The 143,381-nt window shown below is 46.1% G+C and overlaps 2 protein-coding genes across 2 annotated transcripts; one reads left to right on the plus strand and one right to left on the minus strand.

Annotated features, from left to right (window-relative positions):
• The first annotated feature begins 16,334 nt into the window (after nt 1–16,334).
• On the plus strand, nt 16,335–101,191 carry SNX25 (sorting nexin 25). The gene is made up of 19 exons (XM_084266907.1): nt 16,335–16,364; nt 28,653–28,737; nt 38,112–38,328; nt 51,094–51,266; nt 52,124–52,310; nt 58,606–58,676; nt 68,935–69,116; nt 76,575–76,706; nt 78,629–78,904; nt 83,048–83,200; nt 86,850–86,981; nt 92,525–92,665; nt 92,772–92,885; nt 93,558–93,722; nt 96,105–96,222; nt 97,406–97,472; nt 98,764–98,945; nt 100,051–100,151; nt 100,686–101,191. The coding sequence occupies exons 2-19, from the start codon at nt 28,716–28,718 to the stop codon at nt 100,758–100,760; spliced, it is 2,508 nt and encodes an 835-aa protein (XP_084123033.1). The 5' UTR covers nt 16,335–16,364; nt 28,653–28,715; the 3' UTR covers nt 100,761–101,191.
• A 32,724-nt stretch (nt 101,192–133,915) lies between these two features.
• On the minus strand, nt 133,916–142,350 carry LRP2BP (LRP2 binding protein; the record flags this gene model as incomplete). Its single annotated transcript, XM_084266643.1, has 7 exons — nt 142,279–142,350; nt 141,388–141,498; nt 139,764–139,906; nt 139,581–139,686; nt 138,915–139,138; nt 135,786–135,951; nt 133,916–133,981 (listed from the first exon to the last, which is right to left on the minus strand). Exons 2-7 carry the CDS (start codon nt 141,436–141,438, stop codon nt 133,916–133,918), a joined length of 756 nt encoding a protein of 251 aa, XP_084122769.1. The 5' UTR covers nt 141,439–141,498; nt 142,279–142,350.
• Nucleotides 142,351–143,381: the final 1,031 nt, after the last annotated feature.

Below are 143,381 nucleotides of genomic sequence, written 5' to 3' on the forward strand. Positions count from 1 at the left end.
TTGTCTCAAGCACATTGATTTGATACACATTTATCACTGAGATATATATTAAAGCTTAAGGGGATAAAGCAGAAAACCCCAAACATATCTGCAGGTAGATGCAGATGAACTAGTACTGCTTGAAATATGAAGTTTTTAGTGTTATAAACTGAAAATACATGGACATCTGTGTGTAACACTACTCCTGCAAAGGAGACTAAACTAACAGTGTCTCACTGGCCAGAACACAGGATCATACCATGACTTCTCAGATGGGTCTTTTCTGAACACAATCTGAGGAAGGGCAGACAACTCAAAGATGGTAGCAAAAGGGCAGAGTAGAGGTGGCAAAAGACAATAAGGAGCCTCTACACTCCTTTCCACCACTAGCACCAGCCAAGAAGCACTCATCTTCCCACTCTGCATGAGTTAGGAACAGCTTTGTGGTGTTCTGCAGCCAGAAGGCTGCTTTCCATAAAGGCTGAGCCATAAGCGATTCACAGACAGCAACCACTGTTACCCAGAGAAAGGCAGTTTAGCAGCCTGACTCTGCCCAAAGAGCTGTAATGCCCATCACTTTGCTGCCAAATGCTCCTTCCACTTTTCTGGCACAAGCCCCTAAGGACTTTAGCCTTCATCTTAATGGAAAACAGACAAGCTGCATTGGTCAGTTCCTCTCACTGACACTCTTAATCATTCATAAACTAAACATTAATTAATTTTGTAGTTTCCATGAAAAACAAACAAGAGGAAGTAGGTGAAGAGATTGTATTCTTGGTTCCTATTACACTCGTGCATTGAGTATGTCTTTAAGGAGCTGGAATGTGCCACACAGCAAGGATACAAAAGTAATTTTGCTGATAAACCACATTTGACTGCTCATGAGCACACACACACATACCACACACACACTTACACCCCTCTGCGTACAGGGCAGAGTATGATTTTATTTCTGTGAGAAGTACAGGGTTCTACTGCATTGTGAATTTTTAAAACACAGAATCAACAAATGAGTCTGGAATCCCAAGATAATTGCCATTAGAGTCCAATATTTACCATTACCTATCAGTTCCAGTGACCACTGTACCTATTTGTAAAAAAAAAAAAAAAAAAAGCAGCTTTCTGGCACTTTGTGACATAAAATGCCCTCTAACACAAATATTATTAACTCCAACAGGTTGGCCACTAATTGTTATTGTAATATTTTTCCTCTCTCCATCTCTGCCTATTTCTTGTAACACCCACTAGTCTTTTTCTCTTCCTTACTGCAACTTCTCCAAGCTTATACCAGTTTCAATCCCTCCACCTGTAAACACCAACGTTAACCTACTTAAGATCAGAAAGCAGGAGCCAAGCAGCCAAGGAGAACACACAATCTGTCTGTCAGGGCCCACACTTGCTTATCAAGAGGTTGAGACACCAACCATCTGGCTACCTACCAAGACCACATCTGTGTTCTCACCAGCTGCCCGCTGCCAGAGCAGAGACCACTCAGGTCCTGCACGGCTCAGCCACTGCCTGCCAATGCACTGCCCAAAGGGGATGCAGCACCTTGACATCCTCCTCCATGTCAAACAAAGATCAAGATGGTAAACAAAGAGCAAGACCTTATTCACACCAAATGTACACAGTGTCCTTAAAATATTTTTGTAGGTAATGCCTAATAGCTGGCCACAATATAAAGTATGTTACACAGACTTAGGATAGTACATAAAAAGGGGTTACTGAGGGGACAGATTTAGATGCAGTTTTGTGTTGATTAAACCTCACAGTTAATCAATCTTTAGCTTTTTACAATGCAAACCATCTGAAATACAAGCATCAGACTACTAGAATAAGTCACAGGAAAAAAAGGAAGAAAAAAAAAATCAGCATTAAAGTACAAGCAGTGGTAAACTTTTAAGCATTCTGCTTTCATAATCAAGGAAGAGAATGTTTTTCTCTCATATAGAGGAAAGCTGGTTTTTTTTTCCCCTCATCTAGTAACATACAAGTTCCTAGCACACAGAACACCACACTCGTATGCTACACATCCTCTGAAGCCCCTATGCTTTCAGGATGCCTTAAGATTCTGGTATTTAATAAAAAGTGGAAAACAAGCCCCTTGTGCATGCTGTGGGCTGAATCAGAAGTTTCTGACATTACTGTGTGCATACCATGCATCACCACAACAGCCATAATACAGCACAGCCTTAGTACACTCGAGATGAGTCAGTAATATTTTCCCTGCAACAAAAGAGAACAGGCACCAACTTAGGATGATTTTAGAAATACATTAGGTAAAGTATCAGAGGCTATAGTAATGCTGTATTCAGCTTCAATAAGGCATCTTCTGGTTTAGGGTTATTAATTCTGCTTTGTAAGTATAAGTGATAATGAAAGTAGTAATGAAGCAGGCAACCCCCCCTTCACACTAGGGACCCACCCTCCTGACCTCAGAAATCAGAAACCAGTGTTTGAGAGCTAAGGTGTTGGAAGACTAAAACATTTTAATTAAAATATTTATACTATTAATACCAGATGTTCTCTAGGATGCTCCACTTCCTCAGTATAACCCCTCTGTCAGGGATCCTTAAACCTACTGACAGCCAAATGACCTCTTTGTATGGGTGAACATACTAAGTTTATCATCTGACTAACATTTTCAAAAAGAACAATCATTAAACAAGTTACCATGTAAAAACACACTAGTTCAAACCCCACCTCCCTTTTTCTCCCTCCATTTTTGGCTGAGACTTAATTAAAAAAAAAACCCAATAAACCAAATTTGCAAGTGTCTAGGAGAGAGCAATAAAAAAATGTTAAGACAATTAGAAAAGTCCAACTTCTGAGGGTTTGTTTAGTTTAAAAGGAGGTGAAGCACAGGGAAATATAACCCTTAAAACCTGTGAAACAGACTAACCCAAAATTCAGTTTGTTCTCAGATAACAGTCAACTGTGTTAAGGATCAACCAGTACAGCTGCTTACAGCCATGTGAGAAATCACACATACACAGGCCTACCTACCTCCTCTTCAATTAAAGCTTTAGTTTTTGCTACTAAGAAACAACAAAGCATGCAAATGAGGAACTACAGCTCTGGGGATGCAATTTCCCTTAAGGGAAACCCCCAACGAATGAGACAAGCAGCCTGTTTAATAGAAACTCTGGCTTTCCAAGCTCAGAGCACAATACATCCTACAGCTGTTCTGCACACTATACGCTCTCCAAACCATAACTGGTTCATAACCAGTCTCAGCCTCAGCTCAGAATAAACTCCAATACTGCAAATCCATCCAAGCTCTGTTCCCCCACACAGTAATATGTTCTGCACTGGACCTGTTCCTTCACCCTGAGATGGAAGAGCTGGTGGAGGGACAGTCAAGTTACTCCGCAGAACACCACAAAGCAAAAGAGGGGCTGAAATTAGAATCATAGAAAAATTCAGGTTGGAAGGGATCCTCTGGGCATTATCCAGTCCTCTGTTCAAAGCAGGGTCAACTTCAAAGTCAGATCTAGTTTTGCTCAGGCCCTTGTCCAAATAAGTCTTCAAAAACTGCAAAGACAATGCTTCATGTCCTATGTGGGCATGTGCTCCAGTGCTCAACAATCACTGTGGGTTTTTCCTCGCTTTTAGTCATTTCTCTCCTTTAGTCATAATTTCCCATGCCACATCTTGCAACTAACAGCTTCTATCAAGGTGCACATCCAAGAAAAACCTGGCTCCATGCAGTTACAGGTCCCCATATTACTGCTGATCAAACACCCAGACAGAACTACATTTTGGGGTGAATCCTTTTGCTCAGATTACACCCTACATGCTGATTCATGACAAACTTCTTGTTGGTGGCTCATGAGACAGTAGTAGAGTTGGCCCTGAAATGGTCACGGAACCACCATTTGTCCCTCACAGACCAGATCCGACAGGACCTCGTTCAACCTCAGAACTGCCATTGGAGTGTCTGAAACCACCTGTCCAGCTGATTCTCAACTGGCCCTCTGATGCCTTTCACTGTCTTTTTCTCTCTTCTAGCTAAAGAAGATGGAGAGAAGACCTGCTACTTCAAATCTATGAGGTCAACCTCATAACAGCCATTGTTTTCTTTTGTTTTGGGTTTTTTTTCTCCAGTGTTCTCTGCTAGACACAAAGGAAATGGATTGCTCCCTGTATGCTGCAAGATTCAGTTTAGTAACTTCCAAACCTATGGCAGGTTAACCCTCAGAACAGCAGTTCTGTCTACAAATGGAGAGGTATGCCCATTGGAGATGCTCCAAAGTACTCTGGAGTCTTTTAAAAAGGATTCATTCCCTGAGTCTCCTGGCTATTTCAAGCAAGGATTCAATCCAGCAAATGGACAAGAGAGTCCTGGAACAGAGTCAATTACCATCTTCTGTTCAGCAATTGAAAGCTTATGACCACCAGAGAGTCCTACATGACTGCAGGGCAAAGGCTTTCAAGTTAATGTACAAGGGAGGAGAGGGGGGAATAAAAGAGAGGAAGAAAAAAAAAAAAGAGAAAGTAGTTCCTCTTGAACCAAAATGAAGCTATTCCCCTACTGCAAAAAGCTGTGATACATTATGCTGAGACATGGATCTGTAAAGCTCCAGGACATCACCCATAAATACACATTAAATATTTGTTCTTCAGTGAAGGTCACCTTGTCACCTCACGAGCAGAAAGGCTGGGTCAGAGACTACTAAGGTTAAATCACAAGAGTGATGATGCCCATCAGACCTGGTTTAAGAAGTCATGACTACTCACTCACTGCTGAGAACCCCAAGAAAATGACCACAAAACCTTCCAACCCAGAGGGAACAAAAGCAGCTTTGAATTAAAAAATTAAAACAACAAATCATATGTTGTTTGATATCAGCAGCCTCTGGCAAGGATTCCTTCATGAGGCCCTCCATCTCTAAAAGCATGAGTGACACCACCCACATCAAAGTCTCACTGTATTGCAGTCCCATCTCCAGCTATCTTAGGGATCAAAAGGAAGCAAGATGCCAGGGAGACACTGGGCACTGACCCTGCCTGAAAGTGAACCACAGCCACAGTTTTCAAGTAACATTAACAGGTATTTAACAGCTGCCTGCCCCAGTTACTAGTATACAGGTACAAAAAGCACAGAAAAGGACAGATGCTACTGCCAGGTATTGATGGTGAGTAGTAAGGTAAAAGGAAACTGAGTTTTCTTTCTCCTGTATCTGTGAAGAGTCTTTCTGCCTGATGCCAAGATTTAAATATTGAGGCAACAAACATCCCATCCAGGCTATCCACCATCACAAAGTGATGACTATGGCACAGTGGCACAAGAAACAGGAAAACAATTTCTCTTATAAAAGCACAATTTCAGCATACCTACACCATGAAGGCTAGAGTTACGAGTGCCATCATCCTGGTGCACCAGTTGGGATTACCTGCACGTGCCTTTCTTAAGCTCCAAGCGCATCAGTCAAACATCAGATCCCCTGGGACCCGCTGAGATTAATCCAAGCAGCTGCTGCAAACTGTGGAGAGTCAGGTCTTGCTGCCTTCCAGATGACAGATACACCACTCCCCCTGCTTCACCTAAGCAACGCTTCCTGTGTTGATCGTCTCCAAAAGTACAGCACAAAGGTCTCTGTGTACACTGTCAAGCTCTCAAACCACCACTGAAACTACACAGAATCTCCTGAGTTGGAAGGGACCCACCCCTCTTTTCACCACAGTTCAAAAGTACACAACAACTCTTCCACCAGGATCTCACCCTGCTCTCAGCTTGTAACAGGGCAGTTGTGTTCAGTCTGTGCTCCTGCCTCATTCACTGCAGGCAGTAAGAGGTATGGCCCATAAATGATGAGCATCTATGAACTGCTACTGCTGGGAAGCACGGGCTCCAAAAACAAAGCCGTAGTAGAGTTCAAGAGCATTGAAGCTTCTCATCCAAGAGCTGACCACATGCCACTTAGCATATTCTGGATTACACTCTGTGGCAGTCCTTTGGTAGATGTCTGTACCAGAAAGGAAGCAATTACACCATTTCATGAACTACTGATGGAGTTCAGCAGCAGATAAGTCACTCCAGAATACCAGGCCATCCTTACCAAGGGGCACAACACATGAACTGTCTCCAACAGAAACGCTCACTGAACTAGAAGTCTGTTCACACTTCTAATGTTATGGATTGAGGATGCTTAGTGACCTGACTGCACAAACAGGCACACCATCACCATCTCCCTCAGCACTCTGCATAGATGTGCTGCAACACAGATCAAATAGACCCGAGTTTTGTGACCAAAAGATGACATCTATTATCACAGGCTGGAAAACATGCAGAGAGCTTTACAGAGATAATGATCACATTCTCCATGGCCACTGAAAATTCCTTTGATTTTCAGTGAGTATATTTCTATGTAAGAGGAACAGGCACAGTCTGGTAGAGATGAGCAAGGCAAAGTACTGAAATTCCGTCGCTAAATCAGTATACAAAGAACAACTAAAGCAAGTAACACTTAGTCCAAGTATATTCATATTTCCTCAGAATACATGTTGGGGGCAAACGAGGTAAAGGCCTCTTAAGATAAGTCTCTTGCATCCTCTTTTTGTGGTTTGTTCACTTCTACTGAAATTTGCTGTATCAAACAGCAAATAAAATGCTGAAAGACAGGGCTCTCAAGTTCAATATAAGATGGGTTTCCCAGAGTTCTGGCGTTTATGATGTTACTAAAATGAAACACACCAAGAATGACAAATACCCATCATTGAACTGTGACTTCTCAACAATCTCACCTGGTATTTGAAAAAAACCTTAGCCAAAGGTTTTGTCTCGATCGAGCACAAGACCAAGAAGCAAGGAATGTAAAAATTCCTTTAAAAAGCAAGTCTGGTGGAAGCACTAAGGTACATCCATCATAATAACAGTCTGCCTACTTCACACGAATTTAAGGAGATACCTAGGAAACAGCTCACTTTGAGGCTCTTACCTCTAAGCTCTGGGTATATTATATCATCCAACTCCTGACCAGGCAGACTTTAAAAAGCTAGCAGATGCTCCCGTCACCTATACCACAGAAGACAATATGCCACCTATCCTGCAAATTTTGACACACTCTTTAGAAAAGCACCAGTATCTGGTAACAGACAAAAGCAAGGACACAAAAGAAATTTAGCACAGCTATTTCTGTTATATTCATTCCAGCCCACATAATTTTCCTACTGTTTCTATGAATGTTGCATAGAAATCTAAACCACACACAAAAAAAAGTGTCCAAATTCAAATACTAAATGCTTTAATGTACATTTATTAAATGAACGAGTGTAAACATTTGCATACTATAATAAAACCAGTTTGTGAAGATTTCTGTTCAAGAGAACTGTAAGGGAAAAGCTTTAGCAAGGCATAGGAGTTACATGACCTTAAATTAGGCTATGCCAGAAGTCACGCTAAACGAATTTTAAAATGCCAATTTTCCTGATGTGCTGTGAAAACTCCAGAAAACAAAAAAAAGGAGCTTCAGCAGCATGACATATGTTGCTATTTGTTGTACCATCTCACTGAGACGCCCTGGAATGAATTCAGTGCTGTGCTGTGCTGCAGGGGCTGCACAAACGACAGCCAAGGAAGGCCCAGGAGTTACAGTTACCCCTTTCCTGGTTTCCACACGAATCCACGGTGGCTGAGAGACTCGGAGGCGGGTGATTTTTCCCGAACTACAGCCCCACCTTGAGAAGCGTTGGGGCAGAACACAGGGCAGGGGCAGTTACAACCGCGGGCATCCAGAAGCCGCTGCAGAGAGGCAGCTACCGCTATGGTTTGCCACGCTCCGGGCAAGCTGCTCGCAGCAACCATTTCAGCAGACTTAATGTGCACTAATTACAAGCAACCAAAATACTTCACTAAACTCTATTCGAGCGTGGCCTCGACGAGTCCCTCCCAGCCAGGTAACTTCCAAGGATGGCGCACGCCATGCCGTTAACTCGCCCCTAAAGCCAATGACCCGGTACCCGGGGATAAAGCCTCCCACCCCTTTTCCAGCCCCCCGAGGCGCACACAGCAGCGAAGCGAGGCGTCCAACACATCTCACGGAAGTATGACTGAGCTCTGGGGGCCCAGGGCCGGCCAGAGAAGCCCCCAAAGACGAGCACACGCAGCATGCTTTAGGAGACATCCAACCTACCTGCCGCTCGGGCAGGGGCCCGAGTGGAGAGCCAATAAATTAGCCAATTAATAGAATTATATAATGATCACCATTATACATACACGTCAAGCCACCGAAACGCGCCTCCCATCTTGTCTGGTCCGGCAAAGACTACCACAGACGGGGAGGGAAATGCCTACAGCCCACTCCCACCGCCCGCCACACACCCGAGCTCCGGGCACGCTTCGGCGGGGAGGAGGCACCGGCGACCCCCGAGAGGGAGAAGCGGAAGCTCCGCCGCCGCCAGGCCGGGCCGGCGGCCCCCGGGAAGCAGCAGCTACCGCCTCCTCTTCCCCGGCTATTGTTGTGGCAACCTCGGAGGCGACCGGGGCGGATACTCACACACACACACAGGAGGAGGAAGAAAGAAGGGGAAAGAGGAAGCGCGCAGCGCTGCAGCCGCCGTCTAGATGCCAGGTAGCTACGCAGCCCGAGCCGGCCCCCCTCACGTAGTCGGGCGGGGAAAGGCGGTGCCTGAGGGGGGCGGGAAGGCAGCCGGGACCTCCCTCAGCCGGTTCCCTTCCCGCCCCGCTCAGGCGCTGGCTCTCCGGTCCCCGCTCGCCTCACTTGGGGAGGGGGGTGAAAGCGGGGGAGGAAGCTGGGGATCTAGCTGAGGGGGTAGTGCCATGCTAGGGTGATAGTGCCCCAGGCTGAGGGAATGTGGCTTCAGGTTGAGGTGATGGGGCTGCATTCTGAGGCGATGGTGCCTCAAGTTGAGGTGATGGGGCTGCATGCTGAGGCGATAGTGCCCCAAGGTGATGTGACGGGCCCCGGATAGAGGCAATAGAGGTGATGGGGCTCCATGTTGATGCAACAGGGCCACATCCTGAGGTGATGGTGCCTCGGGTTGAGATCACAGTGCCCCAGGCTGGTGTTGGCACTCTGATTTGTGGTGACAGCTTCCCAGGTTGAGGTAGCAGTGGCCCAGGTTGAGGCAATGAGGCCTCCTGCTCCCCTGCTGAGGCGATGGTGCCCCATGGTGGGGTGACAGTGCCTCAGATTGAGAGATGGTGCTCCAGACTGAGGTGGTGGTGCCCCAAACTGGGATGATGGCTCTCCTGCTTAAGGTGCTGGCAACCCATACGAAGGGGAGTGGTGACCCAGGTTGAGGGGATGGTGCCCCAGGCTGAGGTGACAGTAACAGAGCTTGATGTGATGGTGCCTTATGATAAGGCAACAGGACCAGGGGCAATGGGCATAAACTTGAATATAGAAAGTTCCACCTAAACATAAGGAGGAACCTCTTTACTGTGAGGGTGGCAGAGCACTGGAACAGGGTGCCCAAAGAGGTTGTAGAGTCTCCATCTCAGGAGACACTCAAAACCTGCCTGAATGCTATCCTGCACAGCCTACTCTGGCAGGGCTTGGACTAGATGATCTCTAGAGGTCCCTTCCAACTCTTACCATTCTGTGGTTCCGTGACCCCAGGTTGAGGCAATGACAGGGCTGTGGCACAGAGCAATATATTCTGAGAAAATGGAAGAGGAAAGCTAATCTGGAGGGCTTCTAGGGACATCTGACACTAATATTTGTTGTTAGATAATGACTTTTCCCCAGGAGAACCTGACCACAGTATCCTTGAGTTACAGTATAATTATTGCAGAAACTTGGACGAAGCCTTCAGGCTGAGTTTCATTACTTCTAGCACTGACTAGGTGAGTGGTGACTACCTACTAGTGATCTGCCACTGGGAAGTGGTAGTGTTCTGTGTAAGGGTGGGAAAGGTTCCAGCTCCTTTGAACGGGCCAGTTACAATATCAGAACTTGGCTTTTCTTTAATAATAAGTCATCTTACTTTTTAACACAGTAGGAAAGAGTTATGTGAAAAGAAACAATTCTAGATCCAGGTGTTCAAAACTAAAAATTCAACTCTACTTTGGCCCCATTGTTAATCACGAAAAAGAATCAATGACATGGTCATATGTTTGTTTCTGAGCATACTGTATTTTGAGTTGAATGTGCAGCCAAGACAACTGTTGTGTGTATGGCCCTATTTCACTTGGCACATGAACACACACACACAGAGGCACATACGCATGTGTGTATATATATACACACACACAGTTTTAAATACATACAGTAAATGTATCAAAACACTACAAGAAAAGAAAGAAACATCTCTTGACTAAGAAAATTGAATGCCCCTACATTAACCAGAGCCTGGTCCTACTTGTCCTACACAGTGTTTAATGGAGGTTCTGTGAACTGACTGACTTGGTCATGTATTTTCTGGAACCTCAATCAACTCACAGTTAAAATGTTAAATAATCACAACTGCAGCTAGTATGAATGGAAGGTGTATTTGGAAAACACAAAGTGCTATAAATTGCTGAACACTCAAAAAAAATTGTCTTTGGTACCTCATACTGGACTTTGGTCCTTCTGTCCTGTGTGTCAGGTTCCTATCTGCAAATAGGTAAAGTGAAATAACATTGTCTCACAAAGGCATAGTGAAAAATAAAAGCAGTTAACAGTATTGTATGACTTAGGTATTTTGTGGACATGTGGGCAACCAAATTAATAGTTATCTTCTGGGAGAAGCTCAACCAATCTTCAGTAAAGGAGGAATGGGGCCTAATGAAAAGATAGTATAAGATTGTGTAATTACAGTCTGTATTGTAATGCCTTTGCAAATGACATTCCTGTAAGGAGAAAAAACCTGTGAGTAGAAGTTTTGCAGTTGCAGTCTAAAACGTTGAAGTAAAGTTTTATCAGACAAACTATATCTGATTTTATAGAGACAAATTGTGTATATGTTTTCCACTGAAATGTGTCTACATTTTATGTTTTCAATCAAGACCAAAGTATCTACCATGGCAGGCAATGTTTTAAAAGACAAAAAAAGGCTGGCAATTTTAAGCCCCTTCATTTACAAGCCTTTAAGAAATAATCACAGTCATTTACTTGAGTTTCTTGAAAGGTGTCAAATAAGATTTAAGATACTGAGAAGTCTAACAGACAATCTCCTTTTCTCCTGGTCTATTAGCTAGGGTTCATGAAATCAACAGCATCCACTACCCAGTAAATTTATTTTCTGTCTCTCCTGTGATTGTTTCTAACAGCATTAGCACTCTTCCATACCACCAGGTCTGAAAGTTCACAGGTATTTTTGGGTTTTGGCTTTTAAGAATTTCTGTAAGCTCTTAGCATGCACTACAGTGCAGCACCACAGTGGTTATAAAAAGCATGTAATTAATTCACTGTTTTAAGTATGCTCAAATATAAACTAAGTATGTATGTTACCTTTTTTCCCCATAATGTAAATTTCTATTTTAATTGAAAAGTGGTAAATTGTTGGCATTCATAACAATGTGATCTGAGCCAGAAAGGCTCACAAAGCAGAAAGTAAATGTGAAAAAGCTGTTAGGAAAGTGTTCATTTGCACAGAATTGTAGAATGGTATGATTTGGGTTGGAAGGGATCTTAAAAATCATCTAGGTCCAGCCCCTCTGCCATGGGCAGGGACACCCTCTGCTAGATCAAGATGCCCAAAGCCCCATCCAACCTGGCCTTGGGCACTGTCAGGGAGGGGCAGCCACAGCTTCTCTGGGCAACCTGTGCCAGCACCTCACCATCCTCAAGGTGAAGAATTTCTTCCTAATATCTAATCTAAATCTACCCTCCTTCAGCTTAAGGCCATTGCTCTTTGTCCTATCACTACTTGTAAATTGTCCCTCTCCAGAAACCTTGTAAGACCCCTCCAAGGACTGGAGGGCTGCTGTAAGATCTCCCTGGAACCTTTTCCAGGTTAAACAAGCCCAACGCTCTCAGCCTGTCTTCATGGGAGAGGTGCTGCAGCCCCCCGATCATCTTCCTCTGGACTTGCTCCAACAAATCCGTGTCTTTCCTGGACCCCAGAGCTGGATGCAGTATCCCAGGTGGGGGTCTCACCAAAGCAGAGGGGCAGAATCCCCTTCCTTGACCTGCTGGTCACACTGCTTTTGATGCAACCTAGGACACGGTTGGCTTTCTGCGCTGTAAGGATGTATTTCCAGGTCATGTGAGCTTCTCATCCACCAATACCCCCAACTCCTTCTCCTCATGGCTGCTCTCAATCCATTCTCCCAGCCTGTAGTTGTGTTTGGGATTGCCTCAACCCATGTGCAGGCCCTTGCCCTTGGCCTTGTTGTATTTCATGAGGCTTCCATAAAGCTTGCTTAAAAATTTTAAAGGTGCAAATTTATTTAACGTTTGTTTAGCGTATATTATAAACAATTAAGTTACACTGCTAGCTCACTGATGAAAAGTGGAGATGCTGACTCTGCCTTCAAATTAGACATGATTTCTGTTTTAAAACGAGATTAAAACAGTCTTTGTAGGAAAGATATTTGTTGCAATGCTTGAATAAGGTAGAGGTTTAATCTCATAAAAATAACCCCAGTTCAGAAAATTGACCTCTGAAGTCCTTTTGTCTTGTTCAGAAAAGTAATTGTTAAAGTACAAAAGGGGAAGTTCAAATCACACCAAGATAAACTTGAAAATTGCCGTTGACTTTGGTGGAGCTGGGATGTCATCTAGAATATTAGGAATTGCACCTCAGGTTGAAAAGTCATAGAATCTTATTAAAAACTAAAAGAAAACCAATCAAATCTCCGTCTAGCTCTACTGATACACACTGGGGTTGATTCAGACATAGCTAATTCTGTGTAAAGAATGGGCATGCTGTGTAAATCCTAGCTAAAATTGGTGGGATTACTCATTCAGATAAGAAGTATTCTTGTGTACAAGCACTGCAGGACAAAACTGCAATTGCAGGTAGGTCTACTTTTTTATATTTCTCTACACATCTGAGAATTAATACTCTAATCAGAAAATAATTTCTGGTTACACAGGACTAACAGCATTACACGCTCTGCTTCAGGTTAATTTAAAAATTCGGTTCCCTTGAGTAGTTTTGACAGAGGCCCAGCCAGTTTCCTGAACGCATTTGCAATAGCAGGCCCCTGCACACTCTGTCTAGTTTCTTGTGTGGACCTTCATTAAGGCCCCAGAATAGCTCTTCAACTCAGTCCAAAGCTCTATTTTTTGCTGAAATCTTTGAGGAATAAAGTGTCTGCTGGGAGATGGGTCTTTGTTTTTTGTTTTCTACTCAATAAGAATAAAATAACTTTATAGGAAACCTGGAACGTTGGGCCTTATCCAAAAGCTTTCAGACTCTGCAAGCATCTCCCTGTTGGTTCTAATGATCGGATGTATTCAAAGAACTTTGTTTTCCCAGCCCTTCGGGTGCAGCATCAGGATAGAATCATAGAATGGTCTGGGTTGGAAGGGACCCCAAGGATCAGAGAGCTCCAACCCCTCTGCCACAGGCAGGGACACCAACCTCCAGGCCTGGATCTACACAAGGCTGCCCAGGGCCCCATCCAACCTGGCCTTGAACACAGGATGTTTTGGCACGTGGTTTTTTGCATGGGAATGGACTGCCATTGCAATAGTGTTTTCACTATTGTGATATGATGATTTTCACCTTTAGAGACATTACTTAAATAATTGATTTATGACACTGTGAATGGTCTGAGCTTGCATTTAAATTATATGCAATATAGCATTTAAATTTAGCACTTAAATATAGATGCACTTTCATAGCCACTAAATAGAATAAACTGTGTAATAAAATTATATTGAAGTTACTGCAAGGACTTTGGATCAGATTATGGAGCAGTGTCTCATTTGGTCAGCAACTAAAATGGGAGTTAAAATCACTCCAAAATTACTATGGTATTTTGAGAGGAAATACACTGCAATGCAAAGCTCTACTAATAGAGGCATGTAGATACGGAGAGGATTTTGCATATGTGTCAGGCTACACCATCAGACATTGGGTTAGGTTAGGAGGAGTTTAGAAAACAGCGTGGTGGAGTAAAGCATTTGTAACAGAACACCTCCCATTACAGCGCAGTGCCAGGGCTGTAACCAAAGCCTTTGGACACCGGTACCATTTGCGCTCAGTGCCTCGGCTTGCTTAGTGTTGCTGAAACACGTCTGGCTTTAAAACATGCCAGGTGTGCTCCTGAAATTATATGGAAATGTAAACGTGCACAGGATCAGGGCCTTGGTGTTCACCAGGCTGGTGTAAGAAGAAACTTTTTAACCTTAGTTTTCCAGAAAGTGAGTAAATCAAAAGGATTCCAACCTCAGCGCCTATAGCTGTTGTTTAAAAGGGCTGGTTTGCACATTAGGCAGGGAGAGTTGGGCTTGTTCAGCTTGGTGAAGAGGAGGCTCCAGAGAGGCTCCAGAGAGACCTTATAGACCTTACAGTGTGATAAGAAAGCTGGGGAAGAACTCTTTATGAGGGCATGTAGCACTAGGAAGAGGGGTGATGGTTTTAAACTGTAAAAGGGAAGATTTAGATATTAGGGAAAAGTCCTTCACTATGGGGGTGGTGGATCACTGGCATATGACTGGCGTAGGTTGCCCAGAGAGGTGGTGGAGGCCCCATCCCTGGAGACATTCAAGGTCAGGCTTGATGGAGCTCTGAGCAACCTAATCTAGTGAAGATGTCCCTGCTCACTGCAGGGGGTAGGACTAGATGGCCTCTAAAGGTCCCTTCCAACCTAACACATTCTGTGATTCTATGATTAATACTGCCAAAGAACTGGCAATCTGAAATGTGCCTCCCAGAAGCCTCAGTACCTGCAAGCACTTCTGTAACACGTAAGTTTCTTAATGAAGTATTTGCTCTTAAAAAGAAGCCCATGAGTAAATGCTTGTAAATCCACTTCTGCAGAGAGCAAATCCTCCCCCTTGAACTGTAGTCGGTAGCTGCTATGAACCTGCAAACGCAGAGTAGCTGTCATTGCACCACCCCTGTGGCAAGGTGAACACGCGTCCATCCCCAGCTCGGCTGAATTATGGCAAGGCTTGCTCTGCATGAGGGGTTTGTTCCCAGAATCTGCCACAGGCAGCTACAAAACATCAGGCCAGCTGTGGGAGAGTAGTGATGGGGGTGTTGGCAGACTTCGTTTGGGTGGGTTTTGCAGAATTACTGTTCTGTCAAATTTTTATTTCTAAGCCGCAGTTATTTATGGTCCCCTCTGGCTGATCAGAGGGGTGCAGGCAGGGCGGTGTGTACAGCGGTTCCTCCGGAGAGGAGGGTCTGGACCCCTGAGATGCCCCGGGTCAAGAGTTTGTCCTGCACTCAGACCTCGGCACTGCAGCCCGGCCACGCCGGGCCCTGCCGGGCCGAGCCGCGGCCGACACCCACCCCCCCCCGCCGCTTCCCCCGTCCCAGCTCTGTCGGGCTGCCCGTGGCCGAGGGGCGCCCGGTAGCCTTCCGCGGGGGCCGGCCCCACACCGCAGCCGGCGCGGAACTTCAAAGGGGAGGCATCTTCCCCTCCGTGTTTCGTCCGCCCGCAGCCTTTTCCTGTGCTGAGCGCGGATTCGCTGCCACTCCCCGTCCCGGCGGAGCCCCGCGGGGCAAATCCCGGCGCGGGGCGAGCAGGCCCCGCCGTGGGGCGGTGCGGCGGGTGCACATGTCACCGCCCGGCCCCGCCCTGCCTCCTCCCCCTCCCGGGCGCCGAGCAGCGCGGCGGGGCCTCACCGGCTGCCGCCACAGTGCTGGACTCCCGCCGCTCGCCGGCGGGCAGCGCTGCCACCTCAGCGGCCGTCAGGAAGCGGCCGGGCCGCCACGCACCCGCCCGCCGCTGGGCATGAGCTCCGGCTGCCCCGGCGGCCGTAGCGGTGCCAGTGGCGGCGGCGAGCGGCGGAGGCAGCGGCGGAGAGGGGGGGCGACCTTCGCAGGGAGCTGCCGCGGCGGGAGATGCTCTTGCTCCCAGCGGCGCCAGGAGCAGCATGTTCCCCGGTGCCGACAGCGCTAGCAGCACGGCCGGGCAGCCCGAGGCGGCGGGGACCGCGGCTCCCGGCCCGCTGGGCTCGCACAGCCCCGGCGGCGAGGCCGGCCGCCGCAGCGCCCCGGCGGCCGCCGCTGTGGCCGGCGAAGAGGCGGCGGAAGACGAGGAAGACGAGGATTCCGGCTCGTCCCGCTTCGTGCTGGCAGTGGGGCTGGGGCTGCTGGCCGTGTCCGTCGTCCACCTGGGGCAAGAGCGGGCCGAGGCGGGGGGCGGCGGGCCGCCGTGCCTGGCCCTGCTGCTGCTCCGCCTCGCCCTCTACGCGGGCTGCGCCGCCGCGGCCGCCGCGCTGGGCACCCTGATCGTCCTGCTGTGTCGCGGCCGCCGCCGCCTGCCGCCGCCGGACTTCGTCGCCGCGGCTCCGGTCCTGCGGGTCGCGGGGGTAAGTGGCGGGAGGGGGTGAGCGGTGGCGGCGGCGCGCCCGCCCCTTCCCGCTGGCGGGGGAGCGGGGAGGAGGGGGACGGAGCTGGAGCGGCCCTGGCTTCGCCGCGGAGCGCCGGGCCGCCCGAGCCTGGTGCCCCGTTGTCCTCCCGCGGCCGTGGGAGCCTGTCCGCTCTCTGCCGCCCGTTGGGGCTTCACACGGGAAAAGTTTGTGTCTGGTGGGTCGCGGGCGGGCAGGGAAAAACCGGGTCTGCCTCAGAGGGAGGTTGTGGGAATGTTCGTACGGCGATTCGTTGCTGGCAGCGTACCAAATCCTTCTCTGCTCCTTCAGTTGAAATGTCACTAGTAAAAGAGATGTGCTCAGAGAGCCGGGGAAGCGTTGCTTAAACATGCACTCTGAAGTTGGGCAGGCTTAAGTAGTGTTACAGTGCCTTGAGGAAGTGCCAGGGTGTTCTCAGACCAATGCAGACCTCTGTGCAAAAGGTAAAGTTATCTTCTGTGTTCTAAAACGTACTAATTTGTGTTCTTTGTAGCTCACTGCTTAGGAGTATTTTTCTTCTTCTGAACAGGACTGGTAGCACAAGTTTCTTCGAGGCTCACCCTGGGTGCAAGCCAAAACAACTTCCCTCCCAGCTGTGCCCCTGCCCCCCCCATCAAGTCACTCAGTGCTCCAGACCTGATCCTAGACAGGCCTAAAAGCTACCATTGGAAATGATCTGCCTGCACTCCCGCTCTGCCCACGGGTCACAGGGATATGGGCTTTGGTGTTACAGCTGGTGACTTTGGTCAGGTGCCCTTGGCCTCTCACCAGTGAGCTTTAGATCTTGGTTGGGGGATGTGTTAGGATGTGAAGCGCTGCAGCAGTAGACAGTTTGTGCTTCTGGTTCGCTTTGGTAGTGTCATGTAGGGTACCAGAGAGCGCTCCATAAAGAAAAAGAAGCGTAACTGTGTACAGCCTGGCTGTTCTGGTGACCTAGTTCATTATGTTTGGTACTCCCACTATTCTTGTTAAGCAGCAAGTAAATAGTGCTGTCACATCTGTGTTTCTGGGGCTGCAGTTGGTGCAGCTGAATTTGCAGAAAGCAGAGGGAGCTGGCAGGGCAGAGAACCTGTTAGAAATCACTTCCTGTGACTGGGAAGATGTAGTTAGCCATCTTCTCATCCTGCCAATCACATTGGCTAATGACCTGCAATATTGGTTTATTCCTTAGATCCTTGACCTAGGGAGGGACACAGCCTGTGTTTGTGAGTAATATGTTTTTCCAGGCCTGCATTTAAGGGAAGCTGTCAGGACATTATTGTCAGTAGAAGGGATCATTTGGCTGAGGGTTGGTGACTTCAGTGCAACTCCCAAAGGTGCATTCAAAGTCTGTGCAGTGGATGAGTGTGATAACTTGTTTTATCTTCTCTGCAGGCTTTTTAAAAAAATCTTGCTTATGTTGAAGACTCAACTCATGCTTAGCTTTTTAGGGAGTGAAAAACAAAGAGTGTGTATGAGGGTTACAAGTGGGAATTGGGCAAGTTAGGAGATGGAACGCACAAAGTCAACGAGTGATAAGCCTGTCCTGTGTGCAGTGCATAAGCGGGGTACAACTATGGATTGTTCAGCTCAACTATGGATTGTTCAGCTGTTTTTTTTTGAAGGCATGCTGGGGAAAAAATGTGTACTGAGTGCAGAAGCACCTGAGTAGTATGCTTCTGTATTCACCTTACACCAAATGGAGAAAAAAAAAAGAAAATAAAAATGTATCAGTAATAAATTTCCATTGCCTACAGATGTGAAAGGTTAAATCTTACCTGAACATCCAGATGTGTGTTAATTTCCTTTAGGAGAACGTACTGTTTACATAGTACCAAAGAATCATTATATATACACTCAATAACTGAAATAGCCTTGCTGCCACAATGCTAAGCCAAACAATGAAGAGCAGTTTAATTGGGAAACGAGTTGCAGAAAAACATTACATTTATTGTGTGCTTTCTCTCCACCCCATCTTTGTGGGAAACATAATACATAAGCACTCTGAACGGGAGTGAAATCAGAACTGTCCCGAGCCAGAGACAGTCACTTTGGTTACTGTACCATATGCTGTTTCTTTCTGTGGTATCTTAGTGCCCATCTCCCTTCATGTTGTTCTTTCTCCTTTTGTGCCCACCCATTGGATTGGTACGTGTGAATGGCACACCCCTCTCTTGTGTTGTGTGGTCTAGTACATGGTGGTTGGATTTATTGTGGCTCCATGGTATGTGTGTTCCTTGCTTCAGAGGGGAGTTGAAATCTCTGCAGCTGTTAATGCTGCAGTACCTGCTGACACCTTTTCCCTGGGATTGTTTATTTTCCCCCTCCTGAGTCAGTTAAAATTTTTCTTTCCTCCCTCTTTCCACTCTCCTCAAACTGTAACCTGTCTGAATGAAAGGGACTGTCAGAAAAGGAGTGTGACATTGTACCCTTTGCATTTAGAAGCTCTCATTCCAGGCATCTTACTTGTTTCTCATGCTTTCAGTTTACAGTTCTGTTGAATTCTTTCTGATACATAATGGCCTCAGGGACACAAAGCTCCTTGCCACGCTTTTTCTGAACACAATTTTGTGTGTGTTTAGCAGATTTTCTAATTGGTGCTTCAGAAATGTAGGTGAAGAAAGTAACCCCTGTATAGGCAGCATGTAGAAGTGTAGGCCACTCACTAAAATGGTTCTTGCAAAGTTTCCCCCATATGTTTATCTTTGAAAAATGTGTAGGTTAATCTTTGGTTATGCACCTTTCTGTATTTACATGGCTTTATTATCATAACCTGTAAAGCTGAAATGTCTTCAGCCTTGTTGAATCTTTTCCTCTAGAATAGGGAAGAACCCTCTTGGCCTTTATTTTTTAAAAAATAGGTCTTGTTTTGGTTTTCTTTTTATGAAAGAGTCTTGCAGCTGGCATCTTGCTCTGCATGTGCTGTGTGTACACAAATTCGAAGCAGATCGATTTGCTCTTGGAGTAATTTTCACATTGGGGTTAACGTGAGGAAACACTTAAGCATTCAGTAATAAATATTTACTCTAGTGGGAGTCGGGCTCAGCTCTTGGAAAGAGAGTGGGAGTACTCTTGATCAACTTCAAAGGGACTTGCATAGGATTCTTTATGCTGTGCTGAAAAAAGGAGGTGTTTTCTAAGTTCTCAGTCCTGTGAGCACCTCCTGTGTGAGTTCAGTGCCAGTCATTTTCCTTGACCTGCTCATGCAAGGCAATAACTTGGGTGAGGAAGAGCTGTGCTGCAGGTTCAGACCTTGGAAGAGCAAGGTGCATGCCTTTCATTTTGCTTGGACTTGGGATTTGAGAAGCCATCTTGGCAAGTATGAACTGTGCTTTGTCCTAAATACTGTTCTTGTAACCCCTTTGGGACTTGAGAGGTGAAGGCTTTCTGCTGTGGTCAAGTATCTCAGCAAAAGCATTGGAAATCTGCAGGGAACTGCAGAGCAAGGTGTGCTTTCAACAGCCTTCCTGTATGTGAGAGCTCTGATTGCAAGATAGGTAGTATCTGGGTAGTCTTCTGGCTTCCATGTAAAGCTTTCTGTTTCTTCTTTATTATTCTATTGGAAAGGTAAGGGAAGAGAGGTGTGCAGGCAATGCCTAATACTGTTTTACTTAAGTACTTGTAGGTATGAATAATACTTGCAAACAGTTCCTACTGATCCTGAAATAGTGGGAATTGCATGACACCTTGAAATTGTACGTTATGTTACAGACAGGTATTTTAAAGCACTTCTCAGGAGCTGTGTTAGGACAAGATTACTTGTGGTAGAAGATGACAGCATAGAAGACAGCAAAAAGGCATGGTGACCCAGTTGTGCTTTTGTAAAAATCCCTGTCTCAACTTGAAACATGAAAACCCTCTTTATCAGTGGACTTGCTCATCCCAAAGATTGCCCTGGTTAGAATGTGTCACGGCCTTAAATTCAAGCTCACTCCCTACGCTGCTGTTAACTTGTGTGGGTGTAGGGGGGGTGGCTTTGGCTCATATCAAGAACCACATTAACCAAGTTAGTGGGAAGGGGAAGAAAACTGCTTTTTCCCACATTTCCAGTGTGTGTTTGTTTCTCTGCCAAAAAAACTGGCAGGACAGAGTTTTCAGCATAGTGTTTTGAGTCTGGTTCAAAGGAAAAACTCTGAATAATTGAGAGCTGGGTTATCAACTTAATTTAAATAATGCAAAACTCGAGGATTCCTTCATTAGAGTTCAGTGCTGCATTTTAAATGGAGTTTAAATGAATGATACTTTGCATGGGAAATGCTCCACCTAGTCTGTCTTGCAGCACTAAAGGTAGTAAACATGGTGGGGGTTTTTTTTCCAGTGAAAATGGTACACTGGTTCTAATGTCCTGGTTTTACTTTCCTATAAATAATAGTTGCCTATGATTTTGATTATTCATTTAAAACTCAGCTCCTGATGTATTTGGTGGCTCTTCTTGTTTTCTGTTTAGTAGCTCGCTGTTTCCAGAAATCATTTGCTCTCACTTTCTGGCCCTGAGGGGGAGACATATGACAATGTTTTATGTTCCTAAAGGCTTGTTCCATCCTTGAGTGTGGACTTTTTGTGAATCTGGCGTTAATGGGAAGGCACAGGCAAACCTTGCTGACATCTCTGGATACTGGAAGGTAGTACTGGTTTTTATTGAAGCCAGAGGAGGATTAGTAGTGATATTATTGGAAATGGTCTGACTGATTCAGCCTGGGTTGAGTATGTGTCATGGTGTCCAAGCTGAGTGCTCTTCTCTTTCGAGGAACATGAGGGAAAAGGAAGGTTTGCCATCTGTGGGCAGCAGTTTCAAGCCTAATGCAAAGCAGTTCTTGACATAGCGAGCAGTTGGGAGCATCTGTGAGGGAGAGAAGAAACTTCCTTACTCCTTTCAGTCTTGACCTTTACACTTTAATAAGATTTCAAAAGTATTTACAGGGCTGTTTTATCAACCTAAAGCCATGGTCTGTTTCATTCTCTGGTCCATTAGGGAATATTGACAGCTTGGATATTGCAGGATTTTTGCTGTTATTTCTGCCAGTTGTTACAGTCTCTGCCTGCTACTCTTCCGTTATGCCTTGTTCTAGAGCCTTTTTGGGTTAGTAACCAAATATTCTGCTCTGTTGATCTTTTCATTTATCATTTGTTTCAGTATTGAAAGGAGAGGATACGTTAAGTGTGGTTTGCTTTTATCAGAACTCAGATTGATACTGTTTTTTCTTAGCACTATCTCTTTTATTGACAGGTTAACCATCAGCTTTTGATATTGCTGATGAGTTTGCTGCTAAACAAGTCCTGAAATTAAATTAATAAAAAGGTATTGCAGCATTACCTGCCAATTTCAGGAATATTTTACAATTTTAAGAGAACGTTGCATGAATTACAAGTGTTCCATTATAGTTCAGTGGGGATCTGTAGTTTTGACATTACTTCTATGGTTTATTTTTAGGGATCTGTGAAATACCCTGTTATGCCAAGGCATTTACAAGCTTTTTCAAAGCTGAAGTTTTGTTAGGCCTGCATGTGTTGATTACCTGCAGGTGTAACTTTGCAGTGAAAACTTTATTCTCAAAGCACACTGAATTCAGGAAATTAAATGTTTTTCAGACTCTTACTTGTCCTGTAGCTCCTCGGTGGTGAGCAGACTTAGTTTTCCACACAGCCTTTATCCATCATGTATATTTAGAGATTTCTTGTGCTGTCATGCAACCCTTTCCTTTTCTTTCCTTTGTAACCTGTGTCATCTTCAGCTCTGCATTGTATTGTGTTTGACATTTAATTTTCTCAACATTGTGTTAGGTTGACATTTCATATTTTGCTGTGAATCAGGCTGCTTTTACCTTTGTAGGGACTGCTGCTCAGTTGAAAAGTGTTTTATGACTGACAACATAACTAGGGAGCTAGCTCATGTCTCCTGGTGACTGAGCCACGTTGAGTCAGTAAGGAAGATTGGTTGTGGGCTCCTTGGGATCTTGCTGTCCGAGCCTTTGGCAGGGGACTCCTAAAGGTGGAACCAACACCTCTGCGATCATGCTTAAGACTGAAACCGTCTTGCATTCAAGATACAACCCCAAAAGTATGGGAAACATTCTGAAAATAAGATGTAAGCAAGTGCCTTTTTATTGCCAGGTCTTGCTTCCTTGTGCTTTGCAAAGGAAAGCAGCAGAATTTACCCAAGGAAGAGGTCTGTAGTTGTATAGCCAATATAGTTGTATATCCAATACATCCTTTCCTAAGCTGCCACATTGTTACATGGTTAAGGAAAAAACCCACAAAACTAAAAAAAAAAAACAAAAACAAACCAAAACCTAACAGAAAACAACCAGGAAATTGTGTAGTCATGAGTGGAACAAGTTTCTGTTGTGTCCATGGGAGGCTTATGTGACTGGATGTTCTGTACTGTTTTTCCCCTCTTAAGCACACAGAGTGCAAGAGATCAAGTTAATGTTAAAATTAATGATGACTGTTCATTTTGCATGCTTTGTGATGCTTTGTTAAAAAGACAGAAGACTGTACCTTTGTATGGTAAAACGTCATGTGGGATGGAGGGACAAGACAGGGAGTTTCCCTGATCATGAAGCTGAGACCCTGCAGCTCGTACATGAGTCTGTGCCATTCTTCTGTCAGGCCAGCAATCCAGTTTGTCTAACACGTGGCTCTTTTGGCCTTGAAGTACAGGCCATAGGTTCTTGTTGGTTTTTAACACGGAAGGAGAGCATTGTGTGTACCCTGAGAACTCATGTAAGCCTTTATTTTTATGGTAATATTCAAGATGCCAGCAGAGAATAAAGCTGCATTTCTTGTGAAGCAGAAATTTGAACACTATCAGCAAGTATTTGTTAGGTGTACCGGTGAGAACAAAAGTATTACCTGAGGAAAGTTCAATTTTCATACTCCTATCTGTATAGAATGTGAAATGTCAAGTGAAGGAAGTTCTGCCCTGATGATAAAGTTTTTCTTCTGTTAGAGCTTTATCATTTTTGAACATGGTACGTTTAAGATAGAGGATGCCCGGATAATAAACACACTTTACATGTTTTGTGTTCCACTGTCTTAGTGGAAATGAGATATGCTGATATTATAAAATGGTTACTGAGATAATGATGCTTAACATAATAGCATTAACGTGCTTTAAGTATGTTGATTTTTTAATTGGTAGTTATGGTATCCCTTAATATATGGAGATTAATACTTAGTGACACATATATCCTTGCTTTGTAATCTGAAACAGAACTGTAGGTATTAATTAAAAATACTAGCTCTGAGCAGAAGATTTATTTTTGCCTCAGAAGTTAAAGTAATGTTTTTCTACACTAAGAAAACATCTATCAGCTCAGTTAAAGCTGAATGTATGGAGAGTGCAACCGAGTATTGCTCGAAGCTGTGACACTGGTATCATCAGAGTCCAGTCTGGGAGCAGCAGTGGGTGGAGTGAGTAGCTGGGAGTGACTGGGTAGTTCTTAGATGCTGAATGAGATGCAGTCTTTGCCTTTTCAGCAGCTCATGCACGATGCCCATTTATATTAGAGCTGGCCTGTGCTCTGCTTTTGTTGTAGTTACGTTAATGTCACAGAAGCAATGGTTAATTTTTCTCTGCTTCTGGCTTTATTCTGTGGCAGAGTCCAGCCTGTGAGTGACGTGCCTGTAGCATGTGCCTGGCTTTCTGCTCTTAGGTTTTAAGAATTGCATTCGATGTCTGAGTGTTGTGGATGGATGTCTTGATAGTGGGAAGCACTCCTGTGTTCTCTGCACTTTGCCATATATCCAGTGTTGTTGAAACACTTTCTCAATTCTTTATTACTTGACGTTTATCATTTTCTTCAAGACTAATTTTAAATTACTTAAGTTGTTTAAACCAATAAATGACACAAACTTAATTTTTGCATCTGGAGGAGATAGAACCTGAGAGAAATTTCAGGCTCAGTGTCAGCTTTTATTTCCCTTGGGCCTTTCAGACTGTTGTCTGCATCTTAAATCATTCTCAAAAGTATCAAACAATGAGTATTATTCAGAAGTCTCCAGCAAATACACACATCCTTTTTTTTTTTTTTTTAAGCCTGTAAACAAAGTCAGAATGGGGGAAAACTTGAACTGTTCCAGGAAACAGGCCTCCCTGTTTGTTAGCAACCTCATTCTTTGCATGTGCCTTCCAGCTGTGCTCCACCCTTGCTCTTTAAAGACAGTTTGTTCAGCCTTATTTAAGTTCTGCCTGGTTTCTGCCATATTTCAACAATAAACTTGGGGGAGTGAAGACTGATTTTTATTTTTTTTTAAATTTTTGGCTGTGATAATGCAGGGTCAGGACTAATGGGAACATACCAGGTTTTTTTAATCAGTATAAAAGAGTTATCTAAGCTAAAGTTTTGACTGTCTTAAATCCCTTTATGAACATCTTTGGCTCAGGGTTATGCCAACTGTGTCATGAAATATGGCACCGTTTTCCTTCAGATGAGCGACATGAAGAGAAACCTGAAAACATTCAAGTCTGGGCTTTCTAGCTGAACCTGTTCTCTGCATATGCCCTCCATCTGACTTGAGGCAGGGGTGAGAAGCAAAATCTTCCAGTGAAACCTGCTGGATTTTTCACTCTCTCAGCTGTTAGAGTTGAGTTTGGACTGAATTTTTTTGAAATCCTTGTTGTCACAGTTGCTGGTACACCTACATTACTGGGTTGTTACTGTTGGGTTTAAGGTGTTTGCTGCCATGTGTCATTTAACTCAAGGATACCTGCTTATTTATTTAATTATTGTCACAGAAACAGAATTTCTTAAAAGCAAATCTATGCAAGCTCATAAGACTGGGAGGGAAAAGGAGTTTGATGGGATGTTTTAGAGAAGGCAGCTTAAGATCTGATTATCAGTTACTACCTTAAATTCACAGCTCTCTGAAGGATCATCAAGAATCACACAATAGTTCAGGTTGGGAGGAATGTCTGGAGGGCATTTCTGCCTTCTGCTCAGAGTGGGTCCAGTATGTGAGTTTGCTTAGAGCATTCTACTGCTGAATTTTGAATATCTCCAAGGATGGAGACTCCACTGCCTCTCAGTACCCCAATCTGGTGTTTGACTAGCATCATAATTAAAATAGTTTTGCCTTGTAAGTGGTGGAAATTGCCTGTGTTGCAACCTTGCTTATGGTCCTGTGCATCTGCAAGATGACTCTGTCTCTCTCTTCCCTCTTGTTCCATAGTTGGAGATGGCAATAAGTTTTCCCCTGAACTGTTATTTTTTCTGAAGCCTGAACTAACCCAACCAACATGACTCCACTTAAACATTTCTATGTAGTCAAATGTTGGATTTTCATCTGTTCATGAAAAATTGCTTTATAACAAAGTTGAAACCTTGCTTTTAGGCAAGGTTTGCTTCCTCCTCTGTGCTTCTCTCAGACTGTTCATGGTAGTGTATGCCATACCTGTATGAATATGGAAAATTTATCAGAAAACCCCAAGTACTCTGCATTTCCTTTGCCCTTCAGTGGTTGCGGTCGTGCAGCAGCAAAATCACCATGGCTAGTGGAGGTATTCACTTCTTTTAAATTCTTTCTGATCATTTATCTTACTTGAACTTCTCCATGCTAAACATCAGTGTGACTTTATTTTTTTCCAGTTTAAATGAAAAGCTGGTGCCTTTTAGAAGTACGAATCGTAGAGGACACTCTCAATCTGATATATTCTTGCAAGCTGAAACGTTTACATCTTGATATTTAAGAGGCAGCATTTCACTGAGGCAGTAGCAATCTGCCTTATTCTTAACAAGAGTATTCAAGACTGCAACATGAAAGGATCAGTTGCTGCTTTGTGGAATTGTGTGGATTGAATCGTGGTGTGATGATGCAGAGCAAGCTGTCGTGGGTCCCCTCTGAAGGCTGCTTGGTTTTGTTCCCTTTGCTGTAAGAAGCCTTGAACTGAGGCAGGTAGGGTGGCAAAAGCAAGAATTCAGCATTTCTAATTTTCTTCTCAGTTTAAGCTAGTTTTAAAAGGAGTAATTTGGCTTACTGATGCTTTAGGCTGTAAGAAAACCACTTCTTGTAGCCTATGTACAAATGGGAAGTGCTGATATGCCTAAATTAAGGGCTTGAGTTTACTGACCTCTCTGCAGGTGTGACTCGGTTTAGCAGGATGATTATTCTTGTGGAGTACCCAAGCTAGTGTGAGTATTAAGGAAGATGGAGTATGCTGAGCATAGAGCTTCAGTCGGGGCACTTGTGGCCTTTTGTTGAGGAGCTCTTTCTTCACAGAAGGGCCTGAGTGGCTTTGCTCAATAGGACTTTCTGACTCCCTTCCCCCTCCCCAAATGTATTTGAGCTGTTTAATGGCCCTGTGAGTGTGTCTCTCTGCTTTTTAAATTGGAGTGGTTATGAATCATCTGATTTCCTGCTGCAAATAAAGCAGAAGAATCCTGAAGTAATTGTGTGACTAGCATTAACACAGCTTTGTGTGGAGGAAGCACAGCAATGCTAGCAGGCAGAGGTGATGTATTGGAGCCTTAACAAGGATTGTTGTTAGGTTCTTCCAAACAGCAAAAAATACTTCCTGGAGCTGCTGAGGTGGGTATGGCTGCTCAGATAACAGGGAGCTGTGAAAATCTGTAGTGGTTCACTAATGAGATGATAACTCAGAACTCCTTAACTCTAGTTTTGCTAGTAAGAGGGGCTGCAAATGGAGGCAAACACGCTACAGTCTTGCTGTTCTTGCCATTGGTAGTGTGGTCAAGGGGGGAAGGAAGTGACTGGAAGACCACAGCCATGGTCTCGTAGTAGCAACTGGAAGAACTCACTAGGGAGTATTGCTGCACTCTCCCAAATTAACAGTGGGTGGAAGGAGGGCACTTAAGGCCTGGAAAGCGTTGGTGGCAGTACTGTGTGTTCAAGGTGAGCGAGTCTGAAGGGCTTTATTTGCTGTTAGAGTAGTGCTTAGACTGCTTCACCTGTGTCCCATTAGATACCCTTTATGCTGGGCTGGATGTGAACCTATCTGCAGTGGAAGGAAAACACATTATAGCAAAATTCTCCAAGAATTAGCCTGCAAATAGGCTGAAATGATGGCATACTAGCTTTAAAAACCTGAAACGGTGTTTTTACTTAAATTTTACACTGCTTAGTATTCTCTGCTTGGTGAATGTTGGAGGGGTTGGGTTGTTTCTGAAGTGTTGTGTCCCATCAAGGTGAGCGAAGTAAGCTGAGTGGCAGTGATTTGATGTATTTCTGGTTGATGTATTTCTGGTACACTCCTGTCTATGTGAGGACAGCACAAATTGCTGCTTTTTGACTGCACCCTGAAAAATGTTTCTCCAATGCCCACCTGACTGGATGCTGTGAGAGATAATACTCCAATCCAGACAACTGTTTGTGTAGTACAGCAGCTTAAAATGCAGCAGCCAGAAGTGTCTTTGAAGGAGGAAGCCCAAAAGAATGTGAACAAGATAACTGTAGGTGGCCTAAAGACTGAGAGGGTTGGGCTGTTCAGCCTGGAGAAGAGAAAGCTTTGGGGAGACCTTATTCCAGCCTTCCAGTGCCTGAAGGAGGGAGGGTGGTGTGTCTACAAGAAAGGTGAGGTTGAACCGTTTCCAAGGCCATGTAATGGGCTGAAGATGAAAGAGGGTAGATTTACATTAGATTAAAAGAAAAAGATTTGTCCCTGTAAGGGTCTTACCCCTGAGACCGTGGCACAGGGTGCCCAGAGGAGCTCTGGCTGCCCCTGGATCCTGGCAGGGTTCAAGGCCAGGTTGGATGGGGCTTTGAGCACCCTGGGCTGGTGGAGGGTGTCCCTGCCCATGGCAGGGGGTTGGAGCTAGAAGGGCTTTGAAGTCCCTTCCAACCCAAACCATTCTGTGATCATTAACTTTTCTTTTAAAAGTGGTTTATGAAGCTAAATGAAGTCCATCCTGACAGTAGGCTGTAAAGTAGGCTGGTACATTTACTATTGATGTATCTTTTGGGAGATCTTAAAGCTGTGAAAGTTCTGAAGAGTTCCAGTTGTTAAATGCATGTCATATTACCTGTGTGTTGAATTGCAGATGAATACAGCTCCCTTTTCCCAGAAACCCAACAACCTTGAGATAATTTGGCACTTTGTACAGTCTGTGATATGCAGCAAGGAGTATATCATGTTTAATAACAATGTTTAATAACCTTACAGACAGTTGTCTCTCCTTAATTTTAACCATATGGGCTGACTATTTCTATAAAGACCAAGTGATACAGTGATGTCACCTTGAATTCCAGTTTATTTCTTGTGTAATTTCCTGTTTATTCCTGTCTCTTATGATGAATGTTCTCTTTGAATTTCAGAGTAATTGGTGTGGAAGCTCCCATGATTCAGTCCAATCAAGGAGAGTGGTCATTTCTCACAACATGGATAAAGCACTAAAAGAAGGTGGGTCTTAACTTGAACCAAGTCATTACACTCTGAATGTCTCTTGTCCTCTTAGCAAACCATGACTGTACAGTTTTCCAGGGTTTTAGAATATGTCCCATGTTTCTTTCTTGATTAAAAAATAGAAGGGCAAGGTCTTGGTCTTCCCAAGAGGTCTGCTGCAGCTATATGATGGTGGGGTTTTTTTTCTTTCTTTCAATTTAACTGATATCTTACCATTTTAGTGGCTTTTTTAAAACAGAAATATGTTACAGTCCTTAAAACTTATGCACAAAACAGAAGGGTGCCATTTAAAAGATAACTTCATTGGGTTTTCCTGAACTGAAAAATCCTGTAGACTCCTGCAAACAGTCCTCCCACTTAGTGAAATTCTTGCTATGAAAACAGAATCTAAAATCAACATTTATATTTCTGGCTGATGCACTCTGAAATCTCTGGATCACCAGAACAATCCCTGGGCTTTGGATTGTAAAATGTGAACTATGATTATATGGATTTGAAATGTCTTGTTTACAGTTCTTTAAAATAAAGAACTACTATTTCTGCACACAGTTTCAGATCTGACTTCTGGTAGTACAAAACACTGTAGAACTCAGGATAGTATCAGTGTTAGAAGCAAAAGCTTTTTTATTTGTTACTTCAGAGGCTAAGCTAGATTGGAACATAAAGGCAATAAAGTTAGCTTATGACTTAAAAGAAAAGATATACAGCTTTGTGTCTTGTAGCTTTTAAAAAGTATTTATAAAATTTGATGTCATTTTAGTCTTTTGTGAACATTTTATCTCACTTTCAATATTTTTTTCTTTTTCAGCAGTTTTTGTGGGTTTTTTGGTATCTTTTTTCACATCTGGAGAGAGTATATTTTAAAATACAATAGCTGCTTTAAGCAGGCTGGGTGTTCTATGAAAACTTCTTGGGATATGTTACCTTTTTAAAGTTATTTTTATGAATAGCTGTTAGTAGTTCATGTGGCTAAAATAGAAAATTAGAACACTAACTACTCTGTTGTGTTTCTGTGAAGGTGAATTATTATATCATCATTTGGTTTTAGGCAGGAGTTTCATCTGGAATCAGTCAGATTATAGGATTCCTGATGATCTGAAGAGGATAGTAGAGTCTAAACATTACATGTATGAAACCAGCACAGACAAGATATTTGCTGTAGACTCTCACATCCCTATGTTACATTTGGGATAACCCGCCTTGGTATTTGAAATGAAGCTTTGAAATGATCAGCATAGAATTGAAAGTAGTGGGGTTATTTGGAGATAAACAACAATATTCAGCCAAGAAGGCCAACAGGTCTAGGGAGGTAATTGTGCCCCATTGCTGAGGCCACACCTTGAGTACTGTGTTCAGTTCTGGGCTCCCCACCATAAAAAGGACATTGAGGTCCTTGAGCAAGTGCAGAGAAGAGCAACCAGGCTGGGGAAGGGGCTGGAGGGCAAATCATGTGAGGAACGGCTGAGGGGGCTGGGGGTGTTCAGCCTGGAGAAGAGGAGGCTGAGGGGAGACCTTCTCACCACCTACAACTACCTGAAAAGGGAGGTTGTAGAGGGTGGGCGATGGTCTCTTCAGCCAGGTGACAGGAGATGGGACAAGGGGAAATGGCATGAAGCTGTGCCAGGGCAGGTTTAGATTGGATATTAGAAAACAATTTTTTACTGAAAGAGTTGTGAGGGCCTGCAACAGGCTGCCTAGGGAGGGGGTTGAGTCACCATCCCTGGATGTGTTCAAAAAAAGGGTAGATGAGATGCTCAGGGATATGGTTTAGCATAGGATGGGAATGGTTGGACTTCATGAACTTCAAAGGTCTCTTCCAACCTTGTGATTCTGTGATATTGTGGAATACTGGGGGAAAGAGTTATGTTTTGCTTTCCTCCTGTTACATGCCCTTAGGAGTAAGTCAGGTGACTGTGAATTTATGGGAACTGTCTTCATCTGAGGTATTTAGCCAGCAGATGCACGAGTCTGTCCTTACTCAGTGAGGCTGAAAGCAAGTTACTGATATTTGTCATTCATTTTTCAGAGTTGAGGACTTTTCTGTTGTGACAGCTCACTTGACTTTCTGATACTTCTTTTCAGAGAAGCTTCTCCATTCTCACACTGATTTTGGAGAGAAATTTGTCAGCTGTGGTTCTGTTTCTTCCAGGCCTCAGTGATGAAGCCAGCTTCTCCTCTGCTGCAGTTTGACAAAGATGAAGCTGTACTTCCACTCTAGCTCACGTAGGCTTAAGGAAGCTTTTTGATGTTGGATGGTGTCCACATTAACTTAAATTTGAGATACTGAATGAATCCCAAAAGAAATATTTTATTTTTTCATTGGAGTAGAATTATCAGTCTGTCTGAAAATAGACAGGACATGTTCCTTGCCCTCTGACAGTTCCAAAATGAGTAGCTGTCTTGATGGGAGCTTTTTTACAAGTTCATAGTTAAATAAAACTTTATATATTAAAAATACTGCCTGCTTTTCTGCTTCCAGTCATACACTGATGACGATTATAGTATTTATAGATCCCAGGAATTTTTGCCATCTTCTTGCTGTCTAGATGTAACATGCTTTTCAACAAAATGCTTTAAAAAGCCTTGTTCATTTTCTTAGGAGACTTTCCAGTTCTTCTGAGATTTTAATTTTGATTCCAGTTCAGACTCCTATTGCCACTTCAGGTTTTGAGTAGATGTCAGATTATCACAGTTGATGGGGTTTTGCAGTGTGTTTTCAATCAGATTTTACTTCTCTTTATATTACCTTACAGATGCAAGGGTGACGTTTGAGGAGGAGTCAGCATATCTAATTTCAAAGGTTGTGGTAATGAAGAGCCAGCCCTTTGGTTAATGCTGACTTCTTCACCTGTTCTTCATCTGTGTAATTAAATTTGCCTAGGATTTACTGTTAGTTGCTAACTATCTTGCACCCTCAGGTACTGACTGTTACTCAGTCATGCTGTGCTTTTGCCAGTCTGTGTGCCCTTTTCTCTCTGGGTTTAGAATGGCTCTCCTGACGTTCTGTGGTGTGTCTTGCTTGACAAGCTATCGTTTGCTTTGCTGCATTTTTTCCTCATGTTCTCATCACTGTCTGTTAGTGTAACTGGAAGGATAGATATCTGTGGTCATCCTTAGTTTTAACTGAAGGGGTCCTGCATGCTTCCATTTCAAACTTCTGGCTTATTTCAGTAAGCTTAAAAGCATTAAGGTGCTTAGATAGTTTTCTTGTGATGGTCATTGGCTGATAATAGTTGGCAATACCTTGGATAGATTCTTGCCTTGCCAAAGCCAGTGTAAACTAGTTCTTGGGAATTGTCTTTCTACAATGTTAGCCACTAAGTTCCACAAAGAAGGAAATTTTGTGTTAGTTTACAATTCAGTTCTCAACTTCTTTTGTATCTCCGACTGGCAACAGAATAGTGTGAAAGGATGGTGCTTCATAGTGCTGTTTCCTTGGTAATCATAGCATATGACTGCAGATACAAGGTGAGGGAAAGCTGTGAATTAGCCCTGCTATTGTGTGGTGTGTTTTATGAAATCTAAGTACTCAAAGTCAGAACAAGTGTAAGATTATGAAAAGATTTTCCTCACTGAATGTGGTAGAAAGAGAAGGCTTTTTTAGTCCCTCTTTCAGCTGGCAGTACTTGAGTGACTAACACTGAAGTCTGTTTTGTTTTGTTTTTAAAGTATATTTCATGCTTTTTCTTGATATATTGATTTGATTCTTGCTTGCCATCCATTTATCTTATGCAAAGAAAAGATGACCCACTTTTACAAATATCGAAAGGCGAAAAATGCTTCATGTTGCTCACCTGGTGACTCCTTATTATATGGTATTTTAGGAACATGTCTCTTAAGACAGACTGCTCTGTCAGACTCTTGCTGCTGTTGTGCAATGTACTCTTTGGGCTGAGGGCAGTAGCTGTAGATCAGTTTATCTGCCATGGGTATAGCTAGTCTCCCAGGAACAGAATTTGATATTCCATTTTTTATTGCCCAATATCCTGTGGTCTTTTTTGTTACTCTTTGCTGTACGTCTTTGGCTCTACTGCTTTAGTAGTGCCAGAAAAATTGGGCTCCATATGACTTGTGCCCTTTACTGGATCATTTATGAGTAAGTAAAACAGCACAAGCTATAGCACAAATCCCTGCACAACTCCACCGGTGAAATTCGTCTGCTGTGAAAGCTGGCTATGTATTCATACCCTGTGGCTCTTAGCTCTTAAAATACTTCATGCTGGAGATCTGTCTCTTCTTTCCTAGTGGCTTATCTTCCTTCAACTCTATGTTGAGGTGACCTTGTGGGAAATATTTTGGGAATTTAATTACATTGTACCCAAGGATCAGATCTTGCCTGTCTGTTCTTGTTGAACCCTTAGAACAAGTCTGTGAAGGATGTAAGGCAAGACTTCCATTTACAGGAGAAGTTTTTTCCCCTGGTCTGTCTCATTTCCCAACTTAAGATGCACATGTTGACATTTAGGAAAAATAAAGAATTGCAGTGGCTTCTGCCACTCTCTTTGAAAAGCTTTATTCTTTTTTTCACAGCTCTCAAAAAAATTAGTTGTTTGGGTCCAAAATATGAGCAAGACTTAATTTGAATTCATGTTCTCTCTGCTACTGGGACTCAAACTCTTGGAGCTCAGAACTCTTGTCAAAGGGTACATGGGCAAAATTGTTCAAAGAGAAATTTGTCTTTTTATGTTAATATATCTCCTTACTCTTTGTAACACACTTTCTGTATTGTTTATATATTTGGAAATTTCCATGTTCTTTCTGCACATTCGTAATAATTATTAAACAAGCAAATGGCAAGAAAATGTAATAAAAATAAACCAAACAATGTGGAATAGGAAACTCCCAGGGTGTGATTCCCCTTGCATGGGTGCTGTCCAGCACAACGATAACATCGAGTCTATTACATGTATCAGTTTTCTAGGGTTTGAAAAATGTTGTAAAATATAAGTAAGCCAACAAATGCCAGTGCTTATTCCAAGCAGAAACTTTTATACTGAGAACTAAAATCATTATTGCTAGTGACTAGGGCAGGTTCCCAGTCACCAAAGTCTGAGCATTTACACAACGCTTTGCCAGCCTTTAGCACTGTGGTCTAAATAAAGATTTAGTGGGGATACCTCATCATCTTTAATTTATATCATATAGCTAAAACATTTAAAAAAAAATAATTCTGGAATGCAGTAGGTGAATAATGGTCTTTATCTCTTTCAATTTAATAATTAATGTCTTGGAAAAGAGAGATTTGCAAAATTGGAGTATTTATTAGTAATTTTTAGGGAGCTCAATATAGGGGCTGTAATATTTAGTTAGATTTTGTAAGGATGAAGAGAAGGCACTTTATTTTTTTAAAGCTGAATTGGCTTTTGGCAGGGGGGAAAAAAGCAATATCTATAACAAATATCCAAGCATTTAACATTTACCTCTGTGGAACGGTTCTTTGCCAGGTACTTAGTGATGGTTACAGCCCGGCATCTTCTTAAATTACACTTTTATTGAAAGTCTTTTTCTTTGAGTATGGCTTACGATAAGCACATCATGCATGTTAAATCTGGTCTTGTAATCGCGTGGCGTTAGAACGACGCTCCTTGGCTGTTTGGTGGTGCTTTCCTGATCCAGGTTCTTCCTCAGTTCGTACTAATCTTGCCTTTCTATCTTACAGATTGTGACGCTCTTGCTGTTGTAGAGTAACTCAAGCCGGTGTTGTTGTAGCTGTATCTTCTCTGCTCTTGTTCATAAAGTCACAGGAGAGTTTTGGATTCGACTGTAACTTAGTGTAATGGTCTATCCAGTGCTTTCAGGAAAGGATATTTACTTCTTGTTTGAGACTTGGAAGTCTGGCTGCATTTGCATAGGAAGAACATTTCTGGTCTGGTTTTAGTGATGACTTGAGAAAATGGGTAGGCATTTAATCCTTGTTATTCAGATTTCTGTTACTTTTCTTAACGTTGAATGAAACTATCTAATGTGAAGCTCTGCAAATTGCAGATGAGAAGCCAGTCTGACCCACTGGCTCTCGTGGTGCTGCATAATGTCTGAATGAATGAATGTGGAAGAAGGGATCACAGTTACTGTAGACCTGCATGAGGTTAGGAATGAAGGAAGGGTCTTAGACCTGTGTCCTCACTGACCTCTGCACAGGCTTCTGCTGCTCTACTCCCAGCACTCTCTTAGCTCGCAGTCTTTAAAGAGCAAAATTGGAGAGGCTTCACTTCATGCTCATGCAGGAATGACTTTTAATCAGCTTGTAACAACAGGGAACTTGGATCTGCTGAACTATTTTAGAAAACCCAGTAGAAATTTGTACAGTTTTGCACCGTACTCATTGCTGTCACTGCATCTAATTCCATCAGAAGTCATCTGTTTCATGTTTGTAGCAGCTGAGTAAGGTGTTTTCCAGAAAGGGTGTTCTGCTTTGCTTCTCATTCCATGCACAGGGACCAGTTGTTTTCAGGGATTTAGAGAATGTGCAGTGTAAAGTTAATGAGAGTAGATTAGTGAGCAGGTTTCTCCTCTGAAAGCAGTAAACTGCACTCTCTAAAATTCCTGTGTTTCTTTAGAGCCGAAAGAGGCACCAGCTGCATCAATAGGCCTGAAACTGAAGCAGCAACAGTGCATCATGGCCAGGATGACACATAGGGATGAGGCAGTGCCTTCTGCAGCACAAGCTGCTGTTAATGTCTCTGGCTGGTGTACTCTTTAAATTATTTTTTTAAAAAACAAAGTTCTAAAAGCTGTCTCTGGAATTAGAGGGTAGTGAGGGCAGGCAGCTGGGATCCCTGTCTAGGGAAGGGGCCATGGACAAGGCGATGGGGAAAAAGACACAAGCCCTCAGCCTCTGGAGGTGAATTCTGGCTGGCATGAGGCAGAGGTGTCCCTTCAATGAAGATGTGTGTTGTTGAGGCAGGTGGAACACCAGAGAGACAGATGGACCATAGACTAAGGGAATGATACCTGCTCTTCTGTAGCTGTGTATCTCAAGGGGAAGTGATGGTGGTTAATTGGAAAGTGTAGGATCTGGGCATGACATAGATGGTAGAGAATAAGGAATGGATAATGTCCTGGTTTTTAGCTGGGATATAAGAAGCTGGGAGGGAACACAGCCAGGGCAGGTGACCAAAACAGGCCAAAGGAATCTTTGATACCATATGACATCATGCTCAGTATGATGGGGGTGGGGGCAGCCAGGGAGTAGGAATTGCTGCTTGGGGACTGGGCAGTGAGCAGATTCTTCTGGGTATCACCCACTTTATAGATTTTATTATTAGTACTGTTGTTACTTTCCTCTTCCTTTGCTCTCTGTTCTCTCTCTGTTCTTATCCCAACCCATGACTTTTACCTTTTTCTTCTGATTTTCATCCCCATCCTGCTGGGGGGGGAAAGGGGGGAGACAGTTGAGAGGCCACATGATACTTAGTTGTAAAGTGTAAGCTAAGCCAGACACCATGCTATAAGAGAAATGTGATTGGAGAAAGGCCTGAGGACCTGAGGTTTAGATTATTGGGTATTAGGAAAAGCTTCTTCAGAGAGAGAGGGTTGTTAGGCATTGGAAAGGGCTGCCCGGGTGGAGCTGCCATCCCTGGAGGTGTTCAGAAGACAGGTAGATGTGGTACTTAGGCACGTGGTTTAGTGGTGGTTGGTAGGTTGGGATGATGGGTGGACTTGATGATCTAAAGGGTCCCTACCAACCAAGACAATTCAATGACTGTTGTGAAGATATACTTAAAATGTGTATTGTGGTGGCATACTTGAGATTAATAGTAACTTCAGTTTTTAAAATGCTGTTCCCAACTGCTCTTCTGTGTACTGAGGGATTATTCCTCACCTTGCTTATCAGAAGATCATTCCCTTTTATAACTGTCTTTATCACTTGGTAGTATTTGTGAGTGAGACTTTTCAATGAAACATGTTTTCTTCTGTTTTAGAAGAGTAATGAAACAGAATATGTTTCAACATTGGAAGTTGCCATCCTGTGATACGACTCTACATATTTTTTACCTCTACTGGATCAGAAAAAAGAGTCAGATCAAAAAAAAAAGAGTTTATTGATTTTTTTGTTTCCTGAATAATTATAGCTGTGAAATGACTTAGCAAAAGAAATGAGTAGCAAACAGTATGTTCAGTGAAATGATTCACTTTGATTTCCTCATAAACCTGAGGAGTTTGGGTTTTTATTATTATTATGAAGCATTTTACTATAAATTTTTATCAATTTTAACCTTTTCTTTTTGGGTGTTTTTAACAAGGTGGTGCTGGATGAGGTCTTCTGATATCTCAGCCAGACAAAAGTAATAGCATGACAACTTCAGTTCACCAGTGTGTTATTAGTTGGCTGTTGCAGTGCCAGGCAGCTTTTTATAGTTTATTGTAAAACAAACAACTGCTGGGAAAGTGAAAACACACACATAGTGGAGTCAGTTTGCACCGTGGGCTTATGCTTAATTGAGAAGTATTTTCAATATCAAAAGCTTGAAATCAGGATGTCTTGTTAAGAAGCTGCACAGACTATCAGGTGCATTGCCTGTTTTCCCCCTTATTATTCAGTTATACCTCTGGTAGGTGCAAACTGACTCTTCCTTCTACCTCAACTTTTTAACCCATTTTGTAGTAACCGCCAAACGTGGCTTGTGCTCCCTGAACACTTCCTGCTCCCTCCTAGACCCCCAGAGACATCTGTTAGTGTGAAACTTCACTAAAACTGGCAGCACGTAGATGCTGTGAAAAACAAACTTCAGAGTGGTGGAACATGGTGTTTCCATGGGACTTGAAATTCCAGTGACCTTGGTTAGTGCCTGTAGGTATGGTTTGGAATATGTCGTCATTTTTGAAGTTCAGGCTGTCACACTAATCTACTTGTTCTCTCTTATCTCTAGCTCTCCTGATCCTATAATGTACTTTCTGCAGTGTTGTTGGGTACTATATGTGGCTCTTGAAATACAAAATATCTTACCACCTCCCCTTTTAACTGTGACTTAGGAATTCAAGAGTCTGCACTCCAGGGTGAAGAAAGCTGGTTTCAGTCTGCAGCAGCCTAGACTCAGTCAGATTATATGATAGTTTGTATAACTAAACTCACTGTTGAGAGACAGGTATTAGTTTGAGGTTGTATGTAGCTAGTAACCTGACAGACAGAGCAAATCCACTTACAGGCTTTGCTTTGCAAAGTGACCTCCAGTAACCTGTTAGGTGCAGATTTCCATAACTTTGCCAACCTTACTTTCTTTGGCAAGAATTTAAAACCCAAAGAAAGAGGGTAAGAAACCTATTACCCATGTAAGTTTTGAGGAGAGGCGTGGGGGATTATGCTCTTTCTAGCTTGGTGTGCCTTCCCCTGTTGCAGTTTTTGCTATTTATTGTTTCATTTCTCTTTTCAGTGTTTGACTACAGCTATAGAGATTACATCCTGTCCTGGTATGGGCAACTCAGCAGAGATGAAGGGCAGCTGTACCAGCTGCTATCTGAAGACTTCTGGGAGATTGCCAGGCAGCTGCGACAGAGGCTGAGTCACATTGATGTAGTTAAAGTTGTCTGCAATGATGTAGTGAAAGCTTTACTCTCACACTTCTGTGACCTTAAAGGAGCCAATGCCAGGTAAAAACAAAACCTGTGTTTCACTGGAATCTTCTGCTGCTCTCTTTCCTTTCTGATGTGCTATATCCAAGTAATGAAGGCTGTAAGGCTTCTGTAGGTGACTAAGAAAGAAAACATTTCAAGCTTACTACCAGTTTTAGAGATTGAGCAGGCTTCAGGGCAGCTATAAGACCCATGGAAGGACACGCTTGTCCTCCTTTTTCTCCAAGTTTGGATTCACTGCTGTTTCCATTTCATCCTTGAATCCCTTGCTCACAGTGGGAGGTGGGCTGTGCGAGCAGTGTCTGCAAGGGAGAGGAGAGGCACTGCCAGAGCAGTCAGCAGACAGGAAGATGGTTGCTTGCCCCTTTCCCAAAATAGCACCAGGGTTAATTCCATTCAGTTTCCCATTTCTTCTAGCCACGGGAAGCAGAGCCTTGTGGTTTCTGTAGGTGGCCTGTCCTGCAGTAACAAGACTTTTCTACTGTAAGAATTGTCAGCTGGATTTTCTATCTCTGTTTAGGTTATCTAGCTAATACCACGATTTTCCTTTTCAGCAAGGCTCTCTTTGTCCTTAAAGGTCTACTGTCCACTAAATACTACAGTTACACCCAAATTGGAATTTCAAATGGAAACTCTTAGCCCATGCAGCTCCCACATCTGAATGCACAGTTTGTGTAACTGTGTGTGGAATTTGGGCTTATGTGTGTGCTGACCTGCATTTCAGTTATCTTCATTGAAATACGTGCTGATTGTTCAGATTTAGGCTATGCACTTTATACTATGAAGCTGTTTTGCATACAGTTGGATCCATGTATTTTTAACACCCCTTCAGAGAAAGGGGTCAGTGACCAGTCTGTGTGCCACCATTCACACTGCTTTTGGTTCTGGAGCAGAAGATAGGGTTAATGTGTGGTAGATGCCAGCTTTATGTAAGCTAATGTATAGGAAATAAAGACAAAAAAGAAACTAAATGGTCACTACGTTCAAGAGAAGAAGAAATTAAGGTGTATGCATATTGCAGTAGATCTTGCATTGGATTCCAGGTATTTGTTTCAGCTCTGGAATACAGTAGAAACAAATCAGGTAAAGCTTCTAAGTGTGCTTACTGATTTTTTTAAGCATTATGTTTCCACTTAATCTGTATCACAGTAAAGTATTTTCATTTGGGAAGAGTTTTATTTAAAGAATTAAAATACGATGATATTGTTGTGGTTTTTTTTAAATTGTAAAGGTTTTCCTGTTTGAAGCTTGGGACAGAGAATCTACAGTTGCAGAATTACTGATTATTATTAATGTTGGTTTTTTTATGAGCTTCCTCATCTGCTGAGAATTCTGACCACTTCTTCTAGTCTCTGTTGGATTGCTATTTCCATTATATAGAGCTAAAATGAGTTCTCTTGGGTATCTTCCAATTAACATTTACACTTTGGGAGGGTAAATTCACCTTAGTCGGTGCTGGGTAAGGCCAGCTGCATTAACATGGTAATGAAAAAAATCCTATAAAGAATCAATGTGATAACGGGTTAAAACCTGCTGAAAACCCTGAAAAATCCCACAGCTGTAACTGCAGATGTTGTATAGGTTGAAACAGGCCCTGTTGCCTGTTTTTCACATCCTGCAAGGCTGTGAATTCAACAAGGAGGAAGGTCTGATTTTAAGGTGCCTAACAGCTGATCAGTGGCATGATGCTGCATGGCACAGAATGTGAAGTACTGGTATATCTTGGTGCTGCACATCCAGACTTGCTGGAAAAGTCCAGGAACCTTTCTGGAAATTGCACAGGGCTCACCTTTTCTTGGCAGATGGAGCAGGGGTTTAAATGCTGCCTGTGAAGTGTGGCAAAGTCAGCAGAAACATGACATTGTGCTCATGTGCCGCAGATTGAATCTGTACACGTAATAAATGTGGAAGCACAGCCAAAGACTCTGATGCTGTTTCCTTTTTAAAGGAATTTGTGGCTTTAAGAAGAATATAAGCTTTGTACTAAATTGCCTACTGCTATGGGGTTTACTGTTGTAGAACCTGCTGATGTTTTGAGCAGAACACTACAAAGCATGTCACTTCTAGCTTGGAAGATAGAGTTTCTTAGATACCCAGAAAGCCTTCAGTTAATTTCTATATTGCCATGGTAGAAACACAGAAAATTCTTCTTCTTGAGGTAGGTAACACAGAGATCTTCTTGATGTACCTTTGCTTTCTGTCAACGTTCTAAAGATGGTAGTGAATTTAATTTGACATTTAAATTGGATGATATAAAGGAACAGAGACTGCAGTTAGAGCAGGGTATCATCCCTGTTGTGATGCCTGTTGGAGTACTACATTTTATTTCCACTGCTGAGTGTACACTGCAGTGTGACAGCAAAGGGCATTTCATCTGTTACCTGGTGGGTTATGAACTTTTAAATACATCTTTGTCGTGGCTCTGCCCCCAGCTGGGAGCTGAGCACCACACTGCCACTCGCTCTGGGGCAGAGGGGAAGGGAAAAAAGGTGGGGGGTGGGGGAGAAAACCCCCCAAGGCAAACCTTGTGGGTTGGGATAAGGATAGCTTACTTAGGAGAGCAGAGAGAGAGATAATATTAATAGGATTTTTACAGCAAAAATATATGAAACTGGTCCTACACAATGCAGTTTCTCACCAAACTGCACAACTCGGCCATACAGCTCAGAGCCATCCAGGAGCTGGACAGCCCCCCAAATCACACGTCCTGGAGCTGTGCCCTCCACCAGCACCCCTTTATGCGGAGCATGTCGTAATTGGTATGGAATACCCTCTTCAGCCAGTTGAGTCACCTGTCCCCTCCCAACTTTCTGGTTCCCCCCTCCCTTCTCGTTAGCAGGGCAGTATGAACAACTAAAAAGTCCTTGGCTGCTTGGCAATGACTAAAAACATCAGGGTGTTATCAGCACTGCTCTCATCCTGACTCCCATACACTGCATTCCACTGGCTGCTAGCAAGGAAATTAACTCTATCCTAGCTGAAACCAGGACAATCTTGTATCATCTCTGGCCACCTAAGCCACTTTGTCTCAGTTTTCCTATATGACAGCTTACTAAAGTAAGGGAAAGAAACTGTCTGTGCCCAGGAGGAAAGGTGGTGGGAGTTAGGGAGTTGGGAGGGAGAAGCCTGGCGCTGTTAGGTCTGTTTCCCCTTTATTCTATCTCCTGGCTTTCTTTAATGGTGACTGTCTTTCCAGTGCCTGCCAGACACTTCTACAGAGTGATGTAAGGGCAGAGGCATTCCTCTAGCCATGGGCAGAACTGTCTGTGTGGGGTGACACAGAGCCATGCAAACTGTAGGCAAGACAACTCCAAACCTTTTCATCTTAAACACATTGCTGGGGTGTACCTTGAGGTCCAATTGGGGCTCTGGAGGATCCTGTCACTGTCCAGTTACAAAATTTGTGGGAATTCAGAATATTTTAGGTAAGAAACGATTGCATTCCTAACGTCAGCTCAGTGTAGATACAGAATATGATACTTTCCTGTGTCCAGAGTTACCTAGTTTATGAGTCTGAGATACAGAAGAAAAACCATCCTGGGATTTCTCTACTTCGTGCAGAATCAGGACCACATTTGTAACAGGATTAGCCAAGAGCATCCTGCAGGGTAGAGAGGGTACTAGTTGGCCATTTTTGGTTTATAGCAGCTTTTATCCCTTTGTTCCTTTATAATACCTTGTTTGAGTGTCTTTCCATGGCTACTTTAAGGAAAATATAAGCACAGTGGAAACTGGCAATACCATTTTATGTGATCAAGGATGGACCATGAGCTGCATAAGACGTATATCATGCTGGAAACATTGATGTTGGTATGTGGGTGCAGCATTGTCTGTGGTGCCAGTGTACTTTCCAGGGACTGGGATTTCCTGATCCAGGGAACGTAGTGTCACTCGTGGTATGTTCATTGAAAGCAAGAGGCATTTCCCTGCCTGAAAGGCACAGTCAGAATCGAGAGGACTTAGCAAAGTGCAGACAAATAGTAAGCATCTTTCTGTGAAGCTGTCCACATGACAGGAAGAAGTTCCCATATGCTTATTGTGGGCAGAAGAAAACCACATCAGAGATTCCTACAGAACTATTAACACTTGTGTGCTCGTGGTCTCTAAACTGCAGCGTAGGCAAAGTGAGATTTTCCTACATAAGTAGGCAAATGGGATTCAAAGATAATTAATCCTGGTCTCTTCTTGAACATCCTGACAAAAGCAGTGCTTCTTGAACAAAATTAATTGAAAAGAGGTCAGTGACACTGATTTTTTTTCTTCTTTCCCCCCCCCCCCCACGTCTTTTGATTGTGAGTGTTCTGTCTTTAACCTTCAGCTGGTCCACCTTGATCCCAAAGGTAGAGGAAGAATTGTCTTCTGCAGATGTGTACATGTGATGCTGCAGGCTGCTTCTGGTGAGGTGACTGCTACAGAACATCTGAAGATGTTCTCAGCTTAGAGCTGCCTTTGTGTGTATGTGCAGGGACTTGCAGCGTAAGTCATGACTTAGCAAAATGGATGCTTGTGGGTTACAGGCTCCTCCCAGTGCTGATTAGGAACCTGTAATTAAGGTCTCAAAGCTCTTGGGAAGTGTGAGAGAGGGAGGTGCTATGGGGAAATTGCTGTTTGAAGGATCAGTATGACAGGTGATTCGGGGATTTGAGTTGCTATTGCATATTTTGGTAATAGTCCTTTTGTTTTCTGTGTATTGCTGACAGGGTGGTGGGAGAAGACAACTCAGTTCTTAATTTTCTTGGCCTGTGAGAATACCTTTGCACATATAGGGTATATAGCTCTTGTGGTTTTTGTAATTACAATATGCAGTGTGATGAGATACTCAGTAAAAATAAAGGGTGATGCCACCAGAAACTGATCGAGAGGAGATTGATGAAAAGGGAATTTAAACACTTGTATTGACCAAGTTAAATCTCTACAGATGCACCCACGTTAGGCTACCTACTAAACACCTCCCACAGTTCTTGTTTTTCTTTTATAATTCCATTTGCTGCCCACAAGCCAGGAATACCAAGAACTGCTTGTAACACTCTGGAAAGGAGCATCAGGAGGATTAGTATGAAATTGTAGAGGTTTGTTGCAATGAGAGAAGCAGTAGGAAAGTGCTGAGAACAAAAAGCCAAAGTCTGAACAAGTTATTAAAGTTAATTCATGGGTAGCAAAAAGTCTAAGGCTCACTGTTGCCTTTGAATTTCAGTGTGGGTTTCATGTTTCCTGTTAATGACTGAGTGTGAGGTAGAGACCACAATAAACATTGGGACTCCTGGTACCAACCAATAACTGTCACACTGCAGTTTGTCAGCCATTCAGACATTCATTGGTTTTGTTAGCAACAGGACATATTTTTTCCTGAAGGAGGTAACTGTGACATGTATAAATGATAGGGTTATCATCCTAGTAAATATTAGGTAGGGATTTATAAATCTTGCTGGTGTATATTACTAGGTATGGCAGCTGTGGAAGTTTTGGTGTTGGCTTTGACTTGTTTGTGGTTGTGGTTGGCTGCTTTTTTTAGTAGATACGATGTGTTTATGATGCTGGCTTGTAAGGTCTAAGTTTGTTCCTTAGAAGGTTCAGATGGATCAAGCAGTCTTCATTCCACGGTACTCTTAAGAAGCATAGAGATCTGAGGGCCATACAGGTGAGGAGATACAAGCTGCATGTGGGTCTGAGAGTTCCTGGAGTCTGTTCAGTGGAAGCACGTGATGTGTTGAATGTACTGACGAAAATCATTGAGTTGCACGTGCCCTTCAGCTCACAATTGCACTGATTGAGGCTTAAATGTAACTGCAATAGTCTCTCTTGAAAGACTAATTAAAGAAATAGCAAGGCTGAAGGGAACATTTTCTGATTTATTTATTTAAAGACAAAGGACAACTCTACATAACTTCCTGCAGAGTTGCTGGTAATGTTTGTATGGACTCTTTAGGTTTTTTGTTTCATTTTTTTCTTTTGCATAGCATTTATTTATTTGCTTGCCTCCCATTTTCAAAACAGACAGGCTTACTTCATCCTCATTAAGTTTCTGGTCATGCATGTCTCCTAATGAGTATATTTATTTTGGAGTTTCTTGCCCTTGAAGAAGGGTTGGGTATTGCCAACCCCAAATTGCATGGACAATGTAAGTAACAACTTTTGGGGTTGGCCTTTAATTATTATTTTTTTCCCCCCTTTAATGTGGAGGCTGTATAAAAATACAGTGCTTCCCATCAGGGGCATATACTCAACCAAAAATACCAAGAGCCTTTTCATACTCCTGACTGTAATGAGTCTTTACAATGCAGGGAGTTACCAGATGTTCATAAGTAAAACTGGGGGTATCTAGAGTAGATCCTAGATAAACAGAGGTATATCCACAGGGTCCCTGTATTGGGGAACCTGGAAGGCCAGTCATAGGGGATAGATCAGCACTGCAGAACTGCTGTGGGTCCTGCATTCTTGAGAAATAGAGAATTGTTGTTAAAAAGTGTGGATATTGGTTCAGGGTTGCTGAGTTATGGCGTGGGAAGGAAATGATGACATTTCTGTAAAGGGCCACCAAGACAACTAAGGGAGTGAAACATCTTCCTTATGAGGAGAGGCTGAGGGAGCTGGGCCTCTTTAGCCTGGAGGAGTCTGAGGAGTGACCTCATTAATACCTGTAAATATGTAAAGGGTGACAGTCAGGAGGACAGAGCCAGTCTCTGCTCAGGGATGGAAGTGAAAGGACAAGGGGCAGTGGGTGCAGCTGGAGCAGAGGAAGTTCCATGTGAATATAAGGAGGAACTTTCTCCCTGTGAGGGTGACAGAGCCCTGGGACAGGCTGCCCAGAGAGGCTGGGGAGTCTCCTTCTCTGGAGACATTCAAACCCTCCTGGATGTGTCCCTGTGGGATTTAGTCTGGGTGATCCTGCTCTGGCAGGGGGTTGGACTAGATGATCTTTTGAGGTCCTGTCCAACTCCTAACATTCTGCGATTCTTTTAGTGTTGTTTTGACTGTTTGCCTTCAAGAATACCAAAGCAAACCTGCTGTTCTGCTTTATATAAAGTGCTGGATGAACTCTCAGGCTTGCAGCAGGAAGGGGGTAAAGTCTTAGTATTGGTGATGTTCAGTAATTGCAGGAAGCGATTATGACCCAGGAGATAGCTACAGTAGGTGTCAGTTTGGTCCCAAAGTAAAGTACTGCTTGGAAAAGGCCTGTTTTGCCAGGTCCTACCCACATATCTGTATTCAGAGATCACTGCCTGATCTTTCACTGCTTTGGGGGCCAGCTGAAGAAAATCCCTTTGCTTTCTGACACTATGAAATAAATTCAGAGTGGGCTCAAAGATTTCCTAAAATGAAAATTATGGAAAAAAAATAAAAATTAGGCAAGGGTAAGGCTGGCTTTGTGGCTCCCAGGGGACTAATGGAAGAGGGGTGTGACCTGTAAGCATGCTGTGTGAAGCATGAGTTCTGTCCACTGTTTTAGATTGCTGAAGTCACCTGCATCTTGATATATGTCACTGTTGCTTCATCTTGGTCATTCAGGAAGACACAAATGAATTAAGTTGCCACTTACCATTACTTTTCTATTGCCTAAAGCAGATTAAATGAGCCTGGTTTGCAAAGCTTGTATCATGCCTGTTCTGGAACTGCTTGCTGGAGTGTCACATTTGTGTGTGTTCACTGCACACAGTTGTGCTTGGAGTTTATGGATAATTGGCTGGGCTTTCAAAACTCTCTAAAAATATCTGCCCACAGTTTTGTTTAGGAGTTTTCTCTGATTACCAAGTGACCTTCTGCTTGGAAAACCCAACCACGCAGTCCTAATAGCACATGTTCGAAATTACATAGGAAGAGAAACAACGCCTGTGTTGCTATTTAGGTTACTGAATAGTGCTTCATCTTCATTGGCACTGGAGAGGATAGGCAGCAGATTGCAGTTAAGTTTCTGCTTTTCCTGTTGGTCCCTGAAAAATGAACAGTGCCTTTCTTTACTCTTAGTTGTGATCCCACAGAGATTTAGGTTTTGTGTAGAATCAGAGAATGCTTTGGGTTGGAAGGGGCCTCAAAGATCATGTAGTTCCAACCCCCCTGCCATGGACAGGGACACCCTTCACTAGATCAGGTTGCCCAAAGCCCCATCCAACCTGGCCTTGAACCCTGCTGGGGATCCAAGGGCAGCCACGGCTTCTCTGGGCACCCTGTGCCAGGGCCTCATCACCCACAGAGTAAAGAATTTCTTCCTAACATCTAACCCTGCCCTCTTTGAGCTTGAAGCCATTGCCCCTTGTCCAGTCACCACGCTCCCTGGTGAAAAGTCCCTCTCCCACTTTGCTGTAGGACCCCTTTGAGTATTGGTATGCCACAATTACATCACCCTGCATATCAGGCTTTAAGGTGTCCTATGAGGATGTTTTAGCTCCTGCTCCAGAATAGTAAACAGACATGCTTGAGTAGCTCAGCAGTGGTGGTCGTACTTCTCAGACTGCTCATTGGGTGTTTTTTTTAATGGATATCAGTAAAGGGGAAGCCTGAGTTACAAGGGATGCTGTTTTCTGGGCACACATTTCACTGATGTGCAATATATTTCCCTGCCTACTGATTAATGGTTTTACTGGGGCAAATAGAACTGTAACGTTTCCTGTATGCCCACAGAGGAGGATATAAGCCTGGATGTCTTGTCTGTTTCACCACTGGCATAGTGATTTATTTTGTAGTTGTTAAGCCTCCTGCCCAAGCTTCCTCTCTTGCTTTCAGTCTTCATTTCTCTTGCTTAAACAGTAATGAAAATGGCAGGATTTGTCAGCACAACTGCTTGGCACTGCTGTGCAGGGCTTGTTTAGAGCTGAATTTCTATTTTTTTTCATAAAAATTCGGTGGGATTCTGTGCCTTCCCTTTTGCTTTTTAGATCACACTTTAGGTACAGTTTAGCTGGGAAAACAATGGAAAGAATCCCTCTCCTAGAGTTATGTCATCTTAGCTTGTGGAGATAACTCTCTGGGGTGGGGCAGGGGGGGGTGGTGTGTGAAATTGAGACTCTTCTTAAATGGCTTGTCAGCTGGAGAGTCTGCAACTCTGCTCCCCCTCAGGTTCCTGTAGGCAAGAGCACCCTGGACAAATTAAAGGGCACAAATAATATATTTGCCTTTCTACTTGTTTATTGTGTTCTGTTCACAGTGTATCAGAAAAGTCCTGGCATAGGTTCAGTGCAGCCAAGCTGTATGTATGAGCTGTTGACTGGGAATAAGCTTGTACAATAGAGAGACAAAGATTATGAGAAATGACTTCTTTTACGTGGCTGGTAGTGTAGGTGCAGTTAATGCTCCAGGATGTTTGCAGTTCCAGACAGACTGGTGCTCCTCAGGAGACTTGTAGAGAGCTATTGAAGAGGACTGTTCAGTTTAGTGAAATTTCATGTGCATTTTGGCTCTGTTTCATGCTTTGCACGTGTTAGAGAAGTGTAGCTTGATCTAATGACTGTGCAGGATGTCCCACTGATAAGGTGTCTAAAAAGGATGGGGTTTGTACGCTCACAGGCAAAAAAGCAATCCCTGCTTGGTTTTGGTTGTAACTCTGTATTGTTGTTAATACACAGGAATTGCTTTTTAGCAGAGGTAGTTTTCTGCTAGCCAAGTGGCCTTCAGTGTAAGCCCTCCTGTTTGCCATCATTCTGCATATGCTTCTGGCTGTGTTGTGAAGTGGCTGACTTTGGGTGGACCAACCTGTCCAGAACAGTACACCTCACTTTCCCTAAGAGGTGGCTGTACAGCAACGACCCAGACTTTCTGTCTGCCTGGGACGTGTCTGCTTTTGGATAAATAATGAGTGCCTTTAGGGAGAGCATGTGATGGGGAGTGTTTGATGCAGTGTAGAGAAGGCTGTAGGATATGTCTGGAGCATGCAAGAGGAATGGAAATGCACTGAAGAAAATAGCTAGGTATTCAGCTGCCAGAGAGAAAAGATCCTACCAGAACAAGATCAACAGCTTTGAGTTCCATCAGCTGCACCAGCTGTGCTGGTTGGTAGTGAAGACTGCACATCATCTTCATAAACCACTTCTCTTCAGAAGAGTATTTACATCTGAGCTGTTCCAAGGGACTTGTTACGGAACTTGTCTTGCTTGTAACAATTGAAACCACCTCCATGGTCTACATTTGAAAAACAAAACATTTGATTTGGGATTGAATAAGAGGCTTCAGTCTAATTGAAACTAAATGTCATCTTTATATTCTTGTTGTGCTGAAAATGCATTTAAAAGCCTAATTTTGATCACCCTTAGACAAATGACTTGTATTATTAGAGCTATTGTTATTGTTAATATTGCAGTGTATTTGTTCCCTCCTGGACTGACTAGGAGAGAGAAATCAGCTGTTACACAGTGCTGCCCGTCCCTAGAGACCATACAGCGGTGCCTAACCAAAACCTTCAGGCTTGACTGTATGCAGTTCTGGGTTGCTTATTCATGTACAGAGACAGCAAGCTTGGAGCAGCAATGTGAGGAATAGTCAGTTGACTCTAACCAGGACAGCACATCCACCTCTGGAAAGGAAGCAGGCCTTATAGATAATGGCATAACACCTTAGAGCCTTCTGCTGGAAACCACTCCAGGCTGCCTTTGGAAATTGCTGTGGTGCCTCTCAGGTGACACTGTGTCTGTTTTGCTGTAACCCCTGCCGTTGTCACCTTGCTGTTAAACTGTAAGCCTGTGACTGGAGCACATCAGGCATGAGGCTGTGAAAGAACTGCTGTGACACCTTGTCTCTGCTTCTGCAGCAGTTTTTTGCACAAAAGGTGCTGCTGTGACCTGCACTAAGGAGTTCCCATGGCACATCTGGTCAAACGTGCTCTGAGAAGTCCGGAAAATCATTGTCATCCACCAGGAGATGAACTGGTCAGTATTGGGCACAAAATCAAAGTGGGGAGAGTTTGCTCCCTGTTTCTTTCAGAGCTGGGATCAGAGGAGCTGTTTGTGTGGAGTCTGCAAATGACACACACTGTGCTATCACGGGCTTGCTCATCCAGCAGCACGTTGCTGTGCATCTTCAGTTGTGTGCAGCATCCACCCAGTACTTCATACTGCAGCAGAGGCACTTCCACCCCTTCACTGTTGGCTCTGAAAGACACTGTCTTGCCATCTTCCCCAAATCCACCTACCGTGGTTGCCAGGAGTGGGAAGCACCTGTCTGCCTGCTCAGTGGCAGGAAAAGGAGTGTGTTAGTATACAGCGTTACCATGTAGTATAGCACACTGCAGCTGTCTAACTTCAGGTCTGATGCACTTTCTGTAAGTTAGGAGCCTAATTCTTTCAGCAACTGCAAAGGGAAACCAACAAAAAGAATTAATTTCCTCTGTCCATTAGTATCCAGCTTGGATGACCCTTATGGTTCATCAGTGGATGATAGTGAATGCCTTTCCCAGCAGGCTGAGTGAGTCTGCTGAGAGTTTTCCCTACTCCTTCTCAAAGCTGAACCAGAATTAGCCAAAGGCAAGGATCTGACTCCACCAAAGGCAAGCAAGATGAACACTGACTCTCAAGCATTTAGGATGATGGAGGAAAACTGTGACTTTGTTCCCTGGTTATTTTTATCTGTGGTGATTTATTAGTATATAACACGAGTGTGTTACAGCTTCAGCCTGCTGATCAGAGGACCCTGCTTGAGGCAAGTTCTTTTGTTTCTTCTCTGAGTGGTTCTTCAGTCTCTGTATGCCTGAGATGCTCAGATCCAAGCAAGTGGTGTTTCTTGATCTGGCCAAGAGATGACTCACCAAATCTGTGATCTGACAGGGAGCTGGCTCAGCTGGGACTGGGAAGATGCTGATTCAGACCAATCAGGCTAAGCAGAGCCCGAAGTCTGGGGCCTCACACCCCCTCTGGGGCAAGCATGCTGCCCACAGGGACACCTTGCACACACACACTCAGCCCCTAGTTTCATGCTTTCCGGGTTCATGACTTGTATATACCCCCTGATACCAGTAACAACATGGTCAGTTCTCACTTGCTGAACTACTGAGGAGACTTTTCTGGCCAAGTTTCTCTGTGCTTAGGGACTCAGTGTCCCTTTTGCTATGTGCCATTGTGATTCCATCTTGTTTCTAAACCTGTCTTGTTAATCTTTTTCTAAATTGTTTTTCCACTTGGAGTGTAGATGGCTGGTAATGCTGAGTCTGTTACTATGTAGGGGGTGTATCTTGCACAGACCACTTCAATTTGGCCTGTGGGTGGCAAGTGGAAAACGGTTGTTCTAGGAAAAGTCAGGTCAAGCAGGCCATTATTTACTGGGAGATGTATTTGCCAGTAATGAAGGTAACTCCAGCATCTAACAGGTAGACCTATTTCTCTAGTTATGATCCCAAATCCTCTGCTTAAGGGTTCAGGTCAGTAATTAGCTTGTGCTACAAGAATGTATTTGCTGCTGCTGAGTTTCTTTCATCAAGTTGTTCTGAAAAACTGGACAAGATTTTACTGTAAGTTCAATGATGCAACAATTGTTTTTATATTCAGAGTAACTGTTTTCCTTGTGCTAGCTGGGCTCTCTCTATTTGATACAGTTTTTAAATACTATATTTATATCTTGGCAGGTGAAAATACTGACAATCTAAAGGAATTTGGAAACTTATCTTGATGTTATTAAGACAATTTAGCAGGATTGAAAAATATACATGGTTTAAAGTGTTTCTTTACTGAAATTACTTACCTTGTTAATGTTTTTTGGATATTTTGTCAATAAGCAACTAATCTTGATACCGGGGATGTATAAGTTCTCTCTCTTTTTTTTTTCCCTTTCTTTCATTTCCCTCCCCTCTTCCTCCCCCCACCTTAGGCAGGAAGATCCACCAAGACCTTTTTTGCTACACCCATGCTTGAGGAGCTCTGATGAAGAAGTAAGATTCCTGCAAAAATGTTCTCAAATTCTGGTGTATTGTCTCCTACCCTCAAAGGATGTCCAGTCGGTCAGCTTGCGCATAGTCCTTGCAGAAATACTTGCAACAAAAGGTAGATCAAAGATCAGACATGAATAATAATTGCATTGTACAATATTAGTTATTACAGACTTCATCATGTATAATTCTTCATGCTCTGCTTTTAAATTCTGAAGTTTAATTTCTGTGGTAAACACTAAGACACTTTATATTCTCAAAATCAAGCATACTTGACTCTACTGACTTGATGCTGGGCTGTTTAGCACCTTCCACACTTTTCCCATTTCATTATTCTATTTTTTCTTTTCATAGAGGAGCACTTCTGCAGTCTTCCATGGGGTTTTTTGTGATTATATGAATATTTCTGTCCTTTCATATCTTATTCACATACTTTGAATCCATAGATTTAAGGATGTGATATCAGAATCATGAATACTAGTTTTAATTAATTTTTTAGACTTTGATCCAGTGTGTTTTCTTAATTGAGGCATTTCTGTTTCGCTTTTTATTTTATCAGCAACACTTTAATCTGATTAAAATGCACTGGTCATTTTTAATGTCATTGAAGTAAAATTCAGAAATGATGAAGCCTCAAGTTTATTGGGCTCTTCAGTTTACTTCTGATTTTCATTTCTAGTGGCTCTAATGTCCTAGCATTCAAGGCACACAGCAGAAAGAACAAAAACCCTTGGAATTTTCCAAATAGAGCTCAGCTTTGTCAATGTGCATCAGTTTGTGCAATGGACTAAACAAATGGTTTATTGGGAAGGTACATCCAATTTCAGATGTACTGTGTAGTCCACAAGACTGGGTTTGGATTTTTTATCAACTTGCATATTTATTTTTGCCTTTTATCTGCAGTTTTCATTTCAAGGACAGCAGTTACTCTTCAGCATAAGGATTTTGTTTTAAAATATTTTTCCTCTCCAGTCCTGAAACCAGTGGTGGAACTGCTGAGTGATCCAGATTATATTAACCGAATGCTACTCAGCCAGCTGGAGTACAGAGAACAGATGAATGAGCATCAGAAGAAAGACTACACATATGCTCCTTCTTATGAGGAGTTCATCAAGCTCATTAACAGCAGCTCCGATGTTGAGTTCCTGAAACAACTGAGGTATTTAATGTTTCACTGTAGCTCATTCAAAATGAAACGTGCTGCTTCTGCCAGCCCATTACTGAGATGTGAATGGGGATTTTTTTTCTTTTTAAACTGTATTTTAGAATTCTTTTTTTTTTCTTTTGATGAAGCAGAGACCATAAGGATAATAAGCCACAGCATTTGTTAAATCTGTAATCTAGTCAGCTTTATAGTTTGGTGGCAGAAAATGTTGACAAATTCTGCTCAGTAGTATACTGGAGATGACTGTGTTGTTGAAAGGCACACTAGACCCTTTACAGGTTCCCTCTGTGGACTTAGATAAAATAATACGTTGAATTTCAACTAGTCTGTGGTTATCTCCTCATTAACTTGTTGGAGTATGGCTGGCCATGGTGGTCTGGTCACTGAAGTGTAGTGACCCTGTGGACCCTGGGCACTCAGAGCAGCTTGCTGTGATCCTGAGATGTGGAGAGAGGGGTGGGAGTTCCAGCACGTTTTACCACTGGATCAGCAACTTTTCTGGACTGGTACAGGGAGGTATTTCCCAATTGCATCCTTCCTAAACATGTTAATAGACTGAAGAATTCCATAAAGACCAAATAAACCCTCTGAGCTCCTACATATCATGAGTTTGTTTGATGTTCCTGTTTTTTTAAAGCAAACACCACCTGCTTACTTTCATACTAATTCTCCCTCCCCAATCTCCTCTCTTTTTCCTTCTGCCTTTCATCATAACTTGAGATACAGCTTGCATCTCAGGCCTGCTTGCCCAAGTACAAGATGTTTATGCTTGCCTTATCTTTATAGCAGAACTGTTTCTCCTCTGGTTTCTGATGTAAGTGAAAGGATGGTGAACAAGTGGCTGGGAAGCAGGGAGCAGAGATCCTGCTGTAGTAGGATCTCCCTAGATGTACCTGAGTTGTTTTTTTTGAGCACGCAAAGCTTTGGAGGATGGGTGAAGCCATTTTCAGAGCTGGTTTTTTCCTCTTCCCTAACTCCCTGTAGTAGCTGCTGCTGCAGGTTAGCTTTCTTCCTAAATGGCTGCAGCAACATCCGACAGGCAGGAGCACTTCCATCCCATTTGGTGCACTGTGTCATCTGTTGTGAACCAGACCTTCTGTTAGACTTGGCTTGATCAGGCCAAGTGATGGTTTACTGAGATGGAGCATGTGGACTGTGTAAACAACAACATCTTACTTTATTTTCTTTGCTTTGATTCTGAAACCAGTTGCATTTCTGATACAGGAAAATGCATTTAGGTGCTGGTGAAATGATTTTGTTGCTTGGCTACTTACTGCTCATCTGCTCTAAAATTTGCTCTTTACGCTGGGCCAGCATGCCTTTCCTGAGAGCAGGAATTAGTCTCTATTAGACTGTCTAAAACCTAATTGCCATCATATTTATTAGCATAATCACACTAATGGATCTGCTTGTTCCAAAAGAAACCCAACTCTTCTATTGTTGTTTAGGCGCATTAATGCTCGATGTGCTCTCTTCTTAGCTGATAGGTCACTTTAAATTGTGTTCTCTAGTATCAGCAGATATGTTTTATGAGATAATGTGAGCTTGGCTGCACCTGGGTTTTTCCATTCTCACCACTGGAGTCCAACTATCCTCATCATGAGCTGTGTCCTCTCTACCCTACGTAATGTTGATGAGTCTGAGCTGATCACCATTTGAATGGAAAATGTCTGAGGAAACATATCTTCTTTTCAAAGAGAAGCAGTATCTGATTTTGGAGCAGTGCTCATCCTTCCTCTGATTCTATAGAGCCAGTCTCTGGGGAAAGTGGTTCAAGAGCATTCTTCTGGGGAGAAGGAATTTGTGTCCCATTTCCTGACACTGTAGGAGGACCTAGAGAGAGATGGGCTGATCTGTAGTCAACTCCAAGCGATGTACCATATTTTGCAGAGCTTTCATCATCTTCCAGTGACAATTTACAGATTTATGTCAAAGAAACCGAACAGTGGCCCTTAGATGGGTGGGGGGAAAAAAGGAGATATTTTAGGTGAACAAACTAAGTGATATTTTGGGCTGTAAATCACAGTGGTGACATACAGGACTATCTCTAAAGAAGAGATTAAGGAGGAGGAAACAACCCATTGCGCATTTACCGCTGGCGAACACAGTCAGAGCCTGTCAGAGTGACGTGAGTGGGGAGAATGCTTCCAGTTTCCTTCCTACAACAAAGAAATTACTGCCACACTGTATTTAAACAGTTCCCCAGTTAGATGCTATTCCAGGTAATAGTATTCTGTTTATCAAAAATTCCTTTTCTTGGTTTGATTTGGAAATCATTTTTCCGTGCCTGTTCTAAGCCAGTGCATGGTGTTAGTGAACTGTAAGCTGCCTCCTGTATTACTCCTAATGCTGCCACATAACATCTTGGTAAAGAGCAGATATAAGTAGTAACAATTTTCTGTGTAGGCTTAGCTTTGAGGAAAGCTTATCCCAAGGCACTGCAGTTGCTGGGGAAACTCATTTTGTTTGTTGGGGTTTTTATTAACATCCCTGTCACGCTTTATCTTTGCAGATTAATTACTATCCATTTACTAAATTAAACATAAAATGCATTGCTCAATAAAAGAGGCCATGAGGCACTGATAAACAATTCTTCAGACTCTTGACGGCCTGCAGTCAAGAAAGCTGGGACTCCTGGGTGCTCCCTGATGTGTGCACATGACATTACAGGAGAGAAGTCCCATAAAGCATCCTTCCAGACTGACTTAAGTTGCAGAGTTTTGCTAGGCTTTCTTGTGTTAGTGGTAAGTAGAGAAAAATTCTCAGCTAGATCAGTGGAAACCTGTGGGTGAAGGGTGTTGTTGCTCTTGGCCAGGGAATCAGAAAAGAGTAGGAGGCTGTGTGTGTTGGATCTCCATGTGAGCAGGTGTACCAGTTCTCTGCCATGCCAGTAGCTCTCCCAGATATGCTAGTATGCTGCTAGGACTTTCTATATCTTTGCTCTCTCCTTAGAAGAGTTAAGAGTAAGAAGAAAGAGTGTCTTGATTTTCTGCATTGCTTTTTATAGATTTCATTTTTAGAACTTATCTAAATGATGCAGGAACTTTCTACTAATTTTGGAGATAATGTGCGAACTCACAGTTCATTAGCATCTATTAATGGGTCTCTATTAATATCTATTATACTAATATCTGTTAGTATCTGTTGGAGGGCCTCTGACATTTGGTCAGTTTATCTCTTAGCAGAATCTCTCTTGGTTTGTGAAAAATGTCCCTTTCATTTTTAGAAGGGAGGTGTGGGAACCTGATGGGTTTTTTCATAAAAAGTAATTTGCTGATTTCTGAGGAGCTGATTTGTTTTGTTTCCCCTTCCTACCTTTGCTTTCTGAAAATTTACATTTGTGTGGAGGGGAAAACACCCAAAGCAACAAAGCTTCCAAAGAAGGAACCATTATATGATTATCTACAAAGACCCTTCAAAGTGACTCTTTACAATGTTTATCTTGGTTGTTTGTCATGAAGAGAGGCAGAGTCTTTATTCCTGTTTTATCACATTTCCACAAAATGTCCCTATTTCTTTCAAGAAGGAAAAGCTAAACAGTGAAAATTCACCTTCATTTCCCCTCAGATTTAAGTTAGCATGGATAAATTGGAAGTCTGCTTACAAACAAAGAAGAAAAGATGAATTATTCCATGTCAGATGTGAAACAAATTTACTCACTTTGTCAGGAGAAGGCTGAAGATAAGACATGCTGAGTTAAAAACATAGCTGAGAATAAATAGTGATAAGGAAATGAACTGGTAGATAGTTTTCCTTCTCCTTTAAAGATCAGCATTATTTTTATTCTGTTTTTATTAGTATAGCAGCAAAAGGTCACGACGCAGTTCATGGTAAGAAAGATCATTATCACTGTCTCTGTGTCATCTTTTATTGAAGAAATGAGGGCAAGAGATGGATATAACAAAGTAGGGAAGAGATAAGAGTGGGAAGGGAGAAGTAATGTGACTGGGAGCCCGTGATTGGTCCAGTTTATCAAGTACAGTTCGTGCTTGAAAACATAACACAAATTCCTCAGTGGGAATATTGTGTGCTGTTCTGGGCTCCCTGGTTCAAGAAGGACAAGGAGCTATTGGAGAGGGTACAAAGAAGGGCTGTGAAGGTGATGAAGAGAGGCTGAGGGACTTGGGACTGTTTAGCCTAGAGAAAAGTGAGGGGTCACCTTATCACTGTTTATAAATATTGAGGGGTGGAGGTAGGGGGATGGGGTAAGCCTTTTTTCAGTGGTGGTGCCCAGTGACATGACAAGGGACAGCGTGCGTAAACTTGACTGTAGAAAACTCCATCTAAGCATGAGGAGGAGCTTCTTTACTGTGGGGTGACAGAGCCCTGGGACAGGCTGCCCAGAGAGGTTGTTGAGTCTCCTTCTCTGGAGACATTCAAACCCTCCTGGATGTGTTCCTGTGGGATTTAGTCTGGGTAATGCTGGTCTGGCAGGGGTTGGATTAGATGATCTTCCAGAGGTCCCTTCCAGCGTGTACTATTCTGTGATTCTGTAAGGTGTTTACTCACCAGCACCACAGAATATGTAGCAGCTAGAGTATTTGGAACAAACTTTGAGGAAGAACAGGTTGTAGTCTGGCAGGTGGTGTCTCTGTGGTGCCACAATGCATAGCACACCCATTGAGCAGTTACAGCCAGAGCCCAGTGCTTAGGAGGGACAAACTAGATAGCATCTTTAAGTGTGTAGCTCAGAACATCTCCCTTACTCTTGGTAATAAGAACGAGGAGCAGACAAATAGAGATGCTTCATTACAGTATTGGTAATGAAACTGTGTGAAACCATGAATGTGAACAAATTGGGAGTAAATTGGGAAGGAAGCAAGTTGCAAGGTAAAAGTGGAAGCTGCCTTCCATGTGCAGTATTTACATGGGTGTCAGGACCCTGTTTGATAAATTCACAGTGTTCACAGCCACCTTACAACACCTGAGTGAGGTGAGTCAGTGTTGTTTGTGTCACATTTACAGATGACACATCTCAGGCACCAGAAGTCCAAGTGGGTTGCCCAGAACCATTTGGGAAGTCTGATCAGGGAGATAAGGCTGGGATTGTACCCACCAAAATACCACCCTCTGAAGGACGGGGTGAAAACTGGTGGTGGATGGAAACAGACAGGTTATGGTTAATGACCAAAAGAAGTAGGGTTTAGAAAAACTAAAGCTTTGTAGACAGGTTCTCAAGTTTCAACTTGGAGTTGGGTAAAATTACTTCAAGAAATTAAGAAATAAGCTCTGGGAGTGTGGTTGTAAGTGAGCATGTGCTGCGTGTGTAAAGCTGTGTGGCTGTACAAAGAGGCAGAGACAGTCAAAATGCTGAAGAGCTACAGGAGGCTAGAGTGAACAAGGGGGGGATTGGAGAATGTTGGTTAAAGAAGCACACATGGAAGAAGGGGACTATATTAAAAGGACCATAGGCTCTTTCTTAAACAAGGAATAATTAGCTATGGAAATATCAGGCTTTGCAGGAGGCTTCAGCCTTCACCTAGGAGTTAACTTGGTAGATGAGGTTAGAGAACTAGTACAAGAAGGAGATAAATTCACTAGAACACGTGCTTTAACACCAATATTAATAGCTGCCAGAGTGAGTGTGCTGAGAGGAATTCTGAGTGTTTATGACCAGAACTTTGATGTTTTTTAAAGATATAGCTTGGCAGTCATTTTATTCACTGAGTACACAGTGTCTGCTAGCTATAAGATTGCTTTTACTTAAAATTCTACTAACTCTATTAGCTGTCTTCCTTAGTAGTAGAGTTTTAGGTGATAATCGGGTTGTAATTACTCCTGGAGTATAATTACTCTAGTCTTTCACTTATTTTAATGTAAGACTTTTTTTTCCCTCTCCCAAGATATAAACCGTCAATGCGTATATTGAGTGTGTTACCTAGAAGAACTTTACAGACAGCTGTCTGCTTTTGAGCTCAATTCCCACCCTGGTTTCCTACAGAAAACTTATGTTTAATGTCAAGAGCATGACTTTATATTGTATTCACTGAATATTCTGAGCTGGCTGTGCAGTGTCAGCAGTTGAGAGAAGGCGGCAGTATTACTGCTAGCCGGATGTTCACCTTTTCTCTCAAGATAACCTGTTTTTGCTACTCTACTCCACATGCACGCTGCTCCTTAGGTTGCAGGTATACGGAGAAGTGACTCTGTTTCCACGTGAGGAGGAGGTGGAGGTGGTTTAGTGCTTATTAATTCTTAAGTGTGCTATATGAAGAACACATTGTAAAAAATTAATGCCTTTTTTTTCTTCTCCCTCTTCACCCTTACCCCCTACTGTTTTTAAAACTAGGTATCAGATTGTAGTGGAAATAGTTCAGGCAACCACAATCAGCAATATTCCCCAAGTGAAGAGGCAGAAAGGTAAGATTCCATTTTGTTAAGTCACATCTGTTGTTTTCATTTTGAAAAGCTGTTTGAACTCCCGACATACATACATAATCAGCCTGTGTGGGATTTTTAGACAGATTTTGGGAATGCTGTCTCTTTAGTATTTCAGTTCTGTTTCATCTGTCTGATGCTTCCAGAAACTCCCATGGTGTGATTATCCCCCCCACCTCATCTTCATCTAAGCTGATGGATCATGAGAAAGGTCATCTCTATGATGCATTTATTTCCAGAACTTGTGGCAACTAGGATTTTTTGCATTACAAATTTATATGCTGAGAATCTCACTGGTGCTTTCTTTTTCATACAACCCATTCTTCTAAGTCTCAGTCTGTTCTCCTTTCAAAACACAGAAGAAGGAATGATACAGCATAATTGTCAGTCAGACTTTATTTTGACTCTTCTCTGTATTCTATTTTTGTGTATTGAAATATAGAGTGCTCTTAAATCCTTCTGCGGTGTTTTGGTAACATCTGTTTGGTTTTAATGCACATACATCTTAAGTTTGTACTTAAATACTGCTTTTTATGGTTCTCAAAATGTACCAAACCCGTGGTAGATCATACCAATGGCGGAATTTTTGCTTGGATGAGTACACTTAAGGTATATGGAAGCATAATCGAAAGGCAATGGTCAGCACAATTAATTTCTTGACAAGCAAACAAATCTAAAAGTTCTTGCTTTTAGATTCTCCAATAAGCTATCTGTCAGGTTTCAAAAAAAATGCTAGCTCCTTGTTGCAGAGTAAAGCTTTTAAATGTGATTCATTGCATAATGAAAAATGCAGAAACAGAAAATAAACACAGTGGTGGTGGGTGGGGAGTCTTTGGACAGTTTGAAGAGTTTGGGGTCCATGCTCAAGTTTCTGAAAGTCCATGGTTGTCAACACTGATAGGCCTTTTGTTTGCAGTCTGAAATAGAGCTGGATGTGCATTCCTGTGGGATAAATTGCTTGTGTCAAACCAATGCAAAAAGAAAAGTAGGCACTGTTTTTTGCTCAAGTGTGCATTATAGAACGAGATATTAATATTTCTTGGATGAAAGATAATTTAATGGAATGTCCGTTTCATAAAGTAATAAAATGAGAACAGGGAAGTTAACTCTGAGTGCATTATGAAAAATCAATCTTGCTAAGCCTGTATTTCCATTTGTGCTGCCATTGGTCTTTGTTGTGACAGGAATTGATTTGGGGAATGTATTTATGCCATTTAGGTTCCTACAATTAATTACTGTTTCACTCTCTGTCTCACTTGAGTTTATCTAGTTATCCACCGTTCTAAACCCTGAACAGAAGATGTTTTTCTGAAGCTACAAGTGCCTGGTATTGCAGAATAGACCTAAAAAGATTATTGCTCTTTATTCTGCCAAAGTAGATCTGTTTCCACTTACTCTGTGGTGAAGCTGGTTCTGCATTTTTATGGGCTCTTGACTTCTAACTGTATTTTGAAAAAATCCCAACAAATTCCACCAGCTGGTTGTGCTGAACTTTTGTGTTAAGGTATTGGCTTCTATTGTTCATTTAGTCCTGTGGCAACCTGGTCTGTCATTTGAGAGTTGATTACCACTGCTGGCTGTATCAGCCAGTGGGGCTGTTGTGGCCAAACCTTTTACTTATTAAATAGCCAATGGTTATTCACATTGTGCCTGGAGAAAAAGGTGACCTTTTGTTGCTTGACGCATGTGGAACACAGTATACCCACCAGAGGCTTACAATACAGTCTTACAGTCTTACAGCTCACACAGATTTAAGGCAGATACTCAATCTGTTTCAGTCGTTCCACTGAAGTTTTTATCTACCAAAAATTTTCAGGCTCTGTCCAGTAAACCTTAAGAGGGCAGTCAGAACCGTGGAGGGTCAGTGTCTAGTTCTGAAGGGTTTTTTTATGTGTTGTTTTTCTGAAGTAGGGGGAGAACCTTTTTTCCTCATGTGGGAACATGTCTGAGGTGTTCCTGAATTTTAGGAAGAAGAATTTAAGGCAAAACACTCTGCTGCCTTCCTTAAAACAAAGCCAACAAAACCCCCAGCACAGCTCACTGCCAATACAAAGACTGTTGAACTCTCTTAGAACAGAACCCCCTATTACTTACATCACCTTTTGATGCTTCCCTTGCTGGATGCCACCATGTACTGCTGCCCCTACAACAGCTGGATTTCATGGAGAATAACTAAATGTAAGCTTTATACAAAACAGAAGTGTGGTTGCACAGCCTCATTTTTTCTCTTTCTCTTTTTTAATCTGTTCCTCCCATACCTGCTGCACACGTGCAACAAGTTGTGTGAGCATGGATGTATAGGACAGTTCCCCTTTCCTGCTAGTAAATGAGCACTTCCCTGTTGTGTCATGGGCACCTCTTAGCTTTGATTCCAGCCTGACAAGAGGAGCTTTTATTTTGTTTTTTTTCTAGGGCAAAGCTGGGTCCTGAAAATGTAACCTTGGTGCCTGGGTGTTCAGCTAGACCAGCTGAACTTAGGCTGGCCAGCAGCCTGTTGAGCCTGGTGCCCAGTTTCAAACTATAAGAGTAGAACAAGTGTAGTCTAATATGTACATGGAGATAGTCTCAGGCTCCATCATTTTAAGGAGTGGGAACCTCATGGAGCAGCGTTTTCAATAGAAGGAGGCTCAGGACCAAATCCAAGATGCACTTAGCACAGCAGGAGTGGCCAGTGCTCTGCTGCAGTGAGTGCTTAGCTACTGAGTGAGTGTTGTGCAAGTACATGACTACCAATACACACAGCTGAGCAGGGTTGTGGATCTTTGCTATTGGTTGAGGAGCACAGTTAAGTCTTTGACCAAAAATACTTTGTTTATAGAAAGATTAGGTGTCTGTTATTAAAGGATGACTAACCTGCGGGTCATGTCTCAGACTAATGGCTTCTCACATGAGCTACCGTTGCCTGACTCTTTGATGTGGTGCTACGGAAGGATAGGGTGCTGGTGCCAGGAGGGGATGGAGCACAAGGCTTTTCCCTCAGCAAGGACAGAGTTCTTCAGGCTGTGATTTAACTCGTGCTGGTGCCACCTATTGGCGAAATACTTAGCTGTTAGGGGCCTCATAGAAGCAGAAAGCACTTAAAAGTACTTGTCCTGTGACACATCATTGTGTTAAACCTTATAGAGGAAAAGAAAAGGCACGTTATAGGGTCTTTTTTCTTCTTGTATTTCTATCACTCGAATCTTCTGGCATGTGAGCATTGGAGAGCAAATGAAATCATGCAAAAGCATCTGATTGATGTCAAGCAGTAAGCTTTGCATTTGACTCTGAGGGAATCTTAAAAGACAGACAGACAAAATAATTTGAGAGGTTCTTGGTATGATGCCTGGTTTGGGTGGCCAAGAGACTGGCTTTTGATCATTGCTAAAGCTAAATAAGAAACTTAATGGAGCATTGCTGCTTTCAGATATGCTCAGGGTTTATTTTGGAGCTGTGCAGGCCACTGTAAATAGAAGCTGTTATCTCACAGGCTGACACTACACTGCATCCCTCATTTGCACTGGCACAGAAGTGCTGAATCTGACAAGTGCATGTATCTGCATTACTTCTCCAAACTGGGCAAACTGTGTCCTGTGTATCCTCTTCCAAAATAATCAGGGTCACTCCAGGAGTGATTGTAGGAGGAGCCTAGGTTTGGCTCGGTGCTTTGACCTTTTTTCTTGTTGTTTTGGGATTGGGGTTTTTTTGGTTGGGAGTTGAGGGTGCTTTGTTTAACTCATCTTTGATTTTTCTTCCTGTTTATAGTTTGGTTTTTTGAACTGTGCTCTTCTCTACAGTTCTGTATGCTCTAGTTGGAAGAATCACATCTTTCTACATCTATAACTCTCCTCACCTTGCCTTTTGTGAAGGATTCCTTGGAAGTACTGAACCAAATTTGAGCTAAATTTTAGATATTTTAGGGGTTAGATTTTTTGTTCAGTTTTGGGTTTGGGTTTTTTTACAAAACCTCTGTGTCAAAGACTTCAAAGGGCTAGAAATGCTTATCTGAAAATGTTTATTGCATTTTGTCCTGTGACACATCAAAATCTGATTTTGATTTCTCAGAGGACAAACACACAGATCAGGCATTGTAGGAGGAGTGAGAGGGCCTGTGTTTCTAGAAGCAAGAGTAAATCTTAATTTTTCTAAAGAAAAGCTTTCAAAAAACAATAATGAAATAACAACAGTATGCTGATACATCTCTATCTGCTGCAATGTGAATAAGAAACTGTTTAAATACACTTGTTCTAATTTTAACAGACACACTTTTGTTTCTTCTCTCACTAGCATTTTATTACAGGATCCTGCAGGAATTTTTTGAGGATCCCTTTATAATAGCAGCTGTTTAAGACAAAATGCCATGAAAACATATACCCTGATTTGGGACAAAGCAGAGCAAATCTCAATAGAACATACTGTTATTTTTTTACCCTAATGTTATGAGAGGATTTGTTTGATTTGCCTTCTAATTTTCTGTGCCCTCCACCTTCTACGTGACTCACAGCATGACCAGAAACCACCCTTGGGATGGGGTGGGACTGTTTCTCAGACATCACATTGTAATCAACCCCAGGGCATCCCTGCTGAGAGAACTGCTCCTTTTCAGAGACAGGTCGAATAAGCAGCTATTTCTGCCCAGAGAGGTGTGCTGTGTTGGAATAGAAGGCTTCTCCTGCTGAGCATCCCCACTGTGCATCTCGATACTGGCTTTTGTAAGCAGAGCTGACAAGTGGTACAGAAACAGAGCTGTCTGTGGGCAGGCTTCTTGGGTACTGTGGTTCTGAAAGAGGCTTGAACATTCAGGTGTAAAAAGGGACCTTTCTTTTGGAAACTGGGGCTCCAAAGCTAGCTTGGGTGTGTGGGTTGTGATGTGTGGGTTTTGTCAGGATGATAATCGAGTGAAGTAAAGAGGATACTTCCGCATTCCAGTGCGTTACAGATGCCATCTAACTTAATTATGACAAAACTGTATTATGATTCCTCCCCACCACCCCCATCTTCCATGCAGGGATAAACATGCATGCACAATTACTGTTGCATAGCTTTTTGGCAAGGCTTAAGGAGCTAACGTGCTTGGACCATCATGCAAGGAGGGGATCCTTGCAGATGAAAGTGAATTTTACTGTGACATTGATCATGGTAGACTTGTTTATTTTGGTTTTGATCAAATCCATTTTCTAGAGGAAGTTCTCCTCCTCCTGAGATCCTTTGTGTGTGCTACTGATGGCAATACATCTTCTCCATGGTTGGCTTGGGGGAGATAGGCCCATCAGTGAAAGAGGTGGAGGGGCTGGCTGGTCAAATAGAATCACAGAATCTCCTGAGCTGGGAGGGACCCCCAAGGACCATGAAGTCCAACTCCTGGCTCCACACAGGCCCAGCCAAGTCAGCGCATGGGACTGAGCGCATCGTCCAGACGCTTCTTGAGCTCAGCCCAGCTCGGGGCTGTGACCACTTCCCTGGGGAGCCTGTGCCAGTGCCCGACCCCCCTCTCAGTACAGAACCTCTTCCTGACATCCAGCCTAAACCTCCCCTTTCTCAGTTTTATAGCCGTGACCAAAGGGAATACAGACAGAGGCTCTATGTGGTGGATGTTGTTATTTTACAGCACGTACTCAAAATGCTCAAATTTACCTTGCTGCCACCTTGCTTTTTGTTCAGCTCTGCTGTGGCTATGATGCAGGAGGCTGTGTTGCACTACATATTACTATTGATCAGTGCCTAAATTCTTCATGATCTCCTTTTAAGTCCTTTGGCCAGATCTGTTGCTGGGTGTTTGGGATTTAACACTTTTTGTACTCACAGTTGAGCTGGTTTTCCCTTTGCTTGTACCATGGGTTCATGCACACATGAACTGTGTGTACTGTTCTTAAAGTCTGTCCTGCTCTTGCAGAACTAAACAAATACTTTTCCAGGCCCACATAGGGTTTGAAAAGGTGTAATTCAAAGTTTCTGAGAGTTTGAAGAGGTCTGTAGTGATTGGTAAATTACATGTAGGTTATGGTTACTGTTGATAGGAAAACATTGAATTGGTGCTTGCTGCTTCAGTACCTCAGCAGGGCATTAAGTAGGCACTGCAAAAAGCCTCCCAGAAATGCATATGATGTGCACATGTGTAGTTCCTTCAGAGACTTGCAGATGAGTCAGTGCTGTTGTACATGCTGCCAGGTGTCAGGCATCTGTAGTCCTTGAAGCTGTAACAAGAACAAGTACTTTCAGTTTTAATCTTGGGGGTTTTTAAAATCTTTTTAACTGCAAAGTTACATATGGCAATTTTGTTTTATGCTGCTGGTGTTGAGAGAGTGAACTACAATCTAATTTAGTTCATGCTTTAAGCAGGCTTTACATGTATCTTCATTTACATCATTTTTGTTGTATCCTTCACTGTGGTTTGTGGTAACAAAGCTTGTGTGGCATCTGTTGGCATGACTGTCATCTACAAGGCCCAGCATTCTGACTGAAAAATGGATGGTGTGAATATGTACTGCACTTCAATGTATTTATTGCATGTAAACCTGGACAAGTAGTAAAACTACAATAAATATAAATTAAAAAGTGAAAGAAAAGGAGGTCTGAGGAATCCATTCTCAGAAATGTTTTTGGTTAAGTTCTAGGATCTGCTTCTGGCCCAGGTCAAATCAAGGTAGGTGTGAGTGATTCAGAAGAACATGGAAACTTTGTCAGGAATCACTGTAGATGTGCAGAAATGCAGGGAGTAAAGAAGATTTGGACAGATAGCTTTGACTGCTTGGTAAGCTTGAGCTCATTTGCACTGTTTCTATTTAATATTGTTCAGTGCATATTGAAGTGCCCACAGCTGTGGAGTTTAAAATTCTGCTTTTGGTGCTAATTACATTTAGATGCCCTTAGGAGGGGTGCACAGTACCCCTCTGGGATTTTGAAGTTCCTCCATGGCAACGTGTCTTGTTTAACATCCCCTAATAAGGAGAATTATTTTGGAGGAAGCTCCTGAAAGACCCTTGGCCCTTTGGGGGATGGAATTGAAAAAAAAAATTCCCCTAACTGTAAAGTTGTTAGTAGTAAAAAAAAACCCCAAATTATCCAAAGGTTGTGTTTGTTTTCCTTGTGTAGTGATGAAAGAGTGTCTTAATAGCATGTATCTGTTTCTTTTCCATTTATTGGAGCTTGCTGAAGGGTATATGAGGAAATTGAAGCTTTTTCTTTTGTAACTTTCTGGTTTTATTTAGTTGTTGATATTCAGAAATGCCAAAAAAGGTTCCTAGTTATATCTCAGTCCTGCGGTGGTGGGACCACGTCGTCATATCTTAAAATATCTTTTTGCTAGAGCTTAATATGGAAAAGAACAGTTTAGATCTGAAAATCTGGGAATACTCATAAATCTCAGGAGGAGATTAGGGCTCCTCAGCTGACATGACATCTTCCTCCTGATCTCTGCTAGCTTATCTTTCGTACTGGAGAAGAGGGAAGTCATATTCGGCGCTTGCCCGCGCTTCCACACCATCATTTCTGCACTGCAGCATGTTAGCTGTGCTCCAGGCTGCTCTTCATCAGCCTCTTACTTACTTGTGAAGGGGCATCACTGCCAGGCTTTTGTGGTGGCTCATCCTGTTTATCCATGGAGGCTGGCAACAGGCTGGCAGTGGGGTCTTCATCACTCTCCCATGTGTTTCCTAAACAGAGTGGCTGCTTGTAGGTATGAAGAGCTGGGCAAGGCAAATGTTGTTGAAGGGTCTTTGCTAATAAAGTAATTAATCACCAGAGGCAGGTGGGATGTAGGGCTCATTAATCCCTCCTGGAGGCCTGCTGCAGTGACAGGATGGTAAGGCTTCAGGTAAAGTATACATGCTTACATTGAAAACCCTCCAAGAATGACTTGGGCTTTTGTTTTAAGAAGGCTGAATGATGATTGTCATCTGTGGGTTTTCAAAGCGTGGGGTTTCAAGCATGAATTTTGAGCCCAAAGCATTTCAACCAGAGCACAGGAGTTTCTCTGTGACTGTAAGGAGGAAACTTTATACTCTGAGGGTGACAGAGCCCTGGGACAGGCTGCCCAGAGAGGCTGTGGAGTCTCCTTCTCTGGAGACATTCAAACCCACCTGGATGTGTTCCTGTGGGATTTAGTCTGGGTGATGCTGCTCTGGCAGGGGGGTTGGACTAGATGATCTTTGGAGGTCCCTTCCTGCTTCTAATGTTCTCTGAACTGTTGAGAGAATTGAGAACTTCTAAAAAAATCACTTTAGATTCAAATACAGGAGGGGAAATGCTGGATTTTAATCTTCACTTTAAACTACTGTCCCTGTATTTGTATTAGCTGTAAATGCTTTAAATTGAGGGGCAGAGCTGTTTTGTCCTTCAGGTCTTTTCCTGCTTTTTGTTGTTCTCCTTTCTTTTCCTTCTCATTAGTACTGGTACCTCTGGTCAGGGAACTGAAATGCTGAATTAAATGCTCTGTTGACTTGCCTGTGGAGATAACATGCCAGGGAGACAGATGGCTTTTTCTTTTTTTCCATGGTAAACTCATTTTATCATTTGCCTCAGCGAGTATCATCTCTCTGGTTCACTATTGTAAGGCAGCTCAGATGCAAATGATACTTATTCATTAAGGCATTAACAGTCTTTGAATCAGGAAGGTTCCCTACCAGCTTACATAAATACATGCAGTGAACAGAGAGAGGAAAAATATGGGAAAAGGTATTGGGAGAACATCTGTACTCACGTGATATGTAGAACTTCAGGAAGCACTATGTACTGTGAGTTGTCCTTCAGTACACAAGTGACAAAACTTACCATCACATGCAGTAGTAACATGTGGCTTTGAGGGGGAAGTAAAAGGATGAAAACAGTCCTAAAAGGAGATGGTCCCTTAATGTGTTAGAAGTGTCTTTAAAATACCTGTCTTAAATCATTCCTGAGAGATCCCTTCTCTGTGTATGCCTTCACAGACCTAGCTGTCTGGTTGTTTCTTTCCAGCAACTGTTTTGAAAACAGAACACTTCTCATCTGCACCACTTTACTAGTATTTGATATTTTGAAAACATAGTGGGATTATTTATCTCTTATTTACCCCCGAGTAATCAGTTAATCCAGAGCCAAGTACAAACCAGGTACCTTGCTACTGAACTCTAGTTGCAGCCTGAGAAAGCAGGAGCATTTACCATTGAAAAGAGGAAAATAAACCCAGTGTATACATGTGATTCATTTGCATCCTGCAGATAAAAGCCAGGAATGATTCCAATGCATTAGGCTTTTTCAGTCAGCTTTATCTGCTGCTTCTTTTTTTAGGCCCTGGTAATTAGCTGAAGAGACTGAAATGTACAGTACACAAATACTACACCTTTTATTACTGAGTCTTATTCAACTGTCACCTGCATGTTACTTCACTGTTTAACAGAACTGCTCAGTCCTGGTGTGGCATTGCAAGGTTATTTTACTAGTGATCTGTCCATTTTGAATGAGCTTTGGTCGGTGTTGCTGTCTGGAGGAGATCCTGCATCATGTGCTCAAGAGCCTGGGCATCAGGCTGAAGAAATTTGCATTTGCAAATGAGATGTGTGGGAACGTGCGGGGCTGGGCTGGAGAGGATTGAGTCCAGTCCCTCCTGACTGTGGGCAGTCTCAGTAAGGTGCTTAAGTCATCAGGTCCATGTGTGACTGTATGGCATTGCCATAGAGAACTTCCTAATGCCATCTGATAAATGTATATCCTGTAGTACAAGTTTTGGGCTTTGTATTTTTTATATATATAAATATATATATATTTGTTGGAACAGGCTGCCCAGAGAGGTGGTGGATGCCCCATCCCTGAAGGTGTCCAAGACCAGGTTGGATGGGGCCCTGGGCAACCTTGTGTAGCTCCAGGCCTGGAGGTTGGTGTCCCTTCCTGTGGCAGGGGGGTTGGAACTCTGTGATTCTTGGGTCCCTTCCAACCCAGACCATTCTATGATATATTTATATACATAAAGTGCCTGTCACTGCATTGATAAACATTCTTTGGAACCACTCTGATGGGGACTATGGGAAGAGAGCTGGAGGGGTCAGATTTCACTGCACATTGGAACAAGGATTTTTTTCTGAACTGTTTATATAAACTCTCCTTAAAGACTGCTTCAAAATTGTTACTCTGTTTCAAATAAACTTCAGCAGTACCCATGCTCAGGTGCATAGCTGATTCCTGAATGACAAATTCTCTCCTCAGGCAGGTCACAGACACGATGGTGCGATGACGTTTCCCGTGTTGTGATGGTTTGTCTCTGGTTTTGCTTTATTCTTAGACTCAAAAGGAAAAGAGACTGCGGCAATGAAAGCTGACCTGCTGAGGGCTCGCAACGTGAAGAGGTATATTAATCAGCTGACAGTGGCAAAGAAGCAGTGTGAGAAGAGAATAAGGCTTCTGGGAGGGCCGGCTTATGATCAGCAGGAAGACGGCGTTTCTGATGAAGGCGATGGCCCTCCGAGTCAGAAGGTATGAACTGGACAGCACATACCTTGTCTGGAGGTCATTCCACATGTGTTAGCACTGGATCATATTAGCCTCACTGTCAATAATCCCTCCCTTTCCCCAGGTAAAAATTAGTTGCTGTGTGATTTGTGTATCTGGGGAAAAGCACAGTGAAGTACCTGGAAAGACATACTGATCTCTGAGTTTGGAGCGTTGCTAAATGTGAAGCTTCATAAAGGATCGAGTGGCTCATAAACACCTGTGGATTTTCCAGGCATCCTGCGTGCAGGGAGTTGATAAGGACACAGTAGTGGGCTGTATGAATGTAAATAAAAGGTTGCTGGTATATGTGTAGTGTTTCGTTGGCCCTTCCTATATTTACTGTGGGAGGAAATACCTGTGGGATTTGCAAATACCAAGTTACTCAAAAGCAAACACTTACTTGGGGAAGGCAGTTGACAAAATTAAGGGCATTTATTGCAGAAAAACTGAACACTGGTTTTGAAAATCACTGTAATCTGGAATTGAAAAACTCTACCACGGTAGTAGTGAGCATGTACAAAAATAATAGCTACTTATCCTTACTAAACTTTAATAAATTTAGTGATTTCTTTGTGCAATCTACTCCGTCCCCTTTGGGCAAAGCACAATATTTGATGTATTCAAATTAGAAAGATTTTATCCTTTTCTTGTAGGTAGATGAGATGTTCCCCCTTCATTCAGGGATCCTTAATTTTCATTATGTCTTTGTAATAATAGTAGCTTAGTGGCAAGTAAGAAATAATTTAATGGCAAAGAAATAGTTGTTACTATTTGTGTTTTGTCTTTCTTGAGTAATATCTGAAAGAGAGCAATTTCCCTGCCCCCACCCTCTCCTTAAAGCCTGATTTCAGATGGTGTGCCACAGAGTGTGCCAAAGCCATCCTGATCTGCTTCCTGAAGTTGGGTATAGTGAGAGGTGCCAAGGAGAACAGGGAAGAGGGAAGCATGTGGCTGCACCGTATGAGCCATTGATGCCATTTTGGTGCCTGCTGAGATGTTGGGGACTTTCCGGTAGAGAGATGTGGAGACAGAAGATAGTTCAGGAAGGGGGTCAAGTAGTGAAGCTGCACTGGGTAGGGGCAGGAATCGGGCAGAAATATAATAAATTATAATATGATTGTAATAAAAATCAAAAGAATTCCTGTTGTTGATGTTGCATATTTTATAAACTGATGGATTTTTGGTGGAAGTTGCTGACCCAGGGTTATATCTTGTAAATACACCCAAGGACAGCTCTGTATGGGGTTAATGGTGCTGCTAATAAGGATAAAACCTCCTTGCTCAGGAGTCTGTGTAGGGATGGTGAAAACAAGGGGATCCGGGGCTGCTCTGCCTCTAGGCTTTTGATGTGCTTCTATGAAGAAGCCCTAAAACCGCTCCACAAGGTGGAAAATAGAAAAACTGCTTCTCTGTTCTGTTGTTCCATCCCTGTGTTGCCAGGAAAGCAGCAGAGGGAGGCAGGATGAGCAGCAGAGGCCACGCTGTTCTCTTCTGAGCGCAGAATATTGCCCAGGGCTGGGCTGAGGAAGGGAACTTCATTCACTGTTGCTTCTTCCCATCCGCTTCCTGCAGTGTGGCAGCTGCTGCCAGCGGTTTTAGTTGAAGGCAGACAGTGCTATTTTGGCTGCTGGCTGCTCCTGTGTGGGCAGTATTGACTGAACACTCAGGCCTCCTTCTGAGCACAAGGGAATGGCATTGTTTGGGATTTAGTAGATAAATTAATGTTGGTCTGTCACTGCTGGTAGCCCATAATTTCTCTTTAGAGTCTGCCTGTGCCAGCTTCTTTGTTAAGCTAGGACTTAAGCTACAGAATAACTAGCTGGTGTAGAAGAAACTGGAAGTTTGCCTTTCTATCTTCAACTTGCATGACCTAGGGCAGAAATGGGCATTTGCTGATGGTGTTTTGAATTACTGTTTTATATAAGTGTAGTAACAGCAGCTTGAACACGTTACTAACTTTGGGTTTGGGGAATTTGTGGTACTAGTTAAACAAAGAGCAACCTAAACTTGTACTTTGGTTTCAATTCTGCATCCTGCAGAAAGCTTCCTCTTCCCTGCAGTGACAGCATTGCTGGTAAAAGTTCTTAATGCATACTCTGATTATGGGCTTGAATGTGGAGATGGATTATTCAGAGTTGTCAGTGTTCTCTTACAGATTTAAGAAACAAAACCCATGTGCTTTGAAATATTCCTCTCCCTCCCCCCCCCTTTCACAGTGGAAGCTAATTCTAAACCAGCATCAATTTTGTGTTTGGTAATTATATAAAAATCACAGGATTGTATAGACTTTGCATATCTTTCACTGCATTATCCTGAATCTGGGTTCTCTAGGGAAATCCAGAATGTGTGGTTGATAAGCAAATGTTTAGAAGCAAGGAAACAAACAAACCCCACAACTCTCTGAATCTGAAATCTGTCATTAGCTCTGAAACTGATTTATACCCTGCCCTGGTTGCTGGAACAGCTCCTTACTGGAGCTGTTCTGTGAGCTACGGGTGGTGGGAGGACCACTGGGTATCTGATCCCTGCCTAGCTGCAGAACAGCAAGGAAACTACCTGAGTGTATTTTGAGGCACAGGCGGTTTAGGCTCATAATCCTACTGATGAGGACCAAGTAGAAGCTTCTGCAGAAGACCTTGTTTCCACCCCATCTGTGGATAGATGCTGATTTAAATGGTGCCTGACTGATTTTCGCTGCGATTTCTGAGCTTCAGGCTGTGATACCATGTTATGTCAGGATACCTCCATGGTACAGAATTTGGGGATATAACAAAAGAGAAATGAAATTGTTGTTCCCCTGCTGCCTGATGGTGGAGTGTCTTATGACCAAAACATGTTGACCAGTCTGTGCCTGACCAATCTAGTGTCTTTCTACAATGGAGTAACCGCATCGGTAGACAAGGGAAGAGCTACGGGTGTCCCTTGCCTGGATTTCTGCAAGGCCTTTGACTTCGTCCCCCACAAGATCCTTCTCTCTAAGATGGAGAGATGCAGATTTGATGGGTGGACTGTTCAGTGGATAAGGTGTTGGCTGTGTGGTCACGTCCAGAGGGTGGTGGTCAATGGCTTGAAGTCCAGACGGAAGACAGTGACAAGCCGTGTCACTGAAGGGTCTGTACTGTGCCAGTGCTGTTTAATATCTCTATTAATGACATTGACAGTGGGATTGAGCCTCAGTAAATTTGCTGGTGACACCAAGCTGAGTGATGAGGTTAATGTGCTGGAGGGATGACATGCCATCCAGAGGGACCTGAGCAGGCTGGAGAAATGGGCCCAGGTGAACCTCATGAGATTCAACAAAGCCAAGTGCAGGGTCCTGCACCTGGGTTGGGACACCTGTTATCCATACAGGTCAGGAGATGATGTGCTAGAAAAGAGCCCTGAGGAAAAGGACTTGGGGGCACTCGTGGGTGAGAAGTTGGACATGAACCACCAATGTGCATCTGCAGCCCAGAAGACCAACCCCATCATGGGCTTCATCAAAAAAGTGTGGCCAGCAGATTGACAGAGGGGATTCTGCCCCTCTGCTCTGCTTTGGTGAGACCTCACCTGCAGTGCTGTGTCCAGCACTTGTACAAACAAGGTTTTGGTTAATGGGTTTTAAAATACAGCTTGGAAAGAGACACATTTTTCCATTATTATCTTTTACATTCCTCTTATTCCTGTCTTCCACAAAAAAAAAAGAAAAGAAAACCAAAAAATCCCCAGAAAACCCAAGTCCAACAGTCTGTGTGCCATCATCCCAGCAGGAAGCCTCCACTGCTGACCCAAATTGTGCTCAGCCTACCCATGCCTGCAGTGCTGTTACCAGCAGTGCTGTGGTTACTCATGACAGGCCAGTGCTGTTGTAGTGAGTGGGAACCTGGTGTTGCAAAGAAATGTATTACAGTGCATCTGTGCCATGTCTGGTGCCTATTAAAGCCCTTCCAAATGAAGTCGTTTTATTAATGATCCTCTCTGGAGAGAGGCTGCAGCTCTCTTCAGGGACTTCTCCAGAGCAGGACTCTGCTTTATAAAGCTAGGAACAAGGCTGTTCTGTGTGGATGTGCTAGGGATGCTGGTTAAAACACCCTGCTTGGGGAAAAAGGAAAAATCTAACTCTTTCCTAGTCTTTGGCAGAGCTTGTGGCCAGCTGTGGTATATTAGTTATTTCCTGTTAGAGTAGGGAATTGATGTAGCAGCACTGAAACTGCTGTTTTATCTGAACCCAGAAGCTGATCTTGAGTTAGAAGGACATCACAGAATGTTAGATTTGGAAGGGACCTCAAAAGATCATCTAGTCCAACCAGGATCACCCAGACTAAATCCCACAGGAACACATCCAGGCGGGTTTGAATGTCTTCAGAGAAGGAGACTCCACAGCCTCTCTGGGCAGCCTGTCCCAGGGCTCTGTCACCCTCACAGGGAGAAAGTTCCTCCTTATGTTCACATGGAACTTCCCGTGTTCCAGCTGCACCCACTGCCCCTTGTCCTGTCTCTGGCCATCCCTGAGCAGAGCCTGGCTCCTTCCTCCTGACTCTCACCCTTTACATTTTTATAGACATTGATGAGATCATTCCTCAGTCGCCTTTTCTCCACACTAGAGAGACCCAGCTCCCTCAGCCTCTCCTCATAAGGAAGATGTTCCACTCCCTTTGTCATCTTAGTGACCCTGTGCAGGACTTGAAAGGTGTCTCTTGAGGCTGATAATTCTCAGATTGTATCTGCTAGCTGCATATTAGATTTGAAGGTGTGCACGCCAATAACCAATACGTGCCAATAACTTAGAGCTTTGCACCCTGATCCTTGGCGATACTTTAAGGTGGCATTTTACTGAGGATTAGAAATTAATGCAGAATCTCATTCTTTAAATTGGAGAAGGAAGGGTCCTCTACAGAATGCTTCCTGGATCATATGCATTTTATTGTAACTTATCACCTCAAACCTGAAAAGGGTTTTGTCCATTGTTGTCACTGAAGTATAGTGCAGTCTTAGTAACGTGATTAATGATTCCCAAATTTTACTGAGGTCTCATTTCTGCAAGAGAAGCTTAAACAAGCTTTTCTGTCCATTAATTGATTTTGTTAAGGAGTATCAGTTGGCAAGGTAACTACTAGGGAGTTTGTGTAACAGCATCATTAAGCACCACCGTTTTAATTACCATGGGGCACCTCTGCAATGGGCTAAGAGGGTTGGTTGTACTTGCCTTGCTGCCTGCAGCAGCCTTTACCCCCAGGGGTAAAGAGAGGGGATCTTTGTTAATTATCCTCCTTGCTGGCAGCATGGGTATGGATACCTTGGATAATAGAGGCCTAGAGACCAAGGTGACCAGTTGCTCAAGAAGTGATGGCTCCACATTGTGATTTATTGCCTCTGCTCTCATTTACACAGCTGACAGTCCCAGAGATGAAGATCTCTGAAGAGGCTGGAAGACCCTCTTCTGCTTGTGTTTGAAATCACTGTCCTTGATAAAATGATTGAGTAGAAAGTATGATGATACTCAGCAATGAGGCTAAACTACAGACTGGCTTTGGAATTGTCATCTCTCTGATCTTCCCTTTGACATCTGATCACTGTTGTTGTAATAAGCCTGGCTTCAGCGAGCTGGCTTCTCTGGGCTGCTCCGTGGGGATTACAAAGTGAGCTCTGAAAGGCAGTTGTTATTGTTCATATCCCTGAATAGCTCTGAAGGTAAGAGCAAGCCATGTCCAGAAGATTTTGGTATGGTGAACGATGAAGAGAGGAATGGCACAGAATGGAGAGGCCTGGAGCATCTCCCCTACAAGGAAAAGCTGAGTGAGCTGGGGCTGTTCAGCCTGGAGAGAAGAAGCCTGAGAGGGGATCTGATCAATGGGTATCAATAGCTGAAGTGTGGGACACAGAGGGAAATGGGCAGCCTCTTCTCAGTGTCTGTGGGGACAGGACAATGGGCAATGGCCTCAAATTGGAGCACAGGAAGTTCCACACCAATGTGCAGAAGAACTTTTCCCCAGTGAGGGTGAGGGAGCCCTGGGACAGGCTGCCCAGGGGGTGTGGAGTCTCCATCTCTGGAGAGATTCCAGCCCCGTCTGGACACCGACCTGTGCCACCTGTCCTAGGGACCCTGCTTTGGCAGGGGGGTTGGACCTGGAGGTCCCTTCCAACCCCTGTGATTCCATGACTGCCACTGAGGAACTCTGAAAAAGAAAACGAGCATTTCAACTGAGATAAACACAATTTACTTAAACAGTGCCCAAAATCTGGGACAGCTGTTTCAGACAAAACACAGGTGGCTACAGTTTTTAAAGAACCTCTTTTTGCTTGGTTCATTAAGGAAGTGACTTGTCCTAGTAATAATTATCTCACTAGGAAATGTAGAGTCATAGGAGGCTGAGATTCATTAGCCCAGTGCTCAAGGACCTGGTCTGCATTTTGGATGAAAGGGTGTGGGCTGGTTGGTGTCTGTGAAGTACAAAGACCACTGTGGTGTATTGGGATTCCTGGGAATACAAGTACTGGCGTTAAAGGAGTGGCATGAAAACTGCTTTCAGCTGCTAGACTGAAAGGCTGGAGGGGAGGGGTGTTTGGCTTTGAAAACTGATCCTGTTTTTCAAAGACAGACAGTGTTGTTCCTTTTGTTCAAGGTGGGAACATCTGTTTGTTTACATTCATTTTGGCAGGGAGGTGTTTTGTTTTCAGGTGTTTGTCTCTAAGAGGAGGCCTGGATTCACAAAAATAGGAGAGGATGTGGAACTGATAATGGCATTTTAATCCAACAGCTTGATGGCTGCAGCATCTGCTTGGGTGTGGGAAGCCTGTGCTTCATTTCCTTTCCTGCTTGATGAACACCCTCTCTCTCATCTCAGGAAGAGTCTTGAGCATTATATCACAGCTGGAACTCTTTCCTGGCTGTGCTTGTGATAGATGTCTTTAAATAACACTGTTAATGGGAACAGGCCACCAAGTGTCCTAGCTGCCAGGGTAAGGAGCTACACTCCATCTTCCTCTGTGTCCCTGAGGACGATTGAGATACATCTCAGAGCTGTGTGGCCTGTGGCATGGAAACTGCTGGTGTTAGCCCTTGTTTGAACCACGCAAGGCGAAGATCAGTTAACTTTCAGCCTGGCCCTCTGCCTTGCAGGAACATTGGCAGTTACATTTTGGGTCATAGCGTTTCGTGAGTGACTCAAAAGGCCTTCCAAGTCCTTTGAAATATAGTCTGACCTCCTGGACAGAAAACACTTGTAAGCATTCCCTATGTGGTAGGAGCATAGATGCATTTATCTTCTAATACAGCTCTTTAGAGGAAGCTGAAACTATTACTGTAGAAGGTCTGTGCGTTTGAATCTAATACACACTTGTGGGATGCTTGGTGCTCTGTGGGCACATCAGGTGAAAAGATTTTCACTGTTAGGGATGAAGAGAAGCTGAAGGTAAGGGGTTTTTTTCCCCAGGTTTTACTCTTAGCTTTCCTTTCTTCAGATTCTTCAGTTTGAAGAAATCTTGGCCAACCCTTCGTACCGAGAGCACTTCCGACTCTACATGGAAAGGATGGACAAGATGGCTTTGATCGGGCTCTGGGAGTCTGTGGAGTGTCTGAAGAACGCTAACAAGGTGGAATGAATTGCAAGTCCATGCAGACTGTACATTAATGGGGATCTCTGCTTGTTGTGATCTTGATATTAGGAAATGTATTTGTATTTATATATTGGAAAGACTAATAGCATAGGATGGGTGCTAACCAATTTAAATTTTTTAGCTACTTTTTCTCAATGTTTGAGGATAATATGGCAATTAGAAAGTGTGGTCGGTTGTGAGGATGATTTACTGTTGTTCTGTGTAGCAATATGACCTGTAAAAAGAATAGTTGATAGGCAAAAGAGGCAGAACTATTTCCCCTCCAGCATAGAAAAAACGTACATTGGCTTTAGTTGTATCAGCTCATGTGAAACCTAAAAGGACGTTCCTGTTCGATAGTCTGTACATGAACTTCTCCTCTTCCCAATTACAGGTGGCCCATTCTATCCAAAACTCTGAAAATTTATGAATATATGTTTTAAAAAAAACCTTTTAAAAGAGATTTAGCTTTAAAAGACTCCTTCCCCTCCCTGTTCTGTTGCTGTATATCCAGCTAAGTTTCTGCAGGAATGCAGCACTACTTCTAGAGGGAAGAAACAATGCTGTATTGTATTTTGTGCTAAAATAAAGACAGCCATGAAAGAGGTATAGGAAATAACACTTAAAAGTTGCAGGAAGCATCCTGAAGAAATGGTGCAGATCAAGAGCACAAATTTCCTGATTTTGAGCAGTGGGGTGGATTTTTGGAGGAAACTCTTTTAAACCTGGATTCACACTAGCATGAAATAATGAATTTCGTTCCTAGGTATCAGCTATTTTTCTGTTTGGTCAGTGTAACTTTATTACTCACCCATATAAAAGGATTGTAGCCAGTTGGAAAGCCCAGATGACATCCTGTAACCCTGGTGGCAGATTTGCAGTGAGTAGTAAGCCACTGATGCAGTCTGAAGAAATGGCTAATGACCAGCTCAGGCTGGAGACTGTTCACAAAAAGGGATTGTCAGATCGCTGTGATCAGAGCATATAAACCCATTCTGATTGATGCAAACTGCTGGTGATTGGAAAAGGCACTATAAATCATCCCATGACCTTCCTCCAGCTGGGATTTCTCTCCTTGCTCTTTGAGAACAGTGTGTATAGTGCCTTTATTCAGGAGTTCCTGTATCTTTAACGAGATTCTAATGTGACTGTGCCCTGTTGCTCTGTGGAATGGAAACTTAGAGGGGCAGCTCTCATCACAGAAAAACAGCATCACACAGCCCCGTGGCTGTGATATTGTCAGGCCAGCCCACTGTGCTGTACCAAGGGAGTGGACAAAACCTTTTTAATTCAGGTCACTCTGGAGAGGTGATGACTTAGAGAGATGATCGTGGGCTGTGCTGCGCTGCGCTGCTTCCTCGCTTTCCTGTTCATTACTGCAAAGTTCAGTCCTGTGCTGCTCTGTGCTCAGGGGAAATACCTGGCTTTGTGTGCTGGGAAATGTCTCTTCAGGTGGGCTTTTTTCCTTTTCTTTGTTCTTCCTTTTTTTCTGTCCCCCACAGTTACTTACAGTCATGTATGAAGTGAGTTGATCCTATCCAGCAAAAAACAGGAGAGCTGCTAACAACTGAACTCTGCAACCTGAAATGGTGGCCACAGTGTTGCTCTAGCATTTTTTTTTTCCCTTTAATACCACTTCTGGAGCATACCTTTGAAAGCAGTGGGTGTGGAAGCTATGGTCATTTTAGAGCACAGCTGTTTCTTCACTTAACATATACCAGTATTTATCTTGTGAAGCTGCTTAGCATCGGTGTGCAGGCAGAGTGCTTGATGTCAGGAAGAGATTCGCAGATGTATCCTGGGTGTGAAATGAGTTTGATAATCCTTCAAATTATGCACCTGGATCCTGAGTCATCCTGATATTTAAAAACACTTTTTCATTATTCTCTTCTGCCTCCCTCTCCCTCTTTTCTTCCTAGGCTGAAATACCTCAACTGGTGAGTGAAATTTATCAGAATTTTTTTGTGGAAAGCAGAGAAATACCTGTGGAAAAATCCCTCTATAAAGAAATACAGCAAAGTCTCGTGGGAAATAAAGGCATTGAAGTATTCTACAGAATTCAGGCAGATGTTTATGAAACTCTAAAGGACAGATACTACCCCTCATTCATTGTCAGTGACTTGTATGAGAGATCAGTCAAGAAGGAAGAGGAAAGAAGTTCCACTCAGCTGACTCCTGAGGACAAAGATGAAGTGGTGAGTCTCATTGACAGTTCCTTTCACTGTTACTTAAGGTGATCTGAAGATGATCCTGAGTAAAGTGTATAGTAGCATCTTCTGTCCTTGAGCTTTGGACAACTTTTCTTTCTTTTTTCAATTTTATTTTTTAATTTATTTATAAATATCACAACTCTTGTAGTTTCATTGGGTAAACCTGGTATGTTTACAAGCTCTTTGAAACAAAATGTTACAGAATCACTGGCTACTTCAACTTTAAATTACTTCCAGTAGATATTTCAGATTTCCAAGCCTTTTCTACTCCATGTCTTCCATTATTCTCCTTAGTGTGAATGCAAATCCTACATCCTACAAGCTCAGCAGCTCTGCCCTTCAGTGAAGGAAGTCTCACTGGAATGTCAGTGGGTTTCTGTCATTGTGCCTCTCTCCCAGGCATTTCCTAGCTACTAAATAGGTATTATAAGTTGCACAAAAGAGGAGAAAAAGTAATGAAAAAAACCTTGGTGCTTTTTTATTAACTTACTGAATAATTTAATAGGTTATGTTTGAAGACAAAGCTGATTAAAATAGCACTAGAAGAGGAAATACTGAAACAGAGCATTCAGAGTCAGAGAGTCACAGTTTGTTAGGGGTTTGAAGGGACCTCTGGAGATCATCTAGAGCAACCCACCTGCCAGACCTGATCACCTTGAGCAGGCTGCGCAGGGCAGCATCCAGGCGGGTTTTGAATGTCTCCAGAGGAAGTGGCATAAGCCAGTGGCAGCTCTCTCTGGGCAGGTTTTTCAGTGGGTTCTCTGAGTCAGTTGTGTCAGGGGAACCTGTGTTACATTTATCTCAGGACATTTTGACAAGAGCATCTCTTGACTTGGTGAGTGTCTTTCAGTCAGGTTGTCGCTTCCGATCAGCGTGAGTGTCTTCGTTTTACATGTGAACTTGTCCAGAACACAGTGAAACATAGTAGTTTGTCTAAAACTGGGTTTAAATGGACAAATAAGAAGCAGGATCCTATCAGAGGTGCTGATCTACGTTCTGTCCTTTGCAAACTTCTTTTTTCCAGAACGTATTTACTGTTTAAATATTATTTTAATTTCAGTAGGCAAGCTGCTACGATCTCCCTAGTCCATGCATCAGCAAGTCTACAGAGATGAGCTATTATAAGTAAATTACTTCCAGGATGGACTTTCAGAGCTTGCTGAATTTTTCATTGTTTGTTTCTCCCTGTATTGTTTTCCTTGATAAAAGATTCAGGATGCATTTTCTGCTCTCCTCGCTGCAAACTCAGCTATGTGTTGAGTCTGACGTCTACTTCAGACACTTTCTGTCCTTGTGTTTGCAACCACTGGGACTTTGAGAGAAGACTGGCTTTGTCCAGAACTTTCTAAGTAATAAACCTTTGTGCTTTTTATATATTTTATTCAGAATCTAACAGAGATAACCGTGTCTCTAAGAAAACTGACTGGACACTTTAGGGCTGGCTGTCCTCTGTCAGGTAACATTTATTGCAGCTGCTGAAAAACTGGCAGCATGTGTCCTTCCTCTGAGTCCTTGTAATAGATATGTGCTGGGTTTTAAGGCTGCATCTGCTCTGAAACCTTAAAGACTAATACATTGCCAAGCTTGCTGATATGGTTAAAGGGCTGTTTTTTCCATTATTAGCAACAAATTAGGTATGAAGTTGTGTATGCTGTTAGAGCATGTGTCTCAGAGTAATTCTAGTGGCTCTGTGTCATGCTTCAGGGTCTTTGAGGTGAAAATAAATCAGAAGAAATTTTTCTTTCTGGAGCTTCCAATGGGCTTTCAAATTTTGATGAAAATGCATTACTGGCTAGTAAGTTTTGGTGGAGGAGGTAGTGTTCCTCCCCATGTTTAGAAAACCATAGCTGAGAAATCTGATGCTTCTGGGGTGACCCTTATTGCTAGCAAATACTAATCGTTTTTGGTTTAGTTTGGGCTTTGGAGGTCTGTGTCCTCACCTCCCTGAGCATTGTGGGAGTGACTAGATTCATTTTCTGTATGAAAAATAGATTTTCTGTATGGAAAAATCTATTTTCTGTATGAAAACTATTACAGCTGGACAGGTTAAAAGCCATCTAGTGCCCACGTGGAGGGGAGGATGAAAGGGTGAGCCCTGGTTGAAGGTGAGAAAAGCAAATTAGAAGGATCAGGGCAATGCCAGGCTCTGCTGGTTCTGCTGCACGTGGATCAAGCTCGCTCTTCATCCTTCCATGCAGTTATCACCTCTCTCCTTGGACAGTCCTCCCTTAAAAGGCCATGAGGAGACACAAAAACACAGAAGCAAGCAGTGCTTGCTTTCAGCACTCTGAAGACACAGGGTCTGGTGGCTACATCAGTGCTGCACGTGTCAGATTGCTAATATAAGCCCAAAGCCCTGTAGCACACTCAGAAGTGGAAGTCATCAGTTCAGCAATGGGGGGGAACATGGCACAATCCTTTGTGACCTCAGCTTTGAGAGTGTTGCTTGTTCATTTGCTAAATTTGATAATTTGAACGTGGGTAACTTGCTGTCTTTATAATTCAGGCACTGTTGTGATAAACTTGTAAGTCAGCAGTGTGTTTTGCTGTAAGTGTCTGAAATGTTAATGGCAGAGAAAACACATAGCAAGCTTCTGGGAGGCAAATGAGTAAAATTATTTACTGATTTGTTTGCAATCCTTTTAATGCTAGAACCAAACTTCTCATGAACAGTCTCTAAACTCTTCAGTGTTGAAAAGAGTGGGTTTGATTCATTTTGACCTCTGTGCTTTCCAGCAGGTACAGATTTTTATCCCATGGCTCTGTTGAATAGCATTTTGAATAGCACCCAGTGTTGTTAATTACTATTGTTTGTGTTACTATAGTGTCAGGAGATGACAACAAGCTTCTGTGAGCTGAGCTCTGTGCACATGCTTGGAGGTGATCTCTGACCTGAGGCGTTTACAGTCGGTGCAGAACACACAGAAGAAAGGAAGGGGTGTAAACCTGATGTTATTTACTCAGCCACGTAGCAGGCAGATGCAGAGCTGGAACAGGGCATGGGTTTCTTAGCCTAGAACTCCTGACTTCTGCATTATGTTTCCGTCCCTTATAAGGACCACGCTCAGGAGATGAATTCCTGCTCCTGCTGTATCTCTGCTCAGGGTTTTCTTCTTTGCCAAGATGTAAAATACTGCAGAATTCACAGTAGGATTGTCCCCTCTACAGCTCACAGAATTTGGGAGAGTATGAGACTTAGTTCAGTTGTCTTTTTCAGCTCATGAGATCAGACTCATAGCTTCCCACAGATACATCAAGATATATCTGGTCACAAACAGACCTCAAAGGTCTTTGAAGATGCCAGGGTAACACCCCAGCGCTGTGTTGGCTGGATCTCAAGGTCTTGGTGCCTATTTGGGGAAGTACAGTAAGAAAGGGGAGGCTGAGGTAAAATAGCAGGAGGTGTTGAGGGATCTCACTGGAAGGTGTGAAGTTCTGCAGGCCTGTAGTACATTGGGTGGAAGAGGCTGCTGGTTTGTCTGAATGAATACACCAGAGCGATGGCTGAGTTCAGGGTAATGCATGATTGCTTTTAACACCTTTTTATTAACTGTTCTAAAAACAGCAGTAAAATCTGTTTGTGAAGGGAAAGGACTTGGTTTAGGCTGTTCTGCAGGCTGATAAATCTGCTTTGTGAAGGTCTGTGGGAGGCAGAAAGGCTTTTTAGAACTCTGGATATTTTTTATCTTGCTGTTCTGTGTGTCCCCGTCCCCCATCTCATTATCTTCCAGCTACGAGCTGAGTATTTACTTTTCTCTCTGGCTCTGAATATTGATTACAACTACTAAGCTGTTGTTGCTTTTAAAATAAACCTTGATTCTTCCTCTCATACTAAAGCCTTAGCTTGAAGGTCATTTTACACAGTTGGCAAGAGTTGCCAAAGACCTGTAGTATAATTGTAATGAGGCTTTTTTTGCTGTGGCTTCTTCTTTTTTTTTTAAAAAACAGATTTATGTTAAAAGGATTTATGTTATCTGAAGACTGGAATATCTGCTAGAATCTGTTATACCTACATGTTCATCTGTATCAAGAATTAAGTGTTCTTATACATAAAATACTTACGGAGTAAATAATAACTGTCTCCTTTTTCATATTAATGATGCAATTACTCCCATCTTCTATTCCCAGAGCCAAGGTGGTGAAGCTACTGAAGAATGCAGCACAAGAATTAATGAACAGGCCAGTTATGCTGTAAATAAACTTCGCCAGCTCAATGACAAGCTGGAGTATAAGAAACAGGCTCTAAATTCCCTTTGTAATTCACCAAAACCCGACAAAAAGGTAAGTACCTTCAGTGTCTTGGGGGGGTGGGGGGTTTGTTTTTTAAAAATATGTGTTCTGTGTGTGTTTGTGTAATATCCTGCTGTCTCAAGATGATTTTGGACAGGTCAGGCTGCTTTTTAATCAGCCTGTTGTAGAGAGTGAGATCAGAGCCTAGTTTTGTTTATTTTTTCCTTTTTTTTTTTCTTTTTAAAGCTGTTGATTTTATATTGCTTTATCTGTCATAGAATAACAGCCTTTCTCCCAGCGGTCTTGCTGATTTGTCAGCAGCAGATAGTATTTCTGCCTTACATCTCTGCCCACCTGTACCTGTAATTCTTGACGGCAGCTGGTTTGGCGTCCCTGCCGCATCTGCAGCACTGCAGGGAGGGATGTGCTAGCTAACTGCTGCTCCCTCTGCTGGCCTCGAAATATTTCAGCAGTTTCATAATTATAGTTGTGGCTGCTTGCTCAGACAAAGGGTGTGGGGGGAACCCAAACTTATAAAAGTCTGGTTTCCTTTCTAAGGAGCTGGGAGAGAGAAATCTGCAGGGCACGCGTTAATCAGACTGAAACCTCTGAGGGATGTGGAATATTCAGCTGTGTGGGCTTGGATTGAAAAAGAATAAATAATTTAAAAGTCTGTTATTCTCTTTGCAACGTGCAACAGTAAAGCAATCCAAGAACTGTTCAGGCAGAAACAAGTGATTTGAATTTCACAGAATCACAAGGTTGGAAAAGACCTTCAAGATCGTCGAGTCCAACCGTTCCTGTCCTACGCTAAACTATCTATCTACTTAAGAGATACTTAAGTCTTTGGCTTATGTGAACTCCTTTGCATTGCTACTGAAGATGATACTATAGGACTGTCATTCAGATGCAGCTGGGCCAAGGTTTTCAGGTCGCACATGGAGGCGGTTTAGTGAGAAGAACAAGTAGACAAGACATCTCCCTAAAACAGTCTTCTGCTGGGGATGGCAGAAATGGATCACAACATTAGAATCATAGATCATCAAGTCTAGGCATCAACCTAACCTGCCAGAACCACCACATACCATGTCCCTAAGCATCTGCCCATCTTTTAAATCCCTTCAGGGATGGTGACCCCACTGCCTCCCTGGGCATAGCTCAGAACCTGGGTTCTTCCTATGTTTGCTCCTTCACTTAGGGTGAGTGCTAAGATGCTGGTCTGAATAGAAACTGACACCCTGTTTCTTCTCTGCTGCCCCAGCTCAGGGAAAAACTATCTCTGAGAGAGGGCTGTGGAGAGTAGTATTTGAGGCCAGCCTGACTAGCTTCATTCCCTCTGTCCCTTCTGCCAGGGGTTACTGCAGACAGCTGGGGTGTGCCGCTCACAGCTGCTCTGCTGTGTGCACGGCATCAGCTGGCAGAAGGTATCTCCTGTTTGTCATCCAACCACTGCTGTTTGGAGTGGTTAACAGCACAGATGTGAATGTGTCCTGTCTGTGGTGTCCCCCTTCTCCTCTTTAATGCCTCTGTTACTGGAGCTCCACTTACCTGTGGAGCTTTTAAATGGATAGTTGACAATGTGTCACAGGGACCTTATTTTTTCTCCTGTGGGTGGGGATGGGAAAAATTTGGTCCTTTGTCATATGAAGTAAAAACGTTTCTAGAAATTCCACGGGTTTGTACTATAGGAAGGGGAATGTCATTCACATTTTGTACTAAATTTTAACCTGAAGCTGTTCCTGGGTTATTTGTTTTCTCTCTTTGAAATGCCTTTGCTGTGAGACCCATACAAAACATGTATGTTCATCTTTAAGTGGCATCTAGTGCTGTGCAACTCAGATGCCAGTTAGTGGAGGAAGAAAGTTGCTCATTTCAGTTGCATGAGGAGTGCTGCTGGTTTTAAAATAAAGTTCTCTGCAGGGAGAAGTTTTATTTCAGTTCTTACTGCAGGATATAAAGAGTAGAAAAGATGACAGGCAGTCTCAGGCAGTGTCCCAGAGGTACATGGCCCGCTGCCACAGGAGGAGGCTTGATCTTTGGTGGTCTGTGACTGTGGTGCCACCTTTGGTGTGTGTGTCTCATGCCCAAAGCTCAGCAGCCATCTCCTTTGGGTCTGTGAGTGCAGTCTCATGCCACCCTCTGCAACCACAGTAAGTGTTTTGGGACCACAATGTTTCTGGAGGTCAGTCTTCCCATCTTCGGTAGCAAAGCAGAACTTGAGCATTCCCCATGCAGAGCCCTTTTTAGTGCTTGTTAAACCTTATTTTCAAACAAAGCAGTTGTTGAATTAAATGGGACTTTACTGAACAGAAAAACACCTCTGTCTCTGTCAGGAATTAGGTGGGAGTTGGAGAGATTGGATGTTCAGTTGATCAGATCTTGCATGTTTCTAGTGAGCTTGTGTCAGGAGTGAATGTAATGCTCTCTGTGGGAAATGGGAAGAGGTGCTGTTGTAACCAGCTGGGTTTAAGTCAGTATTTACACCACAGACACAGAGCAGCACAAAACCAGGTACGAAGCAAAAGTAGGTGTGACTGTGTGTGTGTGAGTTAGGCCAGGCTGTTTGTTTCTGTAGCACTATAGGTACTGCAGGGTAGGCACATACTAGAAGTTTGCTACATAGCTGTCCTGTAGATAATATTTCACATCTAACGGAGACAAAACTTCTGAAAAGGACAGAATTACTGTAGCTCTGCAGAATGTACCACTTGTGGTGCAAGTTGTACAACCCAGACTTGTAAATTTGACTCTGTGGTATATCACAGAATGGCATGGGTTGGGAGGGACCCCAAGGATCACAGAGCTCCAACCACATTAATAAAAAAAAGGTGTCAGCTGCTTTTGCTGTGTTTCTGATGTCACATCTTGCATATAGAACTTCTTCCCAGTGAGGGTGAGGGAGCTCTGGGACAGGCTGCCCAGGGGGTGTGGAGTCTCCTTCTCTGGAGAGATTCCAGCCCCGTCTGGACACCGACCTGTGTGACCTGTCCTAGGGACCCTGCTTTGGCAGGGGGCTGGACCTGATGATCTCTGGAGGTCTCTTCCAGCCCTTACAGCTCTATGAATCTGGTATTGTATGTGGTTACTTTTTTTCCCTGATGTGATGAGGTAATGCTTTTTCTCCTTAATGAGATTATCATAGTGAGCTACGTCTCAACAAGGGTATTTTGTCAAATGTGTGCTTTCCACAATAATAAATCATTCCCATTCCAAAACTACAATGAATTGAGTGGTGACTTCCTGAGTGGTTGTTAGCATAGCTGAGTTCCTGGATATGAAATCTGTTTCTGGGTTCTTTGGTCATATTGTGTGTGTATCTGAAAATGGTGAGGAGGATGTCTTCTGTAATACATGGTTCAATAATTGTAAGTTCAAGTTTGTATAAAACATATCATGTACAATGTACATGTGTAATATATAATCATATCTAAATTGCCTTTTATGCTGATAGTGTGATGGTAGTGTGTCCTTCTAACTTGTATTTTATTTCAGTATCAGGATTGACTGTTAAGACTACATGTTTATAAGAGGCATCACAGAGTCTCTCATCTATGATTATTTTTTTTATCATCTAAATTGTTCTTTCTCTCCCTGCTTTTGTACCTCCTCTCTGTTGTGAATAGCATCCATAAAGGCACAACTAGGCATGTTGCATGAGCTTTTTCTTACCGACTCTCATAGATGAATTTTTCCTCTGTAGATTGTTTCCAAGCTGAAGGATGAAATTACTCTGATGGAGAGAGAGCACAGTGACCTCCAGCTTCACATTGCAAGAACAGACTGGTGGTGTGAGAATCTTGGCATGTGGAAAGCTTTCATTGTCTCAGGCGAGGTATGGGGAGTTCTGTGGCTTTTTATCTTCTGGCTCAGTTCAAACTTGCATGAAGAGAGGAACAAGCAGCTCTGAGTACTTCCCTTATACCTTTGTGTACGTTTCATATTTATTTGGTGGATGAAGAACCCCCAATCTCTTCGGTGTTTCTCTTCTCTTTCCCCACTGACTGCTGTGATGCACAAAATTCTAGTCCTCAGACACTGCTGTAATGGGCTTATAAAAATACCAGCATGTATGTGAACTGGTTCTGCCATGGGGTGAAGTAGTCTGCTGTCCTAGGGGTGCTGTGTTCATGAGACCTGTCTCTTGTTATATTACTGTGCTATTACACGTGGGTGCAGTTGTGTCTCTGCTCTGTCTCAGAGATGCAGTACTTACACTTCTTGTGGTTTGTAATGTATTTAACAGCAGCACAGTTTCAGGGGAGTACAGAGTGCTTTAAATCTGTCAGTAAGTTGAAGTTAAATATTTCTTTTTTTCTTTTTTTGGGGGGTCTTATTTGGCTCTTCTGTTGGGCAGCCATTGTAGGATCAATGTGAAAATAAACTGAAGGGGAAACAAAAAGGATTTACCACCTCATGGCTTTCTGCAAACACTTGCCATGAAAGGAACCAAATAAGTGCTAGTTATGTAGTAACTGTAGGCTCACACCGTTCACACACTGTCTTCTTAACCAAGAATCTTAGAGATTAATTGGCTGTCTACTGGCTTGTCTTCCTGTGATACAAAGAAAATAGTCCTTAAATAAGTATAAGTAGTTGCCTTGATGTAATTTTTCTTGGAAGAAGACATTATGTGCAGTTGAGTTCACTTGGTTGTGTGTTGAGCCCTTGCAGACTGTTAGGTCTGTCAGCAGTTAAACCCATTGTCTGTAAAAGAAGAAATAAATCCAGAAGGTTAAAACCCTAAAGTACCGTTTTAAAAAACAGGTTTTTGAGAACAGTGAAACTCTTAAAGCTGTCTCTGAGGGCTCTCTCTAGCTTTTGAAGTCTGGTTTAAAAACCAGCAGTGCTGTTTGCAGGAAAACTGCAGCAGCAGAGGCTTTAGGCAGTGGCACCATATAGAACTGCCAGTGGCTCCCTTAATGCTGGGTGAGAAGGTGGGTTGTCCAAGCAAAAGTGAGGTTGTGAGAGGTTTCTAACTACTTGCTGCTATAACTATAACTTAAAGTAGTAAGGGATTAGATAATTAGATGTAAACTAGCATTAACTGTACTGTTTGCAGTTCTCTGCTTCAAAGGGTAGGCTGGAGAAATCATTCATGTTGTACTTACCCATGTTAATTAATTGCTCGGGAATGTTCTGGCTGCAGTTGATGATTTTGAGGGTTATGAGTAAGTGACATTGTCTTCCTATCTGCCAAACACACTGTTGCTAATTCTAGACCAGAATCAAATTCTCTGATTTTTAGAGACAGAAAAACTTGGCAGCTCTCTGTTTTCTTCAGAAAAACGTAGTAAAGGTAAATGTTGCTGTAGAATTTGAGCTGAAAGTCATTGAGACTGTCATCGACCTTTAAACTGAGTTACTAAACCAGTTAATAGATAATGCATAAAAAAACAGAATTAAGGTGAGAAAAAAAACTATGCCAAACTGCTTTTTGTACTCTTTTAGTTTGACTATTTCAGTCTTTATAGTTTGAGTTCTAGAAATGCACAGGTTCTGTGTGTGTGAAATACATTGTAAAAAGGTACAACCTACAGGTGTCTTCTGGTAACTGGTATTTCTGGTGAAACTGTCTGTGGAGACTCAGTGTTTTGGCTGGTTGGTAGAGGTTGGAACATGGAGAGTGCGGGGGACCCATGCTAACAACTCATCTGACTGTGTAAATCACTTTCCTGTGACCAGTATATTCCCCCCCAATACCTGCAGGCATAAAACTCAGAGCTCTGTAACCCAACCTGCTCGGCTTTAATGGGTTTGGCCTTGGGTAGTTTTGTATTGCAGCATTCTGCCCCTCTGAAGAAAGACACCTGTTTCAGAGCCACAGCATCTTTAAAAAGCCCTTCCTTTCATAAGGAAGAGACTTGGTAGATCTGAATAAGGTAAGGAAATAGTTTGTCTTCCTGAATTTCAAGATAGTTAAAAGAGCATTGTTATGTGCTGTGGCAGTTAAGAAAATCAGCTTCCTGTGAATGGAGGAAACCAACGGTGTGTCTGAAGTGTGTGACCTTCTAGTGTTTAAAAGGGAGCTCTAAGAAACCTTTTTTAACAGAGTCTGGTTAGCCTCTATTTTACTGCTGCACAGCTTGGATGGGCCGTTTCCTAGAGCTGCTCTGACTGAAAGAAGTTTCTGATGGGTCATACAGCTCTTCACTGGGGTAATCACTGGGGTAATGACTCTTAATGACTGGGGCAACTTCTTTTAGTGTTTAAGCACTCCTGATGGATGTCTGGACCAGCCCATAGTGCTTCTAACAGGTGATTCAATGACTTTCCTTGGCAGCTTGTCACTTTACAGAACTGTTATTAACAGCTTTTCCTTACCTTCACTTCATAGCTTTACCTACTGCACCTAAGAGCTGTAGCTTCTCCTGGAAAGCATTTAATAGTATCTGTTCCTCATTTGTTTTTGCAGTATTTCATTGAATGTTTCTTACTCTTACCACACCACACACCCTGGTAAGAGGCTCTTGCCTCAACACCCTTGTTCATATCTCTTTCTGTCCACTGTGGGACTTTGTGCCTCATTGGGAGAAGGTAGAGAATTTTACCTTGTGTGGACTGTGTATCTGTGGCATGCTGGGAGCCAGTACGTTCTGAAGTAAGAAATCTTTGTTGTGTGGAGGCTGTGGAGTTTCTGTCAGTGGGGAAAAAACCCCAAACCACAAAATAAAAGCAACCAACCCAATAGCTTGAAGCTGTTTGGGTACTTGAGGGCTGATTCTGTCCTTGCCTGGTAATTAGCAGTGAATTGCCTGACAGACTCAGGAGGAGGCTGAGGAAAGGGGACAAGGAGGAGATGTGGAAATGCCATCCTAGGGGCTAATTCTGAGAGCCCTTGCCATGCTGTGAAAGGATCAGGCCTGCGACTAATACAGGACCTTTAGACTCGGAAAACCATGAGGGATCAGAGCTGGAAGAGGGTGAGGATGGTTCTCAGAAAGATCTGGGTGATTTTTAGGATGGGGGAGTGATAGAAAACGCAGTGAGATCTCACAGCATCGCTCGCAGGCTTGGGCGTTCAGCAGGAACTCTGGGCTTGGACCGTACACACGTTCAAACTTCTGCCCTGGGGACAAACGGGTACTGGAAGATGACAGGCATGACTCAGAGCAGCAGTTTCAGCACTGACTTCCTTGTTTTCAAAAGCTGCTGCCAGGAGGTGTTTTGAGAGTCCCCTACAAACAGGAACCCAGCCTAGCTCGGGGGTAGACAGGGCAGGGACTGTCCCAGGACATCCCAGTCCCTCTGTGCCAGGTCCATTTCACCAACATTTTTGAGGCCAATTGAAAGAACACAGACACCAGCAAAAGGAGTTACTTTACTGTCTATTTCAAGGTAATGCAAATACATGATAATGCATGCAGCTAAAACAGTAAGCTGCTTACACCTAGCTTTAAGCAGCAAAGGTAATAAGCAGGGTAATGCACCTAATTACTACACAAGGTTAACTATAGTGATTAAGAAAGATGTATTACTAATTGCCCCAGTACTTTACCATCATCCAGATCAGCAGTCACTGGGGAGCCCCCATTGCAGTGAGGGTTTGGGAGGTCCTACACAGTGTGTCCACTCGTAGGTGAGGTCTCTGAAGTTGCTGCAAGTGGGTCCAGCTTTTATATAGCTTAATAAACTTATTTCAGAGCTTCAGTGCAGAAACATCTGGTGTCTGCCTCTGTGTTGGGAGCCTGCCCAGTGCTCAAAGAGGAATCCAAGGGAGTATCTCTATATAATTTGGTTTTGACCATGTGTTTCTTAACAAGGCCAAGCATCCGGTCTCACGGCCTTGCAACGTGCACCCAAATACAGACAGACTGTTCTGGTTACTGTTCTACAAGCAGCATTACAACAAAGCTTTTATAAATTGGTATTAAAAAAACCCACATTCATACTACAGTAGATTAGTAATAGATTGTGTGTGTGGTTAATACCATGTTTATTAGCTGTGTTGTTGGGTTGTGAGACTCACCTAGAGATCAGCCTTGGTTCAGGGCCCATCCTTCAGGCCTCAGTACTTCACAATTTGAGCATCTCTTTCTGCAGGAGTTTGGCAGGAGAAAGGCAGTTCCCCAGATTGCTGTGCTGGGAACTGGGCATGTTTTTGGACGTTCAAACTGGTGCTTTGTATTCTGTACAGGTGCTGCTGCAGCCTTTTTTAGGGAGATGGGAAGCCTGGGCCTCAGGTTTCCCAGTGGTCTATGTGCTTGAGGAGGGGTCTGTTGCAGGGAATATTCTCCATGTGCTGCTCTGAACAGCTGGAAAGTAGGAAGATATATTTCAGCTATGTGTCTTTTAGAGTGGTGATGCAGCAGCTCGTCAGATTACCTGTCACAATCGTTACGTGTTGTCAGAGCATTTCAGGCTTCTCAGAAAATGTCTCATCATTACATGAATGTCAAAGATTATTTAACTAATCCAATTAGGATATGAATAATCTTCTAAAAAAGCCAAAAAAGCTTAAAAGTTATTACATTCTTCAAAAAGGTTGGGTGAGTTTGGTATTTTATAATTCCCTTCCTGTTATTTGCATGTTTATTAAGACAAATGAAGAGAGTTTGGCTTGGCCAAAAAAACCCAACCCTATGGATTTCCTGCATTTCCTTTATTTGCTTTTCATAATCCACTTGCCTGTCTCCTTAAAATAAGTAAATGAGTATCAGTTACCATGAAGACATAATGGTGAAATTCTGTGTGGCTCATCCAATTAGGTATCACAGTTGGGCTGCTGCTGGTGCCTCGAGAAATCTCATTTCACTTCTTCTCTGTAGTTCTCCTGTTCGCACAGTGTGGTTAAACACTGCTCCTTCCTCTGGCTGCCCCGCAGCTTGAGTCGTTGAGATGCTTGGGGAGTTGTGAGCCCCTCAGGAAGAAACCCCTGCCTGGGTACCACGTGTTCTGTGTGTGCAGAGTAGCTCAAGTGAGCGGAGGAGTCGCTCTGAGACGGCAGGAGCTGCTCTGCCTGGGGTGTTGGGGAGCCTTGGCCTGAGCGCTGGGGAGGAAGGGTGGAGTAGTGGGAGAGCAGTTGGGACAGTGCATGACAGGGCAGGTGGGGTGTGAGCAAGCAATGAGAAAGCCTCCTGGTGGGTACCTTCAAAACTCAAGTGATACACACAGCTCTTTGAAGAGGACACGTCAGGGAGATGTGGTGGCTGGTGGGCAGCATTGCAGAGCTGCGTGTAAAGCGTGACAGTGGAGGACTGCTCAGGACTGACAGTGTTTTGGGTAAAGTTCAGTCTGTTTCAGGGGATTGCACCATGTGCAGCCTTCCAGCTGCAAGAAAAGCACAGGGCAGTGGCAAGCCAGTCCCCTGGCAGCCCAAATGTTCTACACTCTGCTTTCCAGGTGGTGTATGTTACCTATTGGTTTCTTCCTCACAAGGTTTTAGAAGAGAACGGAGAACAAGTGCCCTGTTACTCTGTCATGGTGAGTTTACAAGAAGTTGGTGGAGCTGAAACTAAGAACTGGACTGTTCCCAGGAAGCTCAGTGAGTTTCAGAGCCTGCACCGGAAGCTCAGTGAGGTATGGATCTCACTTAGGGGAGGGAGGAGATGCAAGTCGCTAACATTTGTCAGGAGGATGCTTGGAGAGGATACATGTTAAGTGAGCTCTCCTTTCTCTTACACAGTGTTTTCCATCATTAAAGAAAGTTCAGTTGCCTTCCCTCAGCAAGCTGCCATTTAAGTCTGTAGACCAGAAATTCATGGAGAAATCCAAGAACCAGCTTAATAACTTTCTGCAGGTGAGAAACAAAGACAAAACCAATGGATGTCTAAACAGGAGAATTGAGTAAGTTGTCTAAAATGCCTGAAGTAGAGATGAGGTTGGCTGATAGTAACCATTCCTCTAGTGGTAAGTTAATTTAAACTTTGCTTAGTTAAGAAATAGTAAATAATGACTCCTGTAATTGCAGCTTTTAACTGCAACACTTCACTACAAGTTCCTTACAAATCAGAACCTTTTTTTAATTTAGAAAGTCGTAAGATTAAAAACTCTAATCTTAGCAGTTGTAATACTTTAGAACTAGCTTCTTAAAGTGTCTTTGAACTGTCTTTGTGAGGCATGGATCTTTTTTTCTCACTCTATCTCTGAGCCCTGTCTTAATCAGTTTTATAGGATGGCCTTGACACACCGTGTTCATGGAATCACAGAATGTGTAAGGTTGGAAGGGGCCTTTAGAGGCCATCTAGTCCTACCCCCTGCAGTGAGCAGGGACATCTTCACTAGATCAGTTCACTCAGAGCCCCATCAAGCTCAACCGTGAATATCAACAGGGATGGGGCCTCCACTACCTCCTTGGGCAACCTGTGCCAGTGACTATCACCCTCATTCCATCCCTCTACCAGCTCATTTTGTTCTTTAACAAGAAATATTTAATTGAATTATTGCTTCTGTCATCATTTTTCTTTCTTAGAAACTGCTCTCTGATGAAAGACTCTGCCAGAGTGAAGCACTTTACGCCTTCTTGAGCCCTTCCCCAGAGCACCTCAAAGTTATTGATGTGCAAGGAAAGAAGTCATCTTTCTCACTCTCCTCGTTTCTAGAACGACTTCCTGGTGATTTGTTTTCTCATCAGGAGGTAAGTGGTGGAAAAGTAATCTTCCCAAATTTAAATTACTTATCCAAAGTAAGAGTGTTTGCTAATACAGTAAGTTTCCTGCCCTTCCATATAGGCAAGTGTGTAACCTATCCCAAAGGAACAGGTTGCATGTGGGATTGTTTATTTTTACAGTGGAATTTCCCACTTCTTGTGCTCTTGACATGTGTATGGTAGAGGAGTTTTGACAGGTTTGAATAATTCTCTGCTAGGAAGCTTCTCTTGGCAGGGAACAGCTGTGTGTCCTTCATTTCTGGATGACTTCTGAAGCAAAGCTAGTTTTGACAAAGGGTTTTGGCAAACGGTACAGGCTCACTGAGGGAATGTGCAGATAGAAGCAGGAGCCCGTGTGGGCAAAACACTTGGAGCCATAAAAAAAAACCCCATTGTCTCTCAAAGCACAGTGATCAGTGCCTAAAATAGCTTCCTCATTGACTGAAAGGACTGTCACTCCACAGCACTCTAGTCTGGGTGGTTCCTGGTGCGGATACGCAGTCTCCAAGGAGCTATTTCTGTTCCCCTTTTTAGTGATGTAAAATAACTCTTCCCTTACGTGCTGTAGTTGTCCACAGGAGAGGTGCCTTCTGTAGGATAAATGGATTTTGGGGGGTACTTGAACGGTTCTAACCTGTTAATAGGCCAAAAGGGGGCCTGGCATCGCTCAGGTGTAACAAAACCTGTTCTCATGTTTCAAACCCGCGCTGTATTTGCAGCCAGATGCTGAATGGTGTGACTCCTTTCAGAGTAGAATCCCAGACTGGTCTGGGTTGGAAGGGACCCCAAGGATCACAGAGCTCCAACCCCCTGCCACAGGCAGGGACACCAACCTCCAGGCCTGGAGCTACACAAGGTTGCCCAGGGCCCCATCCAACCTGGCCTTGAACACCTCCAGGGATGGGGCATCCACCCCCTCTCTGGGCAGCCTGTTCCAGCACCTCACCACTCTCTCTGTAAAGAATTTTCCCCAATACCTCATCTAACCCTTCCCTCCTTCAGCTTCAATCCATTCTTCCTTGTCCTGCCATTATCTACCCTTTTAAAAAGTTGATTCCCCTCCTGTTTCTCTGCTCCTTTCAGGGACTGGCAGGCTGCAATGAGGTCCCCCCACAGCCTTCTCTTCTCCAAGCTGAACAAGCCCAGCTAATAAATATAAAAGAAATTTTGAGAAACTGCTTTTTACACTTCAGTAGAAATACTGTTCAGTTCTAAAACCCAACATGTGGTCGCTGAGATGACTGTTTGAGGCAGCATAAAAGCCCAGAAGCACGAGGCTATTTGTATGTTGCTGCTTAATTGAAAAACATCCTCAAGAAAAAAGCCAGACTGCACATATATTGTATTACATTGAGTGTGTAGGAGGAGATAATTAGGAAATACGGGAGAAGGAAAGGGAGTTTGTAATGATAATGTGTGACAGAGAGATGAAGCAGGAGTGAAGCCACTGGTACTGAAAATCTGAAGGAAGTAGAGTGAAAAAAGCCAGGAGAATGTGACAACAGAGGAGTTGGAACATAACTTCTCACTCAGTTTAAATTTAATACTATTTCTTACTCCTTACTTGTGGGACTAGGAGCTTAATTTAGGCTGGGCTGTGTGATGCCAGGCACTGTGCAAATACAAACCCCACCCCGCTTCACCTCCCCTCACCTCTCCCCTCCTTCTCTAAGCTTAAACATGAGATGAGACGACGGAATGGAGGCAATGTAGGAAACTGTTAGACCCTCCGAATCAGCATGGCAAACACTTGTTCTAGTGTAAAAACCATGATAAAATTAGGTAGAGGCGGTCTGAAATCAGCTCTGACTTTTCTTGGGCACCTTGGTCTGTCAGTGTAGGCTTTAGATCATTGTTGACCGAGGCCGAGCCCATCAGCGATGGTCACAGCACCTCTGGGAATCAGATTTAGGAGAAAAACCCACAAGTAGCTGCTTTTTGCCCCCAAAGAAGGGAGTGAGGAGATGTAAGGAACAAGGCCAGGGAAGGGGTTGAGGAGGTGCCCCAGGTGCCGGAGAGAAAGATGCCCCTGGAGAAACCCACGGTGCAGCAGGTGTCCCCCCACAGCCCATGGAAAAGGCCCAGACCCCACCTGCAGCCTGTGGAGAGGCCCCACGCTGGAGCAGGGGGAGACATAAAGGAGATGCCATGACCTGTGTTGGAGCAAGGCCCTGCCAGCACTTGCAGCCCGTGGAGAGAGACAGAGAGATTGTCCCCCTCTCTTGCTAGCTGCTTGCCTTGCACACATCTCCAGCTGGCTGGGACATCCTGGATGTCCTTCGAGGGTGTTGTCGCCAGCGCCCAAGGATCTCCTGGCAGCTCTCACCCCCGTCTCAGCAGTACATACCCATGTTGTGTGTCTCTTCCTAGGAAGAAACAGAAGAGGACAGTGACCTGTCAGACTACGGCGAGGAGGTGGATGGGAGGAGGGACTCTCTTGCTGAGCCGTGTTTCATGCTGATCGGAGAGATTTTCGAGCTGCGAGGAAGTAAGTGGGGAACCTGCCTGGTGGCTGGTGGAAGGAACCTCCTGGCCACGCAGTCTGGGGCACTTGAAATCGGATTCTGCTGCAGTTTCAATGGGTGGAAATGCTCTTGCAATGCCAGTTTGCTGCTCTTCAGTGGTTCCTGACTTGGGTGCTTTCATTCAAAAGTGAAACTCCAGTATAACACGGCAGTGGAAACGTAGCGGGCTGGGGGGAGCGTTGGCACTCGATGTCAATGGCTTCAATTAGAAAACCAGAGACAGAAGAGTCCAAAAGCATGTTTTCTGTGTGTTAGAATATGTGAGTTCAGAGGAAGGAAAGATGACCTCAGTACAGTACATGTCACCAACAAAGCAACATAATTTTAATGCTAATTTAAGTGTTACCATGTGTGCTTTTTGGTTCCACTGTGTGTGTAGTGGAAAAGATGCTGGAAGTGTGGCTTCTTCCAGCACCAGACTCCTTTTTTTTTTCCCCCTCCTCCTTTATGTAACTGACTGATGGTGATAAAACTCCTTTTGTTTCTAGCTGAAGGTACAGCCACACTTGGCACTCTGCAATATCATTTACAGAGCAACCATTACGAAAATGCAGCACCTTCCAAAAATGACAGATGTACCTTCCAAATATAGACTCTTCCTTCTGCTGCCGGTGAACAGCGTGAGAGAAAGATGAACCAGTAATTACTAGGAAGCACTGGCAGTTGTTCCCTTTATTTGTAATGAAAAGCTAACTGCTTGGTTTATTGGACTGAAAATGTTTTCAGAATTGCAGTGATGCTGCTGTATGTAGAGCCTTGCACAAGTAGGTATGAAAAGGGGGTGAATTCTGAGGGGTTTTTCCTTTTTCTACTAGAAAAAAGGGGGTTGATAGTTGTGTGGCTCAAACTCAAAGATAAAAGTTTATACTGTAAACTTTAAATGCATATTACAGGTATGTTTGTGTATAATCTGCAAGACTTGAAACCCATGTAGCAAACAGGACAGGGAAAGCAGTCAAGAAAAATGAGACCCCCTCTGTACAACTGGTGAAATCATATTAAGGATTATGACAGATGTGTGTACTGTAGGGCTGGGGGGTTGCAGGGTAAGTGGGAAGGTGATGGTTTAAGTGTATTATGTATGCTGGTTTCCTTAATGTTACTAATTTCTTCGTCTTTATTTTCTGTTATTTTTCATTTGTTTAGTGTTCAAGTGGGTCAGAAAAACATTAATTGCACTAGTACAAGTCACTTTTGGAAGAACTATCAACAAGTAAGTAGCTGTTCACTGAACTGGAGTGCAGTTAAAGCTGAGAGCAGAATTGCTTAACCAGTCTGGGCATTCCATTGTATGATAACCTGCATTGGTCTTCCAAATCCACTCCTATTGTTCTGTATCACTTGAACAGGCCTGCCAGGTGAGAGCTGGGCAGGGCTGTGAAGCAAGTGTGAGTGTCTGTACACACCTTTCATCTGGGAAGCTGCATCACTGGTGAAAAATCCCTTGGAAAATAATTCCTTTTCTTGACAGACAGAGAGGCTGAGAGTAGAACTGGATTCCACAGTGCAGGTGATTGATACACACACATTCCCCATGACTCCTTCAGTTGGTACAGACACTTAGACTGTGGTTTTCTTGTGAAAGCCTGTGAATCTGTGGTGTGCGTGGCACCTTCTCGTAGGCAAAGGGCCAACCAGAATCTGTTGCAATGTGTTACTTTGCTTCATTGTAGCCGTGGGACTGTTACTCAGGTTAATGTCACAGCCCAGAAATGGACCAGCAGAACAAGCAGTCCCTTCCTACAGTCAGTGACTACACAGGCAGAAGCCAGAGGCTTTTAAAACCTCTTGCACACGTTCCACAGTAGTAAATCAGAGAAGTGATGGAAAGTCAGGGAGGTGCCACCCTCTGAACTGATGTTCTCTGGCAGTATCCATTCCCTGAGTTTGCAACCCATGGGTTCATTTATTCACACGCTGCTGGTAACTAGCACTGAAGACACCTGAGAGGACAGAGCACAGCCTGCATGCAAAGTTGCTGTGCAGAGCATTTTATGTGCTGGTTGAGGTTGTATCTGTTTTGGAGGGTTTCAGCTGCTCCCTGGCACAGCTGGGCAGTAACCCTGCTGAGTGCCTGCAGCCACAGGAGGTGGCTGCTCTCTCTCTCTCTCTAATTCCTTCACGGATGTGCTCTTGGTATGTCTGAGGGATCCTGACCGTGCTTTTATCAAACCTTGATCTTTTTTTATCCCACCAGGCTATGCCTGCAGCAGCTTTGCTGTTGGCTACAATTAGTTAGCTGATCCCTTAGGCTTTTACCCAGTAGAGCCTTTGTACTGCCCAACCTTGAAATATATACACACTTGTGTCGTGCTTGTAACTGTGCTGGTGGGTGACACTGGCGCGCAGCCGCCTCCGCATCTCAGGGGGGTTATCTGAGTGACCTACAGCCTGGAGCACCCTGGAGCTTGGGTAAACTGGGGCAATGCCATGCAAACAGCGTTCTTTCTACTGCTTTGAGGGGTGCAAAGAGGAAATAGCCTCCCTTCCATGCTTGTTGACAGGCAGATCCGTGACACTGTACACTGGATGTTCAGCGAGCCGATGCTGGTTTACTACATCGGCGTGTTCCGGGACGCCTTCTGGCCGAATGGGAAGCTCGCACCACCGCCCCGGGCCAAGAGCGAGGAGCAAAAGCAAGAGACGAAGCAGAGGGCACAGCAAAAGCTACTTGAAAACATTCCAGGTGAGATGACTTCTGTTCTGCCAATCACAGATTCGACAGCTAGTCAGGAAAGTGGGTAATGAAACACTGCTCTGCCCTGTTTTAGTGTTGTACTGTGGAGCTTTCGGCCTTGGAAATGGGCTTAAACATCCCCCAGATCCTTTTAACTCCCCTCCATCTGAGCAGAATGTACTTTAATGAGCTGTTACATGGCTCTGTGATCTCATACAGCTCCTTGCATTAAGTTGTACAATCAATTTTTATTGCAAAAATAGCAGCCAAGATGCATGCACAACATTTGCCGTTTGATGTAAACAACTCTCTGTTTACTCTCTGTTGGGTACTCACCTCACTGCCTAGAATAGCTTTCCACAGCTGGTTTGTGGTTTTGTTTGCTTCTGAGTTTGGGGAGAGATGTCAGGACATAACTGGCTGCACTTTAAAGTCATGATGAAGCACCAAATCACAACTTATTCCCTAATTTAGTCCGAAATGCAAAAGATTCTCTTGGAATTCTCTTATTTGTGGGAAGCATTTTCTGTGAGGAGTGAGAGGCAATTAGAGCGCTAAATGAGTAGGAATTTAGCCCTCTAATTGCCTCTGTTGTAGGAATTCTGTCTTTGTGGCAGAAGGTGTGTTTGAGTGAATGGCTTAATGATCTATGAGATCAGACCTGACTCTGCAGGGTGAACTACCTAAAAGGCATACTATGTATCCTGTTAAAACACTTAAAATGTTGTCAGGGAGATGCATACACCATTACCTAACTTGAGTTCTTGAGAGTAAGGGTATCGTTTCAGCCTGAGCCCAAGTTACCTGTATCCAGGTGCTGGATGCCCCATCCCTGGGGGTGTTCAAGGCCAGGTTGGATGGGGCCCTGGGCAACCTTGTGTAGCTCCAGGCCTGGAGGTTGGTGGCCCTGCTTGTGGCAGGGGCGTTGGAGCTCTGTGCTCCTTGGGGTCCCTTCCAACCCAGCCCAGTCTGGGATTCTATGATTCTGTGAACAGGGACTGGGTGTCTCCTACCCGAGGTGCTTCTGCTTCCCCTCCCCGGGGGCAGGAGGGCTGGCTGGAGGGTTTGCCCAGCGCCAGCGAAGCCCCACACGCTGAAATAACCTTTGTTGCAGACACTCTGCAGAGTCTCGTTGGACAACAAAACGCCCGTCACGGTGTAGTGAAAGTGTTCAATGCGTTGCAAGAAAGGAGGGCCAACAAGCATCTGCTCTATGTGAGTATCCACCAAAGTAGCCTTTTAACTCTATAATCCTGGCAGTTGTTGAGCTCTGCTCACGCAGTGTTAAAGCTCAGGGTGTGTGCTTTGGCAGAGACTTATGTGCCAGTAACTTGTGGTTTTGTTATTAAGTCAGAAAAAGAAGTGCTTGGTTCCATCCTATCCTGGTTTCAGGAGGGATGGAGTTAATTTCCTTTCCTAGGAGCTGGTGTATTGCTGGGGGGGGTGTGTGTGATGTGCTCGCTTGTGTAGCCACTGTGGCTTTGGCAGAAGATCCCCAGTCGATAGATGATGGGGAACCCCCACCTGAAAGCAGCTGCCCCTGGCTCTTGCCACCTTTCAGCCTGGAGATGTTTCTTGTGTTACCTGTATGTAGGGCATGTGCTAGTGGGGTGACAGCAAAGTAGTTGCACAGCTGATGAGTAGAGTGTCCCTGTCGTGCTGCCCTGTCGTACCCCGACCGTGTCAGAAAGGAGGAAGAAGCTCTGGCTGGGCACCCACACTCATCCTCGCTCTTCTCTGTTTTTTCAGGTTTTGCTGGAACTGCTGCTAACTGAACTGTGTCCTGAGCTAAGAGCTCACTTGGAGCAGCTTAATGCCACTTAGGTTTGAACCTGCACAATTGGACCACTAGAGAAATGTCTATGTCCAGTAATAGACATGAAACTTATTTTCCTCTTTTCCATAGAGGGCTGAGGACTATGATTATTTTTAGCGTTTTTCTTTCCTCCTGAGGTTTTTGTGAAGTAAACAGACTTGAAAAGATCTGATGCTGTAGTAGGGTAGACAAAACAATGCTGTATAGTTGCCAATTTTTATTTAAATTGTTCTATTTGACTACTCTTCTGTTTCAAGTATAGACTGAAAAAAATAAATGTTCATATAAGCTGAAAGAAACCAGAAAATATTTTAAACATTTATGAAAACAAATTTTGCTTATAGTGATTAACTAATGAATGTTGTACAGTTCTAATCTCCTCACTGAGGATTTGAGCATTCCTTTTTTTCTTGTGTATTGAAGAAGCCTTGTTGTGCAATACTACATGTAAAGCTCTTGTGAAAATTTTATCAGTTTTGTTTTTACCAAAGATTTCCCTTGGTTTGAAGCATTTGTAAGCAATAAATAACACAACTGGATTGCAGCCCTTGCTAAGGAGGCTGTCCTGACAGCAGATGGATGAGTCTGAGCACTAGTTTCATAAGGAATGTTTAGGTTACTTTGAAGTCTGTGTCAACAATACGCATTGTAAAGCGGTGTGTCCTACCGGAGTGCCCGCGTTAAACGTGAGTTCGGAGATTAGTGCTTATGAATTGCTTCTGTGAATGAATAAGTTGACATTTAATTAAACCATTCTAATAACTTCCCTGATATTACTCAGGGCTGTTTTATTCAAATACCCCAGTTCCAAACAACCTTCAGATCTTTCCCTTATTTTATACAAGGAAAGAAAATCTCTTCAGTGTTTTTTTTTTTTTAAATTTATGTAAAAACATGTAAATATGGTCTTAATGCACATCTAAATAATTAAACATCATCAAAAACCCTAGGTGACACTCATTACTTTCTTTTAAGCTCAGTACAGTTGTTCGTTTTAGAAGAACTACTTGCAGTTCAGAGTGGCTGTAGTTTAAGACGCACAGAATCCGTGTGCTCTGTTTAAATCAGTGTTTTTAGTAACATCTGACCTTCTGTTCCAACAGATTCAAAGAATTTTTGGAGTCACAGCACAGTCCTAAGAAGGAAGCCAGGGTCTGCACATACAGAGTTTTACCAAGGGGTAATGCCATTAACAAGTACTAAGTTTTATTGATTACTCACATATTTCTAATTACTTAATCTTTTACAAGTAAATAAGCATGATGTCACTCAGGTGCACACAGTTCCAGCCAAGAGATGCTGTATGAAGGATTGAGGTGAACGAGCCTCACACACAGGACACGTATGTTGAATGGTTCTGTACTCATGGGGCTTTGATAGTTCTGTCAGTAGCATTTGCTAGTGTGAGAAGCTGACGTGGTTTGAAGTGTGAAGCTTAGTGTCACACAGGACAGTTTCCAGCTGTGAATCTCTGCAGTCTGAGTGTGATGTGTTGAGACACGTGGATAGATGGAGATGGGTTAGAGAAACCTGTGGGAGAAACTGGGCACAGCGCTGGGAAAGGTAAGTGGTAGTGACGGCCGGGACCTGCCAATGGGACCTCGCAGCCCAGCGCCTGCCCCTGTGCATCCCCACGCTGCCCGGGCCCTGCAGCTGTACCTGACAGGAGGGCTGCAAAGGATTCGTGCTTCTCACTGCACTAAGGCAAACCCAGGCCCTTCCCACCCCTGCAGAAGAGCTTTACCCTTGATTGGAGAGACAGAGTAGCCCTTGGGAACCCAGCGGGGCCCCACATTTGCTATATGTAGCATGGCCCAGATACCAAGCCCCTGGGCTTTGTGGCACTGCTGCACTGAACAGGGGTGGAGGAGACTGTGCTCCCCTCCTTCCTGTGCACAGCACACAGCCATGGAAAGCAGGGGCAGGCAGAGCTCCTGCTGCAGCTCTGGCCTGTGGTCTGCTGTGCCTCGGGCAGCCGTGTCAGCCCAGCAGAGGAGATGGCTGGCTGGAGCACAGCCCTGGCTCCACCAGCGTGGCATGCCCACAGGGCTCCTCCTTGGAAGCCTCTATGTGTTTTATGTCTCGGTTCTGGGTTCAGAGAAGCCCCAGAGACTGAAGACCTCAGCCTAACGAAGTGGTCTGGGGCTAGGAAGTGCCTGTGAGGATCAGCTCCAGCCCCTGGCACTGCCACACGTGCCAGCAGGAACATCACTCCCTTCCCTCCATCCCTCCCTGTTGGCTGGTGCGCTCTGGGTGCAGCCAGCCCTGCCCCTGGGCTCACTCCCAGTCACACAGGAGTGCCCTGGGATGGGAACGTTGTGCCCTCCTGCTCCTCCTCATGGCTTGAAGGGAGGCTTCTCTGGGGGCTGCCAGCAGTGAGCATTCACTGTCAGTCCCCGCTGTAGCTGGCACTTCTGCCTTTCTGCACTACTGGGAGCACCAGGCAAGATCCCACCAGTGCAGCCTTCCTGCCCAACTGGAGGAGAGCGACTCTCCTTGCAGCCTGACATCCATCAGGAGAAGAGGAGGAACATCTCTCTCTTCCTCTAGCCCTTCCTGTCCAGTGCCACTAAAACCTTCCTGCAAGAGACTTGGAAATCCTTGTGGGAGCCAACCAGGAGATGAGGAACCAGCTGAGGCCTGGAAGAGTGGGTTGGCTGAGGCACAGAGCTCTCAGCTTTCTCCATCTGCTCCCCAGACTGAGTGGGAGCAGTGCTTGGCTGCCTGCTCCAGCCTCCTCCTCACTGCCTCCCATTCCAGCCAGCCATGCGTCCTGATGGTGCTTGGCAGGGGCTGTGGTTTTTTCCCACACAGCTGCTGGGATAGGAGAGCTGCTTTCTGCACTGTGTCCCTCAAACCTGAACTCCACTGAGCTTAGAGACAGGTGGGAAAGGAGAAACATCTCCACCAATGGAACAAGGCAGGTTTGGGAGCTAACTTGGCTCCTAGCTCAAAGCTAGGATCCATGGCTCTTACCAGCAGGCTGAGGGCCCAGAGGGATTGTATTCTGACTCTTTGCAAGGGTGCCACACCCCATGGGCTCTGTGTATGAGAGTTAGCACAGAGAGGTGGAAAGCACAGACAGAGAGGTGGAACTTGGAAAAAATGCCACTTTAACTGGTGAAACTGCCCTCCTCCACCTGCTGAACACCTTACACTGAGACACCTCCCTGTAAGATGACAGTCAAGGGGAGTGAGTACCTCTGGGGGCTGATGCCAGGTTGTGCAGCATTAGGAACCCCAGACAGGCAGCTGACAAGTTCCCAGAGCAACTTCAACCCCCTTTGTTTTGGGGAAATGTACCTGTGTTGGAAAGGAAAAGCTCCTGGGAGCTGCTAGGAAGATGCTGGGCAGAAAGAGTGACATAGAGCACAGCTTCTACTCCCCATCTTCAGCTGAGCTTCCTCCTCTCTGTCTCAGGAGCTATGAATAACGCATGCTACATAAAATGGAAATCGCTTCCCTGAATTTTCTCCTCCTACAGGCTGGGCCTTAGAGAAAGAAAACTATTTATTAGCATTCCTGATTTGTGAGGAAAAATAAAGCACAGAACAGGGCTGAGCTCTACGCTGAGGCTGGAGACCATCAGGAGGACTGGCGAGAGCCCGGCGCTCACCCTGGCAGCGACGGAAGAGCAGGGGCTGTAGCTGCAGCACACACAGTGCTTCCCTTTAGCAGCCAGCCAGCTGCTCCCCGCACTTGGGTTCGTGTCACCAGCTCCAGCGCTCGCTCATCCCCCCATTGTTAGCAGGGACAGTGGGAGTGTGTACAGGGCAGACAAGGAGGGGTTTCCCCTGCTCCCCGCACAAGCACCAATGCCCAAGCTGAGGCTGGCTCTCCTCAGAGGCACTTGGCCAGCCCCACTCTCTGTGTCACCCTAGTGGCCCCTACCTGAGCAATCAGACTTGCGCTGCCTGGACTCGCTCAGCGATTCCCCCAGACCATAATGGCCAATTGTTGGGGAGATTTTCAGGTACAGCCACCACTGGCTGCTTCTGTTTGCTTAGGAGGCTGGGGAACCTTGGGTTTCTGGAGTCCTGAGGCAGAGCGAGGAAGCCAGAGGCCCTGCCCTCATCCCTTCTGCAGCCCCCTCCTTCAGGGACAGGAAACGGGTCACTTCGTATCTCCCTGCATCAGTTTTGCCACAGAAACACGCCCTGAAGAAATCCCTTCCTTTTAATTTGGCCAGGCCAACCCTCCTGGCCTGCAGGAGACAGATTGCAGGTGAAAACAACGCGGCCGAAAAGAATTGCTGAGCTTTTGTAAAGAGAAACCCAAAGCTGTGGTGAGAGGAGTTAGAAATGGAAGGGAAAGATAAAGAAACACCCTCAGCTGTGCGGTGGAGTGAGCCAGGCACCCACATAAGGCCTGTGCTGGCCTGAGTGCTCCTCAGTCTACTTAAGGAGCTGCTGCAAGCCCCGGGGCATCAGCCAGAGTCCCTACAGCACAAGCAAGTCAACCACTTCATTAAAGCCCCTGCACAGCAGATGGTTTCCAGCAGCCGTGCAGCACCGAGCGGCTTCGGCTTCTTGCATCCTGCTGTCACTCCAGGCAGGCAAAAGGATCCATCGCCTGCATGAGCCTCTGGCCCCGTCACACAACAGCTCCCATGGAGACCTCCCTCCCCAGGGGCTTCTCCACCTTCCCAGCACCAAAACCCGGCACTTGTGGGGAGCCAAAGTTTGCTGAGCAGCAGGGCCCTGCTAGGACGAAGCAACACTGGGCCAGGAGCAGCACAGCCTCCATCCAGTGCTGAGCTGCAGAGAGAAGGGGAAGGAGACACAAGACACATGGGGTTGTGCCCAGCTCCAGGCTTGCTTCGTCTCTGGGGTGGTAAAGCAGGATAACCGTGTGCACAGGACCTGCCTTCATCAGAGAGGGGGTAGTGAAAGGGCTGGGACTCCCACCTGCCAGGAGCAGTACTGAACAGACCGCAGTCGCCCTCCAGAAGCATCCTTCTGCGAGCATTCCCTGCCCTGAGAGCTGCAGCCTCTGGAGAGGAACTCTCAATAGCAAGCAGGGCTTGGGAAAGCTGAGGAGGAGAATTAGCATAAACCTAATTAAACATAAACCTAATTCAGACCCTTGTCCCAAAGGCAGGGTCGCTACCTGCTGTGCAGGATGCCAGCGTACACACAGAGAAGAGGAACTGGATTTACTCCGTGCCGGCACAGAGATGGGTGCCGGAAGAGTTCCTCTACACACAACTTGCAACATACTGCTCCTGTTACAGGATCCCAAAACCCCACCTAAATTTACACTAATTGGGCAGTAATTACCACATCAGCTGCTATAAAAGCAGCCAGCAATGCAGAGAGAGCTTCAGAGCAGGAGGGAAAGAACAATTCACGACGAAATATGCTACAAGTACACAGGACATTTTGAAAAGTCATTTTATTGCAAACAAGTGCACTGAGTAATGATAAACAACTCACAGGTGCTATTAGTGAAAAGGGAATTTTTTTCCTCCAAGCTTTGCATCCACAGGCTTTTACCCTTCTGAAGATGCTGCAAAAACAACAAAAAAACCCCAAATTAATACACAGAAGAAAATTAAAACAACCCTAGTTACTCGTTTTCCTCTAGCTGAACTCTCATTTTAAGGTTTTTCTTAAAAGCCCTCCATCACACTAGGATACCACAGCACCCACAAACAAGAAAAAGAAACACAGAAAGCAGAAAGAACACAGAAACAGAAACCATTATAGTAGCAGTGCTACTGAAAACACTTTCAATGCAGAAAAACCTAAACCATCACACAGGAAAACAGAGAGGGAAACCAGAGGAAAAAAAAAAACGGAGCTTCCCCCAAGGCAGAAAGATCCCTGCACAGAGAATGCTTTGGATACAGACCTGGGTCAGGATGCAGGTTGCTCCATACTCCCTTGGGTGAGAAGACAAGGAAGGAGGCCACAGTTAGACTTTGGAAGCACCAGTTCCTCCACACAGAGGAAACGGGAACCCCGAAGCCCAGAGGGAGCAGCACAAGCACCACCCACCCATGAAGCAGCCTCCCGCAGAGCCCCTGCGCCTCCCCAAAAACCCTCCTGCTTCACCTTGTCTCACCGCACCGACGCACAGCAGGGTTCCGGACGGGGCTGGGCTCGGAGGCGGGCGCCCTGGGCAAGTGGAGCCGGGCATGCAGTGGAAAGCAGCGGCCCAAGAGGCTCCGCATCCCTGCTTACAGGGGGCTCGAGCCGCTGCCTGGACCGCAAAGTGCCCGGGACTGCAGGGCACTGGCCGCACCCTGACTTACAGGGCGGCCCTGGTCCCAAGGGCTCACGGAGGCTCCTTCTCTCCGCTTCAGGGGTGCCCTGACCCGCACCCCGCTAACGGGGCCGGTCACCCCACACAGGCTGCCAGCTGAGCACGAAGGTTCACACACCCAGAGCCCGCTTACAGGCTGGTCGACACCCAGGGAGACATGGAGCTCGGCCTTCCCCCGCAGCAACAGGAACGAGACTCAACACAGCCAGGCAGCGGAGCTTCACGGCCAAAGGCCGGGGGCCCGCGGGCACAGCCCCAAGGACGGGGAGGCCACACGCCCGGCCCCCACGCATCCTGGCCCCACGCCTCGGAAAGGCTGGGGCCAGACATACCCGCCTGCTTACAGGGGGTCCCTCCAAGCACCTCCCGCCCAGCACGGCAGGGGACACGCACAGCCCTGCTTACAGGGCGGCCCCTTGGCTCGGCACTCCCAACAAGCCCCACGGAGCTCAAGGCTCCCACCTGCGCCCCACTTACGGGCCGGCAGGCCTGGCTGCAGCACACCAACACCTCTTCAGGAGCCCAGGCAGAGACCTCGACCCCAACACAGGGGAGGTCCCCCCAGCCAAAAGCAGTGCCAAAGGCCAGAATGCGCCCTCCGGCAAAGCAACTCCCCAACCCGCACCCTCAAAAGGGCCAGGGAGGGCTCGTTCCTGTGTGCTGGCTACAGCAGCCCCCAGCCCTGCTTACAGGGACGGTGGGCTGCTCCTGGGGACAGAGGGCTCCATGGCTGGTGACACAGGCCCCGAGGACGGGGCTGTCACGCTGGCACCTCACCAGCAGGACAGACGGCCGTGCAGGCACAGACCCAGGCCCTGACTACAGGCGGGTCACACTGCTCGCTCTAGGACTAAGCGGCATCGCTCTGTCCTCAGAAAGGAGGAACAGGCCCAGACTCTCCCTCCACTCACGGGCTCACATGGGACCCCCGTTACTGCACAGAGCCCTTCTTACCCTCCTGGGAAGCTCAAGCTAAGGGACGCTGCAGCATTAACAGGGGCCTGAACAAGAAGCTCATTCGCTCGCTCGCACAGACGCAGACACAGACACACACACAGACACATGCAGGGAAAAAAGAACTTCCCAGAAGGGGGAACAAGCCCTGTGCAGCCAATGTCTGGGGAGACATCCCTGCCCCGGAGCACAAGAAGAGAGCCTCAGACCTGCCCCCTGGGCTGCATGGACGCTGGAGGGGCCTCAACATGCCAAGGGGCTTCATGGGTGGCCAAGGGCTAAACAGCATAACACGCCATGACTCCACGGAGTCATGCTGGACCAGGCCACCAGCAGCCAGAAGGCCGCTGGGGCCAGGGAAAAGGCCCTCCCCTGCTTACAGGGGGGGTTCGGGGTCCAGAGAGCTCCATATCCCCCTCGGGTTCGGAGATGGTGGCTCTCACCCTCCTGACAGGGTCGCCACTCTCTCCGGGCAGCCAAAGGAGCAAGACGGCAAAAGGCCAATGACAACACAAGCAAAGACCGAGCCCTGGTTACAGGGAGGTCGCCCAGCGCAAAGCCAGCTGCGGCACCCCAAGGGTGACCGCCATGCTCTTACGTGACCGCGCCCTGGTGACAGGGGGGGTCCCTTTGCCCAGAGCGCCTTTCTCGTGCCCGCTCTTCAGCCCGTCGACGCTGCTCTTCTCCCCCACTCTTGCCTCGCCGTTCCACACGACGCCTCTTCTTTCTTCTCCGCCGAGGGCTGCCAAGGAAGGAGGCCACAGTTAGACTTTGGAAGCACCAATTCCTCCACACAAAGGAAACGGGAACCCCGAAGCCCAGAGGGAGCAGCACAAGCACCACCCACCCACCAAGCAGCCTCCCACAGAGCCCCTGCGCCTCCCCAAAAACCCTCCTAGTCCAGCTTGGCTCACCGCACCGACGCACAGCAGGGTTCCGGACGGGGCTGGGCTCGGAGGCGGGCGCCCTGGGCAAGCGGAGCCGGGCATGCAGTGGAAAGCAGCGGCCCAAGAGGCTCCGCATCCCTGCTTACAGGGGGCTCGAGCCGCTGCCTGGACCGCAAAGCGCCCGGGACTGCAGGGCACTGGCCGCACCCTGACTTACAGGGCGGCCCTGGTCCCAAGGCCTCACGGAGGCTCCTTCTCTCCGCTTCAGGGGCGCCCTGACCCACACCCCGCTAACGGGGCCGGTCACCCCACACAGGCTGCCAGCTGAGCACGAAGGCTCACACACCCGGAGCCCGCTTACAGGCTGGTCGACACCCAGGGAGACATGGAGCTCGGCCTTCCCCCGCAGCAACAGGAACGAGACTCAACACAGCCAGGCAGCGGAGCTTCACGGCCAAAGGCCGGGGGGCTGCGGGCACAGCCCCGAGGACGGGGAGGCCACACGCCCGGCCCCCATGCATCCTGGCCCCACGCCTCGGAAAGGCTGGGGCCAGACATACCCGCCTGCTTACAGGGGGTCCCTCCAAGCACCTCCCGCCCAGCACGGCAGGGGACACGCACAGCCCTGCTTACAGGGCGGCCCCTTGGCTCGGCACTCCCAACAAGCCCCACGGAGCTCAAGGCTCCCACCTGCGCCCCACTTACGGGCCGGCAGGCCTGGCTGCAGCACACCAACACCTCTTCAGGAGCCCAGGCAGAGACCTCGACCCCAACACAGGGGAGGTCCCCCCAGCCAAAAGCAGTGCCAAAGGCCAGAATGCGCCCTCCGGCAAAGCAACTCCCCAACCCGCACCCTCAAAAGGGCCAGGGAGGGCTCGTTCCTGTGTGCTGGCTACAGCAGCCCCCAGCCCTGCTTACAGGGACGGTGGGCTGCTCCTGGGGACAGAGGGCTCCATGGCTGGTGACACAGGCCCCGAGGACGGGGCTGTCACGCTGGCACCTCACCAGCAGGACAGACGGCCGCGCAGGCACAGACCCAGGCCCTGACTACAGGCGGGTCACACTGCTCGCTCTAGGACTAAGCGGCATCGCTCTGTCCTCAGAAAGGAGGAACAGGCCCAGACTCTCCCTCCACTCACGGGCTCACATGGGACCCCCCTGTTACTGCACAGAGCCCTTCTTACCCTCCTGGGAAGCTCAAGCTAAGGGACGCTGCAGCATTAACAGGGGCCTGAACAAGAAGCTCATTCGCTCGCTCGCACAGACGCAGACACAGACACACACACAGACACATGCAGGGAAAAAAGAACTTCCCAGAAGGGGGAACAAGCCCTGTGCAGCCAATGTCTGGGGAGACATCCCTGCCCCGGAGCACAAGAAGAGAGCCTCAGACCTGCCCCCTGGGCTGCATGGACGCTGGAGGGGCCTCAACATGCCAAGGGGCTTCATGGGTGGTAAAGGGCTAAACAGCATAACACGCCATGACTCCACGGAGTCATGCTGGACCAGGCCACCAGCAGCCAGAAGGCCGCTGGGGCCAGGGAAAAGGCCCTCCCCTGCTTACAGGGGGGGTTCGGGGTCCAGAGAGCTCCATATCCCCCTCGGGTTCGGAGATGGTGGCTCTCACCCTCCTGACAGGGTCGCCACTCTCTCCGGGCAGCCAAAGGAGCAAGACGGCAAAAGGCCAACGACAACACAAGCAAAGACCGAGCCCTGGTTACAGGGAGGTCGCCCAGCGCAAAGCCAGCCGCGGCACCCCAAGGGTGACCGCCATGCTCTTACGTGACCGCGCCCTGGTGACAGGGGGGGTCCCTTTGCCCAGAGCGCCTTTCTCGTGCCCGCTCTTCAGCCCGTCGACGCTGCTCTTCTCCCCCACTCTTGCCTCGCCGTTCCACACGACGCCTCTTCTTTCTTCTCCGCCGAGGGCTGCCAAGGAAGGAGGCCACAGTTAGACTTTGGAAGCACCAATTCCTCCACACAAAGGAAACGGGAACCCCGAAGCCCAGAGGGAGCAGCACGAGCACCACCCACCCACGATCAGCCTCCCGCAGAGCCCCTGCGCCTCCCCAAAAACCCTCCTAGTCCAGCTTGGCTCACCGCACCGACGCACAGCAGGGTTCCGGACGGGGCTGGGCTCGGAGGCGGGCGCCCTGGGCAAGTGGAGCCGGGCATGCAGTGGAAAGCAGCGGCCCAAGAGGCTCCGCATCCCTGCTTACAGGGGGCTCGAGCCGCTGCCTGGACCGCAAAGCGCCCGGGACTGCAGGGCACTGGCCGCACCCTGACTTACAGGGCGGCCCTGGTCCCAAGGCCTCACGGAGGCTCCTTCTCTCCGCTTCAGGGGCGCCCTGACCCACACCCCGCTAACGGGGCCGGTCACCCCACACAGGCTGCCAGCTGAGCACGAAGGCTCACACACCCGGAGCCCGCTTACAGGCTGGTCGACACCCAGGGAGACATGGAGCTCGGCCTTCCCCCGCAGCAACAGGAACGAGACTCAACACAGCCAGGCAGCGGAGCTTCACGGCCAAAGGCCGGGGGGCCGCGGGCACAGCCCCGAGGACGGGGAGGCCACACGCCCGGCCCCCACGCATCCTGGCCCCACGCCTCGGAAAGGCTGGGGCCAGACATACCCGCCTGCTTACAGGGGGTCCCTCCAAGCACCTCCCGCCCAGCACGGCAGGGGACACGCACAGCCCTGCTTACAGGGCGGCCCCTTGGCTCGGCACTCCCAACAAGCCCCACGGAGCTCAAGGCTCCCACCTGCGCCCCACTTACGGGCCGGCAGGCCTGGCTGCAGCACACCAACACCTCTTCAGGAGCCCAGGCAGAGACCTCGACCCCAACACAGGGGAGGTCCCCCCAGCCAAAAGCAGTGCCAAAGGCCAGAATGCGCCCTCCGGCAAAGCAACTCCCCAACCCGCACCCTCAAAAGGGCCAGGGAGGGCTCGTTCCTGTGTGCTGGCTACAGCAGCCCCCAGCCCTGCTTACAGGGACGGTGGGCTGCTCCTGGGGACAGAGGGCTCCATGGCTGGTGACACAGGCCCCGAGGACGGGGCTGTCACGCTGGCACCTCACCAGCAGGACAGACGGCCGCGCAGGCACAGACCCAGGCCCTGACTACAGGCGGGTCACACTGCTCGCTCTAGGACTAAGCGGCATCGCTCTGTCCTCAGAAAGGAGGCACAGGCCCAGACTCTCCCTCCACTCACGGGAGCAGATGGGACCCCCCTGTTACTGCACAGAGCCCTTCTTACCCTCCTGGGAAGCTCAAGCTAAGCTGCAGCGATTTTAACAGGGGCCTAAAGGAAAAGCTCACTCACTCGCTCACACCCAGACAGGGGACATTCACTCACAAGTTACTTCCCAGAAGGGGGAACAAGCCCTGTGCAGCCAATGTCTGGGGAGACATCCCTACCCTGGAGCACGAGAAGAGAGCCTCCGACCTGCCCCCTGGGCTGCATGGACGCTGGAGGGGCCTCAACATGCCAAGGGGCTTCATGGGTGGCAAAGGGCTGAACAGCATAACACGCCATGACTCCACGGAGTCCTGCTGGACCAGGCCACCAGCAGCCAGGAAGACGCTGGGGCCAGGGAAAAGGCCCTCCCCTGTTTACAGGGGGGGTTCAGGGTCCAGAGAGCTCCATATCCCCCTCGGGTTCGGAGATGGTGGCTCTCACCCTCCTGACAGGGTCGCCACTCTCTCCGGGCAGCCAAAGGAGCAAGACGGCAAAAGGCCAATGACAACACAAGCAAAGACCGAGCCCTGGTTACAGGGAGGTCGCCCAGCGCAAAGCCAGCTGCGGCACCCCAAAGGTGACCGCCATGCTCTTACGTGACTGTGCCCTGGTGACAGGGAGGTCCATTTGCCCAGAGCGCCTTTCTCATTTACTGCAGGATTCTCGGCTTTAGACCTGGAAGCAAAGGGAAATTACCAATAGTATGTATTTTGCGGTAATCCCCAAGATGCATTTTATGGTTTCCATGAAGATCCCTCTGCATGACCATCTTTTCATTCCTGCTTTACCTTAATGGCTTTACCCAAACAACTGCACAAATAAAGAGTGTGTTTTCAGCAAAGCCTACTAAAATCCCCAGCCTTTTGGAACTTTTATCATCTTGCTACACCAAAGGTTCTTCTTCCATGAAACAGTGGCAGTGGCTTCCCTAGGGTAGCTTGGACCTTGCCTTCAAAAAGGCTGACCCTGCTGTACTTATCCCCACTAGTAATCATGACTTCCCTATCTGTTACCTCAGACTTGCCCCTCAAAGATGCTCTTTCTGCCGCCGCCCCACAGTGATTCCCTCAATAAGGTTTTTTCCTGAGGTGTCGCAGGTTTTCCCTACAAGTTGTCTGGCAGGTCGTCTCTAAATTACCACAGCTATTCCTTCCAAAATGCCACCTTCCTGTGCCCCCTACGTTGCCTCATCTTTCCCACAACACTGCTTGTTTCGACCCCCCTCCAGCCCTCCTCTCCCTCTCCACGTATTACCCCAGCAGTACAGGTAAAAAATGAGTCTAGATTTTCTGTGAAAAACGCCTGTCCTTTCTGAGTTCCGTCAGTTTTTCCCTCAGAAACACTCCTTCCGCCTGGGCTTACCCCGGAGCCACCCCTCCCAACAAGCTGTTGCTCCGCTTCACCTCATTCACCTCGCTTTCTCCTGACCGAAGCGTGTCTTCTGCCCCAGCCAGCTCGCCTCAGCTTCTAACCCCAAAATGGTCACTCCGGCCACCACAAGTTGCCTCAGACTCCGCCCCTCAAATGTCCCCTCGGTTCCTTCTCCGCCAGTTCGACCCCCGCCCTCAAGTTGCCGCAACTTTTACGTCACAAATCCCGCCGAAACGACGCCGCCGCCCCCGCGATAGCCCCACACTCTCCCCTCTCCACCGGCCCCCGGCATCCTCAGAGCCGCTCCGCGACCCGACCCCGCAGGAGCGCACCCCGGCCGGGCAGCTCAAGACTGCCCCTCAGACGGCGCGGCGGAGCGGCACGGACGGCGGCCAGCTCCGCAGCAACTGCACAAATTAGGAGTGCGTGTTCAGCAAAGCCTGCTAAAATCCCCAGCCTTTTGGTACTGTTACCATCTTGCTACACCAAAGGTTCTTCCATGAAATGGTGGCAGTGCCTTCCCTAGGGTAGCTCGGACCTTGCCTTCAAAAAGGCTGACCCTGCTGCACTTATCCCCACTAGTACTCATGAGGGAGCTTTCCCTATCTGTTACCTCAGACTTGCCCCTCAAAGATGCTCTTTCTGCCGCCGCCCCACGGTCATTCCCTCAGTAAGGTTTTTTCTTGAGGTGGCGGAGGTTTTCCCTACAAGTTGTCTGGCAGGTCGTCTCTAAATTACCACAGCTATTCCTTCCGAAATGCCACCTTCCTGTGCCCCCTACGTTGCTCATCTTTCCCACAACACTGCTTATTTCGACCCCCCTCCAGCCCTCCTCTCCCTCTCCACGTATTACCCCAGCAGTACAGGTAAAAAATGAGTCTAGATTTTCTGTGAAAAACGCCTGTCCTTTCTGAGTTCCGTCAGTTTTTCCCTCAGAAACACTCCTTCCGCCTGGGCTTACCCCGGAGCCACCCCTCCCAACAAGCTGTTGCTCCGCTTCACCTCATTCACCTCGCTTTCTCCTGACCGAAGCGTGTCTTCTTCCCCAGCCAACTCGCCTCAGCTTCTAACCCCAAAATGGTCACTCCGGCCACCGCAAGTTGCCTCAGACTCCGCCCCTCAAATGTCCCCTCGGTTCCTTCTCCGCCAGTTCGACCCCCGCCCTCAAGTAGCCACAACTTTTACGTCACAAATCCCGACGAAACGCCGCCGCCCCCGCGACAGCCCCACACTCTCTCCTCTCCACCGGCCCCCGGCATCCTCAGAGCCGCTTCGGGACCCGCGCCAGACCCCGCAGGAGCGCACCCCGGCCGGGCATCTCAAGACTGCCCCTCAGACGGCGCGGCGGAGCGGGACAGACGGCGGCCAGCTCGGTGGAAAAGCCGCCGCCTGTGAGCGAGCAGCTCGCCGCGCCTCGCGGGCTGGGCGGGAACGCGTGAGGCAGGTGAGACACGTCCCGCGCGGAGCCCGCCAAAATCTCGAGTGACACGTCTCGCGACCTCTCCACCTCCCGCCCCCCCCCTCGGGCGCCCACCTGCCACCCCACAGCCCGGCTTAACCCCACCAGCCCCCTCAGCTGTTTCTGTCTGTAAACCCTCAGCCTTCGGGCGCGCCGATGCCACAGCGCCACGTCCCCACCGCACTTTTGACCCCCGCCCTCAAGTTGCCGCAACTTTTACCTCACAAATCCCGCCGAAACGCCGCTGCACCCCCGACAGCCCCACACTCTCCCCTCTCCAATGACCCCGCGGCAGCCTCTGAGCCGCTCCGCGACCCGACCCCGCAGGAGCGCACCCCGGCCGGGCAGCTCAAGACTGCCCCTCAGACGGCGCGGCGGAGCGGCACGGACGGCGGCCAGTTCCGCAGCAACTGCACAAATTAGGAGTGCGTGTTCAGCAAAGCCTGCTAAAATCCCCAGCCTTTTGGTACTTTTACCATCTTGCTACACCAAAGGTTCTTCTTCCATGAAATGGTAGCAGTGCCTTCCCTAGGGTAGCTCAGACCTTGCCTTCAAAAAGGCTGACCCTGCTGCACTTATCCCCACTAGTACTCATGAGGGAGCTTTCCCTATCTGTTACCTCAGACTTGCCCCTCAAAGATGCTCTTTCTGCCGCCGCCCCACGGTCATTCCCTCAGTAAGGTTTTTTCTTGAGGTGGCGGAGGTTTTCCCTACAAGTTGTCTGGCAGGTCGTCTCTAAATTACCACAGCTATTCCTTCCGAAATGCCACCTTCCTGTGCCCCCTACGTTGCCTCATCTTTCCCACAACACTGCTTATTTCGACCCCCCTCCAGCCCTCCTCTCCCTCTCCACGTATTACCCCAGCAGTACAGGTAAAAAATGAGTCTAGATTTTCTGTGAAAAACGCCTGTCCTTTCTGAGTTCCGTCAGTTTTTCCCTCAGAAACACTCCTTCCGCCTGGGCTTACCCCGGAGCCACCCCTCCCAACAAGCTGTTGCTCCGCTTCACCTCATTCACCTCGCTTTCTCCTGACCGAAGCGTGTCTTCTTCCCCAGCCAACTCGCCTCAGCTTCTAACCCCAAAATGGTCACTCCGGCCACCGCAAGTTGCCTCAGACTCCGCCCCTCAAATGTCCCCTCGGTTCCTTCTCCGCCAGTTCGACCCCCGCCCTCAAGTAGCCACAACTTTTACGTCACAAATCCCGACGAAACGCCGCCGCCCCCGCGACAGCCCCACACTCTCTCCTCTCCACCGGCCCCCGGCATCCTCAGAGCCGCTTCGGGACCCGCGCCAGACCCCGCAGGAGCGCACCCCGACCGGGCATCTCAAGACTGCCCCTCAGACGGCGCGGCGGAGCGGGACAGACGGCGGCCAGCTCGGTGGAAAAGCCGCCGCCTGTGAGCGAGCAGCTCGCCGCGCCTCGCGGGGTGGGCGGGAACGCGTGAGGCAGGTGAGACACGTCCCGCGCGGAACCCGCCAAAAGCTCGAGTGACACGTCTCGCGACCTCTCCACCTCCCGCCCCCCCCCTCGGGCGCCCACCTGCCACCCCACAGCCCGGCTTAACCCCACCAGCCCCCTCAGCTGTTTCTGTCTGTAAACCCTCAGCCTTCGGGCGCGCTGATGCCACCTCCCCTCTGCACTTTTGACACCTGCTCAGTGTTACCTAAATACACCCAGCCCATCTCTCTCCACAGCCGTGCCCCTCCGCTGAGCTCTCACAGCTCACACCGACTGTGTCCCTCCTCTGCCGGCCACAGCTCTAAGGGGAGCGTGCTGGGTGCAGGGTCTGAGGGGCTAGATCCAGAGCCAAGGAAGTGAGGCTCACTCCCCACACATTCCTAAGTATTTATAACACTCTGGTCTTTCCACCTGCACACAGCTTCCCATTTAAAGGCTGAGTGAGCTGGGGCTGTTCAGCCTAAAGAAAAGGAGACTGAGAGGGAAACTGGTCAATGTTTATCAATATCTGAAGGGGGGACGCAGGGGGAAATGGCCAGCCCCTTTTCAGTGTCTGTGGGGACAGGACAAGGGGTGACGGCCTCAAGTCGGAGCACAGGGAGTTCCACAACAATATGTGGAAGAACTTCTTCCCAGTGAGGGAGCCCTGGGACAGGCAGCCCAGTGGGTGTGGAGTCTCCTTCTCTAGAGATATTCCAACCCTGAATGTTCCAAGGATCCTGCCAGTACACCCTAGCCCTTCCCCATCAGACTGCAGCCCAAGCAAACCCCTTGTTCTCTCCTAGGAAGCTTCTTATAGGGACCTCAGGTGATTGCTGGGGTGCTGGGGGCAGGTGCCCTCAGTGGCTACACCTGAGGGGCAACCAACAGCATACAGGTGCCGCCCAGCCTGACTGGTTGAGCAAACCCATTAGCCCTTGCATGTCCATCATTCTGGAGCTCCAGTCTAAACAAACTGGTTTAGGCCCTTTACAGGCAAAAAGACTGTCACTCAATAGCATACAACCAGACAGTTATCCCTATTTTTCAGCAATAAAAGAGGGTTTTTTTTTTGTAAAAACCCAACATTTAAGAAGCCCCCCCCCCCCCCGTCTCATCCCTTCCTGTGCCCTGGTAGGGAAAAATGTACAGAAAAAAAGATTTATGCCTCCTCTTTCTAGCCTCTCCTCACACCTGTATCCTTCCTCTCCCTGCTACTGGATCTGGACTTGTCCTTGCATTGAAATTCCTGCATACAAAGCGTTGGTCAGTCTGAGCATCAGAATATTCTCCTTCATTGCTGAATCTTAGCCCTCTGAGATACTCAAAGTCTTGAAACAAGAAGTGAGATTATAAAACATGGTATTATAAATCTTACAAAGCAGGTTTATAAACGTGATTATTAAAAAACGGGAAGGAATTGCTGTTTAACTTTAAATTCATATAAAACCTTAGAAAACTTTTCTATTGTATATTTGTCAGCTTTCTAGCTACGGAGAGCCAATGGTTTGACATTCTTTACTGTTTATTTACATTTAAGTCCATTTATTTATAAACTTTACTAGATTTATATATACAAACATCACCAATGTTTATTTACTTAGTTCTTTACTACCCAAACATCGGAGGGTGTTTGCAGATGAATCAGTCATAACATGACATGTCATTTTCCACTTGCCAGGAGAGATTTTTTTTAATGCTGGGGTTTTTTTAATTTTCTTATTTTTGATTTTTTTAATGCTGATTTATTTGTTGGCAATCTCTGTTTTGAAGAGGTTCAGCTCTCAGTCAAATGCTGTGTTGGGCCAGGTATTCCAAAAGCAGTATTTAGGGCCATGACCACAATGTAGGCTAAGGCTAGGAAGTAGCTGAGAACATGTATACCTCCTGACATGTGTCACTGGAGTCTGTGTGGCTGCTCCCCGGGGTGCACACATCTGTTTCTGTGCACCCTACATGAGAAGATGCCTTTTCTTTGTTGCTGTTTCTTAACTTGAAGAACGCATTTAGAGACATTTCTGAGGCCATGTATTAGTAAACTCAAAAAAAACCCTGAAGAACAAGTTGTTTGCAAGCACAGGTTGTGGGTGCCCCATCCCTGGGGGTGTTCAAGGCCAGGTTGGATGGGGCCCTGGGCAACCTTGTGTAGCTCCAGGCCTGGAGGTTGGTGGCCCTGCCTGTGGCAGGGGGGTTGGAGCTCTGTGATCCTTGGGGTCCCTTCCAACCCAGAGCCTGTGATTCCATGATTCTCTGATTCCTGCCCCCCTCCTACCTGAACTCTCTTTATAACTCAGAAAAACTTCAGGCAGCAACACCAAGCCTCTCAGGGGACGGGATCAGAAGCAGACCGACATTTCCAGTTATTGGCAGGCTTGTGTGTACTTCATGGAAACCTGTATCTCACCAAGAAAGCAGAGACCTTTCAGGGTCTCTTTGGTGGGGTGGGGGGTGTTTAATGTGAACAAGGCAAACCCATTCCAGTCCTGAGACCGCTGCTGTTTTGCTCTGGTTGCCTGCAGTAAGGACTTCTTGTCTGTGCTATGGGCTAGTGACTCCATCCTGCTTCAGAATAGCTGTGCTATATTATGGCTATAATTGTAAAAATCTTTGTAATAATAATTATAATTTCTAGGATAACATTAGGCAACAGTGAACAATCTAGTATACGGGATAGACAGGTGCGAGCTTTCAAACAACATGATGATGGTTCTCTTCTTATAAATCACGCTGAACCAGGCAGTGTGGTCTATAAAATGATACAAGGTTTTGCTCGTATGCTTAACTTTTCTCATGTCACTACCTGTCTGCCTTTACCACATACCCCTACTCAAGGGATCCCCGTAACAGCTCTCCCTGTGGACCTGGGTAAAAATCTAGATTGGCTCTGGAACCAAAATAAGTTTATCATTTAGGGGGAATTTGAATGGAAGTGGCCATTTAATAATACATTAAATCGAACCTCCCTTTGGAGTCTAAACTGTTCCTATGCTCCCCTTTGTCGAGACAATAGGACTTTGGGATGCAGAGGCAAACAGCCAGATCCCTAAAACAGCCATGTTACAAACACCCTTGGGCGAAGACATGACATGGGGATGAACCATACTGGGGAAAGCGTTTGGTCCTGAGGTATGTGGAACCAGTAAACACACAGTGGTGTTTTGAATTTCCTCCAACACCTAGCAATTCATGTACCTGGTTTGATGTGATGCAAGGACCACCTGCCAATTGTTTATGGTCTCAAGCCCATGAGGAGAGGAGAGATGACAGCAGGGATTGCTATCCCTGGCGGCCTCGACAAAGGGTCTCAGCAAAACCTGATGTAAAAACACCTTTGTGGAATTGTACAAATATTATAAACTGTACCACTGGTGGGGACCTAAAAAACGGTTGGTTGTGGCTGATCCCTTCATTAGGGCATTTAATCAGTGCTGCCTGCTTGTGTCAGAATTACTCAAAGCCATACCCACCAGCAATGAGGTGTGATAGTAGCACAAGCTATAAAAATTTAGAACATACTAAGAAATCCCTCTGTCAAGTCCCTCAAACTATGGGCAACTGTGATGACTCCCCTATATATGCTCCACGACAATTAACTTGGGTATGTTCAGATGGGACGATTACAGATATGTTAAACCCTCTTAATCCCGGGTTGCAGTGCACCTTTGGAATACCATCATTATGTCCATCTTTTTACTCTGAGAAGTTCATTTTCCCAGGGTTGTGGCATTCCCGTACCAAACGGACTACAGACACTGCTGGATGGACTGTATCTCAGAAGCTGGCAGTATAGGCTGAAGGTTTCTTTGGATTAGAAATAGGTCACCTTAAAACCAGAGTTATGTTGTGCAATTTAACTGCACAAGTGGAAGCCTCAGCAGCCCTTACTAATGAAAATGTTGATTTGCTCAATGAACAAGTCCGAGCCGTCTCAAAAGTTGCACTTCAAAACCGGCTTGTGCTAGATATGATACTACTTAAAGAACAAGGGGTGTGTGGACTCCTGAAAGCAAACCATGAGCAGGAAGAATGCTGTGTTACAATCCCTAACGTGTCACTACCTCTTGGAGAAAACCTCCAGAAGATGAAGAAGATAGCTGAAGTCACACATGAACTGCAAGAACAAATAAAGGACACTTGGTTGGGAAATATTTTTGGTAGAATAGGATGGATATTTTCAGGGTGGATTACTAACCTGCTGCAAACCTTAATTGTTATTATAATTTGCATTATTATGGTAAGTATTGCTATCAGGTTTCAATAGTGCCTAGGCAGAGCAGGCGGGGCGTCGGTCTTGGGCTGCTTTTAGGCTCTTTATCTGCGGAGACACCTCATGGGGAGCTGTGTAGATGGCTCCGACTTGAGTTGTGTTGTAAACAGACTGGAGGGGACACTTCACAGAACCTGAAAGAAAAAACCTGCATGGAGCCTTGCTAAGCCTCGGCTTCCTTCCACAAACATATGTCCTGAGTCCCAATCAAACCACTACTCAAACTGTTTGGCAAGCCCTAAGGGTCCCCATTTGGTTTCAATGGGCCAAGACAATGGGAATATGCAAGAGACAGGGCCGAAGATGTCAGGCCCAGCCCTGCATCCTGTCACACACATCAGCAAAATGAACCAAATAAAAGCCCTGGCATTCGAGCTGGTATGGGGGAGCCGTTCCTCCAACCTTAGGAGGAGATCCTTCCCCCTTAGCCGGGCGGCTGGCTGAGGTAACCTATTGGGCACCCTTACCTGAGAGACGGGGTAAGTGACTATTTGATGTGTTTTAAGTGTGTCGTTCTGAGTGACTAACGTATGGGTAATATTTTGTGTGCTTGTGAGCTGTGATCGTGTGTTTTAGGGAAGCTACAGCGGCTGTAATAAGAGTATTTTGTGAATTGCCTACGGGGAGTGTAGCCGTGGGGTTTGTGACTCTGCTGCGGGTCATCTTATTGTGTGTTGTGTTGGCAGCAGAGTATTTGGTGGCTCTTTGTGATTGTAATCAGTGTGGTCACACTGCCAAACTGCAATAGTGAATTCCCCATTGTATCCAACAATAACCTGCAAATGACTTACTGAATTTGCATTCTGGTTTTTTAAAATAAATTACCATTAATTCTATTTTAAAAACCTGTGGTCCAGTGTCTTTCTGTCACACTAACCCAAGGTAGCCCAGGGTTTAACAACCTGATTTTCCACGCTGCTTAATGGGATGCAGTGGCCAAACCTCTCCCATGGGAGGCTGGAGTGTGGTGAACACCTCCTCCTTTGGCCTTCTACCTGAGGCACCGTGGAAATAGAGTAGCCTTCAAGGTCACTCAGCAACACTGCCCTGGGGTGGGGGAAACAGGACATGACTTCCCTTTCAAGAGGCTCTGGAGAATCGGTTTGGGAAGGGCGGGGTTGCAGTGTGCCATGCTCAAGTCCTGTATTCTTCCATGAAAGGAACTAAATTGGGGACAAGCGCTGGTTGGGATGCAGCTTTGGACCTCCAGAGAACCTTATTTCCTACATGCACTCTGGCATCTCATTTCTCAGCTCTTCCAGCTTCCAGCAGTACTGGAGTACAATTACTTTACTCTTAGTGGTAGGGAAGCAGAGTCCCTAACAGATGCTGGTCAAGGAAGGTCACACTGACTTCTGTAGACTTGGGATTGCTTAGGGTTTGCAAGATGGGGCAGGGGGGAGATATGCAGAGCCAGCACGGTGCCTGTCTGCCCCAGATGAACTCAAACTTAGTGGTGAGTCCTGCTGCAGGATGGGGGGGTCTGATGCCTGGCTCAATATGGGGAGCAGGACCTCTCTGTGTGACTGGCAGTCCAGATCCCTGAATTCACTCAACCCCCCCTTGCCTCTCTCCGAGGAGATACCTGAGGCAGAACCTTGGTACAACGTATAAGGGAGAAACAGCCAGTGGGAAGTGACGGGGTGAACCTTCTCCTCGAGCTGTCACCAGGCCAGGTCAGAGAGGGGTGACTTCAGAGATCTAACTGGTCCCTGCTTGAGCTGAACAGAGTGGTTCCAACCTCCTCTGGAGTAAGTGACTGATTGGGAGAGAAGAGGGGGGGAAACAGGTTCACAAGCAGTTTGGTTACGCAGAAATTCAGTATTTTGGGCAGTGTGAGTGAGTATTGCCTGGAAATGATACAGATTGCGATAGAAATAGCTGTGTACAGGGAGCCTGTTCAGCCTGGGAACAACGTGTGAGGAGAGGACCTGGTCTAGATGCTCACTGGGCTGTAGATGCAGGTTTTACAGGGTTTGAGAGCTCAACAGGAGTGTAGTTTGAGGCTTTCTCATCTCTGCACTATGTCCTTTCTTCACGCTCTGACAGAGGGTAATTTGCTCCCCAAACACAGGATTCTCCAGTAACTGTTCATCACAGCAGCTGGACTTCAGGAGGAGCGATACCAGCAGGGAACTGGGAAGCAGCTGGACAGCCACATCTCCTGCCCTCACACTGCCTCCAAGGTTCCTCGGAGCCTGCCAGGCGAGGGGCTGCAGGCCTGGTGCTGGTGGGAGGCAGGGCTGGATTCTGGACTGCTGCAACCAGTGTGATCCCTCCTGCAAAGCGAATTGCCTGTGGCTCCTGCTTCACCTCAGCCAGCCTCACCTCACCTCACCGTGCAGGATTGCTCCAGCATCTCCCTCCTTTCCTTGCTGCTCCTGCAGCCCAGCTGCCTGCTGGTGCCTGTGCCGTTCCTCATGCCAGCAGCACAAGGGCAACTGGAAAAAGTGTCTGAAATGTATCACCCATGGCAGGAGCTTTTGTCTGTAATAAGAAACATTTCCCCCCTCCTCTCTTCTAGTGCTTTCCCCCTTCCCTTCTCTCATTATTATTATTATTATTATTATTATTATTATTATTATTATTATTATTATTATTATTATTATGGAGCTTAATGCCATATATCTTGCTGTTTCATAACTAACCCCTGCATTCAAACAGCACTGGGTAAATGGGCAGTCCAGCTTGTGCAATTTGTTTGACAAAATGAATCCAGAAGAACATGAGGCTGTGGAAGAAAGACAAATAGAGCAGCTTGGATGGATGTGTTACCCAAGAGAGAGAAATAAAAAGGCTTGGCAGAGCGGTTGATGCTATCTTTATCCATGCCAATGGAGTTTGGGGGCTAATTTATTAAAAATAGAGTGCAGAGCTTGCCAGAAGGGTCAGTGTCTCCTGGGTGGGATCGCAAGAAACTCAGTGCTGCCAGGGGGGTGGAGGGGAGCTGGGCTGGTGCTTGGCCAGGGGAGGTTTGGTCTTTCTGGTGATGGGGGACAGGCAGTATTGGGAGACTGAAAGGAGCCCCCAAGACTGGTGTTTGCCTTCCTGGGGCGCACGAGGAGCCCTGGTGCTGCACAAACCCCAACACAGAGGCTACTGCAAGGAGCAGACAGTCTCTTCCAAATGATCACCAGGTGCTTGTTGATCAGCAGCCGGATGGCTGCAGCAGAGCCCGGCCGGGCAGCAGTACCCACACTGGCATTGGGATGCTCCCAGAAAAGAGCATCATTTTTCAGGGATGAGAAACACCCAGGCTGCAGCTCCCTGCATCCCCCTTCTACAGGCTCACCCCTTGGCCATGCGAGCTGAGGAGCTGAATTTTTAACCAAAGCAATGGTTGTGCTTTCAGGTACAGAGGGGGATGCTCTCCTACCTCCTCACCTCCTCCCTGCCCTCAGAGCTCCTCCTGAGCTGCCTTTGCTCTGGCTTTGCAAATGCTTCCAAGGGGAAGCCTGTGGGATGCAGGATGCAGGAAGCAGAGGCTGTTGCTCCTGCAGACCTTTGCTGGGCCCGAGCTGCATGCCAGAGGGAGACACAGGCAGAGATGTGGTGCAGGTAGCTCACGTGTTGGGCAGCACATCCACTGTGAGGGATGCTGGCTCATTAGTTGAGGAAACACCTCTCTCCTGTCTGCTTCCCTCACCCCATCTCCCAGTGGCAACTATCAGTATTCTTTTTTAAGGGGCAGGCTGAATATTTTAACCAACATCACTTAAAATCTATAATTTCTGGGCAAAGCTTCAGAAGAGGAGATCCGCTGTCTCGGTGCTGAGGGTGGCTCTCCATCTGCAGCAGCCCCTGCTGCTCTGTTCCCAGACAACTGGCACGGCATAAGGGATGAGCCTTGGGCAGGGCAGCCACTGAGCAGCACCCAGAAAATCCCCAGCTCTGAATGAAGTGAAGGAGGACCGTCCCCTCTTGCAGAAAGGAGTGGCTCTGAGCCCTCGGCCAGCATCGGCCCCAGGGAGAGAGCCCTGTCCTTGCCCCAGAGCAGCTGGCCGGGCCCTGGGCTTTGGCTGGGAGCAGGGCTGAAGAGAGCTCGTGTCCCACGTTCCTGCCTCTTTCCACTCCTCTCCTGCCCTGACTCTGCTCACATCCCCCTCCTCCAGCCCCAGACTGGGTCTCCCCATCTCCTCACCCGCCATGCGGCCTCTCCCCAGCTCTTATTCCCTGGTGACTAAAGGTGGCTCACTTAGAACCGGGCTCGCAGCTCACTCCCTTGCTGCTCTGTGATGCCAGCCCTGTGCAGCCATTGCTGTGGCAATAATGGCTCCTGGGAGCAGCTTGTTTCGATACAAGGCAGCAGGAAAGGGGAGCAGCCCTCAGTCTGTCCTTCTGCCCCCTCCCAGGAGAGCAGGGAAGCGGGACCTGTATTTCAGTTGCCAGAGGAGCTGCCCAGTGCTGCAGCTGTAACCTGGGAGGGAAGCGGGCTGCTGAGGAAGAAAACCCTGGCTGTACCTGTCAGAGGAGCAGCAGAAACGATGCAAAGAAACTCTCCTCCTGGTTCTTCACCCCTCTCCTGGGTCCTGTTCAGGCACTCTAAGGCATTTCCTAGCTGTGCCCTGGGAGGAGACTGGTACTAAGCTGTTGAAGTGAAGAGCTGACCTTTTTCCAGCAGGGAGGCATCTTTGGCTCCGTGGCCAGTGGATAGGACACATTGTCCCTGATTGAAGCTCTGGTTGTGGCAGGGACATGCTTTGTGCCTCTTATGGAATGTGAGGATGGGCCTTGCAAGGTGTGTGATCTGTGCCCCTTCCTCTTTACCCCAGCTCTCGCCAACTCCTGGTGCATCATTCACCACTTCAAAAGCAAGGTACCACAATAGCTTATGACCTGAAAGCCCCCAGCTCTCTGGCTCACAGTAAATAGGCTCTGCCTGCCCTGCAGCAGAGGCAAGTGCTTTAGGAGTCACCAAACAATGTGTCCTACCCATTGGCCACGGAACCAAAGATGCCTCTCTGCTGGAAATGGGTCCACTCTTCACTTTAACAGCTCCATACCAGGGCACCTGTCTGAGCAAAGCACCATCTTACAAAGAGTCCCAAAACTGGGGTGGCAAAACACGTGCCGGCTCCAAACTGAGCTGCTTTTGGGAAGACCAGACGTGGCTACAGGAGAGTCGCATTCCCCACATGTGCCCTTTGGCCCTTGGAGCCTGGGAGAAGGCAGGGACAGAGAGGGGAGTGGGGAGCAACTTGTCCTGGCAGGGCTGTGCTGTGCTGGGGCGCACGTGCAGGCGACTGTGCATTCCAACATGTGTCCTGGGGACGTGTTCAATTAAGGGAAGGTGACTGCAGGTTGCAGGATGTGGAGGCTGCGAGTGGCAGAATCTCCACAGCCTCATTAAACTCTCATGTCCAAATTAAATGTCAGATTTGCATATCGGTTCTGTGTTTTCAGGGCCATTATGCAGCAGCCAGGAGGAAGCACATGGGCAGAGGGGTGCTGTGGGAATCCAGCAGGGAAGGAGAGCCCTCATGTCTGCTGGGTTGCAAGGACACACCGTGGAAGATGCCTGGTGGGGCTGAAGGAGGAGGAGCTGGTGACAGGTGCCTGTGCAAGGCAGCGGTGGGCTGGGGGTTGCACTTAGCAGTGGGGAGCAGCCTGTACTCCTCACTGGTCCATTTCAAAGCACTTTGCCTGGGCCCAGACCAGTTTGCCCAGCCCATCGATGCTTTATGCAGGGGCTTCCATCCTGCAAGGCAGCAGGAGCAGGGCATAAGATACCCTATTCACCCCTCTTCATGCAGAACCAGACTGGAGAGTTGTGAAGGTTTAGCATGAAGATTAGAGAGCATCATTTGGGGGGGAGGTGAGACAATGGTTATTCTTCCAGGAGAAGGACCATGATCCCCTGGGTGCGATGTTGTGTGTTGCCCCAGAATCTCTGCCCAGACCTGAACGAGTCGGGCAGACTGTGTGTCTTCAGTCCCTGGAAAGAGATGGTGAGCGGGAAGGAGGGATCCTGCTGTCACTCCAGGCAGGCAAAAGGATCCATCGCCGGCATGAGCCTCTGGCCCCGTCACACAACAGCTCCCATGGAGACCTCCCTCCCCAGGGGCTTCTCCACCTTCCCAGCACCAAAACCCAGCACTTGTGGGGAGCCAAAGTTTGCTGAGCAGCAGGGCCCTGCTAGGACGAAGCAACACTGGGCCAGGAGCAGCACAGCCTCCATGCAGTGCTGAGCTGCAGAGAGAAGGGGAAGGAGACACAAGACACATGGGGTTGTGCCCAGCTCCAGGCTTGCTTCGTCTCTGGGGTGGTAAAGCAGGATAACCGTGTGCACAGGACCTGCCTTCACCAGAGAGGGGGTTGTGAAAGGGCTGGGACTCCCACCTGCCGTGAGCAGTGCTGAACAGACCGCAGTCGCCCTCCAGAAGCATCCTTCTGAGAGCATTCCCTGCCCTGAGGGAGCTGCAGCCTCTGGAGAGGAACTCTCAATAGCAAGCAGGGCTTGGGATAGCTGAGGAGAATTAGTATAAACCTAATTAAACATAAACCTAATTCATACCCTTGTCCCAAAGGCAGGGTCGCTACCTGCTGTGCAGGATGCCAGCGTACACACAGAGTAGAGGAACTGGATTTACTCCGTGCCTGCACAGAGATGGGTGCCGGGGGAGTTCCTCTACACACAACTTGCAACATATTGCTCCTGTTACAGGATCCCAAAACCCCACCTAAATTTACACTAATTGGGCAGTAATTACCACATCAGCTGCTATAAAAGCAGCCAGCAATGCAGAGAGAGCTTCAGAGCAGGAGGGAAAGAACAATTCACGACGAAATATGCTACAAGTACACAGGGCATTTTGAAAAGTCATTTTATTGCAAACAAGTGCACTGAGTAATGACAAACAACTCACAGGTGCTATTAGTGAGAAGGGAATTTTTTTCCTCCAAGTTTTGCATCCACAGGCTTTTGCCCTTCTGAAGATGCTGCAAAAACAACAAAAAAACAGTAACTAGGGTTGTTTTTATTTTCTTCTGTGTATTAACTTGATTTTAACAAAAACCTTAAAATTAGCCAGAGGAAAAGCCCTCCATCACACTAGGATACCACAGCACCCACAAACACATTGAATGCAGAAACAAGAACACCAAAACAGAAACCCTTATAGTAGCAGTGCTACTGAAAACACTTTCAATGCAGAAAAACCTAAAACTTCCAACAGGAAAACAGAGAGGGAAACAAGGGGGGGGGGGGGAAGGGAGCTTCCCCCAAGGCAGAACAATCCCTGAACAGAGAATGCTTTTGATACAAACATGGGTGAGGATGCAGGGAGCTCCATACTCCCTTGGGTGAGAACACAAGGAAGGACGCCACAGTTAGACTTTGGAAGCACCAATTCCTCCACACAAAGGAAACGGGAACCCCGAAGCCCAGAGGGAGCAGCACGAGCACCACCCACCCACGATCAGCCTCCCGCAGAGCCCCTGCGCCTCCCCAAAAACCCTCCTAGTCCAGCTTGGCTCACCGCACCGACGCACAGCAGGGTTCCGGACGGGGCTGGGCTCGGAGGCGGGCGCCCTGGGCAAGTGGAGCCGGGCATGCAGTGGAAAGCAGCGGCCCAAGAGGCTCCGCATCCCTGCTTACAGGGGGCTCGAGCCGCTGCCTGGACCGCAAAGCGCCCGGGACTGCAGGGCACTGGCCGCACCCTGACTTACAGGGCGGCCCTGGTCCCAAGGGCTCACGGAGGCTCCTTCTCTCCGCTTCAGGGGCGCCCTGACCCACACCCCGCTAACGGGGCCGGTCACCCCACACAGGCTGCCAGCTGAGCACGAAGGCTCACACACCCGGAGCCCGCTTACAGGCCGGTCGACACCCAGGGAGACATGGAGCTCGGCCTTCCCCCGCAGCAACAGGAACGAGACTCAACACAGCCAGGCAGCGGAGCTTCACGGCCAAAGGCCGGGGGGCCGCGGGCACAGCCCCGAGGACGGGGAGGCCACACGCCCGGCCCCCACGCATCCTGGCCCCACGCCTCGGAAAGGCTGGGGCCAGACGTACCCGCCTGCTTACAGGGGGTCCCTCCAAGCACCTCCCGCCCAGCACGGCAGGGGACACACACAGCCCATCTCTCTCCACAGCCGTGCCCCTCCGCTGAGCTCTCACAGCTCACACTGCCTGTGTCCCTCCTCTGCGGGCCACAGCTCCATAGACCAGGATGGATATTACATGCTACATTAAAATTAAAAATGGCCCAGACTTACCAAGCTGTCTTCATTAGGCAGCTGTGCTTTATTTGTGGCTTTTACTGCCAAATATATAAGCTTTCAGGTGAGTTAGTTAAACTGTGCTCAGGAGCAAGGGAAGGTGAAGGAGGAGACTGCTCTGCGTGGGCACTGGGGATTCTGCTGCAAATCAGCAGCCTTCAAACTGGAGAACTGATGTAAAACTGGGATGAAAACCTTAAAACCCACTAATGGGTTTTAAAACTCCACCTGAGTCCCCTGAAGAGAGGAGTTCCCTCTACCGGTGATGCTGCCCACGCTGCAGCAGAGGGGAGATGGGGTGAAACCACCCTCATTCCTCGTTTGCTTCCTGCCTGTTCTGGGAATCGGGTTCTGTCTCCTCTGATTACTCCTTGACTTCCCAGCGTGGCTGGTCCAGGATCATGGTTAACACCGAAATCCAGCCCTTCCACTTCAGCAAGTGGCTGACTGTCCCCCAAAAGCTCCTCGGTAGTAAGGAGGGGAGATGAGATATACCTAGGCAAGGTCAGGCATACTCTGACTACCAGCTCCCTCACCAGAAAGCTGCTTCAATGAAACCAAATTTATTTGTGGCTTCATAAACAAGCCAGTTTTCACAAGAAACCTCCTAACAGATTTATCTGGGGGAAAGAATGGAAGTTGTGTGTGAATCATCCCATTCCAGCCTTTCCAAAATGAAAGCAAAAAGGTGCTATTTCACACAAAAAGTTTTGGTCAGAAATGGGCTTTAAAAAGTACAGCACAAAGGCTGAGCTTGGAGCGGTGTAGGCAGCGAAGGAGCCCATGTCCTCCTCACGCTCAAGGAGTTCAGGCTGAGCTCAGCTGGGTGAACTTCATCCTTTTAATGCCTTTTAATACAAAGTGGGTGCTTTTCTGTTCCACCTTTAGACTTCAAATGCTACCAGTGAGTGCTGCCAGTGGGTGTATCGCACACCTCCTGCATCACACTGGCTGCTGGGCTGGAAAACAAACCCTGGGGGAAGCAGGCTGGGGACACTTCTCTCTCTGTGGCACTGCCCTGCCCAAGTAGATGTTCCTGGGTAGGGGCAGAGCATCCTGTGCCATATCCCAGCCCCGTCAGGCTGATGGCATGGGGTGGCAAGGAAGAAGACTGGCAGGGGGCAGTCATGGAGCATCAGATGTGGGTGCAGATGCTGGCACAATGCAGATTTATGTTTCCCCAGCCCTAGTTAGGTCGTTTTTAGGATTTCTTGGGACCTCTCATCTTCCTGTCTGGGAAAAAAGGGAGAAACACCACTCATGACACCCCACCCCGTGGCGTGTGATAAGGATGTGTGAAGCCAGTGACCCCACACCACAGCAAAGAGGCTATTGAAGCCTTGGGGACGGGGATGGTTTCACTGACGTGGATGTTATCCACAGCAAGAAATCCTCTGTCAGGCTTCTGCACTCCATACAGCAGGGCAGAGCCCATGGCTGTGCCTCCAGTCGCCATGCAGCTGGGGATCCAGCCATCCACACTGCCACGGTGTGAGGTGCTGCTGGCATGAGCACGAGGGAACCTTCCCCATCCCTCCGAGGGAGCAATCGCCAAGATCTCAAGTGCTCCCCAGGGAGGCAGCAGGAGAGCATTCCTGTCTCTGTGCTTCTATGTGTGCCTTTTCCCTGAAAAAAAAAAACCCTTATTCCTTCTTCATTCCTCAGCCAGGGTGTGAGGAGCTTCCCTTTGCTGGGCAAGGCAAAAGACTTGTCACCCAGCTCCGCTGAGGGGCACCGCTCAAATAACTGTGCTTGTCCCCAGCTGTGCTGTTAAGGAGGCTGTACTCATTTGTATAATGGCCTATTGTTATGAGATTTAATTAGCTGCGGTTTGTTCCCTCGGCAGACACAAAGGAGGGTTTAATTTTCTGTGAGGTGGGATTTTATTCGGGGCTCTCTGAGGGCTCCTGCATCACAGGCGGCCTCCAGAAGGCTGGGAAGGACCAGACATAACTGGGATACTATGCTGGAAGTGGCAGGATAGCCCTACTGTGAGCTGGGGTTACCTGTCACATGCACGTGGCACTAGACTGGGGCCCTCTGGGCACTTAGGAAGTGTCCTGGTTGCGGAACCAGACGCTGCTGGGACACAAGTGACTGGGGGAAACTTGATCCTTGGGGATAGTGCCAAAGCAACGCAAGATTCCTGGGATCACACACCTTGCATGCGCTGGTGGGGAACCGTGCAGACCCCCTCTCAGTAGAGGCGTTGAAGAAGTGGAGGGAGGTGCTGGGTATGGGAGGAATTCTTCTGAAAAGGGGACAGTTGGCTTCATCCAACCCGCAAACCAGTCAGCTGCTTTGGAAGAATCCTGCAAAAGCCACCAACCTCCAGGCCTGGAGCTACACAAGGTTGCCCAGGGCCCCATCCAACCTGGCCCTCTGTTCTGTGTTACCATGCAACCAGTGGCATCAGGTGCCTGGCACAGGTGATGATGGAAAAGACCCCCCCTCTGAACTGTTAGGCACGGTGTGCAACTGGGCACCCCATGCAAGAAACCTCACTGCCTCACCAGAGATGGGAGCAGGGCTGCAGGTGGCCAGAGGGAGCAGTGCCAGCCTTGTAGAGCTCACTTGGCTTTTGGGAAACGCAATTAAGAGGCTGTGGAGCTGGAAGGTGGCAGAAACATTGTCTCCCACCTTAGCTGGTCTTTGGTCAAGAGCTGGTTTTGAGATTGTCCTTTCTTGTCATGGGAACGGTCAGATGAGATGCCCAAGGAGGGATCTCCATCAGCACTCTTGGTTGTAAGATGCCATCCACCAAGGTGATCAGAACAGGGAAATGGCCTCACAGCAAGCCGGAGCAATGAAGAGAAGGTCCCCATGGCAAGGCAGAGAGCCAGTGGAAGAGATCCCAGAGTGGGATTCTGCACCAGCTCTGGTCACAGAAGTCAAGGACCAATACAGGCTGGGTGTGGTTAGAGGTGCTGGGACCTTCCCCTGGCAGGAGGAGGATGTGGGAGCCAGGCAGAGCCCCAGGAAGGTGCTGTGGAGGTTGGGGGAGGTTTGTGGGAAGCATCTGGCTGGTGGCAAGCTTCAGCACCCAGTCAATGCTCAGACCCTTGGGCTCTACCTGCCAACCTGGGGCCCGTGGTGCTTGCAGGGCAGTGGGGTGAGGAGCCCTGGGCAGCTTTTCCTTTAGCGTCCTGGTACCTGTGCCAAGGATGAAGCCACAGTGCTGGTAGCCTGGGGGCATCCCAGCTTCCCAAAGGTGAGATAATGGCATTCCTGAGTGTCATGGGCATTTCAGTGAGGTTTGTAGGGGTCTGGAGGTGGAAGGAGTGCAAGGAAGAGGTCTTGCAGAGAGGGCATCTGCTGTGAGAGGGCTGCCCTCCTGCAGACAACTTCCCACCGCAGTTAGACACTGATAAGCAAGATTTAGAAGCACTGGGAGCCCACCACCTTCTCCAAGTGAGTGTGATGCCAGCTCTTCCTCATCCCAGCATGTGGACTGAGCGTTCAAGAGTCTCTTTCTACCCAGCCCACAAATCATCTTGCTGCTTTTCTGTCTTCTTTTCACGCCGCTGCTATTTGTCATTAGCACATGTTATTGGTCTTTGTTCCCTACCCCCAGTTAAAATAAAAACAAAAGTCTTCATAAAATGCCAGAACACACACTGAGCAGGAGAACAAATCGTTAATGCCTTCATTAAACAGATACACTTCTCCTCCAGTCTTTGGATGGAAATTAATTACCCTCCTGCAACTTCTAGCTGGATGTGTGCTTTGATTGACAGCAGGGGGTCAGGTCTGGACCCTTTTTATTTAGGGGCTGAAGTGGGAAGTGGCTTGACAGCACTGCAGAGCAGAGTCCAACAGCTGGCTGGGTGCAAGCACCCCGGCCTGGCTTTGGATATGCCTCAGCCCTGCCCCAGGAAAAAAACTGTGCCAAGGCCAAAGTCACACCAGCCCCTTTATAATTCTGGAGGTTGGGTGTTAATTGTGGCCTTTTCAGTCTAGGTGATGGAGATGTGTTAGAGAAACCTGTGGGAGAAACTGGACACGCCGCTGGGAAAGGTAAGCGGTAATAACGGCCGGGACCTGCCAATGGGGTGTGTGGAAACCTGGACAAGCTTTGGGTTCAGGCTTGTTGGAAAATTAAATCTAATGTCTAAATACCAAAAATGCAGAAGAGGAAACAACTGTTTTCACTGGGTTTTGGTTTAATTCATGTGCTACATAGCAGTGTGACACTAACAAAACACAGTATGTCTGTCCTAGTAAAATGTCCTTGATAAACCTGACTTCTTCAGCAGCCTGGAGGATCAGACGCTGGAGCCCAGCCATGCTGAGAGGGATTTGAGGTCTTGGTCAACAGCAAGCAGCGAGCCCAGGCACCCAGGAGGGCCAACCACATCCTGGGCTGCATCAAGCATGGCATGGCCAGCTGGGCCAGGGAAGGGACTGTCCTGCTCTGCACTGCGCTGGGGCAGCCTCACCTCGAGCACTGGGTGCTGGTTTGGGTGCCACAGTATGAGAGGGACACAAAAATACTGGAGAGTGTCCAGGAGGGCAGTGGGGATGGTGAAGGGTCTGGAGGGAAAGTCTTACGAGGAGAGGATGAAGTCCCTGAGGTTGTTCAGCCTGCAGAAGAGGAGGCTGAGGGGAGACCTGGGGCTTCCTGTCGAGGGGGAGTGAAGGGGCAGGTGCCAATCTCCTCTCTTTGGGGACCAGGGATAGAACCCAAGGGATCAGCATGAAGCTGTGACAGGGGAGGTTTAGGTTGGATGTCAGGAAGAGGTTCTGTAGTGAGAGGGGGTTCGGGCACTGGCACAGGCTCCCCAGGGAAGTGGTAACAAACAAGAAGTGTCAGGACGATGCACTCAGCCCCATGGCTGGGCCTGTGTGGAGCCGGTTGTTGGACCTGATGTCCTTATGGGTCCCTCCCAACTCAGGACAGTCTATCAAAGTCTGCCTTTGCCTCATCTCAGTTACAGAGTGTGCTTTAAGTAACAATTTCTAGAGAATTGAAAAGCAAGCAGGGATGTGCAGTCTGTAATTGCTGGAGAGGAAGGATGGTTTACTGTAGGAAGTACAGTTATGCACCAGTCACAGCTAAGGAAACACTAAATTCTCCCAAGATTAGCTGCCAGCTCAAGGTCAGACGCAACACCTGGATCCAGGAGGCATGCCTTTGAAAACAAAGAAGAGGGAGTTGGAGCTCACAGCCAAAATACAACTGTACCTTGTCAGTACTATGTGAATGAGGACTCTGAGTTTTGTTGATGTTATCTGAGGTAATAATCTTGTTAAAATAGTACAGTTAATACATTCAGCTTTAAATCCCTCTTCCTGATGCCCTGTAAGAGAAGCTCAGTATTTAAAATTGAGCATATTTGACTATAGTGTTGGGCTTGGTTTGACTTTTTTACTCTGCCTGTTGGTGTGGCGTATGCTGGTACCACAGCCAGAAACAGAAATCTGCTTACAGCTTGGATGGGTTTAATTCACTTCCATCACCTGTTTCAGTGCCCTCTGGGATGCCTGTCCTCTCTTTCCAAACTGACTGGGTCAAGAAGCATAGGCCAGAAACGCAGCTGACCAGTTAATTAAAAATGCAAGTGGGTGTAATTGTGCAGTTAAGAGCAGAGTTATTTTCCAGGAGCAAAAGAAACTGAACGTACCCACAACTCGTCTTTTACTTGTTTTGAAGTTACTGCTTCTGATCATTTCTCTATTTTCTGTCCTTCTCCTTTGTAGCTGGGGAAGGTGCATAGCACCAGTCAACATAAATCATCTCTCTTTATAGTAAGAAGCTACTGGTGTTCCTAGCTGAGTCCCAGATGTACAGCTAGTGAATATCCAGTGGAAGCTGTCATTTTTTTCTCTCAGTGTGGTGCTTACACTAGGCCTGGTGGAAGACAGTGGAAGGACTGTTCTCACACAGCCATGTAGCAGTGTGATCCTGGAGAGCCTCTTCCATGCCTTCAGACTTACCTAGGACTTCTGGCTACAGCGTTCATAACACCCCAGTCTGTATTCCTTTTGTAATCTCCTCATCCTGTCCTCTGTAATGCTTGTCACAGCAGGAGAACCAAAATGTTTACCACACATGTATCCCTTCAAAAGGTCACCTGCCTTGCTGGGCCTCTGAATTGCTGGCCTCCCTGAGCGGGGTGCCACCAAAATTGTTATTTGATAATTTCTCATTTACATAACTCTACATTTCTTTGGATTGCACCGAGCTGGACATCTGAGTATTGGGCTTGTGGAAACAAATAGTCTCTATGCTCACAGAAATCATAGAGTCTCTCTGAAGCACAGGTCCAACCTTGCTACTCTCCTTTTATTTGACATAATCATCTTGCCTTGACTGTACTTTTAGGTATCGTTGATATTCTAGAAGCTGTTATTGATCTTTTTCCTCAAGCAACAAACCTTACTTCAACTTCAGAACTTTTTAAAACCTGTGACCTGTTTTCCCCTGCATACCAGTAACAGCAGATCCTCAGCTACTGAGGAAAATGTAACCACAAAAATAGCATAACAACCAGTTATGACCAATTTAACTATGGTTAATGAATGTTGGAACTGTTAGAGAATCTAAAGCAGAGAAAAAGGTCTTCAGTTTGAAAGAAAGACTGCAAATAATCTAGAGGTAAAATGATTCCAAACATTGAGTGGATGTATCTTGCAGGTTGCCGAGCTCTTTGCTGTGGTGATTCACAGATGATTTTTTCCCTGTTGTTTGGCAGAATGTGTGCTGTGCATTGCTTAGGCAAGTGGGCAGCAGTCATCTCTCAAGACTAGTTTTAGTAGTTTTCAATATACTTTTTTCACTCGTCATTCTCTTGCACAGATGGTTTAGTTTTGGGGGTTTTTCCTACTTAAATAATGTTGGAGTCTTTAACCAAACAGCAAGTTTAAAGCCTCAAATCCAAGGTACTGCTCAATTTCATGAGGTATAAATGAGTCTGTAAGACTTTCCCAGCTTACCTTAGAATAGTATTCTTTAGCAGCAGCTTGATCTTGCTGTACCCCGCGGCCGAGCTGGAGGCACCTAGCCAAGTAGAAAGCAGCCATAGCAACCCCCTTGGCTACGTAGGTAGGAAGGCAGTCAGTTACCTCTGCTAGCGTGGCGATGTCGTCATTATCTGCGATCCTGTTGTGGAATTTACAGCATCAAGTTAGATAATGCTATTTCGAGCAATAATTTATGTCAATCATATATATATTTATATATATGAGACTTGATCATGCCTCCTCTCCCTTTACATCATTATTTAAAATAAGCTGAAATTCCCATCTACTGGGCAGCCTGGTGAGGATTCTTCTGTTCAGTATTTGATTTGAAGTTACGTCCTGGCTGAATATTGTGACCAGCAAACAGGTGGCTTCTGCAGTCACGTCCACTATAGTCATACTGGTTCTAAAGGGCAGCGTGTTTTCATAGAATCTCCTGAGCTGGAAGGGACCCCTAAGAACCATGGAGTCCCACTCCTGGCTCCACACAGGCCCAGCCAAGTCAGAGCATGGGACTGAGCGCATCGTCCAGACGCTTCTTGAGCTCAGCCCAGCTCGGGGCTGTGACCACTTCCCTGGGGAGCCTGTGCCAGTGCCTGACCCCCCTCTCAGTACAGAACCTCTTCCTGACATCCAGCCTAAACGTCCCCTGGCACAGCTTCCTGTGGTTCCCTTGAGTTCTATCACTAATTGTTCCTATTAAAATATTTCATAGAATTAATATGCATGTGGAAGAACGGCAAAGCTCCTACATAATTGGACAGCCTTGCCTAGTGCCAGATGTCCATGCCCTCCGTGGGGGAGTGTGTGTGGAACTAGATGATCTTTAAAGGGCCAACACAAACCACTCCTTGATTCTGTGAGTCTAAATTTCCAAGTTCTTAGCAGGGTACTTAGAAACCATAGTAATCTGGAGATTCTGGATACACTTGAAAGTCTTCAGGTGTAAGACCCATTTGTGATGACCACTGAGAACTGTTTCAGCTCAATTATTTGCTCCTGCATGTGTCTGTCTGCTTGCTGCCCCCTTATTCTCAGCATGTTGGTTTTCATAAGAACCATTTTAAGAATCAGAGAGGGACAGAGTGAGCATTGGTTTAACTATCAGTCTATAATTACCCAGTATTGTTACTATGCTACTTGGTACAGCATTTTCTAAGTGAGAATTGATTTTTTTCTAACTGTTAACTTAAAAGAGAAACCCCCAAGCCCCATGTCCTTTCCAGACACCAGACAGTAATTATATGCCTTTTCACACATCATTTTAGTTGTTTATTGTGTCATGGTCAGAGTCTTGACAGACAGTTTACAGCTGCTCCCTCTAAATCAGGGTTTATGAAAAACGGTTCCAAAGTAACCCTCTGCAAGTCCCTGCCTGCTACATCACTTGAACGTGGTGAAAGCAATGTTCTCCCACCTAATCTGGTCCCATCAACGAATACAATAACACAGCAGATATATATAAAAAAGACTTATTAGGAAGAGCATTCAAATATAATAACAGTAACCTATTACCTCTTTTATCTTTCCTGATACACAGCAATTTTGCCTTCCTTTCCAACCATACACGGTAGGATGCTGATGCAAATAACAGTACCCAGGCAAGAGCAAATTCTAGTTCAGCACAGTTGACGTGACAACACACCATAGCAATAGGTAAGTAGAACTGTGGGATAACAGGATTGCTATTTCAGGTGTCTGTAGCTAATCTAGGCTCCATGTGTTAGGCATGGTGATACTGTACACAGTCACATACTGTTTGTACCTACACAGCCTAACAAACCACGGGGTTGCTATGAACATAGAAGGACAAACAGATTTTACCAGGAAAGGTATTGATGTTTGACACAACTGCTTGAGCTGCTGTGAGATTTTTTTGCTCTGAGGCCAACTGCAATCCCAGTTAAAGGAACTGTTTCAAACATGGTGGCTGTATCTTTTGGTTCAGGAATTGTTGTTTCTGGCTGCAGTATGGGATTTCATGGCTGTTTCCTGCCATCACGTTGCAGCTGATGAAGTGCACTCTTTATTGCCTGAACCATCTCCTGTGCAGCACTGACCACAGGGGAAGCGTTCCTAGTGCTACAGGCCAGACTGGACTGAAGAGCTGCCAGTGCAAGGGCAAGAGAAGCAGCAGTGTGGAGAGAAAACACTCCTTTCCAGTGATGAGTATAGCAAGTAGCCTTCCTTACTGAGCTACTGAATCACCAGAGCTGCTGCTATGCTGTGTGGCATATACAGGGTGCAGCTTCTGTATAAAAATAAAGCTTCTGCTTTAGCAGACAGTGGCCAGCTCCAGAGGTGTGTCACAGAAACTTGCTCTTTCTCAGCTGTAGTACTGGCTCCAATGTTGCTTTTCTCCTCCATGCCTAGTTCAAGATAGACATGTGATCCAGGCTGGCTGTTAAATGTTGCAGCCTGTAACAGAAGTCACTATTTCTGACCAGTCCCTCTACACAAGCAGATAATCACCAGAAACCACTTGTGTGCAGCTGCCTGTGGTCAAGGCTTAAAAATGCGTTATGTGGTGTGCACCCTCCAGAAGTGGCAGCTGATGGAAAGCTAAAGGGTGCTTAGCAGCTACTTGCAGGTCCCAGGCTGTGCTGTTCAGAGCGCTTACTCCAGGATCCCACTTGGTGGTATCAGTGCTTGCATTTCCTCTGAGAGACACAGGAACTGGACCAAAGCATGCTGAGCCTCTGAGCCAGGAAATGCAGTGGAAGACAGTGGATGGAAATTACATTAAGATGGGGATTTGGAGAGTGGAAGAGTTTGAAGGGTCTTAAAAGGGAAGGGTGAAGGGAGAAGCCTAGAGGAGATTGTGGGCTGAGGAGACAGGAGGGCAGGGTTGCATGTGGGCTTCTAGTTCAGGGCTGTTCTGCTTCACACAGAAAAGTTACCTCTACTAAGTAACTGAGAGCCTTAAAGTATCATTTCCTGTGACATGCTATTACCCCTTTAAAGATGAGGTCTTGCATTCCATTAGCTTAAATGTCTCTTGAGAGTGAGAGACACGAGTGTGAACTTACTAATGACTTTAATCAGAGTTATGTGGTCTTACATGAAGAACCATAATGAAAAATTAAGCAAAATTAACTTCACCTTTTGGCCAGTGCAGCAGCTGTTGAGTAAAATTTCCTGTTGTAATAATATTCCACAAGGTGGCCTTGAGCGTAGGTGTTTCCACGTTCTGCTGCTTCTCTGATGCACTCCAAAGCAGCTTTAGTGTTTCGACGTACACCTTGTCCATAGAGATACATAACACCCAGTGCACCCTGTGACTCCAGGCTTCCATTGCCACAAGCTTCTGAATGCCAAAAAAAGGCCTAAACAAGAGGCAGAAAGTCGGAGGGTGTATTTACTTTAGCTGCTTGTCTCACATAGTGGTTCCATAAATGCTTTTACATCAACCATCCTGCAAGAAGAGCTTACACAGAAAGCAGAAAACTTTGCAAGGCTTTCAAACCTGCTTCGTTTACTGTCAGTGCTGTCAATCAGTGGCACCTGCTTGACATCTGAAGGATACCACAGCTGAGAAAACTCAAACCCCTTCTATCATTCTCCCACTAAAAAAACAATAAATAAAGATTTGGGCTAGCAGTGTCAAGTGAGTCGACATGAAGGATTCTGACCTTCATGCAGGCTTATATGGATGATGCTGCCTGGCAAAGCACAGCCTTCAGAGTTGAATGTATCACTGTAAGCTTTCTGAGAAATTCAGAATTAAGTGGGACTCATGAAACTCAAAAGGTGCAGGGGAGCTTTTACCTTCTTCAGATCTTTCAGAACTGACAGAGAATAAAGCATTCCTAAAGTACTCTGCGCTTTTATGCTTGCTTTTGGATTTCCATGGTCTGCAGCAATAAGCCACAACCTAAGAAAATGGGGACAAAGAAAGTTTAAGTAACTCAGTATCTTGTGTTTGTCAGGAAAATTACTGCTTGTCATTACCTTTCAGCCTCTTTAGTTGACTGTTTAACACCACATCCTTCATAATACGCTCTGCCAAGGTTGTATGCAGCTGCAAACTTCAAGTGTCTTGCTTTTGGGGAATCGGAGTAGAGTATTTTCTTCATGTATTCCACTCCTCTTTCCTAAAATTGGGATGTTCTAGTTACTACATTCAGACTGCAGAGAGGGTAGAATAGAGAACCTGAGAGTCCACTAACTTCTGCAAGACAGGTAAGTCCTCCACTTTGAAGAGAGGTGTATTGGAGCGCAGTATCCTACCAAAGCAGGACTGATCTTCAGTTTTGAAGACAGCCCCTAGATTTTGCATAAATTTATAATGTCAAACATTTCCTTACAAATGGTCATCTGATACTATCTTACTCTTCTCCTTTGATAAAAAAAAACCTTTCAAAAATACTCTTGAGCCTTCATAAATGAATGTTGCATCCTAATGCTACATGCTCAATTTTAGGCTTCTGTAAACATTCTCTGGAATGTATCTGGAATTATTAAACAATTGTAACAAAAGACAAAGTGACACAGCAGGACACTCTGAAGTCCCAGCATTAAAAATACCTTAGATTTGTGTTGGACAAAAGAAAAGATAACATTAAATAAGCAAATGGAGCAGACTGGGTATGAACAGCTGTATGGTATATTGTCCAAGGACCTGAAGAGTAGTTTGGAAACAAGATTTACACCGTTAGGATTTAGCATAGACTGCTCCCCTGTTTAAATACACCAGACATTGTCTTTTACAAAAGACTGCTATTTCACCTCTCATAACATGCAGAAAAAGGAAACCATACTAAAGTGTCTATTTGCAAGTGGCCCAGTGTGGTGACTGTACAGGCCTGGAGCACACAGAACAAAGGGAGCACCTCTAGAACCCACCGGGGTATTTTCTGCTCTGCTGCCAGTCCTCTTAGTGTTGGACAAGTGTGCAAGTTGTTAACATACTGCTTTGTTCATTTTTTTGCCCTCCAGCCTTGTTATCTACTCTTTCTTTCATCCTATTTATGTTTTTTCCTCATAGCACACGTTCAAGATCAAGTTCCCCAATAAATTATCACTTATCTTACAAATTCATTCCTTTGTCTTCCTTTTTATGTAATTCTTCAATTTTAATTCTCTCTATTCTGCAGTTCCTTGCACATGTAATTCTTCATTTGTCTAATTTAAAGATATTACTGGCAGAAGCACAATCTTGTTTAGCACACACATTAGAGAGAATATAAAATACTCTAAAATCCATACTTGTGCTACTGCTGTCATAAACTGTGAAACACAGTTGTTTGGTTTCCATTTTTACACATTTCCTTTACACACCCTGCTTGTTAAAAAAGAATTAATTAAGAGCAATTTTTAAAAATAACTTCTGCCCAAAGTACAACCCAACCCGTAGAAGTTCTATTTATCAATGCAAGGTTTTTATAGCTATTTTTGAGAACTTCTTCAGCCTGGAACCTGCTCTCTTCAGTGGCACTTTGTAAACATCTGTACTTTAAAATCATTCTAATGCAAAGACCTGTTTATTTTAAACTAAAGTTTTCAAAGAAGCTCTTACTAATTACCAGCTAATTAAAAAGGACAGTAAAAAGCATTCAGCTAGATTACTCACAGGGTCTTCTTTTGTGCCCAGGCCGTCGTAATGCATCACACCAAGCTGATACATCGCTTGGAACTCTGTATCCTTGATTTTTTCAAATTGTACTAAAGCTTCTTCATACAGCCCCTGGGAAAGACAGAATGAACAACAAAGCAGGCAAAATGAGGAACGTGGATGGCAGCTTAATTCTCTAGTAGATACTCTTAGGTTTTCAACCTGGAGCGTTTCCTTCATGGACCATGCTTTTCTACAACCAGCTGTCATGAGTATCCCAGAAAGAAGTACGGGAGGCATCCGGACTCTCGCCTTTCCCGAGGATTTAGGGCTGCAAGGAGTCGTATGGCTCTGACTGGGCAGAGACTTACTTTGTTCTCACATCTGACACTGCAGTACTGGAAGAACCTGCATTTTTAGGCAGTGCAGACATGATGTTCAAAAATCTGGAAACTGAAACCTGCTCACAGAATCAATCTAGGGATTGGCAGCAATATATAACATGGACATCAAGAAACAGGCAGGTCGTCTGCTCCAGGGGGTCAGTTGTGGTTATGCCCAAATCAGGTAATTAACTGATGAAAGCATGAAGAAGGATGAAGCCCAGAAAGCACAAACTCTTGAGTTACTTCTGTTCCCGCTGCAACCCCCAGACTGATTTACACTGCCACTAGCTGCACAATGAGCAGAGTGATCTGTGCACTGCACCTTAGGAGACCTGGGAGGGAACTGAAAGACACCACAAGATGCTTGGGGAAAGTGTAGGAAGAAAGTAATTAGGGGGAACAGCTGGTGAGGAAAAAGCAGGCATGCACATCTCCAGAAGATTTTTAAAGGAGTCAATTTTTCTATTGAAACGGTACTGAAAATTGTCAGCTTTATAATATTTACTTAAAAGAAGGGAACCACCACCTCCTCATAGTACAGCTGTCCTTTCAGAAAGCGTGCCAGCGGATCTCCACCTGCCCTCCTCTTCGCCAGCAGCTCCTCCACTTCTGCAAATAAAGCAGCACGGCTGCAGTTCTCTGCTTAAAGACACACGTAATTTCATTTTTTTTCTCACAAAACCAGACAGAACAGCATCGTATAAGCACACTGAAGCCCCAGGGCCGCTCCTGTCCCCTTTTTATCACATTTCCTAAGAGACTAAGATGAAGGAGAGGGTGCTTTGGCAAAAAGGAAAAGTTGCATGAAGACAACCTGACCCCTGTGCGCGGGAAGTTCGCCATGAAGAGCTTAAAAAGCAAGCCTGAGCGGAAGAGGGGATTTCACGAGATACCTTCCAGCGTCGGCCTCGAAGCAGCAAGGCCGGGGGACCCTTCCAGGGCCGTGGCGGAGCGGCTGAGAGTCGGCGGGGCGGCCTCGGGGGCGGGCTGGGCGCTGCAGGCCCGGGGCAGGCGCTCGCTGCGCAGCTTCATCTCGCCCTGGCAACGAGCAGCCTCCCGGGAGCGAGGGAGGGCGGGCCGAGACTCGGGAGCTCCGCAGCAGCCCCGCCAGTGTCGGGCTCCCCGAGCCGCCGGGGGAGGAAGGGGGGTGGCCGGGGGTGTGTGTGTGTCCCGGTGGCCGCCCCGCGGTGTGAGGCGGCGGAGCGCCTGGGAGCGGCGGTTGGTGGTTGGCGGTTGGCAGCCTTGCTGAGCCACCCGCCGCCCAGCCTGCCCCACAGCCGGGCCGTGGGGTCCCTCAGCCTTCGACGGGGCAGAGGGACGCCCGGGAGGGTGAAGTCTGCGTTTTCCCCTCGGGTTTTGGTCCGTGCAAGGACCTTTCCTAGCTGTTGGCCAGTGCCAAGTCATGCGGGACTGTGTGATGGGGCAGGACAAGGCTGTGGTTTGGGCAACCACAGCATCTTTCCTACCACCTGCCAGTCCTGTTGCAGATTAAATGCAGGAGCCCAAAATGCTCTGCAGAGAGCAAAAAATGGGCAAAAATCACAGGAACCTGGAATGCAGGTTCAGTTAAAAGGGTGTGAAACTTCAGCCCAGCAAATGGGAGTTCTTCACACAATCAGAAACTGCTTG

The sequence above is a fragment of the Gallinula chloropus genome, assembly GCF_964237585.1.
Source record: "Gallinula chloropus genome assembly, chromosome: 7".
In the NCBI taxonomy this organism is placed as follows: domain Eukaryota; kingdom Metazoa; phylum Chordata; class Aves; order Gruiformes; family Rallidae; genus Gallinula; species Gallinula chloropus.

Coding starts and splice junctions, on each gene's coding strand:
- SNX25 (XM_084266907.1), top strand. CDS start 28,716: ATGGATAAAGCACTAAAAGAAG. Junction 92,886..93,557: donor AGCTTAATAACTTTCTGCAG/GTGAGAAACAAA, acceptor TTTCTTTCTTAG/AAACTGCTCTCTGATGAAAG. Junction 96,223..97,405: donor GATTTTCGAGCTGCGAGGAA/GTAAGTGGGGAA, acceptor TCATTTGTTTAG/TGTTCAAGTGGGTCAGAAAA.